Source organism: Taudactylus pleione, unplaced genomic scaffold (assembly GCF_031769625.1).
Source record: "Taudactylus pleione unplaced genomic scaffold, aTauple2 ptg000073l, whole genome shotgun sequence".
NCBI classification, from domain to species: Eukaryota; Metazoa; Chordata; class Amphibia; order Anura; family Myobatrachidae; genus Taudactylus; species Taudactylus pleione.
Genome location: NW_028284475.1, coordinates 1,866,463 through 1,984,315, shown reverse-complemented (window position 1 = coordinate 1,984,315; position 117,853 = coordinate 1,866,463). Strand labels below are relative to the sequence as shown.

Below are 117,853 nucleotides of genomic sequence, written 5' to 3'. Positions count from 1 at the left end.
CGCCATACTTGACCACTTTTTTTTCACCTACCCCTCCAGGAGAAGCCCGGAGAAAAAATGGCGCTGGCTACTGCAGGGGGTTGTGCCCAGGCGATGTATAATTAGGCCCGCCCCCACTGTGGCGAAATGCTGCAATTTGCGGGTCTTCACCCTAACCCTCCCTCCTGGTGCCTGACCCTAATCTTCACCCTAACCCTCCCTCCTGGTGCCTGACCCTAATCTTCACCCTAACCCTCCCTCCTGGTGCCTGACCCTAATCTTCACCCTAACCCTCCCTCCTGGTGCCTGACCCTAATCTTCACCCTAACCCTCCCTCCTGGTGCCTGACCCTAATCTTCACCCTAACCCTCCCTCCTGGTGCCTAACCCTAATCTTCACCCTAACCCTCCCTCCTGGTGCCTAACCCTAATCTTCTCCCTAATCCTCCCTCCTGGTACCTAACCCTAATCTTCACCCTAATCCTCCCTCCTGGTGCCTAACCCTAATCTTCACCCTAACCCTCCCTCCTGGTGCCTAACCCTCCCTCCTGGTGCCTAACCCTAATCTTCTCCCTAACCCTCCCTCCTGGTGCCTAACCCTAATCTTCACCCTAACCCTCCCTCCTGGTGCCTAACCCTAATCTTCATCCTAACCCTCCCTCCTGGTGCCTAACCCTAATCTTCACCCTAACCCTCCCTCCTGGTGCCTAACTCTAATCTTCATCCTAACCCTCCCTCCTGGTGCCTAACCCTAATCTTCTCCCTAATCCTCCCTCCTGGTGCCTAACCCTAATCTTCACCCTAACTCTCCCTCCTGGTGCCTAACCCTAATCTTCACCCTAACTCTCCCTCCTGGTGCCTAACCCTAATCTTCACCCTAACTCTCCCTCCTGGTGCCTAACCCTAATCTTCACCCTAACCCTCCCTCCTGGTGCCTAACCCTAATCTTCACCCTAACCCTCCCTCCTGGTGCCTAACCCTAATCTTCACCCTAACTCTCCCTCCTGGTGCCTAACCCTAATCTTCACCCTAACTCTCCCTCCTGGTGCCTAACCCTAATCTTCACCCTAAAAAATAAAAAAGTGTTAACCTTTAGACCCTACTTGTTGTCTACTGATTTTATGCTCATACTGTATATATAGGATATATACAGAGAAGTGTTTCTGCATTTGCCTGTGGTCCTGTCATTCTCTGCTCATTTTGGAATGTTATTAGATCTAAATAGACATAAAGCAACTTGTACTCTTGTTTATAGTCATTGAAATGACCCTGACTCATACTGTACATACTGAGACTTCTGTGCATCAATGTTCAGACATAACGGCAAATTATACATATGGGGGAGAGTGACCGAGGGGGAAGATGAGATAAGGGGGGCATTCTAGTGACAGAGGGGGGAGATGAGATAAGGGGGGCATTCTAGTGACAGAGGTGGGAGATGAGATAAGGAGGGCATTCTAGTGACAGGGGGGGCAGATGAGATAAGGGGGGCATTCTAGTGACAGAGGGGGGAGATGAGATAAGGAGGGCATTCTAGTGACAGGGGGGGCAGATGAGATAAGGGGGGCATTCTAGTGACAGTGGGGGCAGATGAGATAAGGGGGCATTCTAGTGACAGAGGGGGGAGATGAGATAAGGGGGGCATTCTAGTGACAGTGGGTGCAGATGAGATAAGGGGGGCATTCTAGTGACAGTGGGTGCAGATGAGATAAGGGGGGCATTCTAGTGACAGTGGGGGCAGATGAGATAAGGGGGTCATTCTAGTGACAGTGGGGGCAGATGAGATAAGGGGGTCATTCTAGTGACAGTGGGGGCAGATGAGATAAGGGGGCATTCTAGTGACAGTGGGGGCAGATGAGATAAGGGGGGGCATTCTAGTGACAGTGGGGGCAGATGAGATAAGGGGGGGCATTCTAGTGACAGTGGGGGCAGATGAGATAAGGGGGGGCATTCTAGTGACAGTGGGGGCAGATGAGATAAGGGGGGGCATTCTAGTGACAGTGGGGGCAGATGAGATAAGGGGGGGCATTCTAGTGACAGTGGGGGCAGATGAGATAAGGGGGGCATTCTAGTGACAGTGGGGGCAGATGAGATAAGGGGGGCGTTCTAGTGACAGTGGGGGCAGATGAGATAAGGGGGGCGTTCTAGTGACAGTGGGGGCAGATGAGATAAGGGGGGCATTCTAGTGACAGTGGAGGCAGATGAGATAAGGGGGCCATTCTAGTGACAGTGGGGGCAGATGAGATAAGGGGGGCATTCTAGTGACAGTGGGGGAAGATGAGATATGGGGGAAGATGAGATAAGGGGGGCATTCTAGTGACAGTGGGTGCAGATGAGATAAGGGGGCGTTCTACTGACAGTGGGGGCAGATGAGATAAGGGGGCATTCTAGTGACAGAGGGGGAAGATGAGATAAGGGGGCATTCTAGTGACAGTGGGTGCAGATGAGATAAGGGGGGCATTCTAGTGACAGTGGGGGAAGATGAGATATGGGGGAAGATGAGATAAGGGGGGCATTCTAGTGACAGGGGGCAGATGAGAAGGGGGGCATAATAGTGAGAGAGGGGGAAGATGAGACAAGGGGGGCAGATGAGAAGGGAGGCATTCTAGTGACAGTGGGGGCAGATGAGATAAGGGTGGCATTCTAGTGACAGTGGGTGCAGATGAGATAAGGGGGGCATTCTAGTGACAGTGGGGGCAGATGAGATAAGGGGGGCGTTCTAGTGACAGTGGGGGAAGATGAGATAAGGGGGGCATTCTAGTGACAGGGGGGGCAGATGAGAAGGGGGGTATAATAGTTACAGTGGGGGCAGATGAGAAGGGGGGTATAATAGTGACAGTGGGGGAAGATGAGACAAGGGGGGCAGATGAGAAGGGGGGCATTCTAGTGACAGTGGGGGAAGATGAGATAAGGGGGGCATTCTAGTGACAGTGGGGGAAGATGAGATAAGGGGGGCATTCTAGTGACAGAGGGGGGCAGATGAGACAGGTAGGACAATGAGTGACGGAAGGTCCATGAGACAAGCAGATCATAGAAATGAAAGAGGGGGCAGGTGAGACAAGGGAAGGAAGGGTGGGTGTGGTACAAAATGACGATATGGAGAGGTCGACATGCCAAAATGTTGACACTGTTAACCACTGGAGTTTTTCCATTGGCGAGGTAAGTATCCCTAATAATAAACTGTAACTGCAGACTAACACGAATGCTAAAATCAATAAAGCCACGTGTGTGGGAGGTGTTTATTTGCAGGAGCTGGGGGAGGAGCTGTGGTGTCCGGGCAGTCAGTGAGAGCTGCGAGGGGGCGGGTCCTCCATCCACCTCTCTACTGCACAGCTGTTATATAGAGCTCTACTAGATTAGGATGTGGCCTTGTGAATGCATTTAAAAAATTGTAGGGCAGGTCCTTAGAGGTATTTTCAGCCGTTCCCCTAGGGTACATCCTCGTGTCGTACTGTGAATGGGCTGGAACGCCCACTTGGAACACTTTTAAAATGTTGAAATCCTGCTTGATGCGTCTTTACATACAGCTATCGGTCATACCATTCTCACTAGCAGCGTCGGACAATGGCCTCTAATGTGTGTGACTGAGCGCCTTATTTTGCAGTCCCATGTAAGTATGGAAACGACACAGGCTGTATCACTAATTCTGACAATAGACAAACTCTGTCACTAATCATCAGCACGTTTATGTACCTGAAGAAGCAGGCAGCGCCCCATGAAATGCGTAATACTTTGGAAACTGAACTTAACATAAGCCTACGTGATGTTACTTGCTCATGATTCCCCCCCCCATTTTGGAATAAATATTTTTGGAAGAAATCTACCTTTGTCGGACCATTCATACCACAACTGGTCCTAAAATAGAGAGAGAGATATCAGAAACATCGACATTCAATATAGATTCATATAGCCAAATGCCCAAGAGTTCACAGTGGCAACAAAATGGACTAGATGACCTCTGCTTAGAGGAGTGGTGCAGACCTTACCTTCTACCACGATTCAGATGAGCATGGGGCTGCCATGCCATGCTCCACTTATTTTGGGATGTTTTTTTCCTCTTATTAATCATGGGTTCGATTCCGACCATGGTCCTATCTATGTGGAGTTTGTATGTTATCCTTGTGTTTCCTTCCACACTGCAAAAAATTTACTGGTAGGTTAAACATCTTCTAAAACAAAACAACTCTATTTGGGATTATAGCGTGTAAGCCCCCCTGGGGCAGGGACATGTGCTGTTTAAACACAGACACGCACATATGCATACTGTATACAGGAGCGGATATAAATATAACTGTGCATTCGGATAAAGACTCAAGCACACAGGAACCATCTAATCTAGTGGCTTTGTATATTATGAGGATACAATTGATAATTTAAAAAAAGGATCAGGGCACCCTCTAGTGGTGATAAATATTATAGCAGCCTGTATGTTTTATTATTATTTTCTTACGAAACAACACAGAAAGCTATTTCACCGTTGTATCCATGTCTTGGGGGGTCCATTTATCAATAATCACATACTCAATGTGATCTGGATGAGATATTAGTGACTATGATCGCATTGTAGTATGCGATAATAGCGCATCATCCCTGTGATAGGCTCGGTGTGATGTGACATCATCTTCACTCCTCTATCGAGACTCCTACACTACAGAAGCTGATGCCATCTTCATGTATCCCCCGTAGAAACCTATGGGCGGTCGCAGCTGCTGTCAGGTGTGATCCCCTCCATTGTACGTCTGAAGGATACCTAATAATTACGGGTACCCCCTGAAAACCGGTGTTTTTGGGGAATATTCCGCAAACATTTAATGATAAATAGACCGCATAGTCTTTCAGAGTTTTTATTTATTCCAAAGCTTTTGAGGGCAGTCACCTACGAGCTAATCACTTTATTGCAACTGGAAGGCCAAATGGCTTTGTTCTTGAAAATAATGGTTTAAATGTCGGGCAGCACAGACAGTGTAATGGTTAGCATTACTGCCTCACAGCACTGAGGCCGTGGGTTCAATTCCCACCACGGCCCTACCTGTGCGGAGTTTGTATATTATCCCTGTGTGTGCGTGGGTTTCCACAGTGTACTCCGGTTTCCTCCCACACTCCAAAAATATACAGGTAGGTTAATTGGCTCCCAACAAAATTAACCTTAGTGTGTGTGAGGATGTGGTAGGGAATATAGAGTGTATGCTCCACTGGGGCAGGGACTGATGTGAATGGCCAACTATTCTTTGTAAAGCGCTGCAGAATATGTGTGCACTATATAAATAACTGGTAATATATAAAATAAATAAATGTCCCCTAGGCAGGGGGTAAAAACCCATCCAGCTTGCACAGACCCCATAGCTTCCTGAAAATAAAGTCAGCTAACCTTTGTCTTGCATATGTCAGTCTTAGAAAGCCATCGTTGTGTTTTTTATATTTTAGAAGGTGAAAAACTAAAGTGCTTCTGAGGAAGCTGCTGACACTTACCCAGTGAAACGCGTCAAGTTCCTGCCACCTACCTCCTGGGCTGCTTTCTCAACTTTGTACCAGATCACGGCAGCTCACCAAGGACTGCATTGACTTACCTTTCCCCCTATCTAACTACATACCTAATTAATTGAACAAACAATAAATTGCATTGACGGCTACATTTGGAGATCCCGTAACTATTTCTATGAATGGAGATTTAGGAACTGGGACTGTGTAATATGAATTCTTTTTTTAACATGTTGTATGGATCTTTGATATACACCAGTGTTGGCTAACCTTGACACTCCAGCTGTTGTGGAACTATATATCCCAGCATGCCCTGCCAGTTTTAGCATGCCCTAATAGTAAAACTGTAGCAGTGCATGCTGGGTTATGTAGTTCCATAACAGCTGGAGTGTCAAGGTTAGCCAACACTCGTGTATACTGTATGTGCAGTTTGCCCATTTTAAGATTTTAATAAATGTTTTTCATTTCTGAAGCTGCATACACACACAACAATTGAGTTAATGAACGATTTTAGTAAACGATTTTCTATCTTGAAAAAATGAATTTAAAATAGTTTACTAAAGTTGTTCATTTACTATGTTTACTCAAATGTAATGAACGATTTTTATGAACTACAAACGATTTTTGCATATTAACTTAATGAAAATCGTTGAGTTGACAAGTCTGACTGAACTACAAACGTGAACGCGCATGAACAATAATCGTTCATCGTTTGACTCAGAAAGTGAACGATTTTTCCAAACGATTATCGTTCAAATCGTTGTGTGTATGCACCTTTATGGAGCGTACACACGGTCAGATTTGTCAGACTTGTCAGATGAACGATTAAACGATTTGACCAAAGTTTTGAACGATTTGAACGATTTTTGATTACATTAAAATGAATGGAATCGTCCAAGTCTGACTGCAAACCCATCAGATGTCAGATATCGTTATCTGACAAACGGGAACGCGCATCGTTGATCGTCCATCGTTCAGGCATGTCAGATATGAACGATTTTCCTTCAGATATGAACGACTGAACGATTTTTAAATCGTTATCGTTCATATCTGAAGGAAAAATCTGATCGTGTGTATGCACCATTAGTCATCCAATAGTTTATTACGAATATACTAGTCCAGCAAGACTGCACGCGGTGCCCCAAAGCCACAGCATGAATGACATACTGCGCCCATTTGGGGGTGGGGACAGGGTGGCGCTGTATGTGTATCCAGAAAACGGGGGCGTGTCGGCCCTGAAGGTTTCTCCTATCTTTTTGCTGGTCTAAAAGCGCAGTACCCCTGGGGTGGAAAGCCGATATCCGCAGATCATCTTTGCAATGAGTGAGCCAGGCCCAGAAACCTTCAGCCAAAACGGAGGATGGAAATGATGTCACCCGCGATGAGAGGAGCCTGCGCCTGCCGCTCTGGATCTAATTAGATCCAGTCAGCGGCAGTGTCTACGCGGGACGGTGGGAGTGAGTGGTGCCCAGCGGCCATCGTGAAGGTAAGTACTACACAGGTGAGTGGGGCTTGTTCTATACTGGGAGGGGGCACAGCATTAGGGGCATTACTGGTGGCTCTGCATAAGGGGTACTACTAAGGACATTACTGGGGGCTCTGCATAAGGGGCACTACAAGGGACATCACTTGGGGCACAACATAAGGGGTATTGTATAATGGGCACAAATTCAGGGCGGATTGCATAAGAGGCTAAGGGGCACTGCATTGGTTTTTATTAATAATAAAACCTTTCAAAATTGCATATTAGACTTTTTTTTTTTTTTTTTTGCGGCCCTCACTCTCAAGATTGAATATTCGGCTCGGTTGGTATTTTGAGTTTGACATGCCCGCTCTAGGCCAATGGGAACAAAATGGAAGAAAATCATGTAGTAGTGCCCCCATATAATGCCCCTGTAGTGCCGCTTGTACAAAAAAAAACCCCCACACTTACCTTAATCACTCTCATAGTGCTCATGGGGAGAGCCGAAAGCTGGGAGGTCAGAAGAGAACTCCAGCCTCCGGCTAACGCGGCGCTGCAAGGAAGGAGCCGGGCGCCCAATGGTAATAACATCTCAGCGGGCGTCCAGCTTAGAGCCTCCCTGCGGCACAGCCAGGCATGCATATGAATCATTCTATATTATACTATATGATTCATATGCATGCCCGGCTGTCCATCCATTACCCCCAGGAATTTCATTTTTACCCCATGTGGGGTAATTTACCCCTTTTCCCCGACCACTGCTCTAGGCCAATGCACCAGACAATTCTCATACTAGCTGCACACCCAGTACAGACACAACCACTCCCGTGCGCAGCGTACGAATCACTTGTATTATATAACAATGCACCAGGGAGTGCATAACGGCAATGTTAGAGGACTTGAGGCAGCTGTGACAAAAGGAATAACGGTTCCCAGTTGGCCGACAAGAAATTACATTTTAAGTTTTTGGAAACGCTCACACTCATGTTACGCAGAGCACCAATCTTGAGTCCCAAAATGACATCAGGGGAGCAGCCAATGTCTAGATTTGGGGGGGTTTGACACCACTTTTCCAACGGTTCGGTATGATTAACCAACTGCCAGCCGACATTATAATGGAATATGCAGAACAGGTCACTAAAAAGGTGCATTTCTCACATTTCAGCTGCCTGGTCTAATGTAAAATGTTAGGTGCTGAGCTGACAGTAATGTGCTTATAGCTTTAGTGCGCCTTTATGGGTTGGACTTTTGCAAACCCATAAAGGCGCCGTTTCAGCTTGGAAAAAACAACAACACGCATGTATTATCGTAAAACACCTTCATTTATTACAAAGTACACATGAAATGGAAATAAATAAAACACACAGATTGGGAACCCTATTCGGGAAAATGGACCCGTACAATAAGTACACAAGAGTGTTGAAATTGCTTGTGAATAGATTCTGGCGACTTTTGTTGCAAAGGTTGTATATATTCAGCGGGTAATGGATTCCAAAAGTTCTTGCAGGTTAGCCCGCTAGCCATAAGCCCTCTGTTCCTGCCAACGCGTTTCATGCTTGGACAGCTCTTCCTCAGGGCAATGAATACTGCCCCCTAGTGTCATCTTAATATACAGTATGGGTGAGTTACTTCCAAGACAACTTCTCATGTTTGAGACATGAGACAGGATACTTTTTCACTAAGTGGATATATCTGATTACACTTCCCGATTGTTCTGCCTTACGGATAATGGGACTGATTCTGCGGCGGACGCTAATCTGATCACAACTGCGATTTCGCACGGAACACAGCTGCGAAAATATGCTAATGCCTGCCAAAGCTCAGCCGGCATAGAGACGCCCACCGTTGCCTTCTCATATGCGTCCACGGTCGCTCTCCTGCATAAAAATCGGTGCCATCCACGCACCTCGGCCAGCCACGCTGCATTTACAGAAGGTCTGACCAGTCTCCTCGCACGCAGAGAGCTCTCATGCTGCGTATGCACCCGCAGTGGCTAATTTATGCACGCCCAGGAAACGGCGTTCAAAACGTACACACACCTGCGTTCCTCCGACCACTGTTACCACCTTCAAACGCTGACCCTCACTCACTTTACAATAGACTCGTCTGTGCGTCCGTAATCACAATGCGATCACACAGTGCGGCTTACATGCATGCGCGATGGCAAACACTCGCTCGATCTGCGTGCGTAATCGCCATTGCACCCGCTGCTTAATCAGGCCACATATCTGCAGGAGGAAACTCTAGAAAAATGACCATTAGTAGGCCTGTACATAGAAGCATCCATGAATAGTAAGTTACTATAGTACCCAGCTCCTGGTTTAGTCCCGTTACATGATTAAGTCCAAACTTTCCCGAAACCAGAAGTGTCTACATTAATGGAAAACAATGAGGGAGACATATATCGCAGAATCACACAGTGTGGAGAGGGAACCATTGGTGGTCAACAGCAGGATGTCCATGAGGTAAGTGGATTTACAGTCTTACCTGATCTTGGAGGATGAGTGGACAGGGCAGGATCTTGCTCACTAACTCGGCCTTACCAGCCCCTCGCTCGGCGTTACCAGACATCACCCGTGACTGGCCTCAGTAGCTCTGATAAGCTGCCGTTTTGTGGAACCTGTGAGATCTGCCAGGGGTTTTGGAAAGGCCAATCAAAGGATGAGCACCAGTACTGGGCCTTATAGGGCAGAGGGCCCTTACAGTAGGTGCTGGCATATTGAACTGGACTTCTTGGTTGTCTGGCTTGGAACACATTTTGACTGAGCAAGCTACCAGAGAGGGGGCAAGGTACATTCAATAAAAGGTGAATTGCATTTTCTGCTCCCTATCGCCTTCAATTATAGCCTTATGTAACCGGTTAGATTCTCAACATCTTCCCGGAACAAAAATGTACCCAGAGAAGAAATGTAGCATGCCACCCTATAACAAAGTTATTACCCAGTGCCTGCAGACATGGATTAACTGCAGACTCCTAACCTGCCTGTTAAAAGTTCCATAAACAGTCCCTGTTGTACCTACGAGTCACAGCTTAGGAGACATACGTTAAAGCTTCTGGTGAAAATGTCTTGCTCAGGAGGAACTGGACCTACATGGTCAAACATGGAAAGAGAATCAACTCCCACTGTCTCCAGCCTCCCTCAAGCCAATGCCAACATGGGATCCCATTCTTATAAAGTAGTAATTGTGGTACTGCTCCTATAAGGAAGACAGGTACCCGGAAAACTATATGTTAGACGGGACAAGGAGTAGTTTGGTCAGGTAGTGGTTGGAGATCACAGTTCAAGCTGGACCAAGACTACTAAAGAAGTCACCACTATGCTCATGAAGAATGATCAAAAAAAGAGTGTGGGCACCAAAAGCAGGCTTACACTGGAGCTTTGCTAGTGGTCTCGTCAATGTTCAGAATCCCCCCTCCCATCATTTGCTAGAGGACTAGTATTGAGGCAGGAGTCCCAAGACTTCTGGAGGAAGACCCCGGTGTTAGTGTAAGTAACCGTGCTGGCTCTCTCTCGGGCGGTTTCTTACATTGACAGTAACTGTGAAACCTTTTAGTGGGGCTTCTAAATAAACGTCATACCTGATTGTGTAGCCATCAGTCATGGTAGAGATTTGTGCCCACATATTACCAGGGTAGGAGATCTATGCCACCAGTAACTGTGCCCGCAAGCTTCTGGGTCGCTCCCTTTAGGGTAAAAAGACAAAGGTCTTCCTAGCTTTGTGACATATGTGATAATACAAACCAAGGAACCAAAAACAGCACCTGCAATTATGTAGCTCTACCTATTGGGATCCTGAAGCAGTGCGTGTGGAAGAAGCTCTAGTTAGGGTGGGATTACATGTTCCCAGGTACTGTCGGCCTCTTCAGTAGAGAATGAACAGAAACAAAATAAGAGCACCTGGTTGTGTCACCTACCTCCCAATGCCCCAGGGATAATGATAGTCTGGTCCTCAGTCATGGTATCTACCAATATCCCTGAAGACTGGTACACACCAATATATCGCATCACTTAACACATACACACTCTACACAATCCGCTGAACGACATAATTCAAAGCTTAATGTAACAACACAGCGTCATCTGCGGCATTGTCCCATCACCCAAAGCCACCCATTTCATCAATTGGGTGGTTTTGGGTGTACTCAGGACAGAGGTGTAGGTGGAGGTTAGCCTTTGCACAGTGCCTGTCCATCACCCTTAATCTGGTTTAAACAATGGAGAATGATTTAACCTCTATATCCAAACAGTGACCCTCCCGCTGACCCAAATGTTTCTGCATTACAAGCAATGGTTGAACAAGAGTCTTCGTAATTCATTGCATAAACCAGAAGTTCCCAAACGTGGTCCTCAAGGCTCGAGAACAGTACAGGTTTTAGAGTTATCCATGGCTGAGCACAGGTGACTTAAGTAGTACCTCAGTCAATTTGATTTCACACCTGTGCTCATCCATGGCTATCTCAAAAACCTGACCTGTTGGGGAGCCTTGAGGTCCACGTTTGGGAACCTCTGGTATAAACTCATCACAATCTGAGTGGATGTGGTCTGCAGGTGTGACTTTAAACACTCAAGCTCAGCCCACAGGGCACCCTAACAATCCAGGTTTTAAAGATGTCCCTGCTTAGGCACAGATGATTATAATTAGTATTTTAGTTTGATTGGAATAGTCTCCCAGGCACTGAGGTGAGGGGACTCAGCCTGAAAGAAATTGAAGAAACAAGACAAATCTGTAGTTACTGTACAGACTGTTCGGTGTATTAACCAATATTTATCATTTTCACCCATTAAATATTATGGCAAGAAGAAATTATATAAAAATGCAGAACTTACCAAAACTTTCATCAGAACAAGGGTACCAAAAACAGCCGATGCCACCGCAGTATTACAAGTAAAATGATACGCGGCCACTTTAGTTCTAGATACGGATCCAGCGGGCATAATGCACATGTGCGCCTATCGGGGTACGGATGCGCCAGTACGTGCTGATGGGAAGTCAAGCTCCAGTTTCGCATTCCAGAGCATGGTAAATATCACAATTTAATAGCCCCCACAGAAACCTATGGTGGCTGCTTTTGCGATCAAAAACAGGGATATCCGCTACTGACAACCTTTCGTACATCCTGGGGGGGAACTTAATATTTTGTTGGTATCTGTCCAAAAAACTTCTGTGTCCCCCCCCCCCCCAGGTGATTTCCCGCAAAATTATATTGCTAAATATGCACCAGAGTCCTTTCACTTGTACATAAACTGGTGTCCTGTATTTCCAAATATGCACATTTCTTATAAAGGGGTAAATATTCCCACTGTATGGTAAATGGGCATTGGATGATGTAATGTAATATTTATTTTAACACTCCTCCTTGTAAAAAAAAATTAGAGTTCTGGTAATGCTTATCCTTGTTAACTCTCTTCCTTCTAAGTCCATAGGGTCCACAGGGAGACATTGGGGTGTAGGTGAGACCTGGAGGACCGGACACCAACAGCAAAGCTTTTCAATCTCAAGATGCTCCGGTCCTTCCCCCTATACCCCGCCCACAGCCTGAGGGCAACTCAGTTTTGTTAACAAGCCAGGAGCAGGACAGGAGAGACGGAAGACTGGTTACACTGAGGAATCTCACTCTAACACAGAGAAGGGAACAAGCAACAAGGATAAGAAACCCATAGAAGCCAGGTGCGTCAGGGCGGGTACCCTGTGGACTTTGAAGAAAGAGTTAACAAGGGTGAGTTTTACCATAACTCTCCTTTTCTTCTTCAGGGTCCATAGGGGAGACAGTGATGATGTCCAAAAGCAGTTGTTCAAGGGCGTGGACACTCCTGAGTAGAGAGGAGAACCCTGCGCCCGAAGGAAGCATCCTAAGAGGCAAATGTATCAAAGGCATAGAACCTAAGAAAGATGTGGACAGAAAACCACGTAGCCGCCTTGCATAGTTGTTCAGCAGAGGCACCATGCCGGGCTTCCCACGAGAGACCCACAGAGCGAATAAAATGAGCAGATACTGTAGTAGGCACAGGAAGGCCAGTCTGCGTATAAGCCTGTGAGATAGTCAAGCGAATCCATCTGGCCAGTCGTCTTTTTGTTAGCTGGCCATCCCTTTTTATGGGATCCATATAAGATGAAGAGGGAGTCTGATTTCCTGATGGAACTAGTACAGTCACGTAGATGTTCAGAGCATGGACCACATCCAAAGAGGCCTCACCTACCAAGAGGTCTGGTGATTGAAAAGCCAGAACCACAATTTGCTCAAAATGGTGGAAACGAGAAACCACCATGGTAAGGAGGCTCGGGCTCGTTTTAAGAATAGCCCTGTCCTGTTGAAAAATTAAAAAGGGGGAGCAACATGAAAGCTCCCCTAAATTCGATACACTATGGGCAGATGCTAAAGTCAGACAGAGTCTTCGCAGTGAGCCACTTGACCGCCATCCATAGGTTCAAATGGTGGTTCCTGAAGTGCGTGGAGAACCACTGACCAATCCCACGGAGCCACAGGAGGGACAAATGGAGGTTGTATACGTAAAACACCTTGAAGGAAAGTGTGAACTTCCGGTAGAGGAGTCCACGATCCAGTTCTGACGAAAGGCAAAGTATTCTAGAAACCTTAAAAACTTGAGGGTCATAGTTTCTAGGAGCACACCACTGTAAATGTGTGCCATATACGGTGATGAATTCTGGCCGAGGCCAATTTACGTGCTCTGATCATGGTCTGTACCACAGATCTAGAAAATCCCTCAGCTCTTAGGAGGAATGTCTCAAAAGCCAAGCCGTTAAAGACAGGTGAGCCAGGTCGGGATGTAGACAGGGATCCTGAGAAAACAGGTCTGGTCGAAGAGGAACGTCTATTGAGAGACTTTGAAGGTCGGACTACCAATGGTGTCTGGACCAAGCCGTAACTACCAACAGGACTGCGCCCCTTCCTGTATGAAGTTCTGAAGAACTCGAGGAAAAATGGATATTGGAGGGAAAAGGTATGCCAAATGGAAGGTCCACCTCATAGATAATGCATCCACGAAGGGGGTCCATTGTCTTGGCTCCATACACTGGAAGTTTGTGGTTGTTGTGAGGCCATGAGATCCTCATCCGGTAGACCCCATTTGTCCACCAGGAGCTGAAAGACTTCTGAATGTATAGACCACTCTCCTGCATGCACGTCGTGACGGCTTAGGAAATCCGCTTTCCAACTGAGAATTCCTGTGATGAACACTGCGGAGATGGCGATCATTCCATGTGAAAATGCGGGACACTTCTGCCATTGCTACTCGATTTCAAGTGCCTCCTTGGTGATTGAGGTCGGTTACTGCCATGGCATTGTCGGACTGTACTTGTACTGGCATGCTCTGAAGAATATCCTGATCCAGGGTGAGAGCTCTGTAGATGGCTCGGAGTTCCAGGACGTCGATTGGTAAGACCGCCTCGGCTGGAGTCCAGCGGCCCTGGAAGGAGTGCTGGCCGGTCACCGTGCCCCACCCACAGAGGCTTCCGCCCGTGGTTAGGAGTATACAGTTCAGGATCCAAAAGGGGCATCCCTTGTTGAAGTGGGAGGTCTGTAGCCACCAGGCTAGGGACAGGCGAACCTCCAGGGAGAGGCTCATCGTCTGGGATCTGATCACATGGGGTAGCCCAATGCACCTGGAGAGAATCTGGTGTTGTAGGGGCCTGGAGTGAAACTGAGCAAACTCCACCATGTCGAAGGTGGACACCATGGATCCCAGGGTCTGCATTGCAGAGTGAATTGACACTCTGCGCCCCTGGTGCTGTAATACCGAGATTTTGTCTGCCATTAGGAAGATTCTCTGAACCCAAGTGTCCAGGAGGGCTCTCAGATGTACCATTCTTTGAGGTGTCAAGGAAGACTTTTTCCAGTTGATCAGCCAACCGTGCGTTTGTAGAAAGGCAATGGTTAGCTGTAGACGGCGGTGAAGAATTTCTGGGGAGCTGGCCAACAGCAAGAGATCATCTAAGTATGGGAGCAGTCTGATCCCTTGACGACGAAGATAGGCCGCCATAACTGCCATGATCTTGGTAAAGACTTGATGAGCCGTTAAAATGCGAAAAGGCAAAGCCTGAAATTGGTAATGTTGCTGTAGTATAGCAAACCGGAGATATTGTTGATGAGAAGGCGCTATAGGTACATATGGGTAAGCGTCCTGAATGTCCAGAGACACCATAGCCAGGATAATAGAGCGGAGGGTTTCCATACGAAACCTGGGCACCCTGAAACTTGTTCAGAGACTTGAGGTTATGATAGGTCGATGAGACCAGTTGGGCTTCTGAACGAAGAAAAGGGTAAAATAGCCTTTCCCTCGCTGTGCGGAGGGGACTGGAATTATTACTCCTGAGAGCAGTCGGGACTGAATGGCCTTTTGGAGCAGCAGGGCCTTGCTTTGGTCCGATGGAGAGCCTGTGGAAAATAGCTGCTGGGGGGGAGGGGTCGCCTCAGGAAGGAGAGAGCATATCCATAGGAGACCACTTCTCTTACCCTGGTGTCTATTGTTGTCGGACGCCAGAACTGGACGAATTGAAGGGAGAGGCCCGCTTCGTCAGGCTGAAGGCTTAACCTCAGATCTGGCAGGTGGATGTCTAGTAGTCCAGGTCCGTTTGGTACTAGGCTTGAGTTGATGCCCGATGCCTTGAAAAGGACTGACCTTTAGCTTTTCCTTGAGGACGAAAGGACCAAAAGGATGATGTCCGAGGCTTCGCATCATATGCAGAGAGCAGGAATGCCATCCTGGGAGCTGTCAAGGTGTTACAACCAGAGCTGGCATACCTGGAGAGTTGCGGTCTCTACCTGTGCGGGTGCTGGGGCACGGACCTACCAGTAAGGGTGCTAGAATCTGGAGGTTGGCACAAGGTGCGTGTGGATGTCCTAAAGGTACAAGCCATGTGGTGACAGGTGAGACCGGCAGCGCTGCCACGCTGTTTGCTGGGCGCCGCCATCTTGGATTTGGGCATGTGACCTGAATTAGTCAATCAGGTTAGAGCATAGTGTGTGAACTCTCAGCAGCCTATCATGCACATTCCCATGGTACTTAAGGGTGTTCAGCACGCCCTGTAGTTGCCAGTGCAAGCTGTGCAACAGTTCTCTGTGCTCCTTAGCCCTGTGAGATTATTACAGTCCCAACAGTGCCCCGTTTCCTACTGTCTCCACCTCAGGCTATTCCCGGATACCCACATTTATCCTGTTATACCCCATTACTCACTGTTTGCGACTCCTCCAGCTCTCCTGACTCGGAGCCCACTGCAGTACTACAGTCCTGTTCCTCAGTCACACCTCCATTGGACTTTTTCCCCTCTACCAGACACCTGTTCCCAGCTTCATTATTGCTCTTTGTTTTCAGTCTCACATCACTTGGACTTGTTTATTTTCAGCCAGTTTATAGCTCTATCTATTACCATTTCATGAATAATAATACTCCTATAAAGCCTGCTGCATTCCAATACTACAGACCCATTCCTGTTTCTTCTCCTGCATCCATCCCGGGTTCAAAAAATAATCCAGACCTGACATAAGGTAGTCACAATTTTGTCAAATTCAGGGCCAAACAGGATATCCCACGAATAAGGCAGAGACTCCTAAGCCTGTTTAGAGTCTGCTTCCGCCTTCTATGAGCAGAGCCGAACAATACAGCTGGCTACTACAGAAGCGGCAGATGCCTTGGAGGCCAAGAGAGCAGTATCCATAGCTGCGTCGCCCAAACAGGAAACTGCATCTCTAATGTGAGTAATAGCTCCTGTAAGAGAATATATAGATTTTAGACAAGCTTCTACCCGTAGCCTCCTTCAAGGAGGTTGCAGTATGGATAGGTAAGGTGGCATTTTTGATCAGACGTGTCACATGGGAATCCACTGCTGGGGGGAACTTCCCATTTAGAGCAATCAGCAGCAGGTAGAAGGTAATAGGAACTTAAACATTTAGGCAGCTGAAATCTATTACTGGGTATATTCCATGCCACACTCCTATGATCAGATAGCTGGTCAGAGTGAGGAAACACTGGTAGAACTACCTTCTGTCGTTTAAAAAATGTCTGTTGCCTTAGGAGCCGGTTGTGTCTCTTCTATTTGAATAGATTTTACAGCTCTCACAAGGGCAGGTAAATTCAATTTAGAGGGGGGGGGTTCCTCATCTCCCGAGGGGGAGTCAGAGTGAGAAGGGAAGGACCGGAGCATCCTGGGATGGAAAAGCTTTGCTGTTGGTGACCAGTCCTCCAAGTCCCACCTACAACCCTTTGTCTACCCTGTGGAGCCCCGTGAACCCTGAATAAGAAAGTAGGATTCTATTAATTCTGTATTAAAAAAAAAAAATAAAAATGTGCGCATAGCTTTATACTAGGGCGTCAACTCATGTTCTGCATCCCTTTCATAAAACCCGAATTTTGGCTACATTTTCAAATTTCTGATGAACCCTTAGCACCAGCTGAGAAATTAACAGCCCTCTGAAACGGCAAGCTAGATGGGCCTCGCAGGTTGTTTTCCCGGCATGTTCTTGTTAGTTACCATAAACGCATTACAAAAAGGAGCACAAATCTTGACACTAAACTTACAAACAGGAGCACTGTACAGTAGTTGTAAAAGGAACGTACAGTGCAGTACCAAAGATCTGCCACAAGGTGGCAATGAATCACTGCTAAAATTAACACAATTAGAAAAATGTATGTGGTCATTTCAGGACCTCTTCATAAGCTGTAGTTATGGGGGAAATAGGTTTCTATGCAAACCACACTTCCCGTCTGTAGTTCCATATAGGTATTCTAACGGCAATGTGTGGCACTCCAGCTGCTGTGGAACTACACATTCCAGCATGCCCTGACAGTTTTGCAGATAGGGCAGGATGGGATGTGTAGTTCCACACATTGCCTACCTCAGGCCTAGAACATTAGCTCGCACTAGTAAAACAGATCCAGCCTCTAGGATATATCCGGCTCAGAGGTACCCTGCACGGCAATGACAGCCATTTTCACATTTTTATTATGATTTAATGTTAACCTGATTATACACTTAAATTCGCATGGGGAATATTTGCCGAACATTTGGAATAACTCACCATTGCAGAGCGGTTTCCAGTTTTACCAAAAACTCATAAAAAATATATATTTACACATGTAAATTTTTTGTTGAAAAATAAATATCCTTTAAAACGCCACGGTCGTCGTCCTCTCCCTATTGGTGCCGGCGGGCATCAGCTCTCCGTATAGGTACCCGCCGCATAGGGGAGGTTTCCAATTATGTAACACCAGTAAGTGCTGTATGTCGGTAGGGAACTGGGCGAACATTTCCAGGATTATGGTCTTCGCGTGCAGCCGTAGAACAGACTTCAGTGGACTCATTACCGCACCGGTGTCCGGTAAGTGCACATGACATGATATGAACGCTATTCCAGGCTTATACGCCTACACTAACCCCCCCTCCCGCCCCCCATTTAAGCGAGTGCCCTCAGTTTGATGCCAGATGGGCTGAGCCGGGTGTTTTGGGCGATAGCCGTAAGAATTAAGCCTGACACACAGTGTGGTTCTGGGTATATGAACAAATTTATCTTCAATTTACAAATATTTAATGTTATAGATTGCTGCTAATCTGCTCCTGTAGAACCACTTCAATATTCCCAACGACCGGCCAATGGAAAATTGAAACGCTGAAATTTGGGAAAGACTGACTAAATAACGTGACCAAAAAAAAAAAAAAAAAACCAAGGCCTCCGAAATTCATGTCCGCAGAGGCGAGCGTGGTGGGTGTGTCATGAAGGGGAAAAGTTGAGGGCTCATCGTCCAGTCACTAAGTCCTATTTCAAGCAATATGAGGACCACTGTTTACCCTCTACTAGAGCACGTAATAGACACGTAAAGTGTTTAACCAACCAATAGCAACAGAGGCTGCTCCCAAATTGGTTTCTGACTGGTTGGCTGAGAAGGTTCCAGGCTCCTCAGGGACATTGGGCCTAGTCTGGGGTTACCGCGGGGTCCAGTCATCATCGAGGCAGAATCACAGGAAGGTGGAAACACAGAATTCCACTACTCAGGGGCTAATTGGACAGGTCGCTGCTGCTTGCGGAGAAAATTAAGTTACTTTTTATTTATTATTATTCTGGATGTTAGAGCGTCAAGCAACGGACAGTTTGTTGGGTCCCTTCATTCCGTGGATGCCGAGTAGGTGACCTCTTAGGTCTTCGTTGGACCCTCCCCTCAAACCCTTTCAGACTGCCTGTCCTGATACACTGTACAAGCTGTAGGAATGGCTGGCCTGGGGGCCTTCAGAAGGTCCATCGGTCATGCACTTGGCTGTCGCTGCTGTAGCTGTTGCTAGCGGAGGCCTCAGAGCTGGAAGCCTGTCGCGTGGAGTCCTCGCCATTTAAGCTCTTTCGGCAAACTGGGCAGGTATCATGCTGTGGGCAGTCAATAAGTAAGAGACGCAATGAAGTCGATGGTAAATACATGGCAGATACTGTACATTACATACAGGAACAAAGTCTCTCACTCAGCACAATTAGGGACTCTGTCATGCAATCTGGTAACCTCAAACTCTCCACATACTAAACTAACTACAGGGCAAAGGGACCTCAAACCCTACACACAACCAACTACAGGGCACTGAGGCCCCAAACAATACACACACCCAACTACAGGGTGCTGGGGCCTAAAACCCTACACACAACCAACTACAGGGCGCTGAGGCCCCAAACCATACACACACCCAACTACAGGGCACTAAGGCTTCAAACCCTACACACACCCAACTACAGGGCACTAAGGCTTCAAACCCTACACACACCCAACTACAGGGCACTAAGGCTTCAAACCCTACACACACCCAACTACAGGGCACTAAGGCTTCAAACCCTACACACACCCAACTACAGGGCACTAAGGCTTCAAACCCTACACACACCCAACTACAGGGCACTAAGGCTTCAAACCCTACACACACCCAACTACAGGGCACTAAGGCTTCAAACCCTACACACACCCAACTACAGGGCACTAAGGCTTCAAACCCTACACACACCCAACTACAGGGCACTAAGGCTTCAAACCCTACACACACCCAACTACAGGGCACTAAGGCTTCAAACCCTACACACACCCAACTACAGGGCACTAAGGCTTCAAACCCTACACACACCCAACTACAGGGCACTAAGGCTTCAAACCCTACACACACCCAACTACAGGGCACTAAGGCTTCAAACCCTACACACACCCAACTACAGGGCACTAAGGCTTCAAACCCTACACACACCCAACTACAAGGCACTAAGGCTTCAAACCCTACACACACCCAACTACAGGGCACTAAGGCTTCAAACCCTACACACACCCAACTACAGGGCACTAAGGCTTCAAACCCTACACACACCCAACTACAGGGCACTAAGGCTTCAAACCCTACACACACCCAACTACAGGGCACTAAGGCTTCAAACCCTACACACACCCAACTACAGGGCACTAAGGCTTCAAACCCTACACACACCCAACTACAGGGCACTAAGGCTTCAAACCCTACACACACCCAACTACAGGGCACTAAGGCTTCAAACCCTACACACACCCAACTACAGGGCACTAAGGCTTCAAACCCTACACACCCAACTACAGGGCACTAAGGCTTCAAACCCTACACACAACCAACTACAAGGCACTAAGGCTTCAAACCCTACACACAACCAACTACAGGGCACTAAGGCTTCAAACCCTACACACAACCAACTACAGGGCACTAAGGCTTCAAACCCTACACACACCCAACTACAGGGCACTAAGGCTTCAAACTCTACACACAACCAACTACAGGGCACTAAGGCTTCAAACCCTACACACAACCAACTACAGGGCACTAAGGCTTCAAACCCTACACACACCCAACTACAGGGCACTAAGGCTTCAAACTCTACACACACCCAACTACAGGGCACTAAGGCTTCAAACTCTACACACACCCAACTACAGGGCACTAAGGGTTCAAACCCTACACACAACCAACTACAGGGCACTAAGGCTTCAAACCCTACACACCCAACTACAGGGCGCTGGGGCCTCAAACCCTACACACACCCAACTACAGGGCACTAAGGCTTCAAACCCTACACACACCCAACTACAGGGCCCTGGGCCTGGGACCCTACAAAAGGAGACCTGTTGCCCTGAGCCTGCTGCCAGGGCAGAAGAGCTGGTAATGTTTAAACTTTTCATGGCCAGAGAAAGAGGTGAATGGAGATGAGCATGGAGAGAGCTGAATAGGATCTTACCATTTCCAGCCAAGGCACAATGCAGTCTCCATGGAAGAAGTGATTGCAGGGAAGCTGTCTGACCTGTTCTGATACAGCGTAGTCCTCTTTACACACCGGACACTCCAGGCCCATATCTGAAACAGAAAAACCCCATCAACCGAGAGGTCCGAGGCAGCAACCGAGAGGTCAGAGCGTGGAGGAAGGGATTCCTATCGCAGGAATTTTTGGGACACAGCAATAGATACAGCATATTATTTTTGCATGTCTGACAATGGCATAAAAGGGTTTTATCGGTGCTTTAAGGCATTGGGCTCCGGCTCGGGCAGACACAGCCGGACTCACCCACTTGCTCCTGAGTTACTGTGACAGTCGGGAGGGATGAGATCTTTTCTTTATCCGCCGGAGGGGGTCCCGTGTTTTCCAGTTGGCCCAAAAGCTGTGGGAGAGACCAGATGTCTTCATGAGTTACAGCACAGCTCATTACAGCCCCCCAGGACACAAAAGAGTCAGTGGTCTCCGCACAATCACACCACTTATATTCTGTTAAGTCCTTCTCTCCTCCAGGGAAATTATCCTCCTCTATACTAGTCCTATACAGAGGTCACTGCTTTATGGGAACTCGGGCATTCTGTTCTGGGAGAAGAGACTCCCTCATACACAGATCACACGTGTACATGCACTATTACCTGAGAGACTAAGGAACCCAGACACTCATACACAGATCACACGTGTACATGCACTATTACCTGAGAGACTAAGGAACCCAGACACTCATACACAGCTCACACGTGTACATGCACTATTACCTGAGAGACACTCAGACACTCAGACACTCATACACAGATCACACGTGTACATGCACTATTACCTGAGAGACTAAGGTACCCAGACACTCATACACAGATCACACGTGTACATGCACTATTACCTGAGAGACTAAGGAACCCAGACACTCATACACAGATCACACGTGTACATGCACTATTACCTGAGAGACACTCAGACACTCATACACAGATCACACGTGTACATGTACTATTACCTGAGAGACTAAGGAACCCAGACACTCATACACAGATCACACGTGTACATGCACTATTACCTGAGAGACTAAGGTACCCAGACACTCATACACAGATCACACGTGTACATGCACTATTACCTGAGAGACTAAGGAACCCAGACACTCATACACAGATCACACGTGTACATGCACCATTACCTGAGAGACTAAGGAACCCAGACACTCATACACAGATCACACGTGTACATGCATTATTACCTGAGAGAGACTCAGACACTCATACACAGATCACACGTGTACATGCATTATTACCTGAGAGACTAAGGAACCCAGACACTCATACACAGATCACACGTGTACATGCACTATTACCTGAGAGAGACTCAGACACTCATACACAGATCACACGTGTACATGCACTATTACCTGAGAGACTAAGGAACCCAGACACTCATACACAGAACACACGTGTACATGCACTATTACCTGAGAGACTAAGGAACCCAGACACTCATACACAGAACACACGTGTACATGCACTATTACCTGAGAGACTAAGGAACCCAGACACTCATACACAGATCACACGTGTACATGTACTATTACCTGAGAGACTAAGGAACCCAGACACTCATACACAGATCACACGTGTACATGCACTATTACCTGAGAGACACTCAGACACTCATACACAGATCACACGTGTACATGCACTATTACCTGAGAGACTAAGGAACCCAGACACTCATACACAGAACACACGTGTACATGCACTATTACCTGAGAGACACTCAGACACTCATACACAGATCACACGTGTACATGTACTATTACCTGAGAGACTAAGGAACCCAGACACTCATACACAGATCACACGTGTACATGCACTATTACCTGAGAGACTAAGGAACCCAGACACTCATACACAGATCACACGTGTACATGCACTATTACCTGAGAGACACTCAGACACTCATACACAGATCACACGTGTACATGCACTATTACCTGAGAGACTAAGGAACCCAGACACTCATACACAGATCACACGTGTACATGCACTATTACCTGAGAGACACTCAGACACTCATACACAGATCACACGTGTACATGCACTATTACCTGAGAGACTAAGGAACCCAGACACTCATACACAGATTACACGTGTACATGTACTATTACCTGAGAGACTAAGGAACCCAGACACTCATACACAGATCACACGTGTACATGCACTATTACCTGAGAGACACTCAGACACTCATACACAGATCACACGTGTACATGTACTATTACCTGAGAGACTAAGGAACCCAGACACTCATACACAGATCACACGTGTACATGCACTATTACCTGAGAGACTAAGGAACCCAGACACTCATACACAGATCACACGTGTACATGCACTATTACCTGAGAGACTAAGGAACCCAGACACTCATACACAGATCACACGTGTACATGCACTATTACCTGAGAGACACTCAGACACTCATACACAGATCACACGTGTACATGCACTATTACCTGAGAGACTAGGGAACCCAGACACTCATACACAGATCACACGTGTACATGCACTATTACCTGAGAGACTAAGGAACCCAGACACTCATACACAGATCACACGTGTACATGCACTATTACCTGAGAGACTAAGGAATCCAGACACTCATACACCGATCACACGTGTACATGCACTATTACCTGAGAGACTAAGGAACCCAGACACTCATACACAGAACACACGTGTACATGCACTATTACCTGAGAGACTAAGGAACCCAGACACTCATACACAGAACACACGTGTACATGCACTATTACCTGAGAGACTAAGGTACCCAGACACTCATACACAGATCACACGTGTACATGCACTATTACCTGAGAGACTAAGGAACCCAGACACTCATACACAGATCACACGTGTACATGCACTATTACCTGAGAGACACTCAGACACAGATCACACGTGTACATGCACTATTACCTGAGAGACTAAGGAACCCAGACACTCATACACAGATCACACGTGTACATGCATTATTACCTGAGAGACTAAGGAACCCAGACACTCATACACAGATCACACGTGTACATGCATTATTACCTGAGAGACTAAGGTACCCAGACACTCATACACAGATCACACGTGTACATGCACTATTACCTGAGAGACTAAGGAACCCAGACACTCATACACAGATCACACGTGTACATGCATTATTACCTGAGAGACACCCAGACACTCATACACAGATCACACGTGTACATGCACTATTACCTGAGAGACACTCAGACACTCATACACAGATCACACGTGTACATGCACTATTACCTGAGAGACTAAGGAACCCAGACACTCATACACAGATCACACGTGTACATGCACTATTACCTGAGAGAGACTCAGACACTCATACACAAATCACACGTGTACATGCACTATTACCTGAGAGACTAAGGAACCCAGACACTCATACACAGATCACACGTGTACATGCACTATTACCTGAGAGACACTCAGACACTCATACACAGATCACACGTGTACATGTACTATTACCTGAGAGACTAGGGAACCCAGACACTCATACACAGATCACACGTGTACATGCACTATTACCTGAGAGACTAAGGAACCCAGACACTCATACACAGATCACACGTGTACATGCACTATTACCTGAGAGACTAAGGAACCCAGACACTCATACACAGATCACACGTGTACATGCACTATTACCTGAGAGACACTCAGACACTCATACACAGATCACACGTGTACATGTACTATTACCTGAGAGACTAGGGAACCCAGACACTCATACACAGATCACACGTGTACATGCACTATTACCTGAGAGACTAAGGAATCCAGACACTCATACACCGATCACACGTGTACATGCACTATTACCTGAGAGACTAAGGAACCCAGACACTCATACACAGAACACACGTGTACATGCACTATTACCTGAGAGACTAAGGAACCCAGACACTCATACACAGAACACACGTGTACATGCACTATTACCTGAGAGACTAAGGTACCCAGACACTCATACACAGATCACACGTGTACATGCACTATTACCTGAGAGACTAAGGAACCCAGACACTCATACACAGATCACACGTGTACATGCACTATTACCTGAGAGACTAAGGTACCCAGACACTCATACACAGATCACACGTGTACATGCACTATTACCTGAGAGACTAAGGAACCCAGACACTCATACACAGATCACACGTGTACATGCACTATTACCTGAGAGACTAAGGAACCCAGACACTCATACACAGATCACACGTGTACATGCACTATTACCTGAGAGACTAAGGAACCCAGACACTCATACACAGATCACACGTGTACATGCACTATTACCTGAGAGACTAAGGAACCCAGACACTCATACACAGATCACACGTGTACATGCACTATTACCTGAGAGACTAAGGAACCCAGACACTCATACACAGATCACACGTGTACATGCATTATTACCTGAGAGACACCCAGACACTCATACACAGATCACACGTGTACATGCACTATTACCTGAGAGACACTCAGACACTCATACACAGATCACACGTGTACATGCACTATTACCTGAGAGACTAAGGAACCCAGACACTCATACACAGATCACACGTGTACATGCACTATTACCTGAGAGACTAAGGAACCCAGACACTCATACACAGATCACACGTGTACATGCACTATTACCTGAGAGACTAAGGAACCTAGACACTCATACACAGATCACACGTGTACATGCACTATTACCTGAGAGACTAAGGAACCCAGACACTCATACACAGATCACACGTGTACATGCACTATTACCTGAGAGACTAAGGTACCCAGACACTCATACACAGATCACACGTGTACATGCACTATTACCTGAGAGACTAAGGAACCCAGACACTCATACACAGATCACACGTGTACATGCACTATTACCTGAGAGACTAAGGTACCCAGACACTCATACACAGATCACACGTGTACATGCACTATTACCTGAGAGACTAAGGAACCCAGACACTCATACACAGATCACACGTGTACATGCATTATTACCTGAGAGACACCCAGACACTCATACACAGATCACACGTGTACATGCACTATTACCTGAGAGACACCCAGACACTCATACACAGATCACACGTGTACATGCACTATTACCTGAGAGACACTCAGACACTCATACACAGATCACACGTGTACATGCACTATTACCTGAGAGACTAAGGAACCCAGACACTCATACACAGATCACACGTGTACATGCACTATTACCTGAGAGACTAAGGAACCCAGACACTCATACACAGATCACACGTGTACATGCACTATTACCTGAGAGACACTCAGACACTCATACACAGATCACACGTGTACATGCATTATTACCTGAGAGACACTCAGACACTCATACACAGATCACACGTGTACATGCACTATTACCTGAGTGACTAAGGAACCCAGACACTCATACACAGATCACACGTGTACATGCATTATTACCTGAGAGACACTCAGACACTCATACACAGATCACACGTGTACATGCATTATTACCTGAGAGACTAAGGAACCCAGACACTCATACACAGAACACACGTGTACATGCACTATTACCTGAGAGACTAAGGTACCCAGACACTCATACACAGATCACACGTGTACATGCACTATTACCTGAGAGACACTCAGACACTCATACACAGATCACACGTGTACATGCACTATTACCTGAGAGACTAAGGTACCCAGACACTCATACACAGATCACACGTGTACATGCACTATTACCTGAGAGACACTCAGACACTCATACACAGATCACACGTGTACATGCACTATTACCTGAGTGACTATTGAATCCAGGCCGGTCTGCCCCCAGGCGTAGTCCCCTGGGTTGGAGTGCAGCATTCCACTCCTTCAAGCAAAACCAAATGTTATTATAGCCCAATACAACAGCAGATGGACGGGGCAATAAAACATACATGGCTGGCTACCTCACAGCACCGTGCGCTGGCATTCCTCTAACATACAATCCTGATACAGATGGCTCATCGCTCGCCATAGCAGATGGGCGGGGCAATAAAACATACATGGCTGGCTACCTCACAGCACCGTGCGCTGGCATTCCTCTAACATACAATCCTGATACAGATGGCTCATCGCTCGCCATAGCAGATGGGCGGGGCAATAAAACATACATGGCTGGCTACCTCACAGCACCGTGCGCTGGCATTCCTCTAACATACAATCCTGATACAGATGGCTCATCGCTCGCCATAGCAGATGGGCGGGGCAATAAAACATACATGGCTGGCTACCTCACAGCACCGTGCGCTGGCATTCCTCTAACATACAATCCCGATACAGATGGCTTATCGCTCGCCATAGCAGATGGGCGGGGCAATACAACATACATGGCTGGCTACCTCACAGCACCGTGCGCTGGCATTCCTCTAACATACAATCCCGATACAGATGGCTTATCGCTCGCCATAGCAGATGGGCGGGGCAATACAACATACATGGCTGGCTACCTCACAGCACCGTGCGCTGGCATTCCTCTAACATACAATCCCAATACAGATGGCTCATCGCTCGCCATAGCAGATGGACGGGGCAATACAACATACATGGCTGGCTACCTCACAGCACCGTGTGCTGGCATTCCTCTAACATACAATCCTGATACAGATGGCTCATCGCTCGCCATAGCAGATGGGCGGGGCAATAAAACATACATGGCTGGCTACCTCACAGCACCGTGCGCTGGCATTCCTCTAACATACAAGGGGAAGAATCAATGGTGCCCGGTACATTACAAGCGCTATAGAAATCTTGTCCTTATTGCTCCATCCATCCTACAGATGTTTCCACAACTGGTCCCCGGCCACCATTGCCGCAACGCCAGAGCAAAACTCTACTTTTGTATCTTAGTTAGGTTGTGGGGATAATGTCTATTCATAACGCCACATAAAGTGAGACGGGGGCTTTGGGAGCGGTCAGAAGGGCGCACCTCCTCACATGACACAGATACTAGCTGTAAACCTTCTATAGAATTTAGGTCACCCTACGATATAAAAGGTTCTCAAGAGCTTGCAATCCTTCATTACAGAAGGCTGGGACTGGGCAGCAGGAGTGGGGGGCACGAGGGTCAATTCGAGCCACTGGAGAAGCTGCTGTGTGTTTTGTCTGGTCATGCAGTAATAACATTCATGTAACAGGATCTGCTGTGTGTAACCAGCACCTGTGTCTGCCTCCGTGGCTCGCCCCACACACCAGCTGTGAGTTGCTCAGGGGGGTATTAATGACAGCTGACATGGGCGAGTAACTCCCAGATAATTATATAACAGTTTTTCATAGGACATACACAGCATACCGGAGGCGAGCGCGCTCCGCTTCACAGCGAGACGGACACAAACTCATCCAGCAGAGCCGGAATAACCCGGGGAACATAATACCACAGAATTTGCTGGTAAACATGAATTCCTATAAATGTCCCTTAAAACATGTTATTACGTTGGCCAGACGCGCTGCAGTATCCGCGGTGATCGGGAACCACTGGTTAGGTGCCGTGGTGTATTTGGCCTCCATATTTTACCTCAGAAATGTCACATCAGACTTACTATCTGCCAGCAACTCAGCTCTCTCTGTAAGTTATGTACAGAGCGGCAGAATATACACCGCCTCTATACCAATACAACGTAACCATTATTGGCACACGCCATACCCACTTACCAGGGAAAAGGTTGAGGTGATCCAGGTAAGGGGGGGTTGGCAAGGACCCCAGCGAAGATCTGCTGTATGATGCTGCAAATATTAAAGGAGCTGGTGTCATTATGATGAAAGGGATTCATAGTAAATATCAACAGGAAAACATCATGGAGGGAGGGGCGAGACTTAGTAAATAACAGCAACCAATCGGATGACAGCTCTGGTCAGTCTCTGACAGTTTCAAATAATGAGAGAATAGAGTCACATTTGCCTCAATTACCCGTCCTTTTCAGACAATGGTATGGCTCACCTAGCCAGCGCAGGACCTACCCTTCGATGGCGGGAGACCGGTCGGGCCGAGAACTGGCGCGAGACCGATACCTTGTCATCGGCTGCCTGGGAGGTCGGCGGGTCACTCTGATGTCCGGGTGGGGTTGGTGGCGTCGCTCCCCATCTCGGTTATCTTGGTCCAAGGAGCTACTGCTCAGGAAATTCCGGAAGTCGGGGAAGAACATCGTGTGGTCTAAATGGTCCCAGAGCTAGAGAGGAAACGCACACAGACACCAAAGTATTGTAAGCACACAAGTACAGAAAACACCGGGGGCCTGCGATGCAGTATACGCAACTCAGAGCAATTACAGGTGAAACAGAGATGGAAGAATCTCTACCGCGTCACAAGTTGCGGCTGAGTGGGTGTAACTAAATGGCAACTGGACAGTCGCATGTAGGAGAAGCGTGCTGTGGGCGGAATTGCGGCTACTCCATGTTACACCCTATTTCAGATGGATTTCTTGCACCAAGGACAGGGCTGGTGCAAAACGCATGCCGCATGCTGGTGGCGGCAACTTCACGAGCGGACGGATGTGGGCCGGTGCGTTCGCATATGTTTCGAGCAACTGCGGCCATCGTTGAAACTTTTTTTAAAAATTTTTCTTTAGCCACAAGAGTCCAGAAAGGGTTAAAGGGTGGAGTACCCGCGGCCAATAGCATCATTCCGAAGAGACTGAAGCAAAGGGGGTTCCTGGCTGAAGCAGGTGCTTATTGGATAGAAGTGATCACATGACACTCCCTTCAAATCAAATGATGGATTTTAGCACTTGATTGCAAATCCCTGTTCTACTACAGTATGTGGAATCCCTGTTGGCTACTTACAGTTAAGCCTTTTCATCGCTGTGCCGTACCGACCCCACAAGGGGGGTTTCTACGCAAGCCCTGCAAATTGAGCAGCTGCTCCGCAACATGGTCCCTCACTCCGGGCCTCGCCTCGCTCCGCACGCGTTAGAGCGGCTGCGCCGTGTTTTGCTTTTAAAAACAACGACGAGAAATCAGCAAAAAGTTGTCTCGCCGATGTACGCAGCCCAAACCCCAGGAGACTCCTCTGGGCTGATGAAGATCTCGCCCCTAAGCCCTCAACCCACTGCCGGTAATTAATTGCAAAACACCAGAGAAGAAGAGCAAACATTACAAAAGCTCTCTGACGCAACTCCTCCATAGTGTATTCATTTCCCGTGTGTCGCCTACAAAGCCACTTTATTCTGCAGTGAAAATGTTGAAGGAATAAGCCCAGCAGTCGTCACTAGACGTGGGAGAGAGCGGCACTCACCTCGGCAAAATGCGTTGAGCCATTGTCGTCTAAAGTGCTTCCTCCTGAATCTAGGAAACTGAGACACAAACAAGGTAAGAGAATTCCGTGAGCGAGCTACTCCCTGTACAAAGATCACTCAGCCAGCTTTTTCCACTGCTCTGGCCGATGAACTTTACTATATGGAGAGATAACGTCACATTCTCCGGCACTGGATGAGCGGGGTACTGTAAGCGCCTCCTGTGCTGCAGTACAGAGTATACACCATACTAATTCTGCTGCGTCTCACCAAACCGGCCAGAGACAGGGTATAAGGAAACCTAGAATGAGCTTCATGACCTGTATTCAAATCATGACAAATGGCTCCGTTTACAGCGCCATAAACAAATAGGACTAATCCGCGCCATTTTCGCTCAATGCGCGTCTATTCCGCGCTGCTAATGAGCACAACGTACCCGTACCCTGTACAACACTCCTGGATTTGCAGGCTATAGCTGTACGCCAATCTAGGAAAAAAAAGAGACTATGAACCAATATGAGAGTGGCACCATATAGTCCGCCACGCGGTACCGTGCAAATTGACACTGCCAAGAAGACGCAATGCTGTGCAAAAAAAAACAAAACACGCTACATGCAAAAGTAGGAAACTAGCATCTGTGGTGCAGCGTCTAAGTTACGCCCAGTGTCTTGCACCATAATGCTCAAAAAACACCAGGTAAAGAAAAAAAACATCAGATGGGCGTCTGCTCCATCGGACGTAGGTAACCGTGCCAGTCAGCGTTCGGTTAGGACCTGCGGAGAGATTTTGTACACATTGTCTATGAAGTGGGGGACGCAGATTCGCCCTGAGGCCAGCGCCCACCGTTACTGCTGTCCCAAACACCACGTACGCTGATGCTGACTGGACACGCGGGAACAGAACATCTGCCCTCGCGCTACATATCGCCATCGTGTTAGGTTCAGCATTTAGGAGATAGCCTTTAAAAAAGGGTCATATCTCAGTGAGCCTAAAATGTAACCCTGGAAGGAGAGATAACGTCCCACTATTGTATGCAGAGGGTGAAACCTACACTGAGCGCGGCACGGCCAGCAGAGGGTAAAGCTAGAACGCCAATGTAAGTGTACACCGTGACTGAGCCACACTAATAGCTCAGATACTACAGGTATTACAGGAACACAATGGCCAGATAACAGTGACTTAAGGGATTACTAAACCTACAACACAATACACATTCATTAAGGAGCTAACAAAAAGCGTAAATATATTTTATTTTCATACATATAGCAATAGTGTATATTATAGAATGACATCTTAATATTAATAATTTAGAGCGTGCACCTACCCAGAATCTTCTGTTACCTCTTCAATAAACCCAGAGTCACACCTTGGGCAGAGATACTCCTGCAATGACAAGGGGAATTCTGTAAGACGGGGAGGGTCCGTGGGGTCTTACATCGGAATGTTGCAGACCAGTAATGACCAGCGTCTGTCTTTAGGGGTCACCTAATAAACCAGCACTCATCTTAATAATAGTATCTCATTCTCATCCAAAATTGCCACCCCCTGCAGAATAGCACTGAATATTCATCCACCAAATAAGGCGGCTGACATCTGCACACACACAAATGCAGGGATATTATCCCCACCTTGGTCTAATAGAAGATTTATTAGGATTAATATAGCACTGCTATACTCCACAGGTCCATACAAACGGGAATAGACACAGCCCTTAAATACGGCAGAGCAGTAACAGACAGAGCACGTGAGATGTAGGCCTGGTCTGTAATATATGAGCAGTGAGAGTGGGGGGCACGTGGGTCTCCATATGGGAGATGCTTAATGCAAACTACTCCGCATATTTCTATTCACCCCGTGTGCGTGGGAACAGCTCTGTACATAGGTCAGGAGCTATATTCTCAGGCGCTATTACCCATTATCAGTTAGGCCTTACAGAGAACCTTTACCGGATCAATACCGGCACCCTAGTAACTGGCGAGTGGCGCGGTATAGATGAAGCTAGCCTGGGAGACAGCAGAGCGCAGGTCTGAGGGGCACGTGCGGAGCATTTTGTGTCAGGTCCGAGCGGCAGGTGTTCCATTTCAGCAAGCGAGGGGTATATTGGGGTATGTGTCTTGAAACTGAGTGTAATATGTGGCTCTGGTAATAGATGGAACAGGGTGCCCACCACTGGTTTATGGCACAGGTAAAAAGGTACACCGAGATAAAAGCAATGACGCTGTGCTGGCACCTGCAGACTTCTGTGTAATAACCTTATCTACGCTGTCCCGTTTAATCACACAGGTAAAGCAGATAGCATCCCTTTTATCTACAGGACACTCTAGCAAGAGATCTGGGTTAGAAGCCCTGCGGGCCGGCCAGTCTGCAGGACTCGGAGGCCCATTGCAGTTACGCTCCCAGGCCATGAGATGTTATTGTACAGTGACAATACAAAGCACTCGGGTCTAATCTGAGCCACCTGCTGTTCATTGTGTCCTGTACCTCCGGCAAGGTGCAGGGAGTAACCGGGGGGGGATGCTCTGCAGTTGCTGTGTAACCAGCAGTCCGCTCTGTACGTGGCAGCTGACTGATGAGCCCCTCTGTGAGATACGACACCCCCATCTGTCATCTTCTCAAATGTACAGGAGAGCCCAGGACGGATTAATCCGGAATCAGCCGAGCGAGACGCATCCGCTGGCGGTCTATTCTCTCCCCCCTTCCAATATCCTTATCGAGTGCACCAGAGTAACGTCAGGTATAAACTAAGCCGGCGCTGTAATCGCAAACAACAAAATGTCAACGTATTAAACGATATCCGATGGCAGATAATTTCCGTACAGATTAGACAGACGCTGTTGAAAATCTCCAGAGAGCTGGTAAGAACCGAACTGTATTTTTAGGCTCTCTGCCTCGCCAAGGTAAATCCCGGCAGACACCTCGCCGTTTTATTGCAGTAACCCAGCGGCGCTGCGCCACATAACCAAAACTGACTGAGGAGCGCAAGGAAGGTTATCGCAAAACGCTGAATCTACCACCGATGTCTGACTGACTGCCCCGTAATACTGGACGACGGTGATAACTGGGTATTGTGTAATAGTCGCCATCATTATTTCAGTGGGCGGAGCCATCTCGGACATACAAAAGTCAGCAGTGAAAGGGTTAAATGAGAAATTGTCAGCAATAAGTCTGTAAATAAAACTTCCTCAAATTGAGAAGGAACCAGTCACCCACGCACAGCGGGGACTCGTTTTGTGGGCTGAAATACATTTTCACGAAAATATATAAACTCAGGAGGTATGAGGCACCATTCCGTGAAATTATACCTCAGTAGGAGGCACAAGGCCCTTCATCAGGAAGATAGGATTCAATTTAGGTCAGGTAGGGAGTACGAGGCACCACTCATGAACAACAGCAGGGAGTACGAGGCACCACTCATGAACAACAGCAGGGAGTACGAGGCACCACTCATGAACAACAGCAGGGAGTACGAGGCACCACTCATGAACAACAGCAGGGAGTACGAGGCACCACTCATGAACAACAGCAGGGAGTACGAGGCACCACTCATGAACAACAGCAGGGAGTACGAGGCACCACTCATGAACAACAGCAGGGAGTACGAGGCACCACTCATGAACAACAGCAGGGAGTACGAGGCACCACTCATGAACAACAGCAGGGAGTACGAGGCACCACTCATGAACAACAGCAGGGAGTACGAGGCACCACTCATGAACAACAGTAGGGAGTACGAGGCACCACTCATGAACAACAGTAGGGAGTACGAGGCACCACTCATGAACAACAGTAGGGAGTACGAGGCACCACTCATGAACAACAGTAGGGAGTACGAGGCACCACTCATGAACAACAGTAGGGAGTACGAGGCACCACTCATGAACAACAGTAGGGAGTACGAGGCACCACTCATGAACAACAGTAGGGAGTACGAGGCACCACTCATGAACAACAGTAGGGAGTACGAGGCACCACAGTAGGGAGTACGAGGCACCACTCATGAACAACAGTAGGGAGTACGAGGCACCACTCATGAACAGTAGGGAGTACGAGGCACCACAGTAGGGAGTACGAGGCACCAATCATGAAATTATACCTCAGTAGGTGGAATGAGACGCCAATCAAAAAAATGTAACTCCAATCATGGAAATATAACTCAGTAGGAGGTATGAGGCACCAAGCAAGAAAATGAAACTCAGTAGAGGCACCAAGCTGTGTCACAGGTAGGTTTCATCAACATGAATATTGGCTTTGTGTGCAATATGGCTACCAGCAGACGGAGTAAGTGCACTTCTCTACACAGATAAATCCCACCCAATCTTCATGTTATATGGTAGTTATTTCGCCTACTTATAATAAGCATTACACACACACCCACACGTATACATGTGTTTTGTCCCATCACTTGTGTATTACACTGTATAATGCTGTCAGTGACAGAAGGCAGAGGCTGGAGAGGGGAAGGATACAGAACTGAGCAGTCGATCACCTGCAGAGTAAACACATTACGTAGTGGTCCAGATTTCTGCGAAGTCACCTTGAAATGGAGCCGAGTGCGGATGATCTGTGCGGGCTGGTAGGGGAGGGGGGGGGGGGGGGGGGGGGGACATGAAATGTACACAGCAGGCAGTGAAGGGCATTTGGTGACATCACACCACCTCTGTTCTCCGCAGTATGCGCTGAACCTGTCAGACTTGCTCTGCACCCAACCATAGAGACCGGGCCTAGCCAACCCTACCCAGAGGCTGTGACCGGCACCCACTGCGCAACCTGGAAATAGTCTCCCCGTGCAGCACGGCGCACCTCTAAGCCTTTACATGGACAGGAGAGCGCTCTGTCTGCTGCGGAGCCCTCCATGCAGAACAAACATGTACACAGGTTTTCTGTATAGCACCAGAAATGAATCATGTACACACCTATGGACGGACACATGTCCTCTCATCAGGGGATAAATGAACTATTATCTGTGTACAGATGCCACTATGGCCGCCCGTTGCGATTCCAGCCTGGGAGGATTACAATGATGGATACACAGCGTGGTCCCGGCTGAATGACGTAGCCAGGCATTGCTCCGGTTCTATGAATATTATTTTATAGGCCGACAAATCTTCATACAACATCTATACGGCGATGTCAGTAAATCCATTACTCTATACGAGAATAACACCGTACAGATGCTTTTTTTTTTAAAGGCAGCTCAGTAATGTTTCAGCCCACAGGCCAGAGACTCATGCTGTGACTTGGAACCTAAAATCGACACCGTGTGGTATAAGAGACAGTTAAAAGGTTGACAACGTCTAGATAGACACCAGATGTTAGACAAGCAATAGGTCGACAGGCACAAAAGGCCGACACAAATGGTCGACACTTTTTTTCCCCCTAATCCTCCCCTTGGTGCCTGACCCTAGCCCTCACTCCTGGTGCCTAACCCTAACCGTCGGCGTGGGGGCCTGACCCTAGCCCTCACTCCTGGTGCCTAACCCTAACCGTCGGGGTGGGGGCCTGACACTAGCCCTCACTCCTGGTGCCTAACCCTAACCGTCGGCGTGGGGGCCTGACCCTAGCCCTCACTCCTGGTGCCTAACCCTAACCGTCGGCGTGGGGGCCTGACCCTAGCCCTCACTCCTGGTGCCTAACCCTAACCGTCGGCGTGGGGGCCTGACCCTAGCCCTCACTCCTGGTGCCTAACCCTAACCGTCGGCGTGGGGGCCTGACCCTAGCCCTCACTCCTGGTGCCTAACCCTAACCGTCGGCGTGGGGGCCTGACCCTAGCCCTCACTCCTGGTGCCTAACCCTAACCGTCGGCGTGGGGGCCTGACCATAGCCCTCACTCCTGGTGCCTAACCCTAACCGTCGGCGTGGGGGCCTGACCCTAGCCCTCACTCCTGGTGCCTAACCCTAACCGTCGGGGTGGGGGCCTGACCCTAAGGGTTATATCACACACAATGGATTTTTCCGTCAGGCAAAAAAAACCAAAAACTTTTTCTCAGTAGTTTAATTTCATTGGAAGTTACAAATACATTAGGGCTTTCACATTGCACGGTCGCCGTGTTACAGCCGTGATACCACAGACTAGGACGGCTACCGTGCCGTCTCCAGAACTTAGCGCCTCACAATTTTATGCATGCTTTCACACACACAGACGTCACGGTGGCCTTGTAGGCAATGCTCGGTTCATCCGTATAAAAAAACAAAACGAGGAAGACATCCTTCCAGTAAAAAAACTAGCCTGTCCGTCCCTCCTGGTGCCTAACCCTAACCCTCCCTCCTGGTGCCTAACCCTAACCCTCCCTCCTGGTGCCTAACCCTAACCCTCCCTCCTGGTGCCTAACCCTAACCCTCCCTCCTGGTGCCTAACCCTAACCCTCCCTCCTGGTGCCTAACCCTAACCCTCCCTCCTGGTGCCTAACCCTAACCCTCCCTCCTGGTGCCTAACCCTAACCTTCCCTCCTGGTGCCTAACCCTAAGCCTCCCTCCTGGTGCCTAACCCTAAGCCTCCCTCCTGGTGCCTAACCCTAAGCCTCCCTCCTGGTGCCTAACCCTCCCTCCTGGTGCCTAACCTTCCCTCCTGGTGCCTAACCCTAAGCCTCCCTCCTGGTGCCTAACCCTAAGCCTCCCTCCTGGTGCCTAACCCTAAGCCTCCCTCCTGGTGCCTAACCCTAAGCCTCCCTCCTGGTGCCTAACCCTAACCCTCCCTCCTGGTGCCTAACCCTAACCATTGGGGTAAGTGCCTAACAAAACATAAAAAAATGTGTTGACCTTCTTACCAAGACGACCATTTGTACCTGTCTAGTGTTCACTCTAGGTCCGGCGCCAGGCAGGGAAGCCGGACCTAGAGGAAGGGCACTTCTGTGTGCGCCCGAAAATGGGCGTGGTCAGTGAAAAGGGGGCATGTCTTTATGACACGTCCCCTTTTCATCACTTTTGGGGGCGTGTCCGGCACTTAAGGACGTGCCGGGCAGCCCCCAAGCAACGGTGACCGCCGCTTTCCCCTCCCTGGTCTGCGGGAGGGGGAACGCTACCTGACGACCTTCCATGTCGACATTATTTTGTCAAACTTTTGTCGCTGTCGACCTATTGCCCGTCTAACATCTGGAGTCTATCTATAGTACGGAACCCAACTGAAGCATGAGCTTGTAAATCAAACATAAATCACAACAGGAGTTTCAAAAATATTATAGCCAATAAAGAGGACGCTGTATTTGTCTCGCATCCTCCATTTAAAAAAGGTACCTCTAGCGTTTCCCCATGGTGCACGGCTATTTCAAGAAGGTGCACCAGGGAGAGACGCGTCAAAGTTACAGGTGTCATCTAGGTCGGAGCACCTCTTTCCTATTCACTCTCTAGCAAAGAGCGCTTGAATACTCAGTTTGCTGGAGCAAACTTACAAAGGCTGATGAGACCCTGCCTGCGGAGGCCCGGCCTGGCCTAGGACTCAAACGGGAAACAGCCGCTCACATTGCAGCGACCGCCCTGAGTTGGCTCCCCTTGTCCTATACCTACGGCCCGGGTTACCACACTGTGACCAGCAGACGCTGGAATTACTTTGCCAGACCTCAGACCGGAGTCTGACGGTACTACAGTGAGTACTAAGGGAATTCTCCTACGTGCCGTTTCCATTTATCCTACTAACATCTAAAATGAGTGGGTCTAGCATGTGAGATGCACCCACTCACAGGAGCATGGCATAGCACCCAGCAGCTGGAACTAAAGTAGTCACTACTGTATTAGGATGGCGGGACAGTCCCATAATAGCTGCATTTCTTGTCAGGCTGTATATAGATGCTAAAATGTAACACACAAATTAAAGTGCTTCTACTTTACTTTGTACATCTCTCATGTAAATAACACAAACAATCTATTTTCTATCATAGAGATAGATGTATGAAGGACTTAATTTTTACATAACATCAGGTCGTCTTATACACACACATTCCGCAGCACATATCCTAACCCACTGCTCCATGCTCCTTCTTCACTATCTACCCCTCTGTGTCGCCCCTGTCTGTCTGCCCTTCCCCTTTAGAATGTAAGATCTCACGAGCAGGGCCCTCATCCTCACGTGCTTCTCCTCCCCCTACTTATAGTATAATTTACTCCTAACTCCCTACAATGGCACCTACCACCTGGTTGCTCATGTCCTGCTGCTTGTGTTTTGCAGCTGAGTTTATAACCTTGTCCTTGTCCTGCATTGTTTTGTATTACTATTAACTGTTTTTCTTGTGTGCTCATTTATGTACTGTGTAAGGCGCTGCGGAACCTTTGTGGCGCCATATAAATAAAGGATAATAATAATAATAATAATAATAATAATAATAATAAAAGGATTATTACCCCAGCTTATCTGCTATGTAATATATCCACATTTGTGGAAGACTCGATTCTATTATACTCTTCTATGTGGATACAAGAGACTTATTATTCAGTTTCAATTTAAGATGGTCATCCATACTATGTATCCCTGCAAACAGCTACATTGTCTGTTTTTATATATGCTCTGCTACTAGTTATGTACTAGTCTATATGTTCTTATTATTATTGATTGTTATGTTATAGTATCTATTTACTCCCGGGAGCTTATAGTCCAATTATATATGTGTATTATCCAATAAATGTATTTGAATTTTATTTTGGCTGATACAGCGTTCATGATGTTGTAAGCGCCTTTGCAGTATATCCCTGTTTTAGTTCTCTTTTTGTATTGGAGAAAGGCAAACGCCAATTCTGCAAGTTGGCAGCTACATCCTCAGCCATACTCAGCACAGGTTCCCAATAGGCGCCAAGGGTTCATTTTGGGATTATTCTGGCCGGGCTCCCCTGCTCGCTTTTACCACCCCTACCCAAGGACATTATCAGGGCATTGCCACCAAACCTCCAAGCAAGTAGACCACTCCCAAAGGGGTATTACTTCTCAGCCGGGAAGCCGACGGACAGGATCCTGACCGCCGGCTTCCCAACTGTCTAATCCCGGCAAGGGTTAAATGACAGGCGTCAAGATCCTGATGCCTGTCATTTTACCAACACCGGGAACCCGGCATCCCGATCGAAGGTAAGCCGAGTGCTGACAGCCGCGGAGGGGGGGTGGGGGGGGGTTAGGCAGCCCCCAGAGGGAGGTTAGGGTTAGACACCCCCCGGTAGACTTAGGCAGAGGAGAATGGGAGGATTAAGCACCCCTAAGGGAGTGTTAGGGGGGGGGTTAGGTTAGTTTATACTTCCCTTTAGTGCAGTCGTGATCTTCACCTCTGCCGGGCTTCCGCTGTCGGGATTTGAACCGCCAGCCATAAATCATAGCGATCCCTTCCCACCCGCATGCAGCGCGCAGTGGAGCCTGTGTCAGGGGGGATTGACGATCAGTCGCCCCTGCTGCAGCTGATCTCTGCACTTGCAAAGATCAGCCAAACCACGCTCGTGGGGGAACTAATCCCCTCCTCGCACTTTTGACCCTGGCACGTGCACTCCAAAATGCCGCTGGGGCGCGTTTCCGGCAGTCACGGACCGCTGCATCACTGCCTGGGGGATCCCAGACGAGATCTGTTCTGAATGGATATCCTCTTTGAAAGGCAGGGGATGCAGTGGCGCGGTCGCATGTGATGCAACCATATTAGCTGGCGGCGGTGACATCCCATACAGCCACGCCATGTAAGTGGGTAGGCATGACAGCCTGGCATACCATATAAAGCATACATGCGATATAAGACTTGTGACAATTTCCCATGCACAGCAAACTTCCTGTCAGCATATCTAAGGGGTAGTGTATAGATCCCCTTCAGCAGATGTACCTGAGTGAGGGCGGAAGTGCGGTTCCATGCCCATAAAGGCCACCAAAAGACGACATTTGTCCGCTCGCCACACTTCAGGCACGGTTTATATTCCCACTCTATATCCACGTGGATAGTAAGGAATGACGTTCGACAGTAATGGATGTCAGGGTACATCGAAGGAAGGGGATATATCCACTACCATATCTAAGGATATGGTAATGCCTAAAGCATTACAAAGCTAATGGTGACTGATAACAGAGGACAGTAGCTTAAAGTAAAGTAGAACACAGGATTACACCAGGGGGGTAAAATAAACTAAAACAGCTGCTTTTGAAAGTCGCAGCTTTCCCGGCTTGTGTAAATTGCAATGATATTACCAGAAAAACACACTGTGATGTGCTCTTAATATCAGCGTTTTAAAATAAATAGATAGATAGATATATATATATATCTATCTATCTCCTGGAGTGAAGAGTCAGTAGCGTTTTGATTTTAAAAGAAAAACGTGAAATTCATGCAAGAGATCTTAGCGTGGGGGGTTTGCACAAAGCCATTACATGGTGGCGTACACCCACAGACAGGCGAATCGGAGCCCGTCTTTACCTATATGCAGCAATTGTATAAAGTACATGAAATCCAAAACAGGGGAATGAGGTGCTCAGGTCTATACTGTACATTAGTAACAAGACAGATTATTGAAGAAACCTCAGCAGCCTGGGCTGTCAGAGACTTGCACAGAAATATGGCAGGGTGCAGCGAGTAATCTCAGGGACTTTCTGCTGACATGGTAAGAATCTATACCAGACTACAGCGTCTATGTGGGGAAACAGACTGCGCAGATTCAGGTTTTGCAGTATGAGGGTGTACGATGCAGAAGGTCACCCAACCCTATGTGCGTGGCTCCAGGGGCACACAAAGTGCGTAACGACAATACCCCCCCCCCCGGATTCAGTTCCAGGAAACCGGAATAAGACCGGGCCGAGATCCAGGACCTCACAAGTAAAGGCGAGATACAGGAGGCAGAGGAAACAGAGCTCTGCCGGTGTCTAATAATACACCCAGGGATCACACGTGTGTATTTTATTCCTGTACATGTATATTTAACCCTTTAACGACCTGGGTAGTTTGCAGCTTCGCGACGGGAAGCCTAAGGTATGCGCCATTTACAGCACAATAATTTAACATTCAGTAGGATTTAAGTGAATTTTATTTATTATTCTAAGTTTTGATTATGACGGGGGGGGGTTTAAATTCAGATAATTATTTAACCCGGGTGTTCTTAGACCCAGTAGCTCCCCCGGCGATCATGTGACCACTAGGGGATCTATAGGAGGAGGAAGCACAGCATCCTGTATAATGTTCTACTGAATGATGCGGTGCGGGAAGGACTGAGCGCTCGGCAGCCATTTATTACAGTATCAGTTACCCAACGCTTGGCTCTGGGTGCGCTAGTAACACACACACACACAGCAGCGTGCGACTGTCGCTCCCATGCACATGAACTGCAAACAGCATCCTATCATACTTCAGGTAAAACAGTTACAGCAGCCTAGAACCACGTGTCCTGGTCATTAGTGATCTCACAACTATGGATGATGGGGGAAAGGCAACCGGCCTGGGATCACAAGGACAAATGCACGCTCTGCAGACCATCCATCATACGTAGAAAGCAAGTTTATTAATATAGTGGAATACTTAATGAACAGGACGTCTTCATCTTTCTTCAAATGTCAAAACAGTTGTAAACTTAAAAAAAACAAAAAAACAATGAAATATTTTAAAGGTTAGTCAGTGACAGCTGTCATATTTCTTCCAGAGACCATCACACATCCCACGTCAGACTGCAATCAATAGTTACATAGGAGTATCTGTGCTCTTGGTATATACGGCAAAGCCCTGCGTACTAGGAGACAGACCACCACATCATGGCTGCTTCCTGTTCATGGACGACCTAGCAGTACTCATGTGATGCCGTATGTCAGGGTATGATATTTGGGAAGCCGATCCGCCCACGGGTTTCTGCGTCTACAGCCGCAGCGGTCATCAGTATCGGCACCTGTACCGGCTCCATACAAGGTGCAAGAGATCCGGCTGACACAGGCTTTACAGTTACACGACCGCGAGACAGAACCGCTCCGTGCAAACGCATTGTCGCCATACAGTTCCTGCCCCCAAAACGACCATTTCACGCAAAGTGAGCTCTGCCCAAGATCTTTCCGACTCAGAATCAGACGGAGATACGCAAAAAAGTGTAAACTCACTTCTGCGTCTGCATTTTATGCGAAGGCTCGCTAATTGCGTCTTTGTAAAAGATGTGTCTGACAATATATTTTATCGACTGTAATTAGTTCTCCAGCCAGCCTGTTGTCAATAACGGTGAGCCGCAGCGCCCATGGGGGAGTGTGCGCCACTGGTCATGGTGGCAATACGGGGAAAACAGCAGACACAGAGTGATCGGCAGCTATAACGCATGGGCTGGGGGCAGTATACTGCCTATATGCTGCCTCTTACTGCAGGAGAACTGTACGGCCTTCTTCTACCCTTATTCAAAAGTGAAAGTTTATCCTGATAGCCTGCCCTGGACAGAGTCCAAATGCCATTAGCAGCCATGCGTGATACAAAAGGACTGTTACTTTTACTCTGATTATATCTCACATATGAGGGGACAGAAGAACAGAACTTTCTTTGCTTCGCTTTAAACGTCGTGGCTCTGTCCCCGCCATCATGGCCGCTCCCAGCCAGCCAAGGCTGGAGGACGGAGTTAAGACAGTATATTTCATTGGCCTCTCACATTGTATTCTCTCTCTTTTTTTTGTCAACAAGTTATTTAGTTATTCCCCAGGACAGTAAGCCAAAACCCTATAGTAGTGGTTCTCAAACTCGGTCCTCAGGACCCCACACATAGTTCACGTTTTGCACATCACCCAGCAGGAGCACAGGTGTAGTCATTACTCACTGACACATCTTAAAAGATCCTGATGCGGAGCTAATTATTTCACCTGTGATTCTGTGAGGAGACCTGGAAAACATGCACTGTTTGGGGTCCTGAGGACAGAGTTTAAGAACCTATAGTATCTGTCTGATGTAAACATTAAAGCAATATTCTTCCTGCAGGACTTTGCCCAGCTACTGGAACGGTGGCAGCGAGCCTGCCTGCAGCCTGGCACTGACGCTTCCCTGATCCGCGTACCCGTCACCTGCTCCCGAGCCTCTCCCGTTTATTGGTTTACGGTTTTCATGCACCTAAAATTAGGGGATTGTTTAGGAAGTCATGTGACATTTCGTGACACAGTATTCCCTGCAGGACACGGCATTGCTCCCCTGGTGCCGGAGGGGTGCTACCTAACTGCAAAAAGGCAGCAGGGCCTCTATGACAAAGGTGCGATGGCATCTGCCAGGCTGGGTATAAATCAAGTGACTTTTCCCTGTCATGTTTAATGTTATAACTCACACAAACAGCCTCCAGGCAGTAGAAAGTGAAAGGGATCCTGTCTCATCTCCACCCAGGGTGAGAAAGCAGAAAGTGGCTCAGCGATTAGGGAGTCCATCTCACTCTCGAGTTATTTTAAGTGGCTGCAAAAGCTCAGGCAGAAGATCAGAGATGGATTTAAACACCCCCCCCCCCCCCCCAGCAAACACTTCAGGCCGTTCAAACGATCCTATCAAAAAGCGTAGCTTAAAATAACAGGGCTCCCCAACATGTACATTGCCCAAGTTGGTATAGCTGGCACAAATGACAGTTCCTGAGGGAGTACAGCACCAGCAGCAGGGATGGGGGGGGCGCAATGGCGGGCATGTGTTTTAGGAAAAATCTGGGATTTACACTTCCGCAATGTCCTGCAGTGTCTATATATGAGGCTATTGCTCCCAGGTTTCTATGGCTCCTACTGATACCTACTGTAGAGTGACAGCACATTAAGACAATACTCCCCTCCTGTTTTGGGGCAGCCCACCCTCAGTGTAGCCCCTTTGGAGACAGACCTCCTACCATTTCAATTCTGACATGCAACTAAGGTATAGACGCAAGCCGCATCGGACATTCAAGTGGCCAGGGCAAAACTGCACAGCATACGCGGCTCCACCACAATGGAGGTAAATATACGAAACGTCTCTGGCAGTTCCCGGCTACCAGTAAGTGAAACAATAAAGCATGCCGATAGAGCTGGGGATTCCCCAAAGTGGGGAATCCTGAAATATTTTTACACTGACCAGCATGACGTTTACTCACAGACGGTACAATTGCTGGGAAGGGGCGAGAGGTAACGTAATACATATCGCCAAAATGCAACGCTGGAAACCCCCATATTCCCTAAATCAGACAACGAACTTCTGGCTCAAACTACAAGTTCCAGCATGCAATACATGTACACACTGGGATTAATAGCTCCACAGCAGCTGCCGACCAACCCGTGTAAGAACTACTCAGCACTTTCACATCATGTACATTGTATAATGAGAACATAATCCATGTGTGTCCTCAACAAATGATTATACTGTAAGAGGGTCAGGAAAACAAAGGTGGAATAAATGTCATAGTATGACTTACACCTGGGAACCCCTAAATTGGGTATTATACATAACCTGACTGTATATAGGTGACCCAGAGGCACATGGGGACCCCCGAGCTGGGTAATATATATAACCTGACTGTATATATGTGATCCAGAGACACCTGGGGACCCCCGAGCTGAGTAATATACATAACCTGACTTTTAGCTGATCCAGAGACACCTCGGGACCCTTGTGCTGGGTAATATACATAAACTGACTGTATATAGGTGATACAGAGACACCTGTACCTGCGACAGTGACACAGCTGCTACTGTATAGGTAAATACACAGAAATGGTCACTATAGTTACACATAGGAGGTCACAGTTGCTGGTTACAGGTTTCCCATACAGAGGGGAGTCACACCATCCCTCCATCTTAGGTGTCACAGCACATGGCATTCTAAGGACCAAAGGGGGGGTGAGGCCACAGCTCAGACCATTGACAGTGACAGCTTCCATACCAGGGGGCCACAGCTCAGACCAGTGACAGCTTCCGTGCCAGGGGGCCACAGCTCAGACCAGTGACAGCTTCCGTGCCAGGGGGCCACAGCTCAGACCAGTGACAGCTTCCGTGCCAGGGGGCCACAGCTCAGACCATTGTGACAGCTTCTGTGCCAGGGGGCCACAGCTCAGACCATTGTGACAGCTTCCGTGCCAGCGGGCCACAGCTCAGACCAGTGACAGCTTCCGTGCCAGGGGGCCACAGCTCAGACCATTGACAGTGACAGCTTCCGTGCCAGGGGGCCACAGCTCAGACCATTGACAGCTTCCATGCCAGGGGCCACAGCCCAGACCAATGATGGGGACAGCTTCCGTGGCAAGGGCCACAAATCAAATAATTGAGGGGAGTGGGGAGATGTCATACAAGGGGAAGGGGGCATCTCCATCTCAGAGGAGGAGGAGGAGGAGGAGGAGGGGGGATGCACAGCTCAGACCATTGTGACAGCTTCTGTGCCAGGGGGCCACAGCTCAGACCATTGTGACAGCTTCCGTGCCAGGGGGCCACAGCTCAGACCAGTGACAGCTTCCGTGCCAGGGGGCCACAGCTCAGACCATTGTGACAGCTTCCGTGCCAGGGGGCCACAGCTCAGACCATTGTGACAGCTTTCGTGCCAGCGGGCCACAGCTCAGACCATTGTGACAGCTTCCGTGCCAGCGGGCCACAGCTCAGACCATTGTGACAGCTTCCGTGCCAGCGGGCCACAGCTCAGACCATTGTGACAGCTTCCGTGCCAGCGGGCCACAGCTCAGACCAGTGACAGCTTCCGTGCCAGGGGGCCACAGCTCAGACCATTGACAGTGACAGCTTCCGTGCCAGGGGGCCACAGCTCAGACCAGTGACAGCTTCCGTGCCAGGGGGCCACAGCTCAGACCATTGTGACAGCTTCCGTGCCAGGGGGCCACAGCTCAGACCATTGTGACAACTTTCGTGCCAGCGGGCCACAGCTCAGACCATTGTGACAGCTTCCGTGCCAGCGGGCCACAGCTCAGACCATTGTGACAGCTTCCGTGCCAGCGGGCCACAGCTCAGACCATTGTGACAGCTTCCGTGCCAGCGGGCCACAGCTCAGACCAGTGACAGCTTCCGTGCCAGCGGGCCACAGCTCAGACCATTGTGACAGCTTCCGTGCCAGGGGGCCACAGCTCAGACCATTGACAGTGACAGCTTCCGTGCCAGGGGGCCACAGCTCAGACCAGTGACAGCTTCCGTGCCAGGGGGCCACAGCTCAGACCATTGACAGTGACAGCTTCCGTGCCAGGGGGCCACAGCTCAGACCAGTGACAGCTTCCATGCCAGGGGCCACAGCCCAGACCAATGATGGGGACAGCTTCCGTGGCAAGGGCCACAAATCAAATAATTGAGGGGAGTGGGGAGATGTCATACAAGGGGAAGGGGGCATCTCCATCTCAGAGGAGGAGGAGGAGGAGGAGGAGGGGGGATGCACAGCTCAGAACATTAAGGGGTACCAGCCTCTATGTCAGGGGCCACAGCACAGATAGGGATACAGCTTCCATGACAGGGGCCACATTCTAAGGGAAGAGGGGTGAGGGGCATCTAAATCTCAGGGCAGGGGGGTCACCAAACAAATCACAACCCCGGGCGTCACTGCAAACAGACATGACATCCAGTATGATATACCCCTCCGGGGGGGCCCTATGCCATCCCCCCGTGCCTGACACCCCACCCAGGGGCCCACAGAGGCGCCCTTGGCGGTACTCACCGGCAGCTTGGGGCTGACCTCCCCCTTACAGTGATGACAGAAGAAGCGATGCTGAGACACAGCCGCCGCCGCTGCCGCCGCCTCCGCCATTTTCCTCTGTCCTCCTCCCGCTCCCTCCCTGCTCCGGGTCTCAGCGTCACGTCAGTCCTCCCAACACCAGCGAGCCCGCAGCCAGCGCGCCCCGCTCACTCACAGACGCTCCATCCCCAACAGTCCGCAACTTGTTTCCCCGCCTCTCAATCCTCCGTGATCAGAGATGCAGCGGCCAGAGCGCCACGCCTGCAGATCTCATCTATCCCAGCGGCAGCGAGCGCCTAAATAAACTTTATTAACAACATCTGCGGACAGTCACAGTTATAGGTGTCTGTATTGTACGGTACCGAAAACGAGCAGCGACTGGGTTGTGATCGTAACCGAATTGACAGTCAGGTGAAACCAGCTTGTGGGAGTCGGGGCGTGGTGGTGGTGTTAGGTGACAACTGTGACTTTCAGGTGTGCTGGTACTACAAGTGTCAGCATACCCTGGCAGCAAGTGCTACCTGTGGATCTCCAGTGTGGTGGGACTACAAGTCCCAGCATGTCCTGCCAGCCAGAGTAATCTATGGATGTCCAGTGTGGTGGGACTACAAATCTCAGCATAACCTGGCAACCAGTACTACCTGTGGATCTCCAGTGTGGTGGGACTACAAGTCCCAGCATGTCCTGCCAGCCAGAGTAATCTATGGATGTCCAGTGTGGTGGGACTACAAGTCTCAGCATAACCTGGCAACCAGTGCTACCTGTGGATCGCCAGTGTGGTGGGACTACTAGTCTCAGCATGCCCTGGCAGCCAGAGTAATCTAGGGAACTCCAGTGTGGTGGGACTACAACTCCCAGCATGGCCTGCCTGCCATTGTGCTGCCAGGGCTTACCCAGTGGCCTGCAGTGGGGGCAATGGCACCAATTCATGTGACAGACTGTATACAATCTATTTACAATCTAAACAACTCTGTATTTCTTCTCTTTGCAGACTTGAGTTGCACATGACGCAGGTGGAGGCCCGGCTCAGCTCCCTGCTGCTGCAGGAGCACTTTGGGGAGATCGTAGACCGCGTGGGGACGTTTCTCATACGAACCGGCAGCCAGCCCCTGAGAGTAATCGCTAACGACACGGGGACCTCCCTGGATCAGGCAAGCTGAGCACGTCCATACGTCCCAAGCCCCACATGTGACCTTCACCTCATCCCACTCACGTTCTATCTCTGGCCTTTACAGTGCGGTTATCTCCTTCTCGCAGGTCAAGAAGTCGCTGTGTGTCCTCATTCAGCACAACCTGGTAACGTACCAGCTGCATAAACGTGGCTTTGTGGAGTACACCGCCCTTGGCGACTGCTGTCTGCGCATCCTCCGATATCCGCGCTACATTTACACCGCCAAGACCCTGTATGGAGACACGGGGGAGCTGATTGTGGAGGAAATGCTTCTGAATGGGAAGATGACCCTTAGCGCCGCCGTGAAGAAAGTGGCTGATAGACTGGCTGAAACCATAGAAGGTGATCCGTACTTGTATGCTCTCTATGTATTATATAAACACCCATCTCATTTACCTCTCCCGTCGCTCTGTGTTGGCCTCAAGCCTCCACCTCAGAGTACAATTCACAATCCCCCCCCCTCCCATATAAAGCCCTCAGTCACTCCACCCTCCCCTACTTCTCTATCCTAATTTCTGTCCACACTCCCTTCTGCCATCTTTGCTAATCCACTGACTGCCGCCTCATCGCTGGTCACCTCCTCCCACTCCTGTATAAAAGACTCCTTCCCTGCTGCCCCTCACTACCTCTCCATGTCAGACTCTCTCCCAGTATCCACATCTACTTACAGACCCTTAAAGACTCCCCTCCTCATAAAAGCCTATCAGTCGTCCTCATAACTCATTACTCAGGCAATCTGACCTCCCTCCTATGCTCTCTCCCAGCTCACCCTCCTGGTTACACCATTAATCGGTAACCCCTCCACAAGCAGGGCCCTCCTCCCTTGTTCTCTTTTCCTAGCACTATCCCTGACACTAGTGGAGCTCCGTTCCCTTATCTCCCACTCCCCACCAATGACTCTTATCTTGTGTGTCCGCCCATTTGTTGGGTACAGGACTAACCATTTGTTTCCTGCCCCTCCCCCCTGTAGAACTGTGCCCCACGGTGTCTGAATTGATGTGGGCCATACTATTGTGTGGAGTGGGGGGGGGGGCTGTACTAAGGGACTCTGACCACTCTCTCCCTGCAGATGGGAAGAACGTGGAGTACAGTGAGGTGTTGACAACCTTCACCCAGCTGGCAGACACGCACTTTGTACAGAGGTGCCCGGCGCTCCCTAACTCTGAGGGCACACCCAGCACAGAAGGACGGCCACCCCAAGCTCCCACCTTGGTGACCAATGAGAAAGACATGTTCACTATCCCCAAACTCACCATGATCGGTAAGCAAGAAAGCCCCATGGCGGGTGACTGGGGAAGTGAAACACCGGGGCGGAAATTCTGTGTCTCTTACTGCTGAGCCAGTCGCCATGAACCAGTGTTTGTGGATCCATAAGTAGATCTTGGCTTCCTCTGTCAGTCATTTTGCGGGCTCAACCGACTTTACAGACCGCAGCGACGACTGAGGCATGAGGCACAAGTGATTCAATTGGCGTTTACTTGATGGACTCGCGTTAAGGTCACTGTGATAGTAATAGACCGTTGGCTTCCTGACTGCATCCCGTTACAGGGACGGAGGAGGGCACAGCAGGGGCCAGCTTACCGCAGTGCATTACTGACGGGCAAGGCTCTGCGTTCTTTACGTGTAGATGAGTGATGAGCTCACACTAACTGCAGCTAATGGGATCTCTCCTGGTCTCTGCAGGGAGAGGGAAGAGGCGCCGGTCCGAAGATGATGATGATGGCGCCAGTCAGAGCAAGAGGCAGAAGAGAGATGCAGGTGCAGAGGTGAGAGTAGTGGGCATCCTAGGCCAGCAGAGGGCAGCGTGATCTAGTTTCCTGGCCTGGGCACAGGCACTGTAAATGCTACTGATAGAAAACAAATTTGAAGGATTATTGAATAACCTGATGTGAGACCTGTTGCTTATATTCGTACAGTATGTGCTATACCAAATTTAGACAACCCATGTCTGTCCCGCTGTTATCAAAATAAGGCTTCAACATGCCGGCTAGCTTATCACCAGCAGCGGCAGGCTGAGACCTCGCTCCCATGGCTACCAAAGAGCCGCCACATCGATCAATTCATCGTCGCTCTGCCGTCTCTCTCTCCCCCTCTCTCTCCATCTCTATAGACCAGCCAGGATGACGGGATTTACTGGCAGATCAACACCGAACGGTTTCACCAGCACTTCCGAGACCAAGCCATCATCAGCGCGGTGTCCAATAAAATGGATCAGGTACTAGAAGACCTGAGAATGACTGCTAATATAATATGCATCTGTTTTGTGCGTTACGGAAAACATTCCGCCATCATTTTTTGTCGGCCAAAATGGCTTTACTTGTTTTACATACACTCTCGCTGGGGCCTCTGCTTTCTGCCCCTCTGTCTTATAGAACCATATTTCCTTCTTCTTATTCTCACCTCACTTAATTTACAGGGTACATGCACTCAAAAATGGTTAAAAAAAAAATGGGCGCCATAACTTACGGGGGAATTCCCGATCCTTGAAAGAAAGATGTCTGCCAGCAATCGGCAGCTGGGAGACTCCGACACGGCTGGGAATATACGAGACTTCTCAGCGACGTCTGTAACCATGGAAGTGCTGCAGTGACTGTCTCCATGGTTACGGGCGTTGCTAAGAAGTGTCAGGTGTTCACAATGGGTAGCAACGGTCATGTCTGAGTTTTTTTTGACACCTGATTTGCCGTTTTTGAGCGCTGTCACCCTGTAATGATGGGCAGAAATACGGTATGGAAACGGGGGCGCACGGATTTGGTGGGGTTGGGGCATAATTCTCTGTGTGTCATGGATGTTGCAGCACTAGTCACCGGTAATCTGCATCGTCCTCCCTCTTCTATTGCAGACCAGCAGCGAGATAGTCCGGACTATGCTGAGAATGAGTGAAATCACCACCTCATCGGATGCCGCGTACACTCAGCCGCTCTCCTCCAATGAGGTAATCGCCAGCTACTGTCAGCCGCATAACGTTATCATTAAAGTCGCCATCGTAATTCCAGTCAGCCGAGACCGGCATCCTACTACTTATGCCAATATATGGCAAGTTTAAGCCAAAAATAAACTTTAATGACCACTTGCGCTTTTGGTTAACAGACAAACGCATGTCCTGATGTTTTATACCAGAGATTTACTAATTATATTTTTCATTTTCTAGATCTTCAGATCTTTGCCATCAGGATACAACATTTCCAAGCAGGTTCTGGACCAGTACCTGTCCCTGCTGGCAGATGATCCGGTAAATCCTACTCTGGCGCATGGTGTATATGTGCGCCAGATATGGGCCACACATGGTAATTCTCTCTCCTTCTCGCCTACAGCTGGAGTTTGTTGGCCGTTGGGGGGACAGCGGTGGAGGCATGTTTGTCATCAGTATCCTTTGCTAAAATGTTTTTGACAGTAGGAAAGTTTTGGGATTGGCAAGTTGTTGTTTTTTTTTTTCTTTTAAATGCACATTTCTCCGTTTGGTGACTTAGCTCCGCTCCATAAGACCTGCACAAAGCGGTCGCGTCGCTGGCCACATCCAACTTGGAATCTATCGTGCAGGAGAGGTAGATATAATCCGTTCCGGTTCTCCGCCTCTGTCCTCATTTTCATACCGGTCATTTCTTTTGCTGTAATGTCTGCGCACACAGTGACCGGCGTGCACCCTGCAGGTTCGGCTCTCGCTGCGCCCGGATTTTCCGCCTCCTCCTTCGAAAGAGACACTTGGAACAAAAACAGGTGGAAGATTTCGCTATGATCCCCGCTAAGGAGGCCAAGGACATGCTGTATAAGATGCTGTCTGTGAATCTGGTGAACCTGCAGGTCCGTGTCCGTTCACTAAGACTGGCAACAAATCTGATGTAGCCATTAAAAAAAAAAAAGTTGCTGACCTCTGTAATCTTCCACAAACAGGAAATCCCTAAAACGCCGGATCATGCGCCCTCCAGGACCTTCTATCTGTACGCAGTGAATCCCCTGCCCACTGCCCGGATGTTGCTGCAGAGAAGCTACAAGGTACCCGTGTCTGACCTCTCACTTTCCTTCCCCAGCAATGAAATTGGGAACTAATGGATGACAATCAGCCACCTTAAGGCCCCCATACATCAGAGATCGATTGCAGCAATCATGCAATTTGCAATCGATTGTGTATAAAAATCTTTACCTTTTTCAATCGATTGTGGCATCTCTGCAATCAGCAATCGATTGTCTATAAAAATCTTTCCCTTTTTCAATCGATTGCAAATTGCACGATTGCTGCAATCAATCTCTGATGTATGGGGGCCTTTCGTTTTAGCTGTGTGTTTATTTGATTACTTTTTATTTGGGTGCTGTACCCCATTTCAGCCTGTAGGGGTTGCATTGATTATTCTGCAAATTCAGGCTAGTACTAGTCAATGCAGCCATCAGACACACTGCCACCTACAGGCTTTGCGGAGTTACTGCACCACGGTTAACACCATTTCATTTCTAGCAGATCAGTCTCAGAGGGTATAATTTGTAACAGAGCAGAGAGTGACACCCCTGGCAGGAATGAGGAACTGCACAGGTTGTGACAGGTGCAGGGTGCTAGAATGAACATTAGCCGGATTAATATTGCTCAGGCTGTTGGGGGGTCTTGCTGCGTGGCCGAACCATGTGTTTATGGGCGGAAAGCATATACGATCAGCTGTATACTCGCTCTATATATACTGTGTACTCTCTCTTGTTTCTAACACAGACTGTGGCCAATCTGATCGAGAGGAGACAGTTCGAGACCAAGGAGAACAAGTACGTTTTTTGGCAATCGCAGTTTCGGTCAATCTCTTTACGGGTCGCTGTTTTCTCGCATTGGCGATTTCCCACAGACATGGCTGCCTTTGTTGTGTGACTCTGTGATGTTGTTGCTTCCTAGGTTATCACAAGTAGTTGTTATAATTCTGTGTCAGATTATTGCGCCCTCTTCTGGTGAGAAGCTGGTAAGGCGTAGATCTGGGCTGAGAACTTTCCTCATCTGTTCTCTTCTGCAGGCGGCTGCTGGAGAAGTCGCAGAGGATTGAGGCCATTATCGCCTCCATGCAGGCCACGGGGGCGGAAGAAACCCAGTTGCAGGAGATCGAGGAGATGATCACCGCCCCGGAGCGCCAGCAGCTGGAGAGCCTGAAGCGCAACGTTAACAAGTGAGTGGTCACTAATCTGCACCATACCTGTTATCAGTGAGTGCGGCCATCTGTACTATTGTGTTAATAAATACTCCGCAGGCTTGCTCCATTCACTGTCTGCAGTGCCCCCTTCTGGCCGAAACTGTCATGGCATCTCTTAGCCTATAAGTAATAATAAAGCATTGCTGAGTTGTGGGAGTACTCTCATTTTATTAACAAGAAGGAAATGTATATGGTTTTAATACTTATTTTTTATATTTTAACTTGTCTTTTTTTTTTTTTTTTTTTTTAATACCCCTAGATTGGACGCCAGTGAGATCCAAGTGGATGAGACCATCTTCATTTTGGAGTCTTATATCAACAGCACTAAAGCCAAATTATGACCTGAGGAAAGACCCGTATTTATCGCTACACCCAACCCCCAGAAATCTCTTCCACATTGGAAAGAAATAAAAAATGTATTTGTGTGGTTTTTTTTGTTTGTTGTTTTTTAGCAACATGACTCTGTGAAGACGTATGTAGCTTCTTTTCAGTGTAATGAAATATAAAATATAAGTATGTAGTAAATCCTATAATACCTTTTATCTTGTGTGTGTTTATGGTTTATGTTGCTTCCTGTGCTGTCTTTGCGTCACTAATACTCTAGGGGGCGCCAGTGTGCTCCAAGTTCCATTCTATTAAATGCGCTAATATTTCACCAACCTCTTTTGGTCTGAAGACGCAGAAGCTGTAAAGATGAACCAATGCATTTAGTAAAACTTGCAAAAGGGTGCGTACCACGCGATTTAAAGTCATCCTAACAATCAAAACCTCAGACAGATAAAGTGTATTATGGTGCGGAAATCTGTCACCTGGAAGTGTCGTGGTGCTCGACACTTCAGCGGCAAAGTCTATAGGGATTATTTTATTGACTGACCGATTCTGGTCACCCCCTTGATCTTACTTCTCTTTTATCCCTCTGGTGAGATTGTGTATCGCAGCCTGCGGCGTCTGTCTGTCTGGCAAGTTCACTCTGCTTTCCCGCACGATTGTCCTGTAGCTGTCCTGCTTCTATTCTTTGTTTCTGCCATGTCCGGCACAGGGAGGACTCCCACAGCTAAGGCGGGGGAGGGTTTGACGTCCGATAAATTATTTATCTGCTCTAAATATTGCTCCAGTCAGAAATCAATTAAGCCTCCCCCCCTCGCCCTGCTCTGCTCACCTCCATCTCCCCCTCCCCACACTTTATACAGTTCAGTGAGCACTGTGTTGCACTGCGTACCATCACACAGATCGCTGCCGATTCTCAGTCGGAAGTATTTGGCAATGCGGATGGATCTTGCGGATTTTATCATACTGTGCATGCTCCAAAGAAAGAAATCGGTGACAGTATATTCAGCAAATCTGACTCAATCGCACGGACGTAGCTTGCTAGTGCGAACACATTGATCCTGCCTTTGATGGATGGCGACTCCTGGCAGCCAGGCGCTGACTCCTCGGCAAGAGTTAGACAGCCACCGGGCATTGGATCTCCGATCGCAGTTGCTGGTGTCACCGCTTTGACCACTGCTGATCCTGCAATGGAGACGCTCTCTAGACCTACTTGCATAGCCCTGATCCTTGTGCCTGCACCCTTATACCCACAGGGGAAGATTTATCACACCTTATGAAGAGGACACGTGTTGCCCATTGCATTTAATCATATTATTTGGGAGTTGTATCAAAGTTTGGAGAGAGAGAGAGAAAATAGAGAAGGATAAAGTACCAACCAATCAGCTCCTGTCATTTTTCAAACACATCCTGTAAAATGACAGCAGCTGATTACTTGGCACCTTATATATCTCCAATGTTTGATAAATCTCCCCCTTTGTGAGTATGATGATATACTCCCATATATCTCCCATTCCTATCGGAGTGCCTCTTACCTGCTCGCTGTAGCCAGGCTGGCACTCACCTGCATGTCCTCACCAAGGGGTAGGTCGCTAGCTCAGGATCATCAGCGTGGGCATCGCCGGTCTGCACATTGGACTGGGCCAGCCAGGAATTCATTGGCTGTCTGAATTACCCAACTACTGTCCCATACTGCAGTGGGACACAGGGCCTGCATCGCACTGCGCGGGCGCGATCTAGCCAGAGCGATCGGGTAAGGGTACGCAGACTACATGCAATGTGTACGCAGACCCTTCCGGTATTGATTGTCAGGAAGTGCTGTTTGTGGGTGGTGACAGGGGGGGGGGTGCTTGGGCGAACGCAGGCGTGCTTGTCTGTTGAGACGCCATTATAGGGGCGTGCATAACTAAGGCAGTGCGGCGGCATACGCAGCCAGACAACTCGATGCACGCAGGAAGTGGCCAAAATCCTGCGCCAGGTCAGGTCGTCCTCTATTGTGCATCTGGGTCCGATGGTTCTCTATGTTACTGATGTTTGCGCTATACTGCGTACAGATTGAGCATTAAGTAAAGGGAGATGGGTGGCACTATGTATTGCTGGGCGCCTGCCTCCTTGTGCTGCGATTGGCGTGCGTATGCACTGGTAAGCATATACACACAGCGGCCGAGTGCATGCGTTCTCCCTCTTGCGAAATCAGGCGCGCAGTGCTGTAGCTGGGCGCATATGCACCTTGGCCTGCAGCCACCACACGTTATGTTGAGATGTCACAGAACAAGCGCTGGGAGTAGGACGGTGGGTGTAGGGTGGGTTCCAAAAAAAAGCCAGAGTAGCAGGGTCACTCTCAGCCGCAGTATCTGATCTTCGCTCCGCATATTGGGTTGAATTTACCATTTTGGGGTCTATTTATTAATACTAGTGATTTGCACATGGCTGGAAACTTTGGTCAGCCATCAATCAACCTTGGGCTCCTCTTCCGCTCACTCATACTGGTGGTCTGATGCCGGCAAGGAGTTCTGCCAATAATCGCTTGCGCAGTGATACATGACCTGGTGGCGATGAAAAGGGACCACAAGATAAATCACTGATTTCTCCTGGGTATCCCTCGTCTTAGATAGGAGGAAAAGGAAATAGTCCCTCTCTCCATCAGGAAAGCAAGAGAAAGGGGTTATCGCTGCTACATACCTAGAGCCTGATGTGGTAATGAGTCCCTGACAGTCTGGGGACCTTGAGTTCCATTCCATTGTCAGGGAAGCCCATTGTAGAGAGATCATGAACATCTTCAAGGCCTCTGTCTTGCAATCCCTGGCTGTGGGAATGCTGGGACTAGTAGTTCCACAATTCTCTTCACTGCACAGAAACAGTTGTAGAACAAGTCTATAGGACCAACGCAAGTCAATGTATGTATTTCAATGCAGACTATGACATATGCTGAAAGCAGGCACCTAGCAGAGGCTGTTATTTCTATTCGCTTATAGCAATGACAAGCAACAGGTGGCTCTAGGGCCCGTCTGAAGGTTAGGGGGCCACATCAATGCCCCTTGCTGGCTGTATGGTTAGCCATCGCTGGCTTAGAGAGTGAAGCATCGTTCATTACTTACATCGGTGTGTGTGTACGCACTAGATGATATGCTCCCTGAGCTATATCGTCTAGTGTGTCCCCGGCAGGGTGCGCTCAATGTCGTTCATGACATTGAGCACATCCGTTGAACGATATCATTAACGATATCGTTCAGCGCCCGGCTCTCTCCCCCATAACGACATCGTCAGGTTGGCCTGCATGTCAACCCGATGAACGATGATGACGAACGACCCGCGGGAACGCGCGTCGTCGTTATCGTTCATTGTTTTAAAAATGGCCGATAAAGTGGACGACTGAACGATAACGATATCGTTATCGTTCAGTCGTCCACTTTAATCGCCCAGTGTGTACGCACCATTAAGTAATGAAACCGTGGAGGTGCATACACACACAATGATTTTTTGAACGATTATCGATAACGATATTGTTTATCGTTCAATCGTTGAAAAAATCATTCACTTTCTGAGTTATTAAAACGATGAACGATTATCGTTCATGCGTGTTCACGTTTGTAGTTTAGTCAGAATGACCAACTCAACGATTTTCATTAAGGGAATATGCAAAATTAGTTTGTAGTTTAAAAAAATCGTTGGTAACAGAATCGTTGTGTGTGTATGCAGCTTTATAAGTGCATTAACGGGTGCAGTCCATTAATCCGGCCTGCCCAGCTCTGGCTCTTGAAGCAAAATGGGTCAACAAGTAACGGCAGAAGATAAGCTACAGCTGGTTCCAGCACTGTGCCAGCAGGGGGCACACCAGCCAGAACATAAGCTACAGCTGGTTCCAGCACTGTGCCAGCAGGGGGCACACCAGCCAGAACATAAGCTACAGCTGGTTCCAGCACTGTGCCAGCAGGGGGCACACCAGCCAGAACATAAGCTACAGCTGGTTCCAGCACTGTGTCAGCAGGGGGCACACCAGCCAGAACATAAGCTGTGCCAGCAGAGGGCACACCAGCCAGAACATAATCTACAGCTGGTTCCAGCACTGTGCCAGCAGGGGGCACACCAGCCAGAACATAAGCTACAGCTGGTTCCAGCACTGTGCCAGCAGGGGGCACACCAGCCAGAACATAAGCTACAGCTGGTTCCAGCACTGTGCCAGCAGGGGGCACACCAGCCAGAACATAAGCTACAGCTGGTTCCAGCACTGTGCCAGCAGGGGGCACACCAGCCAGAACATAAGCTACAGCTGGTTCCAGCACTGTGCCAGCAGAGGGCACACCAGCCAGAACATAAGCTACAGCTGGTTCCAGCACTGTGCCAGCAGAGGGCACACCAGCTCTTCTAATGTTTTTTATTATTAGCAAAGGATTCTGGGTTAGCCTCGCTTCCTGTTTCAAAGTGCATTAGTGAATAGTATACAGCAATAGTGCAATTCACATTTCTAGCCCTGCTTCCAGGTTGTCACTGAGGAAAAATAGATAATAAATGAATATATGTATATAAGGTTACACAGCAAGCCCCCACATATGAAGTGACGAAGACTTTTCTGGATATATCGTCTGCTGGGGGAGAGAAATATATATGAGGCAATTTAAATCGGCCAGACGGTGACCAACCAAAATGGAGTCTGCAAAGCGTGTCCTGGTTTATCTGAGGAAAGAGACTTCTCTGCTGCAGTGCGCACAGTTTGTACAGGTAATAATGGGTGGCGGCAGGCTAAGGGTAATTGTTTACGGTGGCGCTTAAAATGCGGTCCTGTTTGCAGACAGCGCGTGCGCCACAGAGAAGATAGACGCCTCTCAGCCCATCCTCTCCCTCTGTTAAATGGGCGCTACTGCGTATCTCCAGGACATATGCATATAAGTGAACTGCCCGTGCGCGAGAGCTGTATCATGTTCTGAGTCACGCTTATAGCGAGGGGATGCCATTTTCTACTTCAGGGTCCATAGTGGGTCCACAGGGTTGACCTTGGGGTATAGCTGGATCTGGATCCACGGGCACCACGCAGTTAAAGCTTTGCTGCTCCCAGGATGCACTTGGGTCTGTCTTCCTCTATACCCCGCCCCCGAGCCACAGGCACCTCAGTTTTAGTTGGTGCCCGGCCGGAGTTGGGTCACCCTGCGCAGTGGGGCTGCATAATCAGCCCCTAAGCTTTATTTTTAAAAAGATTTTATTATTTTATTTTTTACTATCTTCAGAGCGGCAGCAATGGACTGTCCATCTGGACGTCCACGCTGCCGCTCCAACAGCCCCGCTGGCGCTGCAACGCCAGTACTGATCTGGGGATCGCAGCGGGACCCCGGAGTCAGTACTAGCGTGGCTCCGGGAGCTCACACTGACTGCTGCCGGACACAAGGGGCCAGGTAAGCCGCGTCGAGCACTTCACGCTGCGATCAAAGGCAGTCTTTAAGCCGCCGGTCTCTGGGGACAGACCAGCGGTGCTAGTAGCGGTGGTGGGCTCCCCCCTCTGTGGCATACCCCGCGTGTCTGCTGGCCTCCAGGGTGTAAGTACCGTCGTGGAACCGGCTTCCCTGGGGGTTTAATACTAGCAGGGGAGGCAGCCTTCCCTGCTTTAGCGGCTCCTCCCCTCAGCCCAGCGCGCCTTCTCTCATGTGTGCTGGCGTCGCTGGGCTGTTATCTCCTGGCCACTCCTCCTCAGAGCTCTCCGGCGGCCATCTTCTATAGGCAGCATCGCAGAGCTCCCAGGCAGGCTTCCAGTGGACCAGTCCCCCTGCGTACCTCTCCTCCTGCAAAGGACAGTGTTCGCAGTGCTATAGCCCTCCCAGACACTGAATCTGGGAGGTTGGTTGTAGCGGAAGGTGCAGTGAGTATAACTTCCTGCATGGTATGTGACTTTTGCTAGTGCTGCTGTCAGTGTTTTTTTCTACTTACTGTCAGCTTTTACCTATCCCTTTACTTCTCCTACAAGCCCTACAGGTGTGTGGGGGAGGGGTGTTCTTTCTGTGTACCTCACTTATATAGATCTACGTCACATACTGCGGTGTGCTACTCAGTACCAGATTGTGGGCTGTTTGTGTTGCATACTTGGGAGTGCGTAGGTGTTGTACGCCTTACCTCGTTTCGGTGATACACGTTTATTGCAAAAGTTTTGTGTCATGTCTGATGAGGAGAATGAGCGCTCCGTGGCTCCTGTGTTGTTTTCCTGCCAACGCTGTTCGGCAGGGGTTGACGGGGCGGATTTGTCCCAGGACGGTCTGTGCGGACGGTGTCAGCTAGTACCTGGTCCCTCTAAACCCCCGGTGGTGCAGGATCCTCCGTGGGCAATGTTTAAACAAGTGCTGGCGTCGATCGCGGACCGGCTGGCGGTCCCGACTGCGGTCTCTTCTAGGGCGTTGCCCCAGCCTATCATCCCCCGTTCCCCAGGCGTGACGCGTCTGGTGCAGTCTCCTTCCGGGTCTCAGACTGTGGGTCCCTATGCGGGTTTGCCTGTATATGTGCAATCTCCCACGGTACCGCAGCAGTCGATGGTACCGTTTCAGGGGTATCCTCAAACGGTACCCCCTCCCTGGGTGGATGTCCTCTCCAGCTCTGTGCAGAGCCTGGCGGCTACGTCATCGGCCTTTCAAACTATGTTGCACAGTGATTTGCCACCAAGGGCGTCCAAGCGACCCGTTCCGGCTTCATTGGCGGCACAGTTTACGGACACGGACGTGTCCAAGCGACCCGTTCCGGCTTCACTGGCGGCACAGTTTACGGACACGGACGTGTCTTCGGATGACGGGGAGATCCATGAAGACTCTTACTCGGATGCCGGGTGCCAGGAGGTGGAGGCTAAGTCCTCCATTAATGTGCCGGCATTGGTTAGGGCGGTGCGGACCATCCTTCATATAGAGGAGGATGCGCCGGCTCCCAGGTCAAAGTACCCTAATTTTAAGAAGGCCAAAGTAGCTTCGGCGGTTTTTCCTTTCTCCGACCAGTTAACGGATCATATGGCAGGGGCCTGGCAGTTGCCCAGCAAGAGGTTCCAACCGCAGAAACGGTTGGCTTCAAACTATCCATTTCCTGAGGCTCATTGCAGGAAGTGGGAAACTCCGCCTGCCGTGGATTCCCACGTTACCTGCTTTATTAAAAGCGCTACGCTGCCTTTGCCGTCGATATCCTCCCTGAAAGATCCCACGGACAGGAAAGTGGAGACTTGTTTAAAGTCTATCTACTCTCTCTCGGGGGCGGTGGCCCGTCTGTCCATGGCCATCTCTTGGGTGGCTAAGGCCATCGAGAGCTGGGCCAATGCTTTGGAGGATACCTTTCCGGAAGATGCTCTGGAGATCCAGAGAGCGTTGATAGGACAAATAAGGGATGCGGCTTCTTACATTGGGGAAGCATCGTTAGATGCAAGCCTGCTGACCTCTCGGGTGTCGGCTGCAGCTGTGTCAGCGCGTCGCTCCTTGTGGCTGAGGTCTTGGAGAGCTGACGCAGACTCCAAAAAGGGACTGGAGGCCTTACCTTTTAATGGGGAGTTGCTTTTTGGTCCAGACTTGGACAAAATTGTGGACACTCTGGCTAAGTCTAAATCAGCCTTCCTCCCTTCGGCTTCTGCACCTACCAAGGTACGGAGCTCTGCATTTCGGTCCTTTCGGGTTCAGGGCAAGGCCAAAGGTCAGTCCTTCCCGAGGTAGTCGGCGACCAAGGCCGCTTCTAAGCCCAAGAAGCAGGCCTGGAGTGCCAGGCGCCCTTCTTCCAAGAAGGAGGATAAACCTTCTGCCTGATGGGACGGGCCTCCCTCTGGGGGACCCCAGGGTGGGAGGCCGACTTCTTCTATTTGCCCAGTGCTGGCACAATACCACCACGGATGCCTGGGTTCGAGAAGTGGTCTCCCAGGGGTACGCCCTGTCTTTTCGGCACAGACCGCCCCACCAGTTTTTCTGCACGAGTCCTTCTCAGGATACGACTAAGACTTTACAGATTCAGGAAGCTATAGAGTCCTTGCTGAAAGCAGGGGTCATTGTTCCCGTTCCTCAATTACAACGAGGGACAGGGTACTATTCTTCTCTGTTTCTGGTGCAGAAACCCAATGGTTCTCATCGCCCTATCCTCAACTTGAAGTCTCTGAACAAATTTCTCAAGAGTTCCCAAGTTCAGGATGGAAACGTTACGTTCCATCATTCTGGCGATGGAACCGGGGGATTACATGGTGTCCCTGGATATCCAGGACGCCTACCTCCATGTTCCGATAGCACCTTCGCACCAGCGGTATCTGAGGTTCGCTATCCTTCAACATCATTTTCAGTTCCGGGCGCTACCCTTTGGCCTCTCCACGGCACCGAGGGTCTTCACGAAGATTATGGCGGTCATGGCCGCACATCTTCGGAACCAGAATGTACGGCTGCTGCCGTATCTGGACGACCTCCTGTTGCTGGCGAGCTCCCCGGAGGTACTTCTTCAACATCTCCACCTGATGATCGCTTGCCTGCAAGCGCACGGGTGGCTGATAAATTGGAAAAAGTCCTCCCTGATTCCTTCACAGCGGATGGTTCATTTGGGAGCCCTGCTGGATTCTCGTCAACAACGGATTTTCCTGACTCCGGAGGTCTCCTCCCTGCAGCTGCGGATACACAGTTGCCTGAGCAGTTGCCGCCTGTCGGTCCATTCGGCTATGAGAGTTCTGAGGTCCATGGTGTCGACATTCGACATGGTGGAATTTGCCCAGTTCCATTCCCGGCCCCTGCAGGGGCTGATTCTATCGGAATGGAACGGGTTACCTCACCAGATCCGCTCTCAGATGCTGGTGTTGTCCCCGGAGGTTCGGCAGTCTTTGGCTTGGTGGCTTCAGACAGCGCATCTGGTCGAGGGGCGCCCCTTTTGGATCCCGGACTGGGTCCTGCTCACGACGGATGCCAGTCTCCGGGGTTGGGGGGCAATGACCGGCTCATTATCGCTTCAGGGTCGTTGGTCCGCGGAAGAAGCACTTCTCCCCATCAACATCCTGGAACTGCGGGCAGTATACAGGGCCCTGCAGTCATCCGGCCCCGCTCTTCACGGAAGGGCGGTTCAGGTGCAGTCCGACAACGCCACCACGGTGGCGTACATCAACCACCTAGGAGGAACTCGCAGTCAGGCAGCGATGTCGGAGGTGTCTCGCATTCTTGATTGGGCGGAGTGTCACATTCCAGCGATCTCGGCAGTCTTCATTCCCGGAGTCCTCAATTGGGAGGCGGACTTCCTCAGCCGTCACGACGTGCATCCCGGGGAATGGTCGCTTCACCCAGAGGTGTTTCAGCTACTCGTGGACAGGTGGGGGCTGCCGGAGCTGGACTTGATGGCCTCCCGTCACAATCACAAGTTGCCCGTTTACGGGTCAAGGACAAGAGACGCAGGCGCCTGTCTGGTAGACGCTCTGTTGGTGAAATGGACGTTTCACCTGGCGTATCTGTTTCCTCCGATATCCCTGCTTCCTCGGGTTCTGCGGAAATTCAAGCAGGACGGTGGCACGCTAGTGCTGGTAGCTCCGGCGTGGCCCAGACATCCTTGGTACTCCGATCTGCGGTGCCTCTCCATCGACGCTCCGTACCTTCTCCCTCAGCGTGGGGACCTGTTGTCTCAAGGGCCCTGCCTTTACCCGGATCTGGGTCGGCTGTCTTTGACGGCGTGGCTCTTGAGACAGCCGTCTTGAGGTCTAGGGGTTTCTCCAGTTCGGTCATTGGTACCATGCTTAGGGCACGCAAGCCTGCTTCCGCACGGATTTACCACAGGGTGTGGCGCACTTATTTTCAGTGGTGTGAATCCAGAAACTACGATCCGCAGGTGTTTCGTGTTTCCAGAATCTTGGAGTTTCTTCAAGCGGGTTTGGACCTCGGCTTACGCCTGGCCTCTCTGAAGGTTCATGTGTCTGCTTTGTCCGTGTGGTTTCAGCGACGGATTGCTACACTACCTGATGTTCACACCTTTTTCCAGGGTGTTCTCAGGATCCAGACTCCCTTCGTCCCTCCGGTGGCTCCTTGGGACTTGGCGGTGGTGCTACGGGTCTTGCAGGGTCCTCCTTTTGAGCCGCTTAAGTCGGTGGAGCTCAAGTGGCTGACGTTTAAGACCGTTTTTCTCCTGGCAATTGCTTCTGCCAGGAGGGTGTCAGAATTGGGGGCACTTTCCTGTCGCCCTGCTTTTCTGATTTTTCACCAGGACAGAGCGGTGCTCCGCACTCGTCCGGAGTTTTTGCCCAAAGTGGTCTCCAAGTTCCACATTAATCAGGAACTTGTTGTGCCAGCTTTTCAGTCACCTGATCTTTCAGCTGGTGAGGCTTCCTTAGATGTAGTCCGGGCACTTAGAATCTATGTGGACCGGACTGCTTCTGTTAGGAAGTCGGATTCATTGTTTGTCCTCTTCGGTTTTCACAAGAGGGGTTGGCCTGCCAACAAGCAAACGTTAGCCCGTTGGCTTCGTTCTGTTATTTGTGAGGCTTATGCACAGGAGGGTTTACCTGTGCCAGCCTCTGTTAAGGCTCATTCCATTCGTTCTGTGGGTCCCTCTTGGGCTGCTAGACGTGGCGCCTCCGCTGTTCAGCTGTGTAAGGCGGCCACTTGGTCTTCAATTCAAACGTTTTTGAGGTTCTATGCGTTTGACACCTTCGCCTCTCAGGATGCATCCTTCGGGTGCCGGGTGCTCCTTTCAGCACAGGAGCGTCCCCGCCCTTAGTTGAACTGCTTTGGGACATCCCCAAGGTCAACCCTGTGGACCCCCTATGGACCCTGAAGTAGAAAACAAGAGATATGGTAAGAACTTACCTTTGTTATCTCTGTTTCTACGAAGTCCATAGGGTCCACAGGGCGCCCGCCCTGACGCACCTGGCTTCAAATGGGCTGTGTGACTGGTCACCGGTTTTCCGTCTCCCATTTCTGTGAGTATGGTTTCTTGTGTGTTCCAGTCTTCCTTCTCTCTGTTTAGTCTCCTCCTCCGGCCTTGGCTGCTTACCAACTGAGGTGCCTGTGGCTCGGGGTATAGAGGAGGACAGACCCAAGTGCATCCTGGGAGCAGCAAAGCTTTAACTGCGTGGTGCCCGTGGATCCAGATCCAGCTATACCCCAAGGTCAACCCTGTGGACCCTGTGGACTTCGTAGAAACAGAGATAACAAAGGTAAGTTCTTACCATATCTCTTGTTTTTTTTTATCTCTTGCACCTAACATAGGGTAGGCGTAAGTGGCGATAGTGATGACCGCTGTTCCGGCTGGGGGCGGTGCAGTATCAGGGGTCTCTGCGGCTCAGAATACCGGCAGATACTCACATTAGACCTCTGTGCGCAGTTGGCGAATGGAATTTTGGCTGAGCTACGTGTGATGTAGAATCAGGCCCTCTATGTCTGTGATTACAGGGCATTACTGGATTGTATGGCGACAGACAGCAAGACAGAGTCGTTGTGAATTGCGGACTGGATCAGAATCGATTCATCGTCTCGGATCAGCCGTTCAGCGGCTCCAGGAGAGCGCAGCTGCAGGTCTGTAACATCGGCTACTGTACGGTAAAAATCATAAAAGTAGATTTGGCCTCCCATGTGAGCCCGCGACACTGCCAGAACCGCCCAGGAACACACTACGTGCGCCTCAAATTACAACTACAACTGTTCGCGAAGGCGATCGATATGCATGTGCTGTGCGGCTTAGACACATTCGCAGTAGCAAAAAATCTTTACGCTACTTCCAACGTCTGCGGTGGGTGCAAAAAGGCCGTCTCACGGGCGCATTACAGAAGTGTTGGGGACGTGTTGGTGAAAGCCGACGCATTCACAGATGCAACCGCGGGACATGTTTAAAAGAAGTACAGAAGGAGACACTGCGTCTGCCATAGGCTAGTGCAAGCGTAGATTTTGCATGCACTGGAACTACCGGCGGTGTTACGCGGGCTCTGAAATTTGGTTTTGAATGGCCTCGCACATGCCGGCGCACGCTAGTACATAAGGGGAAGGCTGAAATTGGGTGTGGATTAACAGATAGACAGTAAAAAGGTCCACAGTGTCTAGATAGACACCAGATGTTAGACAGTCAATAGGGACAAAAGGTCGAAATGGTCAAAAAAGGTCAACATGAAAATTGTCGACACATTAAATTTTTTTTAACCCTAATCTTTACCCTAAGCCTCCCCTTGGTGCCTAATGCTAACCGTCGGGGTAAGTGCCTAACCCTCCCTCCTGGTGCCTAATGCTAACCATCAGGGTAAGTGCCTAACCTTCCCTCCTGGTGCCTAACCGTCGGGGTAAGTGCCTAACCTTCACTCCTGGTGCCTAACCATCGGGGTAAGTGCCTAACCCTCCCTCCTGGTGCCTAACCATCGGGGTAAGTGCCTAACCCTCCCTCCTGGTGCCTAACCGTCGGGGTAAGTGCCTAACCTTCACTCCTGGTGCCTAACCATCGGGGTAAGTGCCTAACCCTCCCTCCTGGTGCCTAACAGTCTGGGTAAGTACCCAACCCTAACAAACAAACAAAATAATGTATCGACCATTTTAGTGTCGACCTTTCAACCCTGTTGACCTTCTTACATGTCAACCTTTAGTGTGTCGACCTTTTGTCACTGTCTAACATCTGGTGTCTATCTAGAAATCGTCTACCTAGCATTTGCATATTATCGCCACCGTGACCCCGAACCAGTGGCTGCAACTGCGTACGCCTCTCAGTAAGGCCCATTGTGCAGTTCTGAGCGGTGTATTGCGAGACAAGATCATTTTGTGCTAGTGAAAATCCTTTGCTCTTCGCTATGTGATGTGGGAGATTGTAAAGAAGATAGAATTAAATCTGCCAATAGTATTTTGCTGCTAGACATTTTATTTCTTGCTTAAACAATCAGTGACCGATGTGGGGAAGACTTTCAGAGAAATATGGTAGTGTGCAGTCTATTTGATGACAACACAGCTCAGCCTTCTCTGTAACGTATCAAGTTTTTTTCTTTAATTTTCAGACTTGCAGCTGTTATTTTCAGTCTGTGGGGAGAAGTCTCTACCAAATTTAGGGGTCTATTTACTAAGCAGTGTTAGGAGACAGAGTGAAAGGAGATAAAACAAATGTAACTCTTTTCACTCTAATTTCCCCTCTCACAGAGACCGGACTTCTGCCCCATAAAGAACCTTAGCTCCGAACAGACTGCCTCCTTGCCGGAGGTGATACGCAACCGCGGCGTGGATGTGGGGGTCGCTGTGTTACTGCAATCCACCAACAACAAGGTTCTGCTGACCCGACGCTCCAAAGCCCTGAATATCTTCCCCAATGTCTGGGTGCCCCCAGGTCTGTATCTTGGCCAGGTCACAATGCATGCGCCTCTGTATATCAGGCTGGCCCCCCATGATGCCATGTCCCTCGCTCGGATGATTACTGAGCCCATTAGCTGTGTTCTGCTGTCTGCTGCAATCCTCACTATTGGCCTTTGTGCAGTAGTCTTCCAGCTGCAGTACCAGACCTGCGGAGTTTGTTTTGTTCAATGTGGTCAAGTTGGATATTGTTTTTGGTGGTGGCACCAAGTGGCAGTACCAACCCGTGTGCCAAATTTCACATTTAGAGCCAGTTTTGGCCAAATGAGAGCTTTGAGCTGATCTTTGTCACAGAAGGGGCAGTGGGTGCCATGTGTCACCTTACTGCAGAGGTGGCAGAGGTCCATATAACAGGAGGTGGAACATACCCCATGAATGGTTTACCCTCCATTCTTACAGCCATCTTTCTGTCTTCACAGGAGGCCACATGGAGCCAGGAGAGCAGGTGAGTGGGTTATTAGGGGTCTCATCCCCTGGGTGGTCAGGAAATCTCCCCGTCCTCACATGTCCGCAGTCTACCATCGTCCATGTGTAAGCATGGCCAAGCCTCTTAAATAATATACTCTGGTTTCACTCTAAAGCCACAGGTATAGATTGTAAGCTCCTAGGGATAGATGATGTAGTTCTCCATTATTTATCTGTCCAATCCCATCATTAGCTCGTTAGTCACTGGCTGTCAGATGCATCCTTATCTGTATATCATGGAGGAGGGTGGGAATACACCTTTACAGATTACATAACAGCATTAGGCGGAGGGAACTCACACAAATACTATAGAAAAAGCTATTATACCCGGACAGACATGGCTGCCGCGTGTAAACAAGCTGTAAAATAAGCGGAACTGGATATACACGTACACAATTTCCCACAGTAATCTTTCCATATTATGAAGCAACACAGGGAAAGTGAAAGTATTTATAAAGTTAATGAATTACCCCATCCTGTGTCTGATCACAAAAACAGCTGCTCCAAGCTGGGCTGAGGGAACTACAGGAGGAAACTGGATTAAGTTTGCAGGATGCCGAGCACCCCTGGAGAATTCTGGGGCTCTGGGAGGTAAATTTTGTATGAAATCATTTTTTTTGTTTTGTGAAAGTGTGCACCTGTCTTCTGACATCACTTCCTGTCTGTGGTGGGGGCCATTCTATCTTCTGACATCACTTCCTGTGTGTGGGGACCATCCGGAGTTCCCTTCCTGTGTGTGGGGGGGTTACTTCTGACACCACTTCGTGTGGCTTTCTGTCATCCTGACTTCACTTCCTGTGCTTATAGCAATTCTGTCTTCTGACATCACTTCCTGTGGGTGCATAGATGGGGCCATTCTTCTGACATCACTTCCTGTGTGTGCGAAAGAAAGGGCCATTATTCTGACATCACTTCCTGTGGCTTTGTCATCCTGACTTCACTTCCTGTGCTTCTAGACAATTCTGTCTTCTGACATCACTTCCTGTGTGTGTAGACGGGGCCATTCTTCTGACATCACTTCCTGTGGGGGCATTCTGTACAATTGAGAGATGTAGAATATAAAGGGTGCTTCACACAATTTTAATGTATTGGCTTTGTTAGTACATCCTAAGTGTTAAGCCCCCTCTTATTCTCCGCTAGTCTGCGTTCCCGCCATTACTGAGCAGGGGGCCGCCCACGCGACATCATATCGTCACTTACCTTCTTGTCTGGTCCACTGCGACCCACCAAGAGCTACAGGTAGGTCACAGAAAAATGCAGATAGCTGAGTCGGATCTATTGATATTAATACAGATCTGCTACGTCCACCAGGGGTTTGTCCCATGAGTGTAAACCGTTCTTGAGATAAACTTCTTGTAACAGGAGAAGCTCCGCCCAGACGAGCGGGAGGTGAGCGCGTGTGTCTGGCTGGATCCACAGACCGCAGAGCGAATCGTTGCCACTGAGGAAGGAGTGAAGGATTCTGGGAAGAGTGTTCCTGGATTACCAACCTCCGTCAAGTAAGATAACATATGAAAGACATAAGTATGTAGGGGCTTTCTAACATGTTTTTGTACCCCTCCCTCCTTTTTTTTTTGTCGCTTGGCCCAGTGTCTGGACCATCGGTTTTGAGCAACTTAACTCTGCCCAAACTTTTCACATCGGTCTTCAAGGTGATGTCGGAAACTTGAACACCATTATAGAAAATTGCATGGAACACAAGGCCTGGTTCAGAGATGTACGCAAACCCGATGGGTTTACGTACATCTCCGATGGTGCGAGATCTTCGCTGTGATGGACGCCGTTGTACAAAAAGGGGCGATGTCGGCCCTGTTTTTGAGGCATGCTAAGGCCGGTGTCTGGGTCTTCCAGCATAGCTTCACTGGCCCCGGCATGGTAAAAAACACCAGCCATTCGCAGCAGTGGATCAGAGAAGCCGACGGGAGGCATCTGTTCACCAAAGACGCCTCCTTCGGCATTAGCAAATTATTGCACAGCCGTTGCATACAAAGTCGCGGCGCCTCTGCAATAGCGTCCCTCTCAGAATCAGACCCACAGTTACTGTCTGAAATTATGTGCAGGAAAGCAGTTTAAAGATTGCAAATATCAAAAGTTAGTGGTTGCCCCATAATAGATATAAATAAAAGTATTGGCACTAGCCTTTGTCTGTAATGATTAGTCCCTAGGGGTATGTAGTCATATTGTCGACATTCGTGTTGACATGGTCTAAATGTCGACATTTTGAATGTCTACAGTGGGTTTTAGGGATAAGGTTAGGATGCGATTAGGGTGAGAGTAAAGGTGAGCTGGAAAGGCCATTGCCGACATGCCGACTGTCATCATTCTGCCACTGTCAAAATTCTATACATGTTGACATCTTGAATGTCAGCATTATGCTGTCAACAATAGATAGCAAACACTCTCTAGGGAGGTCAGTAATGTCATAATCTATATATTTAATTACCGTTTTGCCTGGAGGAAATACGTTTAGTTTTCTGTCATGTAAGAGCAGGAGAAGCTCAGATAAGGACATAACCACCTATCTGGCTGTATTATTGGCCTGCTAAATAGTATTTTTATTTTTCTTGTAGTAGAAACCTTTTTTTATAAAAGAAGATATTCACAATTTCATATCAAACTATACAAATATACTAATATCATGCAATGTTAGGGCTCTGACCCTGTAGCCAGGTGACTGGTAATACAGGGATTGGAGCTTTTATATCACAAAAGTTGAGAAAATCAGAATGAAGCACAGTAATTGCTGCTACTCAGTGATGGCTCAGACACAGACATATACAAGTGTCTCCTCCAACAGGTACCGTAGGGGTGTCATACATACAGGCATATGTCTGATCTAAAAACCACTGTGAGGAGCACTGCTACATATGGTAATAAGGAGGGGGCTGTACTACACACATTATTACATAGCTCCTCCTACAGATACTGTGAGCACTGCTACATATGGTAATAAGGAGGGGCTGTACTACACACATTATTACATAGCTCCTCCTACAGATACTGTGAGCACTGCTACATATGGTAATAAGGAGGGGCTGTACTACACACATTATTACATAGCTCTTCCTACAGATACTGTGAGCACTGCTACATATGGTAATAAGGAGGGGGCTGTACTACACACATTATTACATAGCTCTTCCTACAGATACTGTGAGCACTGCTACATATGGTAATAAGGAGGGGGCTGTACTACACACATTATTACATAGCTCTTCCTACAGATACTGTGAGCACTGCTACATATGGTAATAAGGAGGGGGCTGTACTACACACATTATTACATAGCTCTTCCTACAGATACTGTGAGCACTGCTACATATGGTAATAAGGAGGGGCTGTACTACACACATTATTACATAGCTCTTCCTACAGATACTGTGAGCACTGCTACATATGGTAATAAGGATGGGCTGTACTACACACATTATTACATAGCTCTTCCTACAGATACTGTGAGCACTGCTACATATGGTAATAAGGAGGGTGCTGTACTACACACATTATTACATAGCTCCTCCTACAGATACTGTGAGCACTGCTACATATGGTAATAAGGAGGGGCTGTACTACACACATTATTACATAGCTCTTCCTACAGATACTGTGAGCAGTGCTACATATGGTAATAAGGAGGGGGCTGTACTACACAGATTATTACATAGCTCTTCCTACAGATACTGTGAGCAGTGCTACATATGGTAATAAGGATGGGCTGTACTACACACATTATTACATAGCTCTTCCTACAGATACTGTGAGCACTGCTACATATGGTAATAAGGATGGGCTGTACTACACAGATTATTACATAGCTCTTCCTACAGATACTGTGAGCACGGCTACATATGGTAATAAGGAGGGGGCTGTACTACACACATTATTACATAGCTCTTCCTACAGATACTGTGAGCACTGCTACATATGGTAATAAGGAGGGGGCTGTACTACACACATTATTACATAGCTCTTCCTACAGATACTGTGAGCACTGCTACATATGGTAATAAGGAGGGGGCTGTACTACACACATTATTACATAGCTCTTCCTACAGATACTGTGAGCACTGCTACATATGGTAATAAGGAGGGGGCTGTACTACACACATTATTACATAGCTCCTCCTACAGATACTGTGAGCACTGCTACATATGGTAATAAGGAGGGGCTGTACTACACACATTATTACATAGCTCTTCCTACAGATACTGTGAGCAGTGCTACATATGGTAATGAGGGGGCTGTACTACACAGATTATTACATAGCTCTTCCTACAGATACTGTGAGCAGTGCTACATATGGTAATAAGGAGGGGCTGTACTACACACATTATTACATAGCTCCTCCTACAGATACTGTGAGCACTGCTACATATGGTAATAAGGAGGGGCTGTACTACACACAGTATTACATAGCTCTTCCTACAGATACTGTGAGCACTGCTACATATGGTAATAAGGAGGGGGCTGTACTACACACATTATTACATAGCTCCTCCTACAGATACTGTGAGCACTGCTACATATGGTAATAAGGAGGGGCTGTACTACACACATTATTACATAGCTCTTCCTACAGATACTGTGAGCAGTGCTACATATGGTAATGAGGGGGCTGTACTACACAGATTATTACATAGCTCCTCCTACAGATACTGTGAGCACTGCTACATATGGTAATAAGGAGGGGCTGTACTACACACATTATTACATAGCTCCTCCTACAGATACTGTGAGCACTGCTACATATGGTAATAAGGAGGGGCTGTACTACACACATTATTACATAGCTCTTCCTACAGATACTGTGAGCACTGCTACATATGGTAATAAGGAGGGGGCTGTACTACACACATTATTACATAGCTCTTCCTACAGATACTGTGAGCACTGCTACATATGGTAATAAGGAGGGGGCTGTACTACACACATTATTACATAGCTCTTCCTACAGATACTGTGAGCACTGCTACATATGGTAATAAGGATGGGCTGTACTACACAGATTATTACATAGCTCTTCCTACAGATACTGTGAGCACGGCTACATATGGTAATAAGGAGGGGGCTGTACTACACACATTATTACATAGCTCTTCCTACAGATACTGTGAGCACTGCTACATATGGTAATAAGGAGGGGGCTGTACTACACACATTATTACATAGCTCTTCCTACAGATACTGTGAGCACTGCTACATATGGTAATAAGGAGGGGGCTGTACTACACACATTATTACATAGCTCTTCCTACAGATACTGTGAGCACTGCTACATATGGTAATAAGGAGGGGGCTGTACTACACACATTATTACATAGCTCCTCCTACAGATACTGTGAGCACTGCTACATATGGTAATAAGGAGGGGCTGTACTACACACATTATTACATAGCTCTTCCTACAGATACTGTGAGCAGTGCTACATATGGTAATGAGGGGGCTGTACTACACAGATTATTACATAGCTCTTCCTACAGATACTGTGAGCAGTGCTACATATGGTAATAAGGATGGGCTGTACTACACACATTATTACATAGCTCTTCCTACAGATACTGTGAGCACTGCTACATATGGTAATAAGGAGGGGCTGTACTACACACATTATTACATAGCTCTTCCTACAGATACTGTGAGCACTGCTACATATGGTAATAAGGAGGGGCTGTACTACACACATTATTACATAGCTCTTCCTACAGATACTGTGAGCACTGCTACATATGGTAATAAGGATGGGCTGTACTACACACATTATTACATAGCTCTTCCTACAGATACTGTGAGCACTGCTACATATGGTAATAAGGATGGGCTGTACTACACACATTATTACATAGCTCTTCCTACAGATACTGTGAGCACTGCTACATATGGTAATAAGGAGGGGGCTGTACTACACAGATTATTACATAGCTCTTCCTACAGATACTGTGAGCACTGCTACATATGGTAATAAGGAGGGGCTGTACTATACACATTATTACATAGCTCTTCCTACAGATACTGTGAGCACTGTTACATATGGTAATAAGGAGGGGGCTGTACTACACAGATTATTACATAGCTCTTCCTACAGATACTGTGAGCACTGCTACATATGGTAATAAGGAGGGGGCTGTACTACACAGATTATTACATAGCTCTTCCTACAGATACTGTGAGCACTGCTACATATGGTAATAAGGAGGGGGCTGTACTACACAGATTATTACATAGCTCTTCCTACAGATACTGTGAGCACTGCTACATATGGTAATAAGGAGGGGGCTGTACTACACACATTATTACATAGCTCTTCCTACAGATACTGTGAGCACTGCTACATATGGTAATAAGGAGGGGGCTGTACTACACACATTATTACATAGCTCTTCCTACAGATACTGTGAGCAGTGCTACATATGGTAATAAGGAGGGGGCTGTACTACACACATTATTACATAGCTCTTCCTACAGATACTGTGAGCAGTGCTACACATTTTTATGAGGGAGGGGGTTTCATAAATACAGACGGCTCATCTGAATATCACTGTAAGGAGCACTGCTACACATGGCAATAAGGAGGGGGCTGTACTACACAGATTATTACATAGCTACTCCTACATATACTTTGAGGAGCAGAACTACACGATTATGAGGAAAGGGGTTTCATAAATACAGATATAACATCTCATCTGAAAACCACTGTGAGGAGCACGGATATACATAGTAAGGAGGAGGGGAATGTCATAGAGGCAGGCATGATCAGAGCCCCTCCTACAGTCACTGTGAGGAGCACTGCTATACATAGTAAGGAGGAGGGGAGTGTCATATATGCAGGCATGATCAGAGCCCCTCCTACAGCCACTGTAAGGAGCACGGATATACATAGTAAGGAGGAGGGGAGTGTCATATAGGCAGGCATGATCAGAGCCCCTCCTACAGTCACTGTAAGGAGCACGGATATACATAGTAAGGAGGGGAGTGTCATATAGGCAGGCATGATCAGAGCCCCTCCTACAGTCACTAAGGAGCACTGCTATACATAGTGAGGGGAGTGTCATATAGGCAGGCATGATCAGAGCCCCTCCTACAGTCACTGTAAGGAGCACGGATATACATAGTAAGGAGGAGGGGAGTGTCATATAGGCAGGCATGATCAGAGCCCCTCCTACAGTCACTGTAAGGAGCACTGCTATACATAGTGAGGGGAGTGTCATATAGGCAGGCATGATCAGAGCCCCTCCTACAGTCACTGTGAGGAGCACTGCTATACATAGTAAGGAGGGGAGTGTCATATAGGCAGGCATGATCAGAGCCCCTCCTACAGTCACTGTAAGGAGCACGGATATACATAGTAAGGAGGAGGGGAGTGTCATATAGGCAGGCATGATCAGAGCCCCTCCTACAGCCACTGTAAGGAGCACAGATATACATAGTAAGGAGGAGGGGAGTGTCATATAGGCAGCCATGATCAGAGCCCCTCCTACAGTCACTGTAAGGAGCACGGATATACATAGTAAGGAGGAGGGGAGTGTCATATAGGCAGGCATGATCAGAGCCCCTCCTACAGCCACTGTAAGGAGCACGGATATATATAGTAAGGAGGAGGGGAGTGTCATATATGCAGGCATGATCAGAGCCCCTCCTAGTCACTGTAAGGAGCACGGATATATATAGTAAGGAGGAGGGGAGTGTCATATATGCAGGCATGATCAGAGCCCCTCCTACAGTCACTGTGAGGAGCACGGATATACATAGTAAGGAGGAGGGGAGTGTCATATAGGCAGGCATGATCAGAGCCCCTCCTACAGCCACTGTAAGGAGCACGGATATACATAGTAAGGAGGAGGGGAGTGTCATATAGGCAGGCATGATCAGAGCCCCTCCTACAGTCACTGTAAGGAGCACGGATATACATAGTAAGGAGGGGAGTGTCATATAGGCAGGCATGATCAGAGCCCCTCCTACAGTCACTAAGGAGCACTGCTATACATAGTGAGGGGAGTGTCATATAGGCAGGCATGATCAGAGCCCCTCCTACAGTCACTGTAAGGAGCACGGATATACATAGTAAGGAGGAGGGGAGTGTCATATAGGCAGGCATGATCAGAGCCCCTCCTACAGTCACTGTAAGGAGCACTGCTATACATAGTGAGGGGAGTGTCATATAGGCAGGCATGATCAGAGCCCCTCCTACAGTCACTGTGAGGAGCACTGCTATACATAGTAAGGAGTGTCATATAGGCAGGCATGATCAGAGCCCCTCCTACAGTCACTGTAAGGAGCACGGATATACATAGTAAGGAGGAGGGGAGTGTCATATAGGCAGGCATGATCAGAGCCCCTCCTACAGTCACTGTAAGGAGCACGGATATATATAGTAAGGAGGAGGGGAATGTCATATAGGCAGGCATGATCAGAGCCCCTCCTACAGTCACTGTAAGGAGTACAGATGTACATAGTAAGGAGGAGGGGAGTGTCATATAGGCAGGCATGATCAGAGCCCCTCCTACAGCCACTGTAAGGAGCACTGCTATACATAGTAAGGAGGAGGGGAGTGTCATATATGCAGGCATGATCAGAGCCCCTCCTACAGTCACTGTAAGGAGCACGGATATATATAGTAAGGAGGAGGGGAGTGTCATATATGCAGGCATGATCAGAGCCCCTCCTACAGTCACTGTGAGGAGCACGGATATACATAGTAAGGAGGAGGGGAGTGTCATATAGGCAGGCATGATCAGAGCCCCTCCTACAGCCACTGTAAGGAGCACGGATATACATAGTAAGGAGGAGGGGAGTGTCATATAGGCAGGCATGATCAGAGCCCCTCCTACAGTCACTAAGGAGCACTGCTATACATAGTGAGGGGAGTGTCATATAGGCAGGCATGATCAGAGCCCCTCCTACAGTCACTGTAAGGAGCACGGATATACATAGTAAGGAGGAGGGGAGTGTCATATAGGCAGGCATGATCAGAGCCCCTCCTACAGTCACTGTAAGGAGCACGGATATACATAGTAAGGAGGAGGGGAGTGTCATATAGGCAGGCATGATCAGAGCCCCTCCTACAGTCACTGTAAGGAGCACGGATATATATAGTAAGGAGGAGGGGAATGTCATATAGGCAGGCATGATCAGAGCCCCTCCTACAGCCACTGTAAGGAGCACGGATATATATAGTAAGGAGGAGGGGAATGTCATATAGGCAGGCATGATCAGAGCCCCTCCTACAGTCACTGTAAGGAGTACAGATGTACATAGTAAGGAGGAGGGGAGTGTCATATAGGCAGGCATGATCAGAGCCCCTCCTACAGCCACTGTAAGGAGCACTGCTATACATAGTAAGGAGGAGGGGAGTGTCATATATGCAGGCATGATCAGAGCCCCTCCTACAGTCACTGTGAGGAGCACGGATATACATAGTAATGAGGAGGGGAGTGTCATATAGGCAGGCATGATCAGAGCCCCTCCTACAGCCACTGTAAGGAGCACGGATATATATAGTAAGGAGGAGGGGAGTGTCATATATGCAGGCATGATCAGAGCCCCTCCTACAGTCACTGTAAGGAGCACGGATATATATAGTAAGGAGGAGGGGAGTGTCATATATGCAGGCATGATCAGAGCCCCTCCTACAGCCACTGTAAGGAGCACGGATATATATAGTAAGGAGGAGGGGAGTGTCATATATGCAGGCATGATCAGAGCCCCTCCTACAGTCACTGTAAGGAGCACGGATATACATAGTAAGGAGGAGGGGAGTGTCATATAGGCAGGCATGATCAGAGCCCCTCCTACAGCCACTGTAAGGAGCACTGCTATACATAGTAAGGAGGAGGGGAGTGTCATATAGGCAGGCATGATCAGAGCCCCTCCTACAGTCACTGTGAGGAGCACGGATATACATAGTAATGAGGAGGGGTATGTCATATAGGCAGGCATGATCAGAGCCCCTCCTACAGTCACTGTAAGGAGCACTGCTATACATAGTAATGAGGAGGGGAATGTCATATAGGCAGGCATGATCAGAGCCCCTGCTACAGTCACTGTGAGGAGCACGGATATACATAGTAATGAGGAGGGGAATGTCATATAGGCAGGCATGATCAGAGCCCCTCCTACAGACACTGTGAGGAGCACGGATATACATAGTAATGAGGAGGGGAATGTCATATAGGCAGGCATGATCAGAGCCCCTCCTACAGCCACTGTAAGGAGCACGGATATACATAGTAAGGAGGAGGGGAGTGTCATATAGGCAGGCATGATCAGAGCCCCTCCTACAGTCACTGTAAGGAGCACAGATATACATAGTAATGAGGAGGGGAATGTCATATAGGCAGGCATGATCAGAGCCCCTCCTACAGTCACTGTAAGGAGCACGGATATACATAGTAATGAGGAGGGGAATGTCATATAGGCAGGCATGATCAGAGCCCCTCCTACAGTCACTGTGAGGAGCACGGATATACATAGTAATGAGGAGGGGAATGTCATACAGGCAGGCATGATCAGAGCCCCTCCTACAGTCACTGTGAGGAGCACGGATATAAATAGTAAGGAGGAGGGGAGTGTCATATAGGCAGGCATGATCAGAGCCCTCGTACAGTCACTGTAAGGAGCACTGGTACACAAAGTAATGAGGGCATGTCATACACACATACATGATCGCAGAGCCTTTCCTCCTACATACACTGTGGGCCTGATTAAGGGGTGTGCGCATTAGCGGTGCCGGACGCAAGCGGACAATGTTTTCAGTCTCCGCATGCGTCTCGATGGTTACTGCTCAAAGTAGACTGAATATGCATGCAATGAGATGGAATTTCGGTGGGTGTTTCTGGATGTGACAGACGGGTGGCTAGCCAGATACAGGCGTGTTACGGTCAACAGCTGCATCTAAAAGACGCAGTTGCGCTGATATAGGCAGCCATATTCAGATAGAGAATCTGCACCTCCAAAGGGCTGGTGCAGCCTTCCATGGGTTGTCTTAGGAACAACCTCTTGTCTGTAAAATAGATTGCATAGTATAATACTACGATGTCTCTATAACATCACAGAGGTAGGTGGTGATAATGTAAGACTGCGTTATAGGGCTTATTTACCAACATTGTGCTAAATCACTTGCACTAGACTGACGCCAAGAGCTGATTGGTTGCACCTAAATGCAATGCTGTAAATGAGCATACTGTCCTTACAGGATTACAGAAGTGAGGGGTGGCACACTGGCACACAAGGATCTGGACTTGGCAACTCTCCTGAACACCGCACCCAATGATGGTGAAGATGTGGAAAGAGTGAGCACCGGGACCAAATACGCTCTGTCACTGTGGCTGGAGACTCTGCGTCCAGAGGATGCGATCTCTGTCTAATATAACAGCTGATATACAAGTCGGCTTATACCACACAGCGCCGCCCTGGAGGCAGTTAGCATACATGACATGACAAATATATTGAATAAATAAAAAAAAGGGTTTATTTCCCCTTAAAAAGATTTTGTATCTGTTTTCTTGAGTCTGTGGAAGAATCTTACAGGAATCATCTCTGCTTCAGCCAGTACAAACCATAGAGACTAAATACATTACATTATATATTTAAATACATAAATAGATTAAATGAGAGCCCTATTACACTACAGCTGCAGCGTTAACCCTTCAGCCACAGGAAAGTGTGCGGAACACATAGGGGGGGGGCTCGTTTCCGGAAAGCTGAAGGGGTCATGACCTTTATCAAAATAAGGGCAGTCTTTGGAGTTTGTATACAATGAAAAAAAGAAAGAAATCAAAATATATGCATGTATATTTGCAGCGATCTCTTTACATTGACATAGGAAACAGCTTAAAAAAATACATATAATACAAGGAAAGAATGTATACAGGGAATAGTATGCAAAAACTTTGTAGACAAAAAGAGGCCGATAATGGGGTGCAGTACCCTTTCTCTGCCTGTAGATGGTGCTCTGCTCTCCATAAAAGTTTAGCGCTGCATGTGGTGTCTGTTAATTCAGACGTAACTGTCCGTCATGGTAATATGACCAGTCAGCTGACAGATCGTAGCTACTTTTGGAATCTTATTTGTCACTCTTTTACTTCATTAAATACACTCATACTGTTGTAGTAAGTGGCATGGGTGAACCAAATGCTCAGTTTTAGCCTTAGGTGGCATGGGAAACCTTGTATGTATTTATATGTTATAAAATCATATTTTAAAAAGGTGGAATATACATTTAAAAGCACATTTTCAAACGCACACTTTGGTCCGTGGTCAGATTTTGTTCGCCAGACTTGTGGGCTCATCCACTCATTTCATTGCGTGCCTAGGAGCTCATTAGTAAAAGTGGCAATGTGCAGCAAGCAACCTGTTGCAGTGGATCTAGTGCTGAACTATAGACAAGGAGAGATGTCCGAATAAATGCAGAGTTGCAGTTTGTTCATTTCCATGTCCACTGCTAATGGTTCTCATGTGTAAAACAAGAACACGGGAACAACGAAATTCATAATATGCATTAACCACTCCTGGACAACATAAAGGCTGGAACTCCAGGACGGCTTAGGGGAAGCTAATGTGGGTAACTACAACCTTGATTTGGGGCGCTTCTTCAGGAGGAGTGTGGGAGTTGTAGTTGATATACTGCCGATGCCAACTGGATTCATGGCGACAGGTGTTGCGGAGAGAATTAACCCCCGGAGGACACGAATTGTCCTCACTTCATGGGTCTGCAACGAGGAAGCAATCAGAGGCTCACAGCCCATTGCCTTTCTCTTAAGCATGGCTGACGTCAGTAATAGATCATGTACCTCAGTCTGACCTACATAGGAGCCATTCTGGAGATTCCAGCCTACTGAATGCCCAGGGGGCGGGTAACATGGTTAACTGGAGCGAATCGTCTGGAATTTCAATGCAAGCTTTGTCTTTCCCTACATTCCGGTATTATTCATCAATAACGCAGGCAGTAAGTTACCGGACCCTACAGCACCCATATGGGCAAGCCCGAAGGTTCCACATACCCCACTGCGCAGTGACCACTGGACCTCTACAAGGACTGGTCACTATGGGCATACAGCACAATTCCGCTATGCACCATGCTACTAAATAATAAATATATAGAATAATTTGATATGAAAACTGTAATACGATTTGAATGTGAACTAGTAAAGCGGATTTAAGATAGTGGAAGTTGTAATAGTAAAATCATTGCTGGGTAGATTATATATAATCCATACTGGTCTCTCTGTACATCGTCTAAGCCGCGCTATGGCATTTAGCGCTCAGCTTGTTTCCATAGGGTCCGTCTTATAATGTCCTAAAAACAAAAAACGGCATGACCCAAGAAGGGGTTTTGCGATTTTTAAATAGAGATGTGGCATCGTCTATGTACAGCGGGCATGGCTGCCAAGTCCCAATGCCAAGATCCCTATTACTCCGTTTCTGGTCAGTCCAAGGATATAATGTCTGGTCTGCACCCTGGCAGCGCGGACGCGGAGCTCTGCGAGCCGCTGTGCCCGTGACTCTCCCGTAACGTGCTGGTGGATACAATGCTGCTGATCCGGCTGCTGCCGTTGGTGGAGGCGTGGGATCCCGCCATGGCCTGGGTGAGCGGGCTCATGTAATGGGATGGAGGTGCCCGGTACTGGAAGAAGTGGCTCAGAGCATCCTGCTCGTCCAAGGAGGTGATGACGGATGGGCTGTAATGCTGAGAGAGGGCGACAGGAAATAAATACATCAATAAAATGCTGATTTCCATATAACATAAATGAATATAAAAGCTATATCTTGGATGCCCCTATACCGACTTATATCAATCCTATAATCTCAGCATTCACTGGTTGGGAGCGGCCAATGATGGCTTTACATACAGCGCAGCTGTATGTAAACAGATCATGGCGTAGAAAGTCTATTGCAACATCCAATTGGGACAAATCAATATATATGGGATGGACTTTCCCAAAAATATGGCCATATGCAGCATGCAACTTGTAACGTAACTAGAGGTTTCCAGAAAAAATTTTTTCGCTGTGCAGAGACGCAGATCCCCAAAATAAGTAAAATTGGCAAATTTTACAATGCAAATGGATACCTCCACGCACTGCAAAGAAAAGCATGGAGAATCTAACATTTGGGATGAAAGACGGGAGCTTAAAACAATATAAAGCAATGGCTACTTCTGAGCTGTGCTTTCCAATGTCGCTGCTAGGGGACAAGTCCCCAGCTCTATCACTAAGGTCTCACACGTAACATAAGGGATTACTGTTACAGGATGGTGCTGGCTTCCTCTGGCCTTTTGACCACACTCACCTGATTGTCAGTTGTCTGAAGGAAGGAGAACAAATCGAGACCTGCACACGGGAAAAAAAAAATATAATACAGAATTGCTACAATTGCCTAACGATGTCATGGTCACGTATGTGTTTCATCTGTTGAACAGGATAATATCGTACAACAGCATCTATAGAGAGCTATGACAGCAGATGACCACAAAAAAAATATAAAGACAGCGGAGACTTTGACGGTCAAAGGGGCATCACCCGTATGGGCCTGGGGTTCGGCGCTGGTAAAATAAACTCATTACCTTGAAGGTCACCTGGAACTGCAAAAGATCGGTGATAATCTGGGATAGGAAGGCCCGACAGGTAATCGTTGCTTATTGTCGTCAACGGGGTACTTCTTAGTACAGACGATGTTTGATGGTCAACGCTGGTCACCCTAAAATAAAACATGACAGATAAATGAGACCCCTCTCTGTCCCAACAAGTTGTTATACCAAGAACAAAGATCATTTCGGACTCCTATTCTTTCAAAAGTTACCCTTTGGATCCGAGGGAGGGACTAGTCGCCGACGTGACGGGACACTGCCTCTTGGCCGTGGGCTCGTCTTCATCCGATGAACTGTCCAAGGTCAAGTCTATCACTTCCACCCTCTTCTTGGTCTCTGAACTGTGCTTGAGGTCGGAGCTGAGGTTGTAGATGGTACTGGCTGAAAGAGGAGAGAACGGCGAGGCCAGCGGTGACGGAGGGTCATCTCCCACCAGTTTGTAACTCAATCACACGACTGCCTGAGATATAGGACAAGCTTACCGTCAAGCCCACCGTACGATGAGGACATGTCCTGTTTCTCCTTCTTAGGCTTCATGGGGCACCAGGACCCGTCTTCCATGAACTGGATCTCGTCGCAGTCTGTGCAGGAGTTCAGGATCTCCATGAAGAGGCTGAAGAAGAAAGGGGAGGAAAGAACAAAATCGGTTAATATTACTCACATTGATCTATAGATCCCAAAACATCAAGAAGAATATGATAACGTATAGTGGGAAAACTACAGAAGGACAAGAGACAGGACGGCGTTGGTGGTAGATGTAATGCATCTGCCAATGCACTGCAGACTGTACCATATAAATGAAAAATATTATATTCCTTAGCTCATACGCACCCATCTATAATTAACATATCGTACGGCGCCTTCTTATCGCACACCGGACACGTCCATGTTGGTTTTTTCTCATTCATCTGGAGGTACAGGGCAGCGTCAAAGCACTGGAGGTGGGTGCATGTGATCGCTCTGCAGGGCACAGTCAAACGCATCTTCCCCAGCTGTCGACAGAAAGATTGTGGTCACTGGTTGGTCGGATGTCATGTGGTCATAGAGTCTATATGATAGGAGTAACGGAATTGTCCCGTCTCCATATTCTATGGCGTTATACCGGCTTTTCTCTACCAGCTCATGTTCCGTTAATGAGCAAAGAAAAAAAGATGCGTTAAGATTAGTTAACCCCAGAATAAAATACTTATGTGGTTTTTATAAATACATTTTTGTAACAAACAGCTTTCCACGTGGGAGGTGATCCTTCCTAAAGATACAGACTATAGCAGAGGTTCCCAAACTTGGGCCTAACGGTCCAGGTTTTAAGGATAACCATTCTTGGGCACAGGTGACTTAATTAGTATTTCAGTCTTTTGATTTAGCCATCTGTGCTCAACCATGTATATCCTTAAAACCTGGATGGTTAGGGGGCCTTGAAGACAGAGTTTGGAAAGCTCTGGACTATAGGAACCTATAGTCCAAAAGGCACAGGGCCCCCTTCATATTATCATAGTATGTATGTATAGTGACAAGTATCAGTCATTAATCACGTAAGTGATTTTATTTAAGAAGCAGTCATTTATGAGTTGAATTGCCCTTTACGCCCGAGAACATGAAGGGCGATGATATATACACAGCAGCCATAAGCAGCTAAAGGGACTTATTCTGAGTCAGACTCAACGTCGATGTAGGACGCAGTTGCGATGGAGACACACGGTCACAAAAATGTCTTGAAAATGTATTGTGCGTTCCCGAGCGGTGACTATATGGAGACAGTCTGTCTTATTGGTGTTAGGAGAGTGTTGTGGGCGTGTCTTATGGATGTATTAGGGGAGTGTTACGGGTGTCTCTTATGGGTTAGAGGAATGTTGTGGGCGTGTCTTATGGATGTGTTAGGAATGTTGTGGGCGTGTCACGAAAGTGATTGCGAACTCAAGCATACAATCGCTCTGTTGTTTCAGCAGGCTGTAATACAGGGATCATCACTACCGTAATCACCAGGACGGGTCTTTCGGACTCACCGGGCACATCAGAGAAACCCGCAAGCTGGTGGTGGCGATCTCGCTGTCTGGGTCTGCGGTCAGCTTTTCTTTTACTGTCGTAATAAAAAATCATTTAAAAAAATAAACAGAGGTCAGTGAGCAAGAAGAGGTTTCAGACGATGGAGCCGGGGAGCTCGGAAAAGGAGGAATCTGGACTCACTCAGCGCTCGGGAATGGTCCGGGTTACGGATGCCTTTCCCCCGCAGTTTCTGCAGCAGGGTGACGGACGTCAGCTGTTTGACCAGGTAGACGGACAGTGAGTAATTCTGAAACGCACACAGGAGAGAGAGAGAGCGTCAAGAGAGACAGGGAAGTGCGCTAGGCCCAAAGTGACGTCTTGTGATACTCTCTCCGCAGAACTAATTCAATGCCATCAAATAATAAAATTCTAGTCAATTGTAAATACAACATAAGCAGTACTAAAAGAGCTAGATACAAGTGCACCTCTCTGCTGGAGTACAGCTAATCAAAACACTATAAAAACCTTATATCAAATGCCATTCAATTTATTTTTCTCATAATAATAATAATAATAATAGAAAAAAAGAATGGTTATTTAGAAACTAGTTGAAGTGTGGTTGAACCCATGCTTGGATCTCCGTGGTTTATGCCTTGGTATGAATGTACCAAGGGTGCATTGCCCAGTTGACCGACCGTAGCGGGTGTCCAATCAGCTCTTATGACAATTGCTTAGTTCAACCTGAGCACATTTAAACTTCACCGGGCTCTTATGTCAAACAAGAATTGTCGCGTTACTACAACATGCGCCTTAAAACAAATGCACCTTGATCCGTCGTGGACGGGTTATCACTCACCCTGCTGAACTCAGATGACCAGTTAACGACAATGGTGTTGGGGACTGTGGCTGACAGACGGATGAGCGGGGAGATGTTTATGGGTCTGCTCGGCCTCTTGGGCTCCGCTCCATTCTTGGTAGGGGGCAGGTAACCCTGGACAAGATAGAATTTCATCAACGTTTAACCAGGTCAGACTGGTCAGAAGTGTAACAGTGACCAGACAAGAACCGGTAATCCTGTGCAACCAGCAGTAACGTTGTACGGTTTAAGGTGTGTGGATCAGACACAATGAACCATCTGCCCAACATCAGCTGCGATGATGCAGTGTATGTGGCCAGCCTATGAAGAACGGGGAGCCATTTTACTTACTGGCAAAGGGCAGAGCTTCCCGTTCACTTTCACAAACAGGTTGGGAGGGAAATAATCTTCCTGAGGACAGCTGGTCTCGCACAGGCAGAACCTGGGTGGAGGAAAGAGACGAAATGATCAGTTTTGCTGAAACCCCTGACCTACCACCATACCTCCGTGGGCATTACAAAAAAAAACACTGCAACCTCACCAAACTGCTAAAAAAAATAAACTACAATTTATTTATGACAACTAAGCCTCACAGTGCTATCGCTGCCCACTCATTAGCCAATGCTAGGGCAATGGTGCCCGCGAGGTAATGAGGACATAAGCTGAGATTTCCGGCTTAATTTTCCTCCCGGTCAGAGGCCTCACTTTCTGGCATGATGAGGCCGCCGTGCGGGAATCCCACCCTCAGTACATAGAAAGTTGGAGATTCTGGTACTCAGGCTGGAGAAGCTGGGTTGTGACATCACTGGCAGGACGGTGCATGTCAATGCTGGTAGAAGCAAAGTCAATCAAACTTATGTATTTACAAAGTGCACTGGGAGATTACTACACAGCAAAATTGAGACAGAGTGTTAGGATGTGAGTCTTAAGACTGTATTGTGTCTGGGACCCAGGTGGTCCCTATTAAATCACATGGCTACCCCGTTTTTGGGTCCTGGCCACTGGTGAGATGGGTGTTAGAAGTGGGATATCATTTATAATCATTGGACATCTAATTACCTCAGTTGCACCTGGACTGTGTAATCACATTTAGCACCAGGTAATATATCTCTGTAAAAGAAAATAGAAAAGGCACCAATCACAAAATGGTTTTGAAGCATGTTATTAAAGCATTTAAAAAAAATAACATATATATATATATATATATATATATATATATATATATATATATATATATATTAACTATTTTTAACTGTATTATGTCCAGCATGCTTCCTGTCCCGGTCACTCGTTGAAGAGTGACATGTTTAGAAAATGGTCTGGGAAGCAGAAAATCTCCATGGCAACTTACTATTTTTATAGTGGAACTATGTTTTTTGGGTGCAATTATCCCGGACACATTTGCCTTGCACATATTCAACCAACCAACCTGGATGTGAGGATTTGATGGACTTGTTGGGGGGTCAGGGCAAAGTTAAAATGGGCCTCTTCAAAACGCTGGGTGTTCGTAGAAGCTGCAGGAAGACGGAGAGGTTGTTATATACCATAAACTGAATACAGTCAGCAAAGGAGAAAACGCAGCTCGCCAACTGTGGGTGCGCAATAAAGTAGCACCAGACTCACCCAACGTGGTGGGTTTTATAAGTTCATCGTAGACGTCGTAGAAGGGGAGCCTCTTCATCTTGACGTCCGGATGTACCGGGTGAATGGGTGGGGAGAGGTGCTGAATGTCCGTTTCATGTTTGGGTCCCAACATGGGCATAGGTGGCAACATAGAAGGTGCCACGGTGCCCGACATGGCGCCAGTGTCATATCCCAGGTGGCACACGGCTCCTTGAGTTAGCGAGCTGGCGTTGGGCAGCGCCCCGGCCTGCATGTGCAACATTGTTAAGTCTGCCGTGTTCAGGACCTTACGGGGGAATCTCCTTCGGTAAAGCTCTTTGATCTTCATCAGGATGGTGGGATTACAGCCAGACTTTACCAGATGGAGGGCCTTGGTGAGGAGCTCGTGCTTCCTTCCACTCTTATTCCTACCGGCAAAGCCCAGGAGAACTTGTAGCTCGGACACTCTAAAGCTCATAACCATGTGCTGGATGGGAAGAAACACAGAGACGGGTCATGGGGGCACTTACCCACCAAGCCATGAGCGTAAAACAAGGCAATGTGACTTAGATCATCGATTAGGCACCATATAGGGGGGCTTAGAATGCCAGCTGACGCAGAGTAGTCATTTTGTATGCTCCAAGGTCCCATGGGGGCTTGTTATAGGGTCCAAATTAATATTTACAACTATTTCTATTAGTATCATTTCTATATTTTTTAGTTTTATTAATACAGTTATTGTCTCAGATGGTGCTAACTGGACACTGCCATATTTCTGAAAAATACTGTCAAACATCCCCGAATACGCTGATATAATAAATAAATAGCCCTTTTGACTGACTACATATAACACAGGAAAAAAAGCGGAACGTGTTATTTCCCATACTTTGTTTAGCATAAGATTTCCAGACTGAAAATCAAAAAGTGTTTTGAGCGCTGCACTGGACATAAAGGCACAGTGGTAAGTGTCACACCTCAAGGCTATAAAGCGGTCTTTCCTAAATGTGGTATTCTCTTGTAACAAAGAAACAGGGACAAGAGTTCAATATAATTAGAGGCAATTTAGGGTTCAGATCACTAGTGCCGACAAAAGAGACAGGGGAGACATCACCAGCAGTGTGAGGACAGGCAGGGGGGGACATCACCAGCAGTGTGAGGACAGGGAGGATGGGACATCACCAGCAGTGTGAGGACAGGCAGGGGGGGACATCACCAGCAGTGTGAGGACAGGCAGGGGGGGACATCACCAGCAGTGTGAGGACAGGGAGGATGGGACATCACCAGCAGTGTGAGGACAGGCAGGGGGGGACATCACCAGCAGTGTGAGGACAGGCAGGGGGGGACATCACCAGCAGTGTGAGGACAGGCAGGGGGGGACATCACCAGCAGTGTGAGGACAGGCAAGGTGGGGACAACACCAGCAGTACCTACCCGTCAACATGACCCGTTCCATTAGGTACAAAACACTCTGCTCCTGGGATTCCCACCTAATGTATGATTGCAGCCACCTGTCTTGAGCTTGGTAAATGATGGACAGGTGTTTCAGCACAGGTGGCTGCAATCATACAGGAGCAGAGCAATTTGTACTTTATGGAATGGGTCATGTTGGAGGGTCTGGCAGTGTGAGGATAGACGGGGGGACACGACATCACCAGCAGTGTGAGGATAGATGGGGGGACACAACATCACCAGCAGTGTGAGGACAGACGCGGGGACATCACCAGCAGTGTGAGGACAGGCAGGGGGGGACATCACCAGCAGTGTGAGGACAGACAGGGGGGGACATCACCAGCAGTGTGAGGACAGGCAGGGGGGGACATCACCAGCAGTGTGAGGACAGGGAGGATGGGACATCACCAGCAGTGTGAGGACAGGCAGGGGGGGACATCACCAGCAGTGTGAGGACAGGCAGGGGGGGACATCACCAGCAGTGTGAGGACAGGCAGGGGGGGACATCACCAGCAGTGTGAGGACAGGCAAGGTGGGGACAACACCAGCAGTACCTACCCGTCAACATGACCCGTTCCATTAGGTACAAAACACTCTGCTCCTGGGATTCCCACCTAATGTATGATTGCAGCCACCTGTCTTGAGCTTGGTAAATGATGGACAGGTGTTTCAGCACAGGTGGCTGCAATCATACAGGAGCAGAGCAATTTGTACTTTATGGAATGGGTCATGTTGGAGGGTCTGGCAGTGTGAGGATAGACGGGGGGACACGACATCACCAGCAGTGTGAGGATAGATGGGGGGACACAACATCACCAGCAGTGTGAGGACAGACGCGGGGACATCACCAGCAGTGTGAGGACAGGCAGGGGGGGACATCACCAGCAGTGTGAGGACAGACAGGGGGGGACATCACCAGCAGTGTGAGGACAGGCAGGGGGGGACATCACCAGCAGTGTGAGGACAGGGAGGATGGGACATCACCAGCAGTGTGAGGACAGGCAGGGGGGGACATCACCAGCAGTGTGAGGACAGGCAGGGGGGGACATCACCAGCAGTGTGAGGACAGGCAGGGGGGGACATCACCAGCAGTGTGAGGACAGGCAAGGTGGGGACAACACCAGCAGTACCTACCCGTCAACATGACCCGTTCCATTAGGTACAAAACACTCTGCTCCTGGGATTCCCACCTAATGTATGATTGCAGCCACCTGTCTTGAGCTTGGTAAATGATGGACAGGTGTTTCAGCACAGGTGGCTGCAATCATACAGGAGCAGAGCAATTTGTACTTTATGGAATGGGTCATGTTGGAGGGTCTGGCAGTGTGAGGATAGACGGGGGGACACGACATCACCAGCAGTGTGAGGATAGATGGGGGGACACAACATCACCAGCAGTGTGAGGACAGACGCGGGGACATCACCAGCAGTGTGAGGACAGGCAGGGGGGGACATCACCAGCAGTGTGAGGACAGACAGGGGGGGACATCACCAGCAGTGTGAGGACAGACGGGGGGGACATCACCAGCAGTGTGAGGATAGATGGGGGGACACAACATCACCAGCAGTGTGAGGACAGACGCGGGGACATCACCAGCAGTGTGAGGACAGACGGGGGGGGACATCACCAGCAGTGTGAGGACAGACAGGGGGGATATCACCAGCAGTGTGAGGACAGACGGGGGGGGACATCACCAGCAATGTGAGGACAGACAGGGGGGATATCACCAGCAGTGTGAGGACAGAGGGGGATCACCAGCAGTGTGAGGACAGACGGGGGGGGACATCACCAGCAGTGTGAGGACAGACAGGGGGGACATCACCAGCAGTGTGAGGATAGACGGGGGGGACACGACATCACCACTCTCCAACATGATGACCCCTCCATCAGGTACATACACCGTGCTCTGCTCCTGGGCTCCCCCCCTCATGTTACTATGATTGCAGACACCTGTCTCATCAGTGACCTACACTAGTGCTACACAGGTGTCTGCAATCATAGTAACATGAGGGGGGGAGCCCAGGAGCAGAGCACGGTGTATGTACCTGATGGAGGGGTCATCATGTTGGATGGTGACCAGCAGTGTGAGAAGAGACAGCGCAGAGATAGGGAGGACATCAAGGAATAGAGAGTAACTCACAAGATGGACAGTTGGGGAGAGAAACAGGGACAGTTGGGAAAAGACGATGTGGTAAATATACTGATATAGATATAATGTCGGGACATTATGGTATCTATCTATAAATATAATCCCAGGACAATGTGGTGCATATATTATATATATATATATATATAATGCCGGGACAATATCATACTCATTCAGCGCACGCCCCGCCCTTGGCTGGGCCCGATCCCCGGCGTCTCCCAGCTGCTCCCCGGCTCACTCCTCACTGTGACCCGCCGAGCCCCGGCGCCCTCCCTCTCCCCGGTACCTTGAGCTCCGCCAGCTCCGCCATCTTGAGACATGGCTCGAGGACGAGAGAACCCAGGGACCGGGGAGAAAGAGCCAGCCCGGGTACGGCGTGAGGAGAGGCCGGGGAGGGGGCGATGTGGGGAGGCCAGTGCATACAGGGACACGGAGGGGGGGATCCGGGGCCGCTATGGGTGTACACAGGGGAGGGGGACAGAATCTACAAGGGGGCATTTATTATTTTGTTACTATGAGGAGGGGGAAATACGACCGGGGTATTATCCTTATATTACTATGAGGAGGAGGTAATAATACTGCCATACCGGGGTATTATCCTTATATTACTATGAGGAGGTATTAATGCTGCCATACTGAGGTATTATCATTATATTACTATAAGGAGGTATTAATGCTGCCATACTGAGGTATTATCATTATATTACTATAAGGAGGTATTAATGCTGCCATACCGGGGTATTATCATTATATTACTATAAGGAGGAGGTAATAATACTGCCATACCGGGGTATTATCATTATATTACTATAAGGAGGAGGTAATAATACTGCCATACCGGGGTATTATCATTATATTACTATGAGGAGGAGGTAATAATACTGCCATACCGGGGTATTATCATTATATTACTATAAGGAGGTAATAATACTGCCATACTGAGGTATTATCATTATATTACTATGAGGAGGAGGTAATAATACTGCCATACTGAGGTATTATCATTATATTACTATAAGGAGGTAATAATACTGCCATACCGGGGTATTATCATTATATTACTATAAGGAGGAGGTAATAATACTGCCATACCGGGGTATTATCATTATATTACTATAAGGAGGAGGTAATAATACTGCCATACCGGGGTATTATCATTATATTACTATAAGGAGGAAGTAATAATACTGCCATACTGAGGTATTATCATTATATTACTATGAGGAGGAGGTAATAATACTGCCATACTGAGGTATTATCATTATATTACTATAAGGAGGTAATAATACTGCCATACTGAGGTATTATCATTATATTACTATGAGGAGGAGGTAATAATACTGCCATACCGGGGTATTATCATTATATTACTATAAGGAGGAGGTAATAATACTGCCATACTGAGGTATTATCATTATATTACTATAAGGAGGAAGTAATAATACTGCCATACTGAGGTATTATCATTATATTACTATGAGGAGGAGGTAATAATACTGCCATACTGAGGTATTATCATTATATTACTATAAGGAGGTAATAATACTGCCATACTGAGGTATTATCATTATATTACTATAAGGAGGAGGTAATAATACTGCCATACCGGGGTATTATCATTATATTACTATAAGGAGGAGGTAATAATACTGCCATACCGGGGTATTATCATTATATTACTATGAGGAGGAGGTAATAATACTGCCATACTGAGGTATTATCATTATATTACTATGAGGAGGAGGTAATAATACTGCTATACCGGGGTATTATAATTATATTACTGCGAGGAGGAGGTAATAATGCTGCCATACTGAGGTATTATCATTATATTACTGCGAGGAGGAAGTAATAATACTGCCATACTGAGGTATTATCATTATATTACTATATGGAGGTAATAATACTGCCATACTGAGGTATTATCATTATATTACTGCGAGGAGGAGGTAATAATACTGCCATACTGAGGTATTATCATTATATTACTGTGAGGAGGAGGTAATAATACTGCCATACCGGGGTATTATCCTTATATTACTGCGAGGAGGAGATAATAATACTGCCATACTGCGGTATTATCATTATATTACTATGAGGAGGAGGTAATAATACTGCCATACCGGGGTATTATCCTTATATTACTGCGAGGAGGAGATAATAATACTGCCATACTGAGGTATTATTATATTACTATAAGGAGGAGGTAATAATACTGCCATACTGAGGTATTATCATTATATTACTATGAGGAGGAGGAGGTAATAATACTGCCATACCGAGGTATTATCATTATATTACTGTGAGGAGGAGGTAATAATACTGCCATACCGGGGTATTATCATTATATTACTATGAGGAGGAAGTAATAATACTGCCATACTGAGGTATTATCATTATATTACTATGAGGAGGAGGTAATAATACTGCCATACTGAGGTATTATCATTATATTACTGTGAGGAGGAGGTAATAATACTACCATACTGAGGTATTATCATTATATTACTGTGAGGAGGAGGTAATAATACTGCCATACCGGGGTATTATCATTATATTACTATAAGGAGGAGGTAATAATACTGCCATACTGAGGTATTATCATTATATTACTATGAGGAGGAGGTAATAATACTGCCATACTGAGGTATTATCATTATATTACTATGAGGAGGAGGTAATATACTGCCATACCGGGGTATTATCATTATATTACTATGATGAGGAGGTAATAATACTGCCATACTGAGGTATTATCATTATATTACTATAAGGAGGAGGTAATAATACTGCCATACTGAGGTATTATCATTATATTACTATAAGGAGGTAATAATGCTGCCATACTGAGGTATTATCATTATATTACTATGATGAGGAGGTAATAATACTGCCATACTGAGGTATTATCATTATATTACTATGAGGAGGAGGTAATAATACTGCCATACTGAGGTATTATCATTATATTACTATAAGGAGGTAATAATACTGCCATACTGAGGTATTATCATTATATTACTATGAGGAGGAGGTAATAATACTTCCATACTGAGGTATTATCATTATATTACTATAAGGAGGTAATAATGCTGCCATACTGAGGTATTATCATTATATTACTATGAGGAGGAGGTAATAATACTGCCATACTGAGGTATTATCATTATATTACTATGAGGAGGAGATAATAATACTTCCATACTGAGGTATTATCATTATATTACTATGATGATGAGGTAATGCTGCCATACTGGGGTATATTATCATTATATTAGAGGTGGTGGTAATGCTGCCATTCTGAGGTATTATTTTATATTACTGTGAGGAGGAGGAGGAGGTAATACTGCTATACCGGGGTATTATTATATTACTGTGAGGAGGAGGTAATACTGCCGTACGGGGGTAGTATCAAAATATTTCTATGAGTAGAGGGCACGGCCTAATACTGTCATTCAGGGGCATTATCATATCACTGAGGTGGGGGTATTACTATCATACAGGGGCATTATCATTATATTACTGTGAGGAGGAGGTAATAATGTCATACAGGGGCATTATAATTATTACTGTGAGGTGGGGGTAATTCTGTCATACAGGGGCATTATCATTATATTACTGTGAGGAGGAGGTAATACTGCCATACAGGGGCATTACTCAGTGATGTGCGGTCACATGACGCAGAGCTTTTCCTGTCATACATCAGTATATTCCAGAGTTTTGACTATAAAAATTATACCAAAACTGTAAAGAAAATATTATAAATATCTTTTGTATTATTCTAAACATTTTTATAGTCAAAACTCTGGAGTAATAAGTATATGGCAGGTGAGGCACTGCCTCCCCTGTCTACCTTTTCTGCACATCCCTGATCAAAACACACCAAATTTCCAGCACTATATCCAGCTGCAATTTTGTATAATGCCCACATGTACTGTCTGGTTCATATATGTATCTGTAAAACTAGCCAGTACCTCCCCAGCCATTTACCTCACCCCACGTCAAGGTAATACTGCCATACTGAGGCATTATCATTATAACATTGAGGTTGGGGTAATACTGCCATACCAGGTCATTATCATTATATAACTGTGAGGGCATCGCCAGTGAAGGGAAGAGAGAGACAGAGGGGGCATTACCAGTGAAGGGAAGAGAGAGGCAGAGGGGGCATCACCAGTGGAGGGAAGAGAGAGACAGAGGGGGCATCGCCAGTGGAGGGAAGATTGAGACAGAGGGGGCGTTGCCAGTGGAAATGAGAGACAGAGGGGGCTTCGCCAGTGGAAATAAGAGAGACAGAGGGGACATCACCAGTGGAGGGAAGAGCGAGTCAGAGGGGGCATCACCAGTGGAGGGAAGAGAGAGACAGAGGGGACATCACCAGTGGAGGGAAGAGAGAGACAGAGGGGACATCACCAGTGGAGGGAAGAGAGAGACAGAGGGGACATCGCCAGTGGAGGGAAGAGAGAGACAGAGGGGACATCGCCAGTGGAGGGAAGAGAGAGACAGAGGGGACATCACCAGTGGAGGGAAGAGAGAGACAGAGGGGGCATCACCAGTGGAGGGAAGAGAGATATAGAGGGGACATCACCAGTGGAGGGAAGAGAGAGAGAGGGGGCATCACCAGCGGAGGGAAGAGCGAGACAGAGGGGGCATCACCAGTGGAGGAAAGAGAGAGACAGAGGGGGCATCACCAGTGGAGGGAAGAGAGAGAAGAGGGCACATCGGAAGAGAGAGACAGAGGAGACGTCTCCAGTGAAGGGAAGAGAGAGACAGAGGGGACATCACCAGTGGAGGGAAGAGAGGGACAGAGGGGGCTTCACCAGTGGAAATAAGAGAGACAGAGGGGGCTTCGCCAGTGGAGGGAAGAGAGAGACAGAGGGGACATTACAATTGCCATGAATGGATATAAGAGGAGACATCCCCATAGAGAGACATACTGTAAGTGACATTTTCATACTGGTGCAGTGGAAAAAAAAACTGACAGTCACTATGTCAACACCAGAATATCAAGTTATGTTGACACAATTAAGGTGTCTACATATGGGAGATGTTGAAATTGCTGACATGGTGGCAGTGTTGACATGTTTAATGTCGACATGACAACATGTACTCTGTCATACCCCTGTGCATCTGTACCTAGAGAGACAGGGGTGGCCACAGACCATTTATATGACATGTAAGAATGATATTACTATGGAGAAATTCAGACCATTACAATAAGAAACGCATTACGGATATAAATTCACAGACTTGGATTTGGGGAGAGGCCACCTTCTCAGTAGGCCATGTGGGGGTACAGAATGAGTGGGGGGGAGATTGAGCATCATTTGGAAAACAGAGACATGGAGACAAACCATTAGGATGTGAAGGCCAAGAGCGGGCAGGGCATTACTATAAAGGAAGGGGTGGTTGGTTCATTATTACCGGGGCACTGGGGGGTACAGATGACTTTGATGGAGTCTTTGGACACGAGGATCACAAGAAGGCAGGGTTACTGGCATATTACTGAGAAGTGAGCAGATCATTACTGGGAAGAAACAGGTGGAATGACTGGTCATTGACAGACGACAAGGGGGGTGTATGGGCTATTACTGGAAAGAGAAGATGGGGGGGGGGGGGACAGTGGGAGAGACCATTAAAAGAAAAGTGGGACAGACCATGTCCGGTAGAAAGACCGCTACTGTATAATGAGCCAGCATTCTATCCCATTAATCCATGGGACGAGAGAAGAGATGGTGCACAGGGGGGTATAAGGGTTACCAGCGGGCACGCTGTCCCTGTGGGACAAGTAAAGGAGTACTAGAATCCACGCCACTGACATCTTGGGTGACATACAGGCACAGACTGCCGACATTGAAGGAATAGTAGGCGAGCAATCACCTTACCCTGCGGCAAGTATCAGTGATGAACCCCACGCTGCCTCTTACAAAGTTTAATCAACAATATACTCCTGTGCCACGTGTTGAGTTGGCACATACCCAATGATGCAGGGGCACCAGATGACTGTCATGCCTTCATAGAATAGTATGCCCTCTGGTACCCTGACACAAATACATACAGTATGCAGTCAAGATGTAGACAGACGGTTGAACGTTATGTCTAAATATGACATGTCAACAGTGAAAATGTCAACATGTCATAATGTCGACATGTTCATGATATTGACATAAAGAATGTCGACATATACTGCCCCCACGCCCTAGTGCTGCTTAATGCAATGTTGGACTACACACAAACTTTCCCATGCCAGACAACATGCCCCACATAGGGTCCTATGTCTGCAATATATGGCAAAGTGTAGCAACAATCACAGAGCGCCAACGTCATTTCCAGGGCACTATTAAAATGCCAGTGTTAATTGGCATGATTGCCAGGGATGCAGAAGACAAACACCACACGTGACATTTTGAGCTATCAAAAGTCAGAAATATGGGATTTTATATTTATAATCAACACTAAGGAGGATGCACATACATAATAGAATGATGTGGTCCTATCTTCCCTGGGAAGGAAGGGTTACTCCAGCCAGCAGAGGGTTACTCCAGTCCCTGCCGGGAGGTGTCTTTGTTAGGAGATGGATCCAGCAGACCGCCTAAAATTTAAAGGTCCAACCCCACTCTTTAATGCTAACCCCATTATTCAGCAGCTAAGGGACCCCCCAACCCACCTCAGCAAGGAAGAGGAGTTCAGGTACAGAGATCTAGGCTGTAGGGGCGATCTGGATCAGCTAAGAGTGCAAGACATGACTTTAATATTGTACTCACGCATAGCAGGATCTTTTGCCGGGGGGTCGGGGGTTCTTCTTCCTGTGACCCCCCGTAAGATAAAAGTGCAATCCGGTGGGGGGGTCCCTCACCTCCTGGGGGCCTGGGTACCAGATGCAGGGGTAAAACGGGGACAATTTGTGCCGAAAAAAAATTACAAAATAGAAATCCACACAATCCAACGCGACTTTCACTTTATGGAAGTGACTCTCAGTCCAGGAAATGCACAGGCCCCCTACTGGCCGGCAGCGGAACTACAGGGGGGCGCTATCTCGTCTCTGACTGTCTCCTCTCGGTGTTTAGTCTTCAAGTTTTCATTGTTTTCCTAGAATTTTATAGTAATGACTCAGACTGGCCGTGTTTTCTACATCTCCTGAAGTCCTGAGATAAAAGCCATATATAGGGCCAAATGAGAGTTTAGAAAATGTGAGCGTAAACTCGGCCAATGTAATAGAGTCCTAGAACATGCAAACTCGCATATTTTTCAGACTAAAAAAACACTCAGCATTAAGGCGCATATCCATTTGGGGGCGAGGTTTAGCGGTGTAAAAAAAACCCTTGCGCCCAATTGTAGAATACCGCGGTTATGCGTGCTTCCGATACCATACCTCCCAACAGTTGAGACCACTAAGGAGGGACAGGTCCTGCGCCAAAGGCGCATGCGTCCCAAAAGGGGACGTGGCTTGTGCAAATGGGGCGGAGCCTAGCGGCTTCCCCATTTTCATCACTTTGGGGGCGTGCCCAGCACTCTCAGACGCTTGGCAGCCCCCAGGCAGTCCGTACACATGAGAACAGATGCCGTGCGCATGCGCACGGCATCTGTTCTCCTCCTGCTCTCCCCAACTTCCCCCCCCACCGTGGGATACTGCGCCCCGAGGGTGAGACAGCGGGACAGTCCCAGGAAAACGGGACAGTTGGGGGGGTATGCGATACCCGTGGTATCCAATAAATAAAAGTGGTTGCAGGGTTTTCAGCTCTGAAAAGCCTGCGCCTCAATAAAAAAAAATACGCTTGTCTGCCTGGGGATCTTCGCGGCTCCCAGTGGCCTTTCCCTCCATCTTGTTACTGTGGAGGGGGGCTGCTGGGAGGCTCCGGGGGGCTGGTGGGAGGAGCAAGAGCTGTGGGGAGATGTAGTTCTCCTAGCGCCCGTTACAGGGAGGGGGGACACACACATACTCACTACACACTCACCGCTGCTGCAGGAGGCTGGGTCCCGACACTGGAGGAAGAAGACGGCGCTGCGGAAGGTGAGTAATTAAGGACTACGCTTATTGGAAACTTCCAATTGCTTAATTAGTCCTCCTTGGGGGGTGCTGTCCGGGGTCCCAGTGCAAGTCCCGCTGATTTTACCTGAAATTAACGATTTTAGGAAAAATCAGACTTGCTCTGGAGATGCGAGGAAAAAAAACCAGCACCTGATAGAACAGCAAAAATCCCGCACTTGTAGGGGCGGTATTTTTGCGATGTTCGTCCCCAATTGAATATGCCCCTTATACTCTCGTCCAGATGTTTTCCAATTTTGAAAACACAACTCGACCAATGTAATAGTGTGAGATATCACTGCTAAACCAGGCTTGCCTACCCTCCCGATTTGGATAATTATAGGGATTTGCGCTAATGAGTAGTACCTCTGGCAGCTGAACACCTGGAAGGTTTCCCCGCCTTCCTACAAAATTCGAAATTAATAAGGTGTGGTGTCCGCGCTCTAAGGTGCTATTGTAACATTAACTGTTATTAAACTTTTAGAATGTATATTTGGTGTATTTGTTGTGATATAAAAGGAATTGTGAGTATTGTTGATGTCTACACTTTTAGATGTAAGCTACTGAGATTAAAGTCTTTGTAAGAAATGTCCTGGTGTGATCCACCTAATGAAATGGTAGTTCTTAAACGGCAATCCTGCTGGTAAATACTGGTGGGCTAAAACTTTGGGCAGTGTGTTCATCTGTATGTAAATCAGGATTGGAAGTGGGTGATGTTAAAGTCCTTGATTAATGGATAGCATATATAGGTATATTCTCCCCTCTCCAATGGTCTCTGTCCCAGGAATCAGACACTCCACCTCAGGAATTCACAAAAAAACAAATCGCAGTATCAGGTGTTGGTGGGCACTATGGTGCAGAAGTAACATGTAGGACTTACCCAAGTCTCGACGTCCTCCTGCTGGTCCACCGGATGCACCTCTTATGCGTGATTTGGTCGGGAGCCTCCCGAATATCAGGTGCTGGTCCCGACCCCCCGGAAAGGCAGGCAAGCCTCCCGGCTGCCGTCTGCCTCCCCCCGACTACCAACTAGAAACCCCCGCAGGGGAGGGGGCCCGATGACGCGACTCGTGCTGAATCGCGTCATCGTGGCTCCACCCCCTGCTTCACAATGCCTATATTTTCGGCAGTGTGAGGAGGGGGCAAGGCCATGATGATGCGATCTTATGGCCCCGCCCCCAATACGGACCCATTGCCCGGCCATGCCCCCCGCTGTATGCAGGCATTCAGCTCCCTCCCGGAAGGAGGGAACTGAATGTCGGCAAGTATGTGCTAAACTCTCACCCTATTACATTTGGCCCATAGTGTCTACTGTCCTAAAATGACATCTAATTGGAAATTCTATTACAAAGAGCTTGCAATCTAGTGTTCTGTTGAGAGACTAGCTCTGTCCCATAATTGTATATAATTTTAGTAATACACAGTGCCAGATAAACAACAGATTGTCCAGGGCATTCTCCCTGGGGCCCAGACCCCACACATGCTACACCACCAGCAGGGGGCACACATAGCTACACTGTGGCATATTGTGAACTAGGGTTTCTGTGTGGCATAATGGGAACTGGGGGCAATACAGTGTACATAATGGGAACTGGGGGCAATACAATAATTACATCGCCAGTATAACTTTATGCCGATTTTATTGGTCGGGGCCCACATGAACCATAATCTGGCTCTGATGATACCGCAAACTCTGAATCTAGAGGAAAAACAAGAGACCCTGTGCCAGCAACTTACGGTGCTAACATGGAGTCTGCCGCAATACATTTACCATCTACTGATTATTGAGAAAGTCTGTCCCACAAGTTGAGAGTCACATTGACAAGAAGTTTACATGTGTGTATGTGTGTGTATATATGTGTTAGTAACACGGGGTGTAGAAATAAGGACTCACATCAGATAGGTACTCGGTAAAGCAGTGTCTTTAATGGCAGCAGACACTACACTTTAGCATACATAGGATTAGGCCTGGGCACATAACATAAATAAGCAGATGAAAGCAAATGTCCCAGCATTACCAAGTCTTTAATGGTCAGTCTGCTGCAATGGCCTGCAGCCACAATCTGCCATGGTCTTCTAGCACAGCCAGTCTCATCAGTCCCTGGCACTAAAGGAACTTTGGCCTACTAGCCTGGCCACTGGCCTGCGTCAGTGCCCAGAGCACTGGGTGTATGAGAGTTTTAAACCCTTTCTGTCTCTCAGCGATGAGCTGCAGCTGGGCCTGTGCAACTGCACAGGCTTCACGCTAGCCTCCCTTGGAGGGAGCTGATCCCACAGGAATGTGGGAAATTCAGGTGAGAGACAACCCCTCTCACATTATATATATATATATATATATATATATATATATATATATATATATATACACACACAAACACACCCACACTAGCCAGTTGCCCGTGGCTTCCCCCTATATGATTTCGCTCTTGCCAACATTTTCTTTACTAAAGGCGTGCTAGTTATATTGCTTTGTGCAGGAGCAGTAGTGGCCCACGTGGCCAGCAGCACTATGCAGACTGGTGGCAGCAACGCCTTCACCCACCACTCACACCAAAGTCACTGTGTGCCCTGTGCACAGACCGCTATGTAGCCTATCCTATTCACCCACCACTCACACCTATGTCACTGTGTGCCCTGTGCACAGACCGCTATGTAGCCTCTCCTATTCACCCACCACTCATACCAATGTCACTGTGTGCCCTGTGCACAGACTATGTAACCTCCTATTCACCCACCACTCACACCAATGTCACTGTGTGCTCTGTGCACAGACTGCTATGTAACCTCTCCTATTCACCCACCACTCACACCAATGTCACTGTGTGCCCTGTGCACAGACTGCTATGTAACCTCTCCTATTCACCCACCTCTCACACCAATGTCACTGTGTGCCCTGTGCACAGGCTGCTATGTAACCTCTCCTATTCACCCACCACTCACACCAATGTCACTGTGTGCCCTGTGCACAGACTGCTATGTAACCTCTCCTATTCACCCACCACTCACACCAATGTCACTGTGTGCCCTGTGCACAGACTGCTATGTAACCTCTCCTATTCACCCACCACTCACACCAATGTCACTGTGTGCCCTGTGCACAGACTGCTATGTAACCTATGCTATACACCCACCACTCACACCAATGTCACTGTGTGCCCTGTGCACAGACCGCTATGTAGCCTATCCTATTCACCCACCACTCACACCAAAGTCACTGTGTGCCCTGTGCACAGACCGCTATGTAACCTATCCTATTCACCCACCAATGTCACTGTGTGCCCTGTGCACAGACTGCTATGTAACCTATCCTATTCACCCACCACTCACACCAATGTCACTGTGTGCCCTGTGTACAGACTGCTATGTAACCTCTCCTATTCACCCACCACTCACACCAATGTCACTGTGTGCCCTGTGCACAGACTGCTATGTAACCTCTCCTATTCACCCACCTCTCACACCAATGTCACTGTGTGCCCTGTGCACAGACCGCTATGTAACCTCTCCTATACACCCACCACTCACACCAATGTCACTGTGTGCCCTGTGCACAGACTGCTATGTAACCTCTCCTATACACCCACCACTCACACCAATGTCACTGTGTGCTCTGTGCACAGACCGCTATGTAACCTGTCCTATTCACCCACCACTCACACCAATGTCACTGTGTGCCCTGTGCACAGACCGCTATGTAACCTATGCTATACACCCACCTCTCACACCAATGTCACTGTGTGCCCTGTGCACAGACTGCTATGTAGCCTGTCCTATTCACCCACCACTCACACCAATGTCACTGTGTGCCCTGTGCACAGACCGCTATGTAACCTGTCCTATTCACCCACCACTCACACCAATGTCACTGTGTGCCCTGTGCACAGACCGCTATGTAACCTATGCTATACACCTACCACTCACACCAATGTCACTGTGTGCCCTGTGCACAGACCGCTATGTAACCTATCCTATTCACACACCACTCGCACCAATGTCACTGTGTGCCCTGTGCACAGACCGCTATGTAACCTCTCCTGTTTACCCACCACTCACACCTATGTCACTGTGTGCCCTGTGCACAGACTGCTATGTAACCTATCCTATACACCCACCACTCACACCAATGTCACTGTGTGCCCTGTGCACAGACTGCTATGTAACCTATCCTATACACCCACCAATGTCACTGTGTGCCCTGTGCACAGACCGCTATGTAACCTATCCTATACACCCACCACTCACACCAAAGTCACTGTGTGCCCTGTGCACAGACCGCTATGTAACCTATCCTATTCACCCACCAATGTCACTGTGTGCCCTGTGCACAGACTGCTATGTAACCTATCCTATTCACCCACCACTCACACCAATGTCACTGTGTGCCCTGTGTACAGACTGCTATGTAACCTCTCCTATTCACCCACCACTCACACCAATGTCACTGTGTGCCCTGTGCACAGACTGCTATGTAACCTCTCCTATTCACCCACCTCTCACACCAATGTCACTGTGTGCCCTGTGCACAGACCGCTATGTAACCTCTCCTATACACCCACCACTCACACCAATGTCACTGTGTGCCCTGTGCACAGACTGCTATGTAACCTCTCCTATACACCCACCACTCACACCAATGTCACTGTGTGCTCTGTGCACAGACCGCTATGTAACCTGTCCTATTCACCCACCACTCACACCAATGTCACTGTGTGCCCTGTGCACAGACCGCTATGTAACCTATGCTATACACCCACCTCTCACACCAATGTCACTGTGTGCCCTGTGCACAGACTGCTATGTAGCCTGTCCTATTCACCCACCACTCACACCAATGTCACTGTGTGCCCTGTGCACAGACCGCTATGTAACCTGTCCTATTCACCCACCACTCACACCAATGTCACTGTGTGCCCTGTGCACAGACCGCTATGTAACCTATGCTATACACCTACCACTCACACCAATGTCACTGTGTGCCCTGTGCACAGACCGCTATGTAACCTATCCTATTCACACACCACTCGCACCAATGTCACTGTGTGCCCTGTGCACAGACCGCTATGTAACCTCTCCTGTTTACCCACCACTCACACCTATGTCACTGTGTGCCCTGTGCACAGACTGCTATGTAACCTATCCTATACACCCACCACTCACACCAATGTCACTGTGTGCCCTGTGCACAGACTGCTATGTAACCTATCCTATACACCCACCAATGTCACTGTGTGCCCTGTGCACAGACCGCTATGTAACCTATCCTATACACCCACCACTCACACCAATGTCACTGTGTGCCCTGTGCACAGACCGCTATGTAACCTATCCTATACACCCACCTCTCACACCAATGTCACTGTGTGCTCTGTGCACAGACTGCTATGTAGCCTCTCCTATTCACACACCACTCACACCAATGTCACTGTGTGCCCTGTGCACAGACTGCTATGTAGCCTCTCCTATTCACCCACCACTCACACCTATGTCACTGTGTGCCCTGTGCACAGACTGCTATGTAACCTCTCCTATTCACCCACCTCTCACACCAATGTCACTGTGTGCCCTGTGCACAGACTGCTATGTAACCTCTCCCCTTCAAGTGAGCGCGGTCCCAAAGCACCTCTCCCGCCACCCCTTACTGGCTACACGCATGGTGCCATACCTACCTCTTGCATTGATGTCAATAAAATTTGTTTTTTTCTATTGCTCAGCTTTAACTCGATGGATGGAGATAAAACAAAATGTTGGTTATTTCTAGTAGTTTCCACTACAAAATTATGCACTTTTCATGAAAATCGGTAGTTTTTGCACTAACTTGAAATAGACAGATTGACGCTCTTATTATAATATATATAGAGAGAGAGAGAGCGCGAGTCCCTCTCTCACCTCCCCTCTCCTCCTGTCAAGGAGCTTTCAGTTTATTGGTATATAAGAGTACACGCCTCTGGTCATTTTTTCAATCCGTGATATTAGGACTTTACAATTGAAGCTGGGTATACACTGGCGCAATGTCGGGTCGATTTGCTGTTTCGTAATGACATCGCCTACATTGCTCAGTGTGTATGGGCAATTGCGCGCTTCGACAGTCCCTAGCAACGGTCGCTAGGTTTGATGTGCTCGTTCTACTATGTACAGGCAATCCCCGTTCAAGGGCATTTGTTACAATATCGGAACGAAGGCCCGTCGCTCCAGTGTATACCCAGCTTTAGGCATTTTCCAACAACTTGCACTTAGGCCCGTATTCAATTAGACGCGAAAAGCCGAGATCCGCGAAAAAGTATCGCCGATCTCGACTTTTCAAGTGGCGGAAACTTCTCCATATTCAATTCCAGCCGCTTTTTTGCATACGCGGAAAGTCAATGCAATGTAATAATAGGCGAAAAAGATTCACCTCTGAATAGCAGGAGAAAAGTGCACATTTTTTGTTTAGGGGTGCAAAGGTTGGGAAACCACTCAGGACCCTTGGGACAGCCCCCCCAAATGACAACTGTGTGAAAAAAATCCCCAGAAAACCATAAGGACACCCCAAAAAAGTACTTTAATTTGGGGGTGAAAAAGTTGGGGGACAAGCATAAAAGCTAGCGAAATAGACTTTTTGGGGGGCCTGCAAGGATGGGTCAGATGTTTTTTTGATTGCAGGTGCATGCAACAATAGTGTTAACTCTAGCTCCGGCGGCAGGCAGGGCGCCGGAGCCAGAGAGGGCAACGTTGTGCGCGCGCCTATGGCACGCACGGCCGAAAAGGGGCGTGGCCATGAAAAGGGGGCGTGTCTATAAGACGCGTCCCCTTTTCGTCATACTTGGGGGCGTGCCCGGCACTTGCGGACACGCCGTGCAGCCCCCAAGCGCTGCAGATAGGGAGAATAGATGCAGGGCGCATGCGCCCGGCGTCTATTCTCCGGCGGTGACCGGGTCACCGCACATTTCTCCACCCGCGGGACATTGCATCCCGCGGGTGAAGACGGCACCCGCAGGCTGTGAGGGCAGGGCGCTTTTTGCCCTCCAGAAGGAGGGCAGGGCGCCGCGCCCCGCTAAAACAGCCGTGTGCGTTTCTCACCATTTTTTTACTTCACTTCAGAGACTTTATAATATGCTAGCACCCATTTTCAAGTACCCCATATTTGACAGGACTACTAATTTTCTCCAAAACATACCGCTTAATGCCATTCTTCACCACTTGTGCAAAGACGCTAATAACAAGCTATTGAAGCAACTTAAGTACCCCAAATAGCTTTATTAGGGCACAACTACATTGATCCCCAATGTTAGTGCATCTTTTTTGGGGGTCAGGTTGATTTCCCGACTTCGCGGCTTGCCCGTTTTCGCGTGGTTTGGAATGAAATAGGGCGGATAGCGGGGGGGGAGAACGATAAGTTTCCGCGTCCAAAACACGCGATGCAGGCGGAAAGTCGGGCAGGCGAAACTTTATTGCGGATGTGAAGCTAATTGAATACGGGCCTTAACCGCAAACAAATAGCTAATTATCATAGCAGGCTAATACCCCTTTTACACCGGAGCTAAAACCCGGGTTTTTGAAGGGTTAACCCGGGCAGCTCCCTGGTGTAAAAGGGCAGAGGGTTGGATCGCCGGGTCGAGTGACCCGGCAATCCAACCCAGGTAACTAGCAGGGTTTAACACGGGCGTAGCCCGTGAAACCCTGCTATGGGAACAGCGCACTCCGGGTCACGATGACCTGGAGTGCGCTGCTAGCCGGCCGATTGGTCCGGCTTCAGTGGCGCTTGGAGATGACGTCATCTCCAAGCGTCCACTTTCACTCCGCAAAATCCGGGTCTATGCAGACCCGACTGCGGTGTGAGCGGCGCTGACTCGGGAATATCCCGAGTCAGCACCGGCAAAATTCCGGGTCTGATCCGGATAGGAACTTTGTTCCAACTCCGGGTCAGACCCGGAATTTAGGTGGAGAAGGGGTATTATAGTAATCTATTAAACATCATGTACACTTGTGATTTATTATACTATTGTTCCATTGTGTAACACAGTGCTTTTCTTTTAAAAAAGGTGCCTCAGAATAAAGTTGATGCAAGATCCAGATTAGCTTCCACACCCCGGACCAGGATGCAGGTTATTTATCATAATTATTATTATTATTATTATTATTATTATTATTATTATTATTTAATTTCATAAATTATTTATTCCTATTTTCTGGACTAAATCTAAACATTAATAATTATACTTAACATACAAAAGGTGATGGTACTTGATTATCACTGAGTACCACCAGAAAAATAAGCACTGGTTTAATATGTGCTTTTGTTCCTTTTTGTATCATTTGCATGTTTCAAATTACATTGCAAGCTCTTGAGAGCAGGGCCCTTACTCCATTTATGTTCCTGTATGACAATAAATATGTGCTTGTTATATAACTGCCTGCGCTGGTGCCTTAGGACAGTAGATTCAGGGCGTAACATAGCTCTCCAGCTATGGTGTAGGAACTGTCCAGCTAAGCCTGTGTAAGAAGCCATGAGGCCTAGGGATGGCCATCCATGGGTTAACAGTCAATAGTTTTTACCCCTTAGTAGCAACCATTGATGGCCCCCAATTGTGCATGCACAGACCACTGTGGATGTCTGACAGCCACAGCCGTTGTTTACCATCAGTCAGCATCCATTGGTGCTGAATCTATTAACCATCAGTGTCAGATCATTAATAGTCAGTAACCTTCTAGGGCCGATGGCCATCCCTAATGACACCCTAGGCTAGATAGTGTTGTAAAAAAACAACCCTCCAACACATAAAGACAGCTTACTGCAGAGGTTCCCAAACTCCGCCATTACAGTACAGTTTTTAAGGATATCCATGCTTGAATACAGGTGACTTAATTACACACTAGCCTACACCCCCGGAATGGTTGGGAGGCTCCCGAAAATCGAGTGGCGCTCCCGACCACCCGGAAAAGTAGGCAAGTCTCCTGCACCGCCATCCATCTCCAGCGGCCTCCACCTACTCGCAACCTCCCGCGGCCCCCCCCTCCACCCGATCGCAACCCCCCCCCCCATGTATAGCGGGTGGCGGGGTCATGATGACGTGATCATGCAGTCACACCCCCTGATCTGCCCACTTTCTGGACCGCCATGCCCCCTCTCTGACGTCCTGGCTGCCCCTTCCCAGAGGAGGGGGCAGCTAAATAGGCAAGTATGCTTAATTAGTACCTCAGTCAATTTGATTCAACCATCTGGACTCAAGTATGGATATCCTTAAAACCTGCACTGTAATGGCGGAGCTTGTGAAACCCTGGCTTACAGTATTCCAGGTCCCAGCTGATCCCGAGTTAATGAATGATCCAGCTCTGCGGTACACAAGAGGATTCGCTAATAGTCCTAAAGTACACCATAAAAGGCATTCTACTGATTGTCTCATTTCTAGGCCACTATCGTGATTTCTTCATAGTACCTCCTTCTGTCACTTCCGCTCGCTAGGAGCCACTCTGAGCCTCATGCCTCGGCGATGGCACTACTTCCTAGCTAACCTAAAGGCTGACTATTACTCAAGCCCATTTATTTTATTTGTTCAGTTGGAAGCCAGCTTTTAAGAATAGTAATTTGGTAGTTTGTTACTGGTGAGTCGTTCCATATATATCCGCAAGTCTTTGAATATCAGTATGTGACATTCGCTGTGCGGTGCCTGGCACCAGCGTCAGAGCGTAACCTCTTGTGCCAGCACTTCCAGGTATTACAGCGGACACGTTAACCTCACTCATTGACAAACACCGAGAGAAGTGTCTGATCAGACCCATCGCTGGCACGGCAACCACCACACCAGCTCTACTTCACGCTTTTCACCAGGGCTTGTTCTTGTCAGCAGCTCCCTAACTGCAGAGCACAGCAATAAGTGCTTCTTTTTTCTCTTATTTTGGCTCCTCCTTCTCTTCATCGCCATGGAAATAGCTGCCTGGGGTCTGGCAAAAAAAAAAACATCCTGGGAGTGATCTGGGGGACTTTGCATGTAAGGAATGCATTATCCCCCCCCTCCCCAATGTGCATTGCTCCAGGGAGAAGGGGGGTGGGCGACACAATAGCAAATCAGCCTCTAATTATCATTCCAGCCCTAACAACACGACACACACGCATGACAGCACTGCACGCCCAGGTGTCCTGATCACATGTATGTTGTGTAAATACATCTAGCATAGCAAGAGAATAGGGAAGATCTAAGGGATTCTTAAAGGGTGGGGGAGGGTAGGCAGCCCGGGGGTCATCCCAGCCCCCCTCTTACGGGGGGGAGGGGTGTGTGCAGCCGTGCATACATGATCTCTCAGCCACGCCTAAAAGATTTCCAAATTCCTACCAAATCTAGTCCGTCGAAATGATGGTACGGATTGAAATAAATTATTATTTTTTTTTTTAATATATATTATATTTATTTCAGAATTATACCGATAATAATGTGTCCTATGAACATATTTAATTTGATCAATAAGTTTTTTTTTTTAAAAGAGGCAACAAAGCGAGCAGTGATGTGCCCCCCGGTCCACTGATTTTATTGTATATTAATTTGCTTATATATTAAAGCATATAGAGCCGTGCGCAATGCAAACACATCTCTGGGCGACCGCTGGAAAGTAAATGCATACGGAATGCCGATGCAAATCTTACGCAACTATGCGATCGCATCTCCCCACTTGTCCGTACACGAGAGCAGCCGCCATCATTACCGTCGGCACTTACCGTCGTGCTGGCTGCAGGAGACGTCTGAATTTGGCACTCACAATGCATACGCAGAAATCGGAACAGCCCGCGGCACATCCACGGAACATTTCTATACGAGTTTGAATCGTCTCCACCCACAATCGCCCATTTAGCGTCCGCAGAGAAATGGCTGAGATGCTTAGATCTCTGAATTGTGTGTTTGACCGCAGAGATATACGCACGCAGCCCGCGAACGCTTGTGCAATATGCAAAACAAACAAATCTAGATTAGGGCGACAATGGATGAGGGCCGTAATATTATTTATTATCATTATTATCCTTTATATGGCACCACAAGGGGTCTGTATTGCTTTACAAAGTATTATAAAGCTGATCTATATGTAAATATCTGTAAATAATATTGATCTAAAATATTCTGATGTCATCACTTATATAATCAATGCGTTCTGATGTCATCTGCTTTGCGCAGTACAACAACATGTACAGTATATAATAGTTAATAACGCACCCTGTACTGTATTATTATTATTATCATCATTTATTTATATGGCGCCACAAGTGTTCCACAGCGCCTCACACAGTATATAATCAAATAGGTTGACTTACAGAACAATACAATACAGGACGTGGATAATATACATAGCTACATTCGCGACCATAACACCCAGATAAGCAATAGAGCAAAGCAACCAAGTGTTAGGTGCCCTAATTGGGAGTAAGAAGTAAATGAAAGTAGAGTAAGGAGAAGCACAAGAGGGTAGAGGGCCCTGCTCATAAGAGCTTACATTCTATATAATAGGTAATAGAATTTCTGGGTTCTGCATACAGTGCATCCGGAAAGTATTCACAACGCTTCACTTTTTCCACATTTTGTTATGTTACAGCCTTATTCCAAAATGGAATAAATTCATTTTTGGCCTAGAAATTCTACACACAATTCCCCATAATGACAACGTGTAAAAAGATTTTTTGAGATTTTTGCAGATTTAATAAAAAACAAAAACAAAACACTGAAGGTGCATACACACACAACGATTTTTTTTAACGATATCGTTTATCGTTCAGTTGTTGAAAAAATCGTTCACTTTGAGTGAAAATGATGAACGATTATCGTTCATGCTTGTTCACGTTTGTAATTTAATCAGACTGGCCAACTCAACGATTTTCATTAAGTTAATATGCAAAAATCGTTTGTAGTTAAAAAAAAATCGTTGATTACACTTTAAAAAAATCTGACAGATAATTGTTCAGAAAATCGTTGGTAACAAAATCGTTGTGTGTGTATGCAGCTTTAGAAATCACATGTACTCACAGCCTTTGCCATGAAGCTCAAAATTGAGCTCAGGTGCATCCTGTTTCCACTGATCAGCATTGAGATGTTCCTACAGCTTAATTGGAGTCCACCTGTGGTCAATTCAGTTGCTTGGACATAATTTTGAAATGCATACACCTGTCTATATAAGGTCCCACACTAGACAGTGCATGTCAGAGTACAAACCAAGCATGAAGTCCAAGGAATTGTCTGTAGACCTCTGAGACAGGATTGTCTCGAGGCACAAATCTGGGGAAGGGTACAGATAATATCTGCTACTTTGAAGGTCCTAATGATCGCAGTGGCCTCCATCATCCGTAAATGGAAGAAGTTCGGAACCACCAGGACTCTTCCTAGAGTTAGCCACCTGTCTAAAATGAGCGATCGGGGGAGAAGGGCCCTAGTCAGGGAGGTGACCAAGAACCCAATAGTCACTCTGTCAGAGCTACAGTATTCCTCTGTGGAGAGAGGAGAACCTCCCAGAAGGACAACCATCTCTGCAGCAATCCACCAATCAGGCCTGTATGGTAGAGATGCCAGACGGAAGCCACTCCTTAGTAAAAAGAACATGGCAGCCCGTCTGGAGTTTGCCATAATGCACCTGAAGGACTCTCAGACCATGAGAAACAAAATTCTCTGGTCTGATGAGACAAAGATTGAACTCTTTGGCGTGAATGCCAGGCGTTGTGTTTGGAGGAAACCAGGCGTTGCTCATCACCAGGCCAATACCATCCCTACAGTGAAGCATGGTGGTGGCAGCATCATGCTTTGGGGATGTTTTTCAGCAGCAGGAACTGGGAGACTAGTCAGGATAGAGGGAAAGATGAATGCAGCAATGTACCTCGGACTGGTGCAACGGTTCATCAACAACCCTAAGCACACAGCCAAGATATCAAAAAAGTGGCTTCAGGACAACTCTGTGAATGTCCTTGAGTGGCCCAGCCAGAGCCCAGACTTTAATACGATTGAACATCTCTGGAGAGATGTGAGAATGGCTGTGCACCGACGCTTCCCATCCAACCTGATGGAGCTTGAGAGGTGCTGCAAAGAGGAATGGGCGAAACTGCCCAAAGATAGATGTGCCAAGCTTGTGGCATCATATTCAAAAAGGCTTGAGGCTGTACTTGCTGCCAGAGGTGCACAAAGTATTGAGTAAAGGCTGTAATTATGTACATGAGATTTCTTAGTAGTTTTTTTTTTTTTTTTAATTAAATTTGTAAAAAAAAAAACTTTTTACACGTTGTCATGATGGGGAACTGTGTGTACAATTTTGAGAACAAAAATTAATTTATTCCATTTTGGAATAAGGCTGTAACATAATAAAATGTGGAAAAAGTGAAGCGTTGTGAATACCTTCCGGAAGCGCTGTAAATGTATAGACTGTGGGTCTGATTCACTACTGAACGCAATATTGCGTACGCATGCAGTTCAACTGCGATAGTATGCTAATCCATTGCGATCGCAATGCAAACTCCGCACTACATAAGAATGCCCACTTTACATTGCACACATTCATAATACTTCTTAGAATAGCGAAGCCATCAGTGCAATCGAGTAACATCGCAGCCTTAGAAATTGCTAACAACCACGCACGCTATGAGACCTCAGACTGCGCAGTGCATAATTTATGTACACCCCTGGAGCCTGGGTGGTGGCAGCAAGTTACCCATCCACTATGCAGTGAGAGGAGTCAACAACAGCGATTACTGATGGTGAGAGGGAATCCTCAGGCCAGTTTCACATTTGCCGGTTTTGGCCGGCCAGGTAAGGCAGTAGCAGGCCGGGTTTTTACAGGCACCCAGTGCCTTTCACAAGCAGCGGCTTTGAGACACTTTTTATGTTTTTTTTTGTTGGCAACCAATTGGGCATGCGCAGCAGCGCACGCCCTGCCGGCATAAGCCAGTGTGTGTGAAAGGAAACATTGCGTCCTTCACACTACTGGCGTGCAGGGACGGCACGGCACCGTCTTGCACAGTAGATATTTCCGGCTGTTGGACGGCGACCGCACCGTAGCCATGCCGTCTGAAAGGACCCGCTGCTTCCCTGCATTTACTAGATTTCACACCCGGCTAAAAACCGGGCAGCTTTTTGCCGCCTGGCCAAAACCGGCAAATGTGAAATAGCCCTTAGGAGTGGTGAAATATGCCCACTCAGGTTACTCAGGGACAAGTTAAACACCCTCTGTTCTATCAGTGACAGCAATCTGTGAAGCAGTGTAATTAGATATTATCAGACTTGGAATTCACTTGTGGTGACAGCTGTAAGGAGGACGCGGATGTACGGATTCTCTGGTCAGTGTATCACCAAAGACCCACAAGTTGTGCGAACAGTAACTTTCTATAGCATAGTACAGCTGCACCCCATATGCAGTATCTGCTACCCAAGGAGCAGGAATCTGACCAATCCTTTCAGGTTGTCTCCGCAAGATGGTGGATCTAACGCCTCCCCTGCGTCTGCATCAATAACTAAAGGTGATCTGAACAGCAGGTCCGGAAGGCATATTTATGTGGATCAAAAAGTTTCCTGAGAGTATTAAAAACAACCTGACTGGGATGTATATATTTCCATGCCTGATACTAATTAATCCCTTCTATGCATAGATAGAAGGGGCTCACCATTCTCCATCCTGATTCTGGGCCCAGGTAACAGCCAAGTATCCAATTATAATAAATGTATTGTTACAGCAGCAGGGAAAGTTCCGTAGCTGCAGCCAGGAATCATGAAGCTGCTGAAGATGACAAGATCTCTATCTCCATCTATGCGGGTAAATCACGGCCCACTATGCAATGCTGACTTAAGATTAAGCCACTCACCAATGCAATTAGGGCAAAATGGTTACAATAAGCTTGGCTGTCATCTAAACAGTATGCATTCTGTATCTCATCAAAAGCTGGCCTGGTAGACCGATCCGTATGATGGAAGACCAGAAAACCCCACGGAATGTGCTGGCACTAAATAAATAAATGTTAGTAGATAAATCAATAAATATGCAGATGACCCCCGAGATTCGAAGCTTTAGTGGGCCACAGTTTTCTTCTGAAAGCAGTGGAACTACCCTTGGTGGTGAAGGAAGGCGTGAAGCTTCTGGTAGAGAGGGACGCGGGAGAAGAATAGGATAGCTTCCTGAGAAGCAGATGAAATAGGGTCAAGAAACGGAGAACAATTAGTGAAGTTAAGTGTCCTGGCCAAATGTGTCTACTTCATGAGTGTAGCTTAACCTGATTTATGTCAATATATCACACCAGCTTCACCCACGCCAAAGACGCTGGTTGATGTGAGACTGTGCAGTCTACTTGGTCTCAGCTTCCTGGTCAACGAAATCACTTGGTTAAATTGAGAGATATTATTGTCAGGAGTTAATGTGTCTACCCTGAGAGATTGTACAACATGGACAGTTACTGAGCCCATCCAGAAACTGTACAATTACTTTGTAAATTATATCCAAATAGTTTATTCAATGGAGATGACCTGACGTCCATTATCTTCACCTCCTCCACCTATATCCCCATATATACCACACCCAAATGGACAGGGGCCTTCTGTGTGCTCACCTTAGCCTGTGTCACCACAGGTGTCACCAGGTAGATTTGGAGGGGTGGGGGGCGCGCACACCCATGCAAATCTGGATTTAAGTCATGAAGCCTTCAGCTGCGGTTTGGTCTGATGAAGCTTCATGAGGGGGGCAGTATAAAATATGATATAGACTGGAGATTCCTTCTTAGAACTTACTTCTAGTTCTGTTGGATGTGGCACATTGGACTTTTGTCCTGGTCCTTGATGTCTGTCATGCTGAAGTTACACTGTACTTAGTGAGGGTTACAGGAGCAAGGTCTCTGGTTATGGTCATGGTTTTAAAACTAGTAGAAGGTCGGTTTTCCTGCCAAATGTATCACTTCCTTCTGCCTTTTGATGTTTCATTGTGTGAGGGTTGAAAGTGCCAAAGACCACCAAATGTTTTGTCATTGTGCTAATGATCCTAATGAATGCACATTAGCAGAATCCTCCTGTCCGGGCCATGGTTTAGTTGCCGGTGTAAAAGATGCTTTGCCTTTAGAGATTGCAGGAGACACATTTCCCCCAGTCTTCTAAGCAGGCCTTTCTGGATAAGAGGCATTCAAGCTCCTTATTTCACTACCTGCATGTTCATGTGTCTCCGTGAGGTATAGCATGAGCACAAGTGCAGAGCTTTAATCCGGTGTTCAATTAAATATAATATTGGGCAACTGATATTGCTTGGTGATTTCAATATGATCATGAGTCCAAACTTTGGACGGTTGGTACCCCAGTTCCCAATAAATGACATTACTTGCCCCAATACTTTTCATGAAGAATTTTAAGAATCTAATGGAGATACCTATTCCTATTCCCAACAATTAAATACTTTACCTTTTAGTTCCCACCCCACGACAGGTATATTGTACTGATTATGGTTTCACCCCAAATGACTTATTCCTTAAGCTTAAACAGTCTTAAGAAAGGTGGCACTATTGCCACAAGGTAGCACTTGAGGATGCTTTGAGTGGCACCCATTGGGTCAGTTCCACTCCTACTAGATGCGCTGTGCTGCCCCACCTCTTCATCCCTCACAGAGGGGACCTTTTTGGAGTGCTAGACCCTCTCCCAAACTGAAGAACCCAAGCGTTAAGCGTGACCTGCATACCCAGCGAAACCCGGGCCTCTGGTGAGCGAACTCGGAAACATCTACTCCTGCCCACAGTCGAAGGCGCATCTCCATCACTACAAATTGTCAACTAACTACCAAAAGAGGAAGGACAGGGGAGCCACCAACATTTTTAGAGCCCATCGATTACTTCTGTAAATGTTGTAATGGGGGTGGCTCTCCTGAAACTTTTTGTGTCTTGTACAATTGAAGGTCTGGCACCCAAAGAGAACAAAAGTTCCTTCCTCTGTTCTAAAAGGTCTTCTGTTCTGTGATTGGACCATGGAGCCTGTGGAGATTGCCATCTATTTACAGAACCTGACTTTCTCCAAATTTCATTGGTGCTCAGACGAATCCACACTTTCTGACCAGTTGTTATTCAGAATATTAATGCCGATTTAGAATACTCTGTCAGCAATATTACAGGGAGCTTGGCAGATCCCGTAGCTTGGGCTGCACGTAAGGTGGTCATTTTTGTATTTAATGCATATCTAGGGCCTGGTTGAGACACAGCTGCGTATTTTGCCCCAGTCCACGTTTACATCTTTATACTAATCCGGTTCCGACTTTCAAACAACTGTGACGCCCCCTCTTGCAGTGTCGTTTCCGTCACTGTGCGTATTCAAGCGAAACCTGCGCCAGCCCTATGGCAGGTGGTTTCCCTGTCCGAATGTGTCGTTTGAACGCTGCCCACAACACGCCCGTGTCGGATTCACCACCCGTTACCTTCCACGAACGCCCACTAAAATGATCAGACCGTGCGTCCGATTCTGTGCTGCGTCTCTGTGCGCAGAGCATCAAGATGCAGGTGCTGACGTAAAACCTCGTCCGTTTGCGTGCGACATTGACACTACGCCCAACGGTCACTAAATGCCCCAACACTTCTCATTAAGATGCACAATGGGCTTCTTTCTATCTGCTAGTTCTGTGAACGTTTTGACTGTTTCTTTCTCTGTTACTCACAATTACATCCTGCTGATAATGTTACCGCTTTTCTAATCTTTTATTTTTTTTATTGCAGGATTTTATTTTTACCGAAACAGAAAACACACAGCCGGGACGGGTTTGGTCGTCCATATTACAAGAAGGTAATACTTGATGTTTTATCTGCTATATATTGATCTGTTTATGGGTCGTCATATAGTGTCTTCACATATATATGCTCATTGCCTCTATTTCCGTTATTTCCAAATGTGGTCATACTGTATATTGCTGAAACTAATAGAAGATCCCATCTGTATCATCACTATTATAATCTCTTAGCAGGGCATTTTATCCCGCTTGTTACACCCCGATAATCAAAAATGTCTACCTGACCCTTAGATAATCAGCATCTGGTAAATATCATCTTTATAGTACCGTGGTTTTACACTCCAGTCCTCAAGTACCCCCAACAGGTCGTGTTTTCAAGATTTCTGCCTAAATAGATCAATTTACCTTTAAAGAAATTCAGAAAACATGACCTGTTGGGGGGACCATTAATATAGAGAACTATGACAGAAATCCTTTTTCTGATCTTACTGTTGCATAGTCAGAAGTCTGGTCATATCTGTATGGTGATATAGATGTATATATCTCGGACTCTGCACCAATGTTTTTTTTTTTTTTAGTATTTCTATTTTATTTGTTTGTTTTTCTACTGTGTGTGTATGAAAGAAGCAGAATAGAGTTTTGATGGTGGGTTTCCGCGGGATCCCCACAAAGCATATCATTGGTAACCCGTAAGGTTACAACAGAACTGCGGGTAACAATATAACCAAGAAATTATTGCCCACAAATCTACTCCTGGGGATCCACATCTGCAGGATGGTGCCGTTCAATAAGGCTTTTATAGATAGATGTCTGTTTACAAAGGGTTACTTAAGAGTCAGTCTATTTACTAAACTATAATTGTTTGCATGGTAGCATAGTGGTTAGCATTACTGCCGCACAACCCTGAGGTTATGATTTCTATTCCTGACCAAGCAATGTGTGGAGTTTGTATGTTTTATACTGGGCTCGCGTGGGTTTTGCTCCGGGGTGCTCCGAATTCCTCCCACACTCCAAAAACATACGGGTGGTTTAACTGTCTTCTTACAAAAAAAAAAATGAACCTTCGTATGATAGGGAATATAGATTGTAAGCTCCACGGGGACAGAATGGCTGATGTATGCTCAGTAAAGCGCTGCAGAATATGTAACTAATCTGTAATGTGTTGCGCTGCCCCCAAGTGGCTCTTTGCTACTTTTCTTTTCCAAAGTTGTATTGTTAGAACGTTTGCGCTGTTGCTATAGTGCAAAATAGAGGTTACTTATTATTAACAACATTTGGTTTTAATAAAAAGATTAAAAAGCGATGGGAGCGTAACCTGTGTGCATCCATATGGTCTTGGTTCCGAATCCACAAACGTCGACTTTCTGCCTCAATCAGGTGGCGCTGCCGTCACATTTCAGGGCATTGCAGAGTTATGTATGTAATGTCTCAGTAGAAAAGGTCGTCAATTATTCCAGTTCTGTGACTGAAGGCGGAAGCCTGTCCCACCCACTGGGTTATCTTATCTGTCTGCAGACACAAACGTCATCATTGCTATCGGCACGTACACCTGGCACATGCAAGAGACCCGTCAGGAACAGATGCCCCATTTCTGCCAAACGCTACAATCTCCTGCCCATGACACTCTCACTATATGGGGCTGTTCCTTGCGAAGGCCGCCCAGAAACGGCCATGTCGGGGAAAGTGTGGTGCGTCAGCAGACAGATCAATCCGTTCCCAGCATACTTGACTACCCCTCCTGGAATGGCCGGGAGGCTCCCGAAAATCAGGTGGACAAGTCTCCCAGGGGCTGGGGTCACCCGGCCGATCCCTTTCACAGCGAAGTGGGGGACGCAATTCTTATTGAATCACGTCATCGTGGCTACGCCGCCCCCCTCTCCACTATGCCTGTAATCTCACCATTGCATAGCGGGGGTTGCTATTATGACGTGTCTGTTATCACGCCCCCAGACCCACCCTCGGCAGCCGATCCCCACATTCCTCCCTTCCAGGCCCCCCCCCCCTCCCCTGGTGGCTTCCTGGAGGAGGCAGGTGAAAGGTCAGCAAGTCTGGTCAGTAAGG

At 47.9% G+C, this 117,853-nt stretch overlaps 4 protein-coding genes across 8 annotated transcripts; 2 read left to right on the top strand and 2 right to left on the bottom strand.

Moving 5' to 3' along the window:
• Window positions 1-17,854: 17,854 nt before the first annotated feature.
• On the bottom strand, window positions 17,855-47,337 carry RNF115 (ring finger protein 115). Its single transcript, XM_088467560.1, has 9 exons — window positions 47,066-47,337; window positions 31,858-31,916; window positions 30,536-30,593; window positions 29,263-29,471; window positions 28,957-29,028; window positions 27,064-27,136; window positions 21,476-21,569; window positions 21,152-21,267; window positions 17,855-19,288 (listed from the first exon to the last, which is right to left on the bottom strand). The coding sequence occupies exons 1-9, from the start codon at window positions 47,153-47,155 to the stop codon at window positions 19,157-19,159; spliced, it is 903 nt and encodes a 300-aa protein (XP_088323686.1). The 5' UTR covers window positions 47,156-47,337; the 3' UTR covers window positions 17,855-19,156.
• Window positions 47,288-53,955, top strand: POLR3C (RNA polymerase III subunit C). Its single transcript, XM_088467559.1, has 15 exons — window positions 47,288-47,494; window positions 48,075-48,234; window positions 48,341-48,596; window positions 49,324-49,515; window positions 49,938-50,020; window positions 50,365-50,469; window positions 51,097-51,189; window positions 51,406-51,486; window positions 51,569-51,620; window positions 51,739-51,799; window positions 51,905-52,055; window positions 52,146-52,247; window positions 52,951-53,000; window positions 53,240-53,389; window positions 53,673-53,955. The coding sequence occupies exons 2-15, from the start codon at window positions 48,088-48,090 to the stop codon at window positions 53,752-53,754; spliced, it is 1,605 nt and encodes a 534-aa protein (XP_088323685.1). The 5' UTR covers window positions 47,288-47,494; window positions 48,075-48,087; the 3' UTR covers window positions 53,755-53,955.
• A 4,219-nt stretch (window positions 53,956-58,174) lies between these two features.
• On the top strand, window positions 58,175-78,931 carry NUDT17 (nudix hydrolase 17). The gene is made up of 8 exons (XM_088467558.1): window positions 58,175-58,459; window positions 65,086-65,208; window positions 66,802-66,985; window positions 67,428-67,453; window positions 67,972-68,064; window positions 68,614-68,712; window positions 68,836-68,972; window positions 78,664-78,931. The coding sequence occupies exons 1-8, from the start codon at window positions 58,385-58,387 to the stop codon at window positions 78,833-78,835; spliced, it is 909 nt and encodes a 302-aa protein (XP_088323684.1). The 5' UTR covers window positions 58,175-58,384; the 3' UTR covers window positions 78,836-78,931.
• PIAS3 (protein inhibitor of activated STAT 3) lies at window positions 78,923-97,116 on the bottom strand. Of its 5 annotated transcripts, none has more exons than XM_088467553.1 (14): window positions 96,858-97,116; window positions 86,519-86,984; window positions 86,325-86,409; window positions 85,955-86,005; window positions 85,247-85,337; window positions 84,896-85,030; window positions 84,241-84,346; window positions 84,060-84,133; window positions 82,888-83,048; window positions 82,539-82,669; window positions 82,269-82,437; window positions 82,033-82,166; window positions 81,759-81,799; window positions 78,923-81,156 (listed from the first exon to the last, which is right to left on the bottom strand). In XM_088467553.1, the coding sequence occupies exons 2-14, from the start codon at window positions 86,979-86,981 to the stop codon at window positions 80,896-80,898; spliced, it is 1,902 nt and encodes a 633-aa protein (XP_088323679.1). In that variant the 5' UTR covers window positions 86,982-86,984; window positions 96,858-97,116; the 3' UTR covers window positions 78,923-80,895. The 5 variants fall into 5 exon arrangements, with proteins under 5 accessions (XP_088323679.1, XP_088323678.1, XP_088323681.1 ...); XM_088467552.1 differs by lacking the exon at window positions 96,858-97,116 and adding an exon at window positions 90,380-90,484; XM_088467555.1 differs by lacking the exon at window positions 96,858-97,116 and adding an exon at window positions 90,263-90,360.
• Window positions 97,117-117,853: the final 20,737 nt, after the last annotated feature.

What these genes read in the sequence shown, in the direction of transcription:
- RNF115 (XM_088467560.1), bottom strand. Translation starts at nt 47,155, where the DNA reads ATGGCGGAGGCGGCGGCAGCGGCGGCGGCTGTGTCTCAGCATCGCTTC. An exon ending in GAGGTAACAGAAGATTCTGG is followed by an intron (nt 30,594 to 31,857) that starts GTAGGTGCACGC and finishes TTTGTGTCTCAG; the next exon opens with TTTCCTAGATTCAGGAGGAA. An exon ending in TCACCTCAACCTTTTCCCTG is followed by an intron (nt 27,137 to 28,956) that starts GTAAGTGGGTAT and finishes TTTTGCTTGAAG; the next exon opens with GAGTGGAATGCTGCACTCCA.
- POLR3C (XM_088467559.1), top strand. Translation starts at nt 48,088, where the DNA reads ATGACGCAGGTGGAGGCCCGGCTCAGCTCCCTGCTGCTGCAGGAGCAC. An exon ending in CCCTGCTGGCAGATGATCCG is followed by an intron (nt 51,487 to 51,568) that starts GTAAATCCTACT and finishes TCTCGCCTACAG; the next exon opens with CTGGAGTTTGTTGGCCGTTG. An exon ending in GAATCTATCGTGCAGGAGAG is followed by an intron (nt 51,800 to 51,904) that starts GTAGATATAATC and finishes TGCACCCTGCAG; the next exon opens with GTTCGGCTCTCGCTGCGCCC.
- NUDT17 (XM_088467558.1), top strand. Translation starts at nt 58,385, where the DNA reads ATGGAGTCTGCAAAGCGTGTCCTGGTTTATCTGAGGAAAGAGACTTCT. An exon ending in CCAGGAGAGCGCAGCTGCAG is followed by an intron (nt 65,209 to 66,801) that starts GTCTGTAACATC and finishes CCCCTCTCACAG; the next exon opens with AGACCGGACTTCTGCCCCAT. An exon ending in ACATGGAGCCAGGAGAGCAG is followed by an intron (nt 67,454 to 67,971) that starts GTGAGTGGGTTA and finishes TCACAAAAACAG; the next exon opens with CTGCTCCAAGCTGGGCTGAG.
- PIAS3 (XM_088467552.1), bottom strand. Translation starts at nt 90,403, where the DNA reads ATGGCGGAGCTGGCGGAGCTCAAG. An exon ending in CGGAGCTGGCGGAGCTCAAG is followed by an intron (nt 86,985 to 90,379) that starts GTACCGGGGAGA and finishes CTTCCCATCCAG; the next exon opens with CACATGGTTATGAGCTTTAG. An exon ending in GGTCATCTGAGTTCAGCAGG is followed by an intron (nt 84,347 to 84,895) that starts GTGAGTGATAAC and finishes TGTGCGTTTCAG; the next exon opens with AATTACTCACTGTCCGTCTA.